This window comes from Schistocerca nitens, chromosome 6, assembly GCF_023898315.1.
Source record: "Schistocerca nitens isolate TAMUIC-IGC-003100 chromosome 6, iqSchNite1.1, whole genome shotgun sequence".
Taxonomy (NCBI): domain Eukaryota; kingdom Metazoa; phylum Arthropoda; class Insecta; order Orthoptera; family Acrididae; genus Schistocerca; species Schistocerca nitens.
The window spans coordinates 471,421,571-471,565,749 of NC_064619.1; the positions used below are offsets into that span (position 1 = coordinate 471,421,571).

Genomic DNA, 144,179 nt, shown 5'->3' on the forward strand with positions numbered 1-144,179 from the left:
TGTGGAAAACCTTACCCCGGTATTTCCTACCGTTTCGTAGATATTTGATATTGACAGACTGACTGCACTTTTCTAAAGTACAGTTACAGACACGGAGGCTGTTTCATTTTTCTCGAATATACTGATGGAAAAAACCATTTTAGAGGCTAATTCGTAGACTGGTAGACGCTTAGTAACAGATACATAAATCCAGAATAGTCGAGAAAAATAATTTACAAGAGTGCACAGAAAATGCACAAATCAGCAGGGAGGATATATGCAAATAAATTTGAAAAAAATGAAAATGCATATACCATCTTGTACACAGATTATTCTAAATAAGGGAGATATTCTCCGGCCAAGATCGCATGTAATTTTTAATTTTGTTCACATTTGCAGACTTTGAAAAAAACTTGCTGGCGTTATCTGATCTTCGGAAAAATCTCATTAACATGCATGCATGCCACCAATACAGCGTGAAAGTGAGAAGTGTTCGCTTTGTATTGCTGTTATGTGCTCCTGTCAGTAAGGATTTCTGAAGATCCGATGATAACAGCAAGAGTCTGTCGAAAACTCTCATTTTTAAATAAAATAAATGCAGCAACTGAGCTTGGCTGCAGATGATTTTCCTGTTCATCAATAAGAGGTCTCTCCATTCGAACCACTGTAACCTAAATATTCCAAACAAAATGAATTTTTCAACATTACAGATTATAAAGTAAACTTAGAGGAATCTATAACATATGAGGTAATGCTGCGGAGTTCTGCAAAACGAACTAAAATGTACAGATGTATTATGTATTACTTCTGAGTTATGGAAAATAAACTCCTCTATTACCTCAAAAAGTACACTAGAAAACGTCAAACCACTGTGGTGTGACAGTATAGTGGGAGGCAATTACTACGAAACATATCGCTCCTGGCCTAGTCCTGTGAAGACGTCCTATTGGCTGTGGTGGCGCCAGAGCCTGCAGATGGTGGGTGGGGCGATCCTTCCGTAATGCTTCTAAATGCGTTGTGGCTGCTGCCTTCAGTACTGGCTTAACAGAGACTGGCTTTTTCATGATGGAAGGTGCTTTCCATTAACTGCTGGAAATAAACTTTTGAAAACCCCAGTAGGAAGCAGCACTTCGCAGAGGCGTTTTATTAGGGGGAGGAGGAAATGATCATTGTTGTGAAGCCATTGCACAGTATCAGTACAGAGTCTTCTACACAACAGTTGTAGAAGATGTGTGATTTATTTAACTAAGACTGTTGTGTTATATGAATTACACATTTTCCACAACTGGTGCAGAATACTCTCGTAGCTGATATACGGAGGAAATGGGCAGTGAGAATAGCTGCATTCTCCTGGTGTCTTACTAGCTGGAAGTCCTGGATGAACAACAATGTCATAGAGTCGCTTGGAGCTAGCAAAACGGAAGGGTCGTGGTGGCCCTCACGGTTGTAGGAGGGAAATAGTTTGCCATCGGGGTGGGAACGGAGTTTAAAGGGTGTTAAAACATTCCAGGAGTTGGCTGAGGGTAGAAGGTGAGTCGTTGGACCTGTGGGCCCAGGGTTATGTTTCAAAAATGTTGCGATTATGAAGTGGGCAGTGATTTAAGCTTACTGACTAATAAAGTTGTTCAGCTGGTACAGATAACCTACACGAATTGGTTACCCGTGCTATCGTACCAGTTTAGTGAGAGCGCTCATACTAAATGATTGCGGAACCAGCAGCTAGATGGCGTTCGAGAAAATAGACCGAATTGGCAAAGTCTCATTGAAGACAATACATGATAACGTTGAAATGGTTCGGGACCGTAGTCATGTAATAGTTTTTAATTGAAAGTTCCTGCATTTGACTGTATACATCGTATAATCTGATCTACGATACTGAATTCTGTCTTTGGCTATTTTCAAGTACGACAGATTTGGGCATGGTCAGACGTCTACAAACGAAGTCATCGTCGAAATATGATAAAATTTAATTAAATAATGGAGTTGTGACAGCATAAAAACGGTAATATCTTGACAAAATGTTACCTTTTATTTCTGCCAGACATTTTCTGAATGTGTTCTCGTTTTTATGCTGTGACTCCTGCATTATGTAACCATATTTAATATGCAGGATATTTCGACGATGGCCACTTTCATAGAAGTGTGATCACGGCCAACAGTGTGATACCTGAAAATGCCAAAGGGCTGAAATCAAGATTGTACAATAGAAAAAAACCAATCTATACACTCAAATGGCGGATCTTTCATTAAAAAAATTAGTTTAACTGTTACCCAATTTCATCTGGAGGAGATTATCGGTGGGAAGTGTTAGAGCCTGTGTACTGACAGTATGTGGCGACCTTCCCTTCCATATAAAACTAGATCCATAAGTCAGTAAATGCCTGCACGTACGAGTTTTGTTTCGTTCTTATTCTTAAACTGTAATATTATCACAAGTCCAATTTTCTCGTAAGAGTTACCCGCACATAAATAAAACTACTACTACTACTAATAGCTTTTGCAATCTCTCAGTCGTATCTGAGACGCTATGTGGAAGTAGTTGTACAGGAGTAGTAGTAATTTTAACTGGGCCTGGGAGGTCAAAGAGAGGCTAGAAGACGGTTAATAAAGTGATTTAATAACATAGAGCGCAGAGAATTAATCTGAGCCCATGAATAAATACTTCGGAATAATCCAGTGAAGCAACACGTCACATAATTTGCGCCATGAACCGTAAACCGGTAGAGTGTATGAATTCTGGACACATCTAGAGGTTGAACTTCGAGTTACTCTACGACCTCTCCGAGGGAGGGACAAAAGAAATGTTTCACCTAGTCAGATAACACGTACGCTGCTGCAGAAAATTGTGAGAGGGTATGGAATGTAAAATTCTGAAATACTTGAAGTTATGTTTCTCAGTTAATAAGTGAAAGCTCACCACCCACTAACCGGAATGTCGACATCACAGGAGGAGAAGTATGAAAGATAAAAGCGCATATGCTGTATGCCTTGCATACTTGCAAAAGATGATTCACTCACAACTGAAATTCGGAACTATTAAGGAAAGCGTACTTGGATGGCTGTTAACTTGAATTGAAAAACACGCCACGCTGGTGACGCACGAACGCCTCCCAGGACGGCAAAGACGCGTGCAGTTGCTAGGTGGGGGACCCGCCTGCTGTATATATACTGGCAGCAGGAGAGTGTCCGCATCAGCTGTGAACCCCGCACTGCAGACATGAAGGCCGCCCTGGTACTCGTCTCGGCACTGGTCATCATTGTGGTCGCCGCTGCTGAAGAGAAGTACACCACCAAGTACGACAACGTCAACCTGGACGAGATCCCTGCCAACGACCGCCTGCTCAACAAGTACGCCCAGTGCCTGCTGGAGAACGACGAAAACAACTGTACGGCCGACGGGAAGGAGCTCAAGAGTAAGTTGCCTGGAGCATCCGACAGCGTTCCCTACCTTCCATGTTCTGATGAGCTTAGAGAATGTATAAATATTCACTGACAATTTCGGTTGCGAAGTGAAGATTCTCTAACTAACCAACTTCAGTTAGATGCAGAGAATGAGTGATTTTGAGAACTGTGTAAAACATAAAACAAAAGATACACAGAAAACTTTTGTAGAACTGTGTTACTTGATAATAATGAAAAAGTAATACAGAGATATAATATGAAAAGATGTCACATTAAACAGTGGAGAAAAGGCCTCTGTATAAAATGTGTAAGAAAGATCACAGAGATGTGATTACACGCTATTTCATTAACGGGTTGGTATCTTCGCGCTAGATGATAAAGGAGGAAAGGAACCATGTGGGATTGTATTGTAGAAGTTGTTTAGGATTCTAGCTGAGACGTATATGTAGTGAGTGTATTAGTGATCAATCGTACTGATAACAAAGAACAGACGATAGCTTACAAAGTTTTCCATTAAGTTACGTTCTCGGGTGTGAAATGCCAAAACAGCAGGTCGTCGCTTCATAGGTTTATAAGAATTTTCACGTTACTAATAATATAAAGAAACAGAAAGTGTTACTGTCATACCAATTGTTACCCTGTAGTAAGTGACTACTAAAATTTTGCGGATATCAGTTTGGGATGGATGAGAAGAGATTCTAAAAGCATTTTTCTACGATAGTTGATAGTAGACGTAGGACGTAAGACGTAAGAAACGATCCTGAGTGGCCTGAATAAAATGCTGACATATCTGCTGGAGAAAGTATAGGTTAGAGGTCGGCAGGTTTGAAACTCTCACGATGGACAGAAACCAGACAGCGGATGGCCACAGGGAAGAAAAAATCTTGGCAGAGGAACGACGTACAGATGTTGGCTGCAAAGAAAAGATCCAGTAATTTGTAATTGTTTTTGAACATGGTCTTTAATGACCATCATCGAACTTAAAAATAGTAATCGTAGCATTATCAGTGTCGCATAAAAAAGCAGCATGGAACTTGACTCAAGTTGTAGGTGAGCTAAAATACAAATTTCTTCATCAGAAGTTAATTCTTACGCAGGAACATACCTTTTCAAGAGTCTTACCGTCTATTGTGCAGATCAAATTTGCAACAAACTACGTCAGTGAACTTGCTGCTGCTATATAGCCGTGAGGATTCAATTTGAGAAACTTTTCTCATTTATCCCTCCACTTAAATGAAGAAGTGGATTTTGTGGGCGATAATACTGTGCTGCTACCTCGAATTATTGACGTACCGTACTATACTAGTACGTTTATATGAACTCCAATTACAATGTTTTCATGTATATTTCATGTATATTTCCCAAATATAAAGCTTGAAATACTAGGAGGATATTAGGAGTATTTAGATCAAGCTGTTGGGCAGAAAGTAGATCCCCTGTGTTTTCTGTATGTTTCATACAATACTTCGTTCCTATATCACAATTATATTTTACTTATTTCTGTTCATTTCTGTAACCGTCTATCTTTTTGGGCTTGTTTAACACTATCATTTGACCTAAGGCACATACTTCTGTGCAGAACACAAAAATAAATAACTAAGAATTTGAAATATTTAAAAAACTGCTGAACCTCTAAAGTTTGTTTTACGTATGCCCTCCTTCAGCAGTGAAGCATCTGGAGGTGGAATTCATTATTAAAGTATAAAGTCACTATCTAAGTTTCCAGAACGAATAAAAATGGCGTATTGATTGGTAGTACATAGCACAGTTGTAAGCAAAGACTTGTAAGCACGAAGAGTTTATCCACAAGTAAAATTAGTAGACTCCGCTTTACATCTGAGAAGCTCTCAGGTTTACTAAAATGTTTTTCCGCCTGCAGGTGTCATACCCGACGCCCTGAGCAACGAGTGCGCCAAGTGCAACGAGAAGGAGAAGGAGGGCACCAAGAAGGTACTGAAGCACTTCATCAACCACAAGCCCGACATCTGGGCGCAGCTCAAGGCCAAGTACTACCCCGACGGCACCTACAGCAAGAAGTACGAGGACAGGGAGAAGGAGCTCCACCAATAAGCACTGTACTCTCGCGTTTCCACTGAATAAATGTTCTGTTATAATAAAATATATCCTGTAACTATCCGCGTTGTCTTTCATACAATTATCAATAATTACATCCAAAAATGGAAAAAAATCATAGTTGCATTGATTAAAAACGCTGATAAATCCAAATTTTATCTCACCTGAATGGTTTACCTGTAGAATATTGTCAATACTTCGTGTTTGCGTTGTGGGAGAAGAGACATCGTACATAGCCTGCAGCTATGTGTCAATGATAATCTAGACGTGTTTCAAAAGAGTTTTAATAACGTTTTGCTGACACATATGAAGGGCACTCAATGGGTAATGCAACATTAACACTGTGTACTCAAGTTTCTAACAATGATTACTAACGCAATGCATTTCTTTCTGAAAGGAGGATGGTTTTATTCTTAATTACAATAAACCATATAATTACCTATTCTCTTGGCTACAGAACCCTGTTATTAAACGTTGAGTGCGGCGGCATTATTCCGCTTTAATGGTAGGGCCTATATGCCGGTATGGTATCACTGAATAGGTCGACGTCCGCGCCATCGAGTGTGTAAGCACTACCGACAGAGACGTCCAGTTGAGCAGAGAGGTGTCTGATAGTGATCAGTCGATCACCTTGAATGAGAGTGTCCGCACGTCCCAAGGCTGTAGGAGTCAGAGCTGTGTGCAGCCGGCCGCTCGTAGGAGATCGGACACGTTAGTGCGACGTTGTTACGACGCTTACAGACGCCTAGGTCAATGACACTGTGCTTTTGTTCACTGCCAGTGGTCCGTAGATATTCTGCAAGCCGCTATGAAGACCTTACATGCTCTGTATTTCGCCAAAGCGAACTCAATTACGGCTCTCTGCTTGAAACGCACCTCCACTGCAGATGTCAGTTTGAAGGCTACTTACAGCGCCACCACTTATTTTAACTTCATGAAAGTACAGGGGCTGCAGCGGGAAAATTTCACGAACTCCCACCGCTAATTTAGCATTTTTTCTTCGTAAACCTTCAGAGAAAAAACTGTGTAGCATTAATTATTGAACGGCCACTTACGAACATTGCTCTCATCGACAAAAAATGCTACATGCAAATGACCGTTGCTGTTTTATCTGAAATTTTTCTCTTTGACTTCAGCACAACTTGTAAAGCGCTGTAGTCATTAATCACCTTTACAAAGAAGATAACATTAGTCTTGGTGCCGGCCGCGGTGACCAAGCGGCTAAAGGCGCTACAGTCTGGAACCGCGCGACCGCTACGGTCGCAGGTTCGAATCCTGCCGCGGGCATGGATGTGTGTGATGTCCTTAGGTTAGTTAGGTTTAAGTAGTTCTAAGTTCTAGGGGACTGATGACCTTAGAGGTTAAGTCCCATAGTGCTCAGAGCCATTAGTCTTGGTCTTGGTGTCTCTCATGTAAGATTTTGAGGCGGAGCTATAGATAACGTTAATTATGTTGTGAATATGTCTGTTATAGAAGATATCGAGACGGTTGCATTATACTTAACCCTAGGACGACCAAGCCTTTTTTGCTAACTTGGATGCCTAAGGGGGGAGGGGGGGGGGTTTCGGCGAGCCCACAGGTATTAAGTAAGTTTACTGACGAAAATTACAACTTTCAAAATGGTTTATGCATTTTAACTAAGGCATCGGTTTATAAATGTTGTTAAGTTAATATTGGATTGAGTGAATAAAAAAATTGAAATATTACAATACAAAATAAAGATGTGTTCATATACAATAGACTACTCTGAGTCCTCAGCTTCAAGGCAAGAGACACACTTCACAATTTCTTCTGAATGTGTGTTACACACATGTTTATGACACTGTCCACAACACTGTTTTGGTTTACTTAGATTGTTGTACTTGTGCTTCCTTGTTTTAGCTTCTCTTACACAAATATGATACCGACCTTACCCTGCAGGAGGCTGACGTGCTTCTGTTGTCACTTCTTTGATTTTCTTTTGTAGAATAGTCTCCATTAATTGAACAATTTGGTTAGATAACCCTCTTGCATTGGCATTTCTGTCTTCTACCTGCAATTACACTAGTCCCATCCCAGCTTGCACAAGGTAAAGTTTCCGTTTGTTGTTTTTCTTTTCATTCCATCTTGGATGTTTCTGGATGAATATTGTGGTTGCATTGATAGCACAAATGCCGATGAGAGAGTAAAATACAGATAGAGGACATCTCTTTCTTCCTCTCTTACAGGTGTACAAATGTGCCATTTGATCAATGGTATCAATTCCACCTTTAGTGGAATTATAATATGCATTTATCTCGGTTTTATTCTTCTCTCCTCCAACAGTGCCTTTATCTTGGTGCATTGTTGACAACACCAGTAAGTTTTTACTTGGTTTCGTTTTTGCTATGTAGGACACCAAAGTTACTGGAGGCCTGCCTGTTGATGGGTCTGTGAACAAGAACACTGATGAATATAGCTCTCAATTTGACGTGTTCTTCGTTATGTCTGGAATATGCTTCCTGTTTGACTGGAGAGCTCCTACTGTAGTAACTTTGTAGTCTTGGTATAACTCTTCCGCAAAATCCACCGACGTGTAGTATCGGTCTGTAGTAATATTTCGACGAGTATTTTTCACATGTGCTACCACATGTTTGACGACAACTGCTGAACCCCGTTCTTCTTTCGACAAATTCCGAACATTACCTGCGTAGGGTTCTATATTCAAGACATATCTGTCAACTGCATCGGACATCATGCGTATAAGGATGCCATACTTACCCGGTTTATCATTCATAAATACTTTGAAGGGGCAGCGCCCTCTAAACAAGCTGAGCATCTCATCAATGGTGAGGTGGACCCCTGGTTTATACAGTAGTGCCGGCCGCGGTGGTCTCGCGGCTCTAGGCGCGCAGTCCGGAGCCGTGCGACTGCTACGGTCGCAGGTTCGAATCCTGCCTCGGGCATGGATGTGTGTGATGTCCTTAGGTTAGTTAGGTTTAAGTAGTTCTAAGTTCTAGGGGACTGATAACCACAGCAGTTGAGTCCCATAGTGCTCAGAGCCATTTGGACCATATACAGTAGTGGAAACCTGTCATTCACTTTGTTGAAAACATCACGGATTGCTGTGAACTTGTCTGCTTCCCTTATTAGCTGGCGAGTACTTTTGTCATCAAATCTTATGATTGCAATAAGTTCCTTGAAACTTTCTCTTGCCATAATACCCTTATAAACTGGCCGACTCACTAGGTCTGACCAGAGATCGCGTACACTGACAGAATTGTCCTTATTTGCCCCCATAAGTATCAGGATTCCTATAAAGGCATACAATTCTTTCTCATTAGTCAAAGTAACATTTCGCCTAACTGCCTCTTCATTTGAATGCATAAGTTTTCTTTCATGATGTTAGGTGTAAGAAGTAACTTCAAGGCTTCTCCAGGTGAATGGCAAACACCAGCTGGAGTTACTCCTGCCTGCTCTCTTACTATATTAGCAACAGACCTCCGAAGAATTCCAGGCTGTGTGGTTACGTACATTCTTCCAGACTTGGCCACAATAACATCCTGATGGTCACTGCCTGAAGCTGCGCTATTTTCATCTTCTCTAACATCCACATCACTTTCCCGATCTGAATCATACTCCATAGCACCATCCTCATAGTCACTTTCACTCCTCGAGTCAGAATCTTCATCTAAAATTTCTTTCAGAACTCTTTCTAAAGACGAGTCACGTATTCGTTTAGTCATTTCTAAGTCTGGGTGTGAACAGTAGGGAACTGCACTAACTCACTGCAAGTTTACAAGATAAATAACAGCTGACTGACATCAACAATCCCTTCCTCTGAAAGTAAACCGATTGTTGTGAATATCGAGAATACCAACCAACAAGAAACCAACTTGCATTGTTCTAGAGATGAGAAAGACGAAATCCTACTAAGGGAAATTTTCTATAGCATGGAAGCCTAAAGGAGGGGGCGGGGGTTGTTGGACCCATAATAAGTTTATTTATTTTTTCTTTCAAAGCAGGAATTTTCTATAAAATATATTGACACTAACGTTTCATAAAATAGCCAACAAACAATAACTCAAAGGGAATATGGAGTATGAAAGTTATTTGGGCAAAAGCAGGGGACATAAAAAAATTGTGCGTTCAACGAACCCCCCCCCCCCCCCCCTTAGGCGTCCTAGGGTTCTGCTAGCCTTTGGTATCCGATTCCTACGTCTCGTTCCCACATGTACGCTGACAACTGTTTCTAATTCCCGTTATTAGTGTGACATGAAATTTTGAAAATAATCACGATATTGGACTCTCTACAGTCTGTATCAGTAGCACGGAGCAGTTATGTTATGTTAACGTGGAAAGTGGCAATATGCATTTGTGACTGGAACGAGCTTGAAACAACCCATTTTTCCTTATGGTCTCAGTATTTCTTATATGATGAGAGTGCAGTAGTAATCCGTCAATTACAAGAGACACCAAGATGCGTTGAAAAATATGCGTACCGACACCGCAGTAAATGTGTTTATACACTCTCGAGCTAAAGCATTATGACCATCTGCTTCATATCGTGCAGGTCCGCCTTCGGACTGGGATACTGTTGTGTACCTAGTTCCGCGTAGTCAGCGCGTACACAACTTTCCCACTAAAGTTACGTTGTGCAAGACGCGACAGTTGGCTGCGACTGCGACGCTGCCCCCTCCTCTTTTCCCACCCTGGCAGACGGCGACACGGCCGCAACACGACTGGAGTCGTCGCCGTTTCCCAAGCTAAGGTCGGCGGCGGCGGATTCAAATACATAAGAAAAATAAGAATTCCGGTTTTCTTGCTGTAAAAATACTGTATGTTAATGCAACAAAGTTACATCGGCTCCCAGAGTTACTTTTTCGATACAGATTCTCCTTTTACTTTAAAAAATTGAAAAGTATCTCTTCCGGTTTTGCGTGTTTTTTTCGCTGTATATTACTTCTCTATCAATTGTGAGGAAAGTAAAAGGCACAAAAAATTGATGTTTGCGTATCTTACAGTTTCACATCACAGCTTGATAATGAGGTGTCTATTTTTCCGATATTCGTCACAGTTATTCCGATACTTAATTTACAAGTAACCTACTGCATAAAATTTGAATTGTGTACAGTGAAAAATGTGGTCGCTGGCTACTTTACGTATGGTTCACGTTAGGTCATACATCGTTGCCGATGAAAAGAAGCTAACATATCGAAATTATTTTTAAAGTTGAGATCAGAATGATATCGATCTCCGTTTCCGAGATTTGGGCTCATATATCTCCGGGAGCGTCGCGACTAGCCGCCAGTTCTGTCGACGCGCAACGAGAATCGTGTGGCCATCACACGTTAGAGAATGCATTTGTTTTGTTTCGCTGACACATTTGGACCTAATGAAACCATTTTATGTCATATATTTCTCCGGTATGAGTTACTAATATTTCTCCATATGCTCTTGACAATTTCATTTAAAATGCCACGAAATGTAGGTTTCTTAAAGCCAAGTGATCAAGCAGAACCCATTTTCTTGGTTTTGCTGAGGCATCTGAACCTGTTCCAAGCTTTCTTTCTCGTTTATTTCTCTGATGCGAGTCCCGAATATTCCTCCATCTGTTTTTGCACATTTAACCTAAAATTCCAATGCAAGATAAGTTTATTAACAATAAGCGCACGCTAGCGTCATTGCATTGTTTCAAGTTCTTGACAACAAGATAGGGTTTCACCTTAAACATGACTAGAATTTTCATTCTGAACGTCTACAGTATACACTAGCAGAAATGTGGAAGAAATAATGTCCGTGCTTGTTCACAAAATTTCCCCAAATTATACTTGTCAGTTTCTCCCATGCAGAAACTTTTGGAACAAGCTAAGGCAACTTTCATAGCCGAAGCTAAGGCAACTTTCATAGCCGACTGACTCTTTATTCCCATCCAAATGAACTTCCATATTCTTATATTCTGACAGCATACATCGTTATGGATGACATGGAACATTTAATCTTGCGAAGCTGCACTCAGAAGATGGCTCCAGGATTTACAAAAGACGAATTTCAATTGTGAACTGTGTCAGACCAGAAGGGCCTTGTAAAACAGTAGTGCACTTTTGGCACAAGTTTTTTGAGCACCACCTTCTACCAATGAATTGAAGTGAATGTGACAAATTACTTATTGCAGCAAACTGTTTGCGCAATCTGTTGAGAAACACCTTCCTCAAAAACGAACATCTATTGATTACAGAAAGCTGTACAACAATCTGGTGGTGGTTTTTCACAACTAGAAGGTATCATCAAGACACCAATCTACCATTTACTTTCGAAGTGAAGGTATTGTAACATGTAACTTTCTGGTTATACTTTAGATTGTTCATTTTATAATGTACTTGCCGTTTTCAATTTTTATCGTCACAAAAAAGAGTAATGCGAAAATTGACCTTCAAGTTCATCATTCTAATTCTACATCTGCATGGATTATATGATTTTCATAACAGGCCTGAAAAATTTGCATTAATGGGAAATATTATATTTCACTCACCTGCCAGTTTCAACTGTGCACCAATTTCTTCCCAAATTCTGTCTCTGAACATAGTGTCTCTATATTTAGGGTTCTTCAAATCGTAAAGGCAAGGATGTTGCGAGACCAGCTCACAGAGCATCACATCCTGTGAGTGGCTCACTTCAGTTTTCCTTGAGTGGCTTTCTGGCAGCCGTACGTCTTTGTGTCGTGCGACTTCCATCGCAACACTGCTCACTGGTGCAGTGCTGCGACAGCTGCCGCAACAGTCGCGCGTCGCATCCCAAACTCGAACTGCGCATGCGCCAACAGGCAACTTCTGACGTCACGTAGCGACCCGTCGCAGTCGCTAGTGTGCGTCGCGTCTTGGACAACGTACCTTAAAGCGCGCCCCGCTAAGCACAACAGCGCAGGTGCAGCGCTCGTCCGTCTCCGCTCTACGAGATGGCGCTGCCATAAAGATGGACCAAATTCTGCTTCCGCCGATCCGCGTATTAATATGTAACGCAGCCAATGAGATTGCTGCTAACGTAGAACCTTTTCTCCTCGCGGATCACACTCGCGCAGTGATACCTGAACGCGCGAGGTATTATAACGAGTGTACAGACCTCCGATCAGTCTGCATTTGTCTGCATCAGTCTGCATCAGTCTATAGTCAAGTTTCAGTCTGCGCCTAATAAGATTATCATATTCCTGTACATAGCCACGAAGAGAAATGTATAGACACTTTGTCAAGCATCAGAAATGTGAGAATAAGATTAACGTACCAAGACCAAAGGAACTTCAGATTGTCAATTTTAACAGCATCCAGAATCAAGTTACGTAATGTCTATATTTTTTATTATTTTAATAAATGTGTGTGAAAATTAATCAAGTTCTGTTGAAAGTTGGTCACCGTCAATCTGCTACTCTAAGCGTGCAAGTGGCATTTCTATCGTCTGACCTAACGGCAGAAGATAAACACGCCACGATAAGACCACGAGACATATTGCTGACACTCGCCTAATTCGTTAGAGCGACAAGTCAAATAATCTGATGGTGTGTGTACCGAAGGTCTTACAGTACGCACACCACAGATACAGCAGTGGTTCTGTGTGGCAGGGATTCGATAACTGTTTGGTATCCTTCTGGAGAGGTCAAATAGTTTCCGTACCTTATGGATCGGTAGTTTGAGGACTTGAAGCTGGCTGCCAGATGTATTGCATGGTATTGAGATCAATCGAGTATCGCGGCTAGAGCATAAGCATGAGTATACTATATAAAATTATAAACAGCCGACCAATTGCAATGGATAAAGAATTCTTTACCTAGGTTTCAACAAATTTAAATTTGTCTTCTTCAGAAGGTGGCAAATTAGTACATGGATCTTGCAGAGCTCACAACCGGTTGTGAGCTCTGCAAGATCCATGTACTAATTTGCCACCTTCTGAAGAAGACAAATTTAAGTTTGTTGAAACCTAGGTAAAGAATTCTTTATCCATTGCAACTGGTCGGCTGTTTATAATTTTATTACGTGGAACCGTTGCTGTTGTGCAGCTATGTCTAAAATACAGGAGTATACTCTCTTTTTCCTGAAACCACGATTCCTCGAAGTACCATTCTGTCGATGTGATACGATGTTGTCCTGCTGGAAGATACCATCGCTGTCCTAAAAGACATCATCCGCGAAGCGATGCAGGCAGTCCGCAATAACGTTGTCGTAACCTACGATTGTCACAGTGCCGTTGATTACTACCACAAGTTCCACAGAATCCCATATCACTGTCACACATAGCATGATACTGCCCCCCATCAGCCTGCGTCCTTGGAAGAGAGCATATTTCGAGGAGCTGTTCACCCGAAGGACCGCGTATCCAGACAAGACCACTGACCTGCTGTAACAAGAAACGTGATTAATCCGATCAGGCTACACGTTTCCATCAATCCACGGTCCGTTCTCGATGGCAGTTTGTACATTCCTGACATTACCAGAACGTGAGTGATCTGTAGTATAATGAAGTCTGGAAAAAATCCAGAGGCAAGGCTGGTAGTAAAGTATTTATTAAAATGACCGGTTTCGATACAGCTACGATACCATCTTCGGATTTTCAACTTTACAATATATAAACTCTCCGTAATTTGTGATATGACACGGTGTACAAAGCGTAGATAGTGGAGATTGTATGAATTGTAAAGTTGATATTCCAAAGATCCTAACATAGCCTTACCGAAACCAGTCGCTTAAATAAATACTTTACTAGCAGCTTTGCCTGTCTGGATTTTTCCAGAGTTCGATGACACTGTGTCCACTGCAAGTGTGATTGGGAATTTTGTTGAGCCTCGTCGGCTGTTGAGCCCCATGCTCGACAGTGTGCACTGAACGGAGTGCTGTGAAACAACTGTGCCTACACCAGCGTTATTCACTGTCTTCAGATCTGCCACATCTCGCCGCCTATCCTACTATACAGAGTGAACAAGCATCCGACTTGCACTTTATGTGATGCTGCGTGGACATGCAACACGTTGTCGCCTAATCGTGGCCTTACCATCTACCAGCCACTCCACAAATGCTTACGAAATTAACACGCGAACAGCCGACCAACTTTGCTCATTCCGAGACGCTCATTTCCAGGCAGTGGGCCGTCACTTTTGTCAGTGTCGATTATGTCAAAGAATATTCTCATGTTTTCTCATTTACGGCCGTATTGTGGCTAGAAAGATTTTCTATTCGTCTCCACACAGCTTAAATAATTTACTTAGCGCTTCATCTATCCACATCACAATCAAGCTTCAGTCACTCTCGCAATGGATACTGGTTTTAACGTTTGACTCGTGAGCGCATATTTTCGAGGGCTTTACTGCTAAAATGTAACAAGGCGAAGTGGCATAGAAGACAATCGAAGACAAAATGAAACCATACAAAACAGTTTCAGACAGTAAGGTCCAAAAAATCAGCAAAGACAACACCCAACAAAGCGAGCGTGTGTAACTAGTTAGTTAATGTTTTTTAGTCCATAGATCATATTCTGATTGGTATCAGACATGACACGCTATCGGAATAAAAAAAATTAAAATTAACTGATTTGTGCACACAGTAATATTATCTTTCTACTGTAGAATTTGGGTGGAGTGTGCTTCGGGCTAGCGGTTGTGCAGGCAACAGATGTTTAACATCTAATTTGTTAAACATAAAAGATTCTTCTCGACAACAGAGAAATGATAACAAAACAGAATCAATAGGCCGATACAGTTCTTGAAGGCAGCGGTCAACAAGAGGACAACAGGGTAAAGTACCTTTAACATAATGGAAACAAAATTCAGTCAGAATGTGGCCAAAAATAGTTTATGGTATTGTAATATCTTACAATATCTAGCTCTTGGCCACAAACAGAAAAACGACAGTAAAAATTAAATCATGCAGTTAACTGCAGGGAAGCAAATGCAAGACAACACTCTGATTGAATTAAGACTCTTTCCGTTAGCACTCAACTAAATATATACAGAACAGCCAAAACATTATGAACACCGGCATCCTGTCGATATAAACCCGTCCAGGCGATAGCAGCGTCAGCTGGCGAGGAATGATTGCTGCTCAGATACACGCATGGTACGTGTATTATGAGTGAGCGTGCTGTTCAGGAAAGCGCACAATCTGCCTGAGTTTGACCGAGACCACATTGTGATGGGCTGTAGCCTTGGCACGAAATTGTCGGAAACTGCACAACTTGTCGGGTGTTCGAAGAATACTGTGGTGAGTGTCCTGAACAGGGGGCGAAATCAAGGTGAAACCACGTCCAGACGTCGTATTTTGGGTGGCCGTCCTTTATTACATGCCTCGGACATCGAAGGCTGGACAGACGATGAACTGTGGTGGAAAGAACATCAGACTTTAAAGGTGAGCAGAGTTCAAAAGTGTATTTGAACACACGGTGCGCCGAATATTCCTAATGATGAATCCCACAGCAGACGACCAAGCATGTGCCAATGTTAACACCATGACATCGGTGACTACGACTGAAATGGGCGCGTGACCATCGACACTAGACGTTGGCGCATTGCCAGAGCGCTGCATAGTCGAATGAATACATCTATGTTCTTCATCATGCAGATGGGAGATCGCGAATTCTTTGTCTTCCAGGGAACAACTCATTGACAGCTGCACTTCGGGATGGAAACAAAGTGGCGGCGACTTCATTATGGTCTGCGGAACATCCACGATGGCATCCATGGGTCCAGTGGAGCTCGTGCAAGGCACAATGGCCTCCAAGGAGTATCGTACACTGGTTGCAGACCATGTACATCCCTTCATAACTTCCATGTTTGCCGACGGCAGTGGAATTTTTCTACATCATAACGCTCCATGTCACAACGCCAGGAGTGTGACAGAATGGTTTGAGAAAAACAGTGGCGAGTTCCAGTTGACGTGCTGGTTCCTAACTCGACAGATCTTAACCCGATGGAACACGTCTGGGATGTGATTCAACATGGCGTCAGAGCTCATCGCCTGCCCCTCCCTCCAATTTACGGGAATCAGGTGAATTTTGTGGTGCCAACTCCGTCCAGTGATCTACCCAGATCTCATTGTTTCCACGAAACGATGCGTCGTCGCTGTTATCCGTGCCAACGTTGGACATATTGGCTATTAGGTAGGTGGTCATAATGTTCTGGCTATCAGTGCTGGTCTATGCCTAACCCCTTATGGTCACTAAAGCAAAGCTCCGTCGCGCTGTGCCCACGGATCTATAGTTTGTAATATTACTGGTCATCTGATACACGGAATGCACCGTGTGCGCTTCACTCTACACTTCGTTACATCACTCGTCCGATCAAATACTGTTGTCGGCCGCTAGAGCACCCAGTTAGAGCTCCTGTTGTGATCTGGAAACCCCTGTCGGCGTCTCCACTGGAATCGCCTTCCTCTCGCCCGGAAAAAAGACACCAACTGCTCCACTGGGTTGCTTGTGTCCACATAGGGGCCATGACCCGCGCTGACCGTTAGTGAGGTCCAACAGACAGATCCTTGATGAACCAACTTGGAAGAGGCTTTTCATGTTTGGCTTTCCACCGAGTGACTGACTCTAACTGCTACACGGGAAAGCACTGGTCTGCATGGACGGGTCAGCTTAATGGCTCGCGAGGTGTCAGGGACGACTGTGGGCTGCCGCCCCTTGCCGCCATAGGAATGAAGTCCACCGTGCACCGCTGCTCGCAGTTCAAGACCCGACTGCTCTGTCTGGAGCGCCCGCTGGTCAGTCCGAGACTCTGACTTGATTGCCGGTCAGCCCAAGATCCTTTTTGTATGAATGCGGAAGATATGGGGACCAGTTTTAGATAACGGAGAATGGCGGAGGAGGAAAAACGAGGCAATCTACCTTCTGATGCGACAAACAACTATCCTACCGAAGATAAAGAGCAAAAGAATACAATGGGTGGGCCATGTAGCCCGTATGCCAGATGGAAGACAGACGAAGATGCCACTAGCGGGTAAACCAAACACCAAACGTCCCATTAGACGACCAAGGCAGCGCTGGATGGACGACCTGGCGAAGGACCTAGCTGCCCTGGGAATTGAAGACACCTGGAGGAACCGGGTACTGAACAGGAAGGAATGGAGGCAGTTTCTGGGAGCAGCGCTTGGTCTGCAGGGCCTGTGATCGCTGAGTATCTATCTATCATGAATGCGTGGTGTCTATATTCTTTCGGACGTGTCCGACGGAACAGGTACCACACAGGATCCGCAGCTGTGATATCATGTAAATTGAAAATGGATGGAGGGGGTGGGGGACTAAATGAAAGGAAAGGGAAGGACTAATGGTATGACGTGCATCGGGACTTTATGCGGAATCTGCAGCGACAAGTGAAAACGGCCATCTAGGCGAATCAATTATACACAGCGCGCCACACAAAACTATTATGCCTCACTATCGATTAATCATCTCTCATCGAATTACTTATAAAGAGGCAACACTGTGTCGAAATGCCCATGGCCACCACTTCCAGCATCTCTTAAGAACATGTAACTACATGCTTTTTGTGTTAATGTTAACTATTCTTTTTTAGTTAGTTCATTCCTAATTGAATCTCAGTTGTGAGGCGCACCGGTTTTATTCTCAACACCCTCTATGAATGTGTGGTCTTTGTTCTTTCGGACATGTCCGAAACAATATAGACACCACGCATTCATACAGCTGATTCGCCTCGATGGGCGATCAGTCCACAGAGCCACTGCGGACGCACAGTTACGTTCATCCTCCACGGAGTATCTAAAATTAGCGAGCATGGAGGACATAGCAGAAGATCTGTGTTCGAGTGCCAGGCCGACACACATTTTCACTTGTCGCCTCTGATTCCACATAAATTCCCAATGTAGTTCTACATCTACATCTACATACATACTCCGCAATCCACCATACGGTGCGTGGCGGAGGGTACCTCGTACCACAACTAGCATCTTCTCTCCCTGTTCCACTCCCAAACAGAACGAGGGAAAAATGACTACCTATGTGCCTCTGTACGAGACCTAATCTCTCTTATCTTATCTTTGTGGTCTTTCCGCGAAATATAAGTTGGCGGCAGTAAAATTGTAGTGCAGTCAGCCTCAAATGCTGGTTCTCTAAATTTCCTCAGAAGCGATTTACGAAATGAACGCCTCCTTTCCTCCAGAGTCTCCCACTCGAATTCCTGAAGCATTTCCGTAACACTCGCGTGATGATCAAACCTACCAGTAACAAATCTAGCAGCACGCCTCTGAGTTGCTTCTATGTCCTCCCTCAAGCCGACCTGATAGGGATCCCAAACGCTCGAGCAGTACTCGAGAACAGGTCGTATTAGTGTTTTATAAGCGGTCTCCTTTACAGATGAACCACATCTTCCCAAAATTCTACCAATGAACCGAAGACGACTCTCTGCCTTCCCCACAACTGCCATTACATGCTTGTCCCACTTCATATCGCTCTGCAATGTTACGCCCAAATATTTAATCGACGTGACTGTGTCAAGCGCTACACTACTAATGGAGTATTCAAACATTACGGGATTCTTTTTCCTATTCATCTGCATTAATTTACATTTATCTATATTTAGAGTTAGCTGCCATTCTTTACACCAATCACAAATCCTGTCCAAGTCATCTCATATCATTAGTTCCTTCTCTTTCCTTTCCTTTCCTTTCCTTTCCTCCTTTCCTTTCCTTTCCTTTCCTTTCCTTTCCTTTCCTTTCCTTTCCTTTCCTTTCCTTTCCTTTTCTGTCGTTTGTCTCATCTCCGCCCTCAATTTTCATAAAACGTATCACAGCTGTGGACCCTGCATGTTGTCTATTCTTTCGGACATGTCAGAGAGAACAAAAAACATGCATTCATGCATCGTTGGGCAAAGAATCCACAAATTAGTGAGCATGAAAGAAATGGAAGAGGGTTGCTGATAGGTGTTGCTATGCGGGAATGTGAGTCGAGCGGGATGCATGCCGAGATATTCTGCGCATTTGCAATAAACACTGAGTTCAGGTGGGGCAGTGGTTAATGCAACTGCCTGGTAAGCAGGAGGTACCAGGTTTGAGTCCCAGTTCGTTAATCATGTTCTCACGTCGCCTCTGATTCCGCGTTAAGTCCCGATGCAGCTGATATCACTGGTTCCTTCTCTTTCCTTTCCTTTCTTCTACCTCCCTATTTAATTTTCATGACAAAATCCTTTCTGACACTGCCCCTTCCAAGCTCAGTGTCCAAGCTCTCTTCCCTGTCCACCCTCTGGTCCACCGGATTCAGGACTGCCTCCACTTGCTCCACTTGAGGGGCGTTTCTGTGGCGTTCCTCTGGATCCCAGGACATGTTGGTATCTGTGGAAATAAGGCGGCCGATATAGCGGCCAAGGCTGCAGTCTCTCTTCTTCGGCCAGCTATTCGCATGATTCCCTTCGCCGATCTAGGGAGTGTTTTATGTCTTCGTGTTGCTCTTTTATAGCACACACATAGGTCGACACTTCCCAATAATAAATTGCTGGACGTGAACGCTCTTCCCTGTGCTTGGACCTCTTCCTCCCGAAATCGTCGTCGGGGGGAGGTAATTTTAACTAGACTCCGGATAGGGCACTGTCTTTTTAGCCATCCACATCTTTTAAGCGGCGATCCTCCCCCACTTTGTCCTCACTGCTCTCAACTGTGGACGGTGAAACACCTTTTACTTGAGTGCCCCTATTTTACTCCGTTACGCGCCCGTCTACAACTGTCGCCTGATATATCTTCCATTTTAGCAGATGACACGCAATCAGCCGATCGCGTTCTCGAGTTCATTAGTGCCAGTGAGATGACGTCAGTAATTTGAAGCTCTTTTGGGGGACAAACAACCGCCCTTCTATAGTGGTTTTTTAAGCTTTCCTTCTGTTTTTGGTTTCCCCACTTTTTTGAGTTTTGCTCCCATTGCTGCTAGTTTCCAGTTTCGTTTTTAGCTTTTCCGAAGTCACAGAGCGGGCGCTAATGACCGTAGCAGTTTTGCGCCCTAAAACCATAACAAAAAAAACACATCAAAGTTTTTCTAACACTATTTATTTGTATCGCATCACTGTACACTGTGCGCGCACACACACACACACACACACACACACACACACACACACTCAGCTGGCATCAGGATCTTGACCATTATGTCGCCATTCTATTGAATTCTTCGTATTGTCCCCCTGCCCTGTCTTTTAAAGCTGTTTTTCATACCACAACGAATAAAATCTTGAGCTCAAGAAATTGGAAAATATTTAGACTGGTCCTTCTCAAACCCTGGGCACAGTATTTTACAGTAACAGTGATTAAATTAGGGCAGTTTGTTATAGAATGATAATTGTTTATCAATAAATAAATTATTATTTTTTAGCACACACTGTTCTGTGTTATCTAAAACAAGCCTTGAATTTGTAGTACGAGCTCTTATCCAGGTACGCTTTAACTGACTTTTCAAGTATCTAGATTTTAGTTGTCTCTTTAATCTCGTTGGGCAGCTTATTGTACAGTTTTACGCCCTTACAAATGGCAGATTACTATTACGCAGAGCCTGTGAACGAGTGTTACTGTCTTGAGCATATACGGAAAGAGACAGGACAGTGAAGCTACCACTAGAAGCTAAATGGTTGGACTTCCACGACTCTTCACACAACGCGGTGTTCGGAGGTTTGTCTGCTCTGTAAAATAGAACAGATGGTGATCTGTGGCATCTCGGCCTAGAGAGCATACCGTTCATGCACAAGTGTTTCGGAGCACACCGTTCATCGTACATTGTTTAACATGGTGCTCTGCAGCATACTACCCCCACATGTTCATATGTTGACCCAACGGGGGCCACCGAACAGTGGAAACCTGTTGGCTCTCCGGGTGATTCACATTTTTGCTACACTAGGTCGATGGTCGCCTCCTCAAACGCAGTCATCGAAGTGAACGACGAGTCGAAACGTGCAGCGCTCCACGGACGCAGGCTGGTGGGAGCAGGGTTACGCTGTGGAAGCATTCTCGTCCGCTTGCATGGGACCTGTGGTAATAGTCGCGGACACTCTGACAGTTGAGAACCACCTCCACCCCCTTCATGCTTGATATCTCCCCCGGCGGCGATGTCATCTTTCAGCAATACAGTTGTCTGTGTCTTGGAGCCAGAACCGTGCTACAGTGGTTTGACGACCATTTTACTAAACTCACGTTGATGTCTCGCCTACCAAATTCGCCTGATGTAAATCCTATGGAACCCATCTGCGTCACTGTCGGGCCCACGTACGCAAATCAGCGGCCCCTTATTTACGCGTATTACAAGACCCGTGCGTAGACATCTAATGCCACACACCTCCACAAACCTACCAACAAACTGTCGGATCCCTGATACACAGAATTAGATACGTATTTCGTTCCACAGACGGACAAACCAGCTATTAAGCAGGTGTTCATAACGTTTTGGCTCGTCAGCGTATATTAGTTTGGTCTGATTCTTTTCTCATGTTCATGAATGCTGCTGTTTGTAAGTTAATTGTTGATGTTTTCTCCACGTGCCTAACAGATGGTGATACACTCACTTTGTGGTGTGAGTGCCCCAAGCTGTTTTAACAGATAATTACGGGCAACTCGGTTATTATTTTCAGTTATTACTAGAACAACCTTTTCTCTAGGTTGAAGGCAGCGTCCATCTTTTCTTAATGGGACCTTCAAAACATTAGTCCGTAGCTAAAGGCGGAGCATGTAACTGTAAAGTACTGTCTTGGTTTAATGCGGCCCACAACGAATTTATCTCCAGTACCAATTTTTTCAACCTCTTAGCAATTGCAAGCTACTTCGTCAATTATTTGTTGGATGTATTCCAATATCTGTTTTCCTTTGCATTTTTTACTCTCTGTTACATATTGTTAAATATTGAGGGCAGAGCTCTTAAGGGCATAACATGCTGATGACTTTTTGTTGTAGTGTATTTACCAGTTCTTTGGACTTTAGATGACAGTCAATATTAATCACTAAAAATTTAGTGATTACGATAAAGTATATGAATTATTCATCCATACCTAATTTTACGCAATTGTCTTCCCCTTTTGAGCAGCTGTAGCTGTTGAAACGCCCCTAGTGAGAAAAAAATTTCCTATCACAGATCTCTCTTAGTACAATGGGATGCCTCAAGGTCGAAGAAGAGAAACAGTTGTGTTGTTCGGGAAAAAGATTAAGCAAATATTTTTATCTTTTCGCTCTAAGCTTGTTGACACCAGTGCCTACCAATTTAAATTGTATATTACAGCACTGAGGATGGTCACTAAGTGACCGAAAATCGATTTTGCGGTTAATAAAACAAAAAAATACGACCAATGCTGTCTCTCCTTCTAAGTAAAAACTCTACTGATATGTAAATAGGACACATAAATATGGAAGGCAAATTGTATAACGTGCCACTAGAGCAGAGAACTGTATCTAAGAAAGACATGGATGACAAGAGTGAAAGGTAGAGGGAGAGGGAGGAAGAGAGAGAGAGAGAGAGAGAGAGAGAGAGAAACTTGAAACATAAATTTGAGCTACAGGACGGGTTCAAGCGTCGGTAGCGATCTCATCTCAAGGTTACTGATAAGGATATCTGGTGTCGGGCTAGACATTTACGTTTGTTATCGCCCAACTCCCTCTCTCCTGGTGAACCACTGCTAATTAATCAGGGCCACCCAGAGGAGCAATCCAGAAAATTGTGTCACGTGACATAGCAATGGCTGGAACCCCCTCCTCACCCCTCTGGACGGATGAGGACCATGAACCCCCTCCCCATCTTCGTCTTTTATAACTGGGACAATAGTGTGTGAGGGTTTACTCAGGAGGGGAGAGAATGTGTCTATTTTTTTAATGATAAATAACGTTAAGTCACGTCACTTAAGTTCTATTTGTTAATATCAATATTACGTGACACCAGCAGAGACCACACCCAGACAGATATCTAAATTCTCGCATTTGTACGTATTTTTCGATATTTTCCTCTGGAGCATAGGGAGAGTTTGTGTCTATATGTTTACAACAATTACGTCACTCTATTTGTTTGATATTTCGACGCAGCAGCAGAGGCCACACCCAGACAGAAAATATGTAAGTACTCTTAGTTTTACGTATTTTGGGTATTTTTGTCAATTCTACGTATTTTTACAGGACTTTCCGCAATTTTACGTATTTTGTCGTGTCGATGTCATGATGTTCTCAGGCCAAACAGCGCAGAATTAGATATCACTGTTACTAAGTAAGGCACGCCTCCCATATTCCATCTTTCATTACTGGAGACGTTCTGGAGCTGTGTTGCACAGGGATTGACTGTGTCTATTTCTTTATAAGTAATTATATCGCTCTAGGTCTAATTGTTAATGACAATATTTCGTGCCCCCCCCCCCCCCCCCAACTAGCCAGATATGTAAGTTCTCTCAGTTTTACATATTTTCCTCAATTTTACGTATTACAGCGTTTCCCACAATTTTATGTATTTTGTCCAATAAAGTAACACTGTTTCCGATGTCAGGTCGACGTCATGATCCTCTAAACTATGGTCCCGATTTACGTATAACTACCAATGTGTGACGTCATAGTATTAGAAACGACAAAACGACCACGTTGGTAGAAATGATGAGGTCATATATAATTCTAGAAGTCAAAGATATTGTATAAGACATACCACACTACATGACTAGATTACGTCACGGCATAATAAAATTCTGATGCCTATAACCAAAGATACATTTAGCACACACCTAAAGAGAGGCTAACCGTATCTGCACCAACCCCAGCGAAAATCACGCCGCCTGTTCGAGGGCAGATCACCCAACGCTCAGAGTCCGACGCGACGGGACAGAGCCGCGAACGCCGATGATCGCAAACATAGTGCCCACCAATTGACGAGAGAGCTGCGGTCGGTGTCAGGCTATGCTGGCTGAAAGATCTCACGCAGGCGGTTATAACGGCAAACTGATCCCAAAGACATAGGTGCAAATACACACTATTCTTCTCATATAGGTACGAAACGAGGGTTTCTATGCTTTTCCGATACCTAGTTTCGACTACTCTTCAAGGTCATTGAACTACATACAACCCGTACCCGAAATGCATGTGGTTTGATCGTAAATAGGACAATTATTAGACTTTTCTGTGTTGGCGAATAACACAAGCAAATATTCTCGCACAAAAATTCTACTAATTTCTACATATGAATTTACACACAGAAAACAACCTTTTCTTTATGTTTGTTTAGTGTAGTTTTGATAGCATTCAGGTTAATTTTTAATTTATAATTTAAATCTGTGGTGGACTCTGCTAATTCTTTCTCCCCCCAGTAACTTTACAGGTACAGAGAAGGTATCTTGCCGAATTACAATGTGTATTTAGTTTGTTTCCTATAACTTTCTGTTTTATAACTTCAACAGCTATTTCCGGTCCTTCCTGCAAATCTTCTAGCCGAGAGCGCTTTGGGAGTTTAATGTTACCTCTTATCTCTTGCGTAACACAATGATTACAACACTCCATGTCTTTCTGGGTATACACCGCCATCTCTTCTACGGCGCAATCTTGGGGAATTTCCATACAGAATTTTAATTTTATAGCTTTCGCAAAGGAATTAACATTAAATGTTCTTATTCTGTTAAGTTTTAAGCTCTGCAGATGGTTGTTCTGTCGCGAGGTGCACAGCATCCAATGTCACCATCATTTTCAAGCAGATCCGGGTGGGAATGGGGCTTTATAAAGAGAGTTTTTCGTATGTCCTTTAATGTAGTAAATGTGCTCCACACCATCCGTTTGCGCCAGAACTCCAGCATGTGGCCACTTATAACTGATGTTAACGGTAAACGCTGAAATTTTATATTCCCGTCGTTGCCAGGTTTTGCCATATACTATGTTTACAACCAATACTTAAATCTTGTTTGTACATCCGCAGTAGCGTTTTCTTTTTCCAATAGCAGTTTATATACGTCTTTTGTGGCAACTGACTTAACAATATACTCCAGTTTTCGATTTTGGCTTCGATCTCTTCCATTTCCAGTTTTCTTATTCGTATACACACCGCATTAACTGCACTTAGAGGCGTAATTTCTTGAATGAAGAATGGCTTATCTTTGTGTGATACATCTATTCTTTTTCTTAGTACTTCTGGGATAACATTGTTTGTGGCCACCATTCCTATTTCGGCGATACCTGTATCACCCGATATTGTGGAGAACACGACGTGACGAAGCAAGCTGGGCTATTTTTTCTTCCTCTCTTGTTTTGATAGTATAGCGTCCCCAGTGCTATATTATGAAAAGACTTAAAAAACAGTATTTATAAATTGAATAATATATTTTTATCATGTAGCCGTAAAATAATAATCTCTCTGTCCAAGTTTCAAATGCAAAGAAATAATTTATGACAAAATGATCTAAAGAGACGACAAGATACGCTCTTTTGTTAATTTTTAGTCGTCTTGACTTCCTCTTTTGTCTTGAATGTGTTTAGAGGGACATCTTGCGAGTGCTGGCAAATGTAAGCATATTTGTATGAGTTAAGCATATAATATACTGATTTAATATTATTGTGCACTTTTAATTTGTAAGAGGTGATCCCGATTTCATGTCCGCCTTCCTTGAATTAACCTGCATTCAAGTAATTTACAGTTCAACAATCGCAGCGGCCGATGCAGCCAACGACGCCATTACGTGGCGATATTAACTTATGAAAAATTAGCGGAAGCGGAAAACTCGCCCGCTATTAACATAGTATCAATTTTTCTCCACAGCCGCCCGACGTTGCAGAAAATACTTAGCTTTAAGATTCTTATTTTCAGTACCATAGCCGAGACCCAGAGCCAGGACTCTGACTACAATACAATGGTTAACGGAGGTAAGAAAAATACTCTCGCGCGTGTGTGGGCCGCAATTGTAATTAATAACTAAAGATCTTATGCTTTAAGGTGAACTGACTAGCCGAGGAAATTAATTTGAAAAGTTTATTACATTGTACAACTTATATGCTCATGTTTTAAGATTCAGCGAGTCTAACATTCATTAACGTAACGAATAATTTGAAATTAATATTGGTAAAAAGGAGAACTTCAGGAAAGCATTTAATCGTAAAATCAAAATTAAATGGAATATCATTTTTATTAAGGCCCACCACGTAAGTCGGCAACAATCAAATAATAATAATATATATATTAAATTACGACGGCCGACGGACGTGAGATTGGCGCCGCAACTTTGGGGCCCGATTAAAGAAAATACGAAATTTACGAAATCTGACTCTATTGTAATGAATGTAATTATGTATGTGTCTAATTGTTGTAAAATATTAATGCTTGTATGAATTCTTTTACATGTACAACAACAAAACCACACCCTGAGGAGATCTGGAGAGGAAAAAGTGTTGAAACGAAAAAGGATTGCGAGAAAGAAAAATAAGTAAGGTAAGGCCTATTGTGCAAGCATCCTGTGTAGCTCTATGCGGAATATCGAACCCATGTGCACATGAGATACCTTCGGTGTTTTGTGTATTTATGTGTTTATTTTTGGAGGGGATAATTATTCGGTTTGTTTATTTATATGTTTATTTTTGGAGGGGATAATTAATCATGTGTGTATCAGTGTTAAAGATTCGTCAGTGGCTTAAAGTGAATTTAGTATGGGTAAGATAGGACAACCTAAAGCATCCATACCAGAAGAACAAAATTCTGTTAATATGGAAAGTGAGGATCATTTGCAACACGTAAACGAATCCCAAGCCACCGCCTCGGATAACATAATTTCCGGAACGGGGGGCGAGGATCTGTGGACGGTGAATGACGCTCCACAGCAGAATGGGAATAGAGTAACAACTCCACTGCCTGGGCAGGGGGGCCAATCGAGTGCTAGATTAAGCGGGGCACCAGTATGCTCACCGATTGCAGACCCATTTGCAGAATTTCTGCGCAGGTTAGAAGAAAGAGATAGGGAAAGAGATCAGAAACTGGCTCAGATGCTCTATGAGCAAGAGCAACAAAGAGAACAGAAAGAAAGGGAAAAAGAAAGAATGTCAGAACAGAGGGAAAAACAAAGAGACGAAAAACTGGCTCAGATGCTGCATGAGCAGGAGAAAAAATTAACGCAAAAGCTCATTGAGCAAGAGCAGCGCAGTGAAGCAAAACTAGACAGTATCCAAAGCGAACTTGCCGAGATGCGGGACGCGTGCAAAGAAATACCCGATCTTGTGCAAAGCTTAGCCGGCGAAATGCAAAAATTACAGATATCGCAGGTTAGGCTTGAAGATAATGTCCAGACTTGAACCAACCGCGTAGATAGTGTGGAGATGGATGCACGGAAAAGTATTGACGCATATTTGGAAGTGCAAGCTCAAAAAGTAGAAAAAGAATTAAATGAATGGCTAGAAGTAAAGGATCGCGATATATCTGCAAAGATTGAAAGCGACGTAAAAAGAGCTGTAGAACAAGCGACTGCGGCCGCGAGTGTAAATATTGACGCTAGCGCTGCTGCACTACATGCCGAATTAACACAGATCAAATCCCGTGTGACAGCGGAGTTGCCAAATTGGCAACAGGAGGTCGCGCGGAGACTGTCTGCGTTGGAAAGCAATGTAAACAGTGGCGGACAGATCATGAATCCGACTCCGCGTCCTGATTACTGTAATAACGCTGACGGTAGGCAGGGTGCGAGTGCGCAACCGCAACCTAATGCGAATTATGAGCACGAACAACATGCGATACCGTGCAGCGCACATCACGAAGTGATGAATGTCCCAGAATGTAGCAATCAGATGTGCAAAAAAGAGGACAATGTAATAAAACACAGGACATTCCAACCCTTCAATAGCGAAAAACGAAATGTCCACCCTGTTGTATTTATTAAGAGCTTCAGGAATGTGTTTCCCAGGACATGGACGGAAAGACAAAGAATACAGTTCTTGGTCTCCTTTATTCAAGGTGACGCGGCACTGTGGGCCACCGACGTGTCCGAAAAATGTCTAACGATGCAACAGTTTGAAGGTGCTTTCTTGCAAAAATTCTGGTCCGATAGCGTCCAAGAAAGACTACGAAAGGAGTTGTACAGTCCAGAAATGTACAATCCTAAGATGGGAACGTTACGCAAATATTTCGAAAAGTATATAAACAAAACCAGGTACTGGGACGAGCCAATGTCCGATCGTGACATAATCAGATTAATAAAAATGAAGTTGCCCAGTGAAATTAAAAGATATTTCATCAATGTGCCGGAATACGATATAGAACAATTCATGGAAATAATGGATTCTGTTGACTTATTGATAGAAGATATGAAAACCGAAAACAAGTGGAACCATGCAGGCTGTAATCAACAAAAAGCCGATTACAATAGCAGCCACAGTAACGGTAGTAACTTAGTACCAAATGGTAACGGGAATAGGCAAGAGCACCGGCAACAGAATCGAGGCACAAACAATGGCAATGGTTATAACGGCAACGGTTATAATCGTCAAAATCGAAAGAGACATGATGGACGCATGAGTAATGGATATAACGGTAACGGCAATCCGCAATGGCGGAACAACCGAAACCAGTGGCGTGGTTGTAATGAACCGACACCACAGTGGCAACAAAATACAGCGCCACAATGGAACGCCAACCCAGGTTCGTCACAGAACATGTCTGGAAGTCACAACCGACCACCGCAAAACCAGAGCCATACACAATATCAAAATACACCATCGGGGAGGCAGGGCGGCCAGCCCAACAGTAGCAACAACAACAACCAGAACCACAATGTGAGGTTAGTGGAAGTGACAGACAACTGTCAACCCACTAATGCTCATCCGTTAAACTAAAGACAGCCACAATACGCTCTCCGTTGTTGGCTGCAGGATGGTGTAGTGAGGGCACATTCACGGATGACAGCCATAAACTTTGTGTGCTGAGATACATTGAGGGAACAAAAATAGAAAAGGAACTTGTAGACATACCGCAGAAATGTAACCGAACCGACAAAAGTGTTGTGCAGGCTATATTGCAAGCAGATATGTATGGAGCACCAATACACATAATAGTCGATACCGGTGCGTCAACCAATGTCATGAGCGCAAATTTTTACAAGTACTTGAGTCAAAATAATAGAATACCAGTATTGCCAGTGAAGAATTGTCGTGTAACAGGTGCAATAGGTGCACAATCTCATATCATAAAGCACCAGGTGCAAGTCGAGTTTACGGTAGGAAATGAAGCAATGAAAAGCTCGTTCCTAGTAGTTAAGGGATTAGGTGTTGCTTGCATCCTGGGGATGGAATTTTTACGCCAGAGGGACGCAAAAATCGACCTCTTGTGCGGGAAAGTAAGCCTTATGAATGAGGGTACACGTGTAGTTTTGCCGTTGTTGAGGACACGGGAAGTGCACGGTAAATATTGCCGGAACTTTCAGTCGAGATTCGAAGGAATACAGGTAATGAATTTATATTCTGACTTAAGTACAAGACAAGCATATTATAAAGAATTTATTACTGAAGACAAAGAGGAAAAAAGGAAACTGATAGCCATGAAAGTTAGGGAGTCAGAACATTTGACTGAAGCACAACAAAACGAATTGACTCAGCTACTTACAGATTATGAGAATGTGTTTTCGGAAAAACCCGGTGTTACCGAGGGCTACACCTATAACATCGAAGTGGTACCTCACGTTACTTTCTGTCACGCAAACTACACCATCCCGTGGTCAAAGAAGGAGGCAATTACGAAAGAAATAAGAAAATACTTACAAAGACTTAAAGAAGTTCGCTCAGTAGAGTAGCTTTTACATTTGTGTGTAGTAGGTTAAGTTTATAGTGTATTTTTTTGTGAGTAAATGTTCAGATTTTAGTGTAACATTTAAAGACAATGAGACACACAAGATTAGTGCGATTAAATTTTGTAGATGTTAAGGATTAATAGTATTTTTAAGCAATTGCATTTTGAAGAAAAAAAATGAACGTAGATTTAAGAATATTTTACAAATGTCATGTTGAAAAACGTTTAAAAAAAATTCAACAGCATGTAACGATGAAAGAATTTTTCATTAGTGTCATGAATATTTATGAACTGTAGTAGTAATGCAACTTATGAAATTCAATATTATAGTGTATATGTCGTTTCATGTATTTATGTCTATATCGATCTTGAAATATGCTCAATCATAATTTACTGAACAACATGAGTGCAAGGTGTACATCACCCAAGGTACCTCATGTGTTGTGGTCAAGGTACAAAGCAAATCAGTAAACGCGACTACCGCTAAGCACTGTTAAAATATATTGCCATCTGCTAAGGCAGAGATTTGCACGAATTTATCGTGTAAACAAAAGTCACAAATCAAACACTAATCTAGGAACTTGCACGCTAGGCCTAGATTATAAAATGTGTACGATAATGCGAGAGGCAAAGTTTTGTAAAGTCGAGCCTGGCTCTGGAGGGCAAGTACGCAACGAATGGGCAGACATGACATGGGGACTTACCTCAGATGAGACGGAAATACAATTGTATAGTCAAAAAAAATCTGAAGGCAAGTACGACTCTAAGTGGAAAATGAAAAGAGATAATTAATGCGAGAGACTGGTAAAATCCAGCACGAGCCAAAATCCAGTTCAGACTGAATGAAATACATTAGTGTTTGTGAACTAATCGAAACAGTTACTTTAAGCAGTGTGAAAAACTGTGAAGGTGAAACTGTGATATGGACAGTGAAGTGCTAGTATTGAACGTTCAACAGTGATGAGGACGCCAAACGCCAATATTACGCACGGAAAACTGTGAATTTGCTTATAAATGTGAACTGTTAACGTGAAGTGAACCCACAGTCAATATTTTTGGGACAGACTGTAGTTTCAGTGAGCACAATAATGCGAGATTGGAATGCGATGCGTGGACTGTTGCAAAACTGCGACCGCAGAAACGGCGAATGTTTGTGCTAAGCTCGTACTGGGACACTCACCAGTGCCTGCGAGTGCGGCGAAAACATAAATAATTTTGTCAAGACAAAAACTGACGTGTAATGGAAACAGTATTGCATCAAAACTGCATTCACGGGAGAAGGTCCATGTCATGTATTCTGCAAGACAGTGCTGGCTTGACACTCGGAAACTGGCGAAAGCTTAACAACTGCCACACTAATAAATGCTTCTTTCCCACTAGCGTAACCATCTGCAGCGGGAAACAAATATTACGTTGGTTGTGTGTATGTTTCATGTACTACGTCGGAGATGCGTAGCAGAGCTGACTCCTGCCAACAAGAGCGGGGGGCGAATATCATCCCACTCCGCCACGCCCAGGCGAGACAGAAGCGCATCGCCAACCGTGCGGCTGATCAGCTGATTCTGACGTTCCGCGACGGCGAGAGAGACGCTGGCGTCGAACGGGCGTTGACCTCTCCGCAGCCGCCGCGACCGCCGAGCACCGAACACACCAACCGACGCCGTCGCGAGCTAAACGCCGCGGCGTAGATCATCAACGACACCGCAATCAATTGTTATAATGACCTCATTTCTTTGCATAGTGCAACAAAAAATTATTTGTAATGTATGCACAGCTTGTACTCCAATGAAATCCCAGAAACATTTAAGTGAAAGTGACCAAAGCAGTTAGTCTGTCGCTCCGCCGAGGTTTTCCCCAGGTTTCCCTACGGCCGCGCCAAATGGGGAGCGAACAGTTGACACCCCTGGGACTTCAAGTTCTACAGACTAACTAGTGATTGTATACCTTGAACACTGCAAAAGTTGCAACCCTAAGAAGAAGCAGCCAAAATAAAACAAATTGTATGTCCTTTTGTACATGACTGTATACGTAACCAATTGTATATAATATTGTTATGTAGATAACTTCATCTGTATTACCCTCTGTGTGCAACACACCTCAGTAATTACAACTTACGATGTGACATATGTAAACTGTGAAAGAAAAATCTCCGTGTGGACACTGTGGACATGAAAGAGGAAATATTTATGTCAAAAAACACGAACATTTTTTATGACATAAACATTTCGGGGGGCAATATAGCGTCCCCAGTGCTATATTATGAAAAGACTTAAAAAACAGTATTTATAAATTGAATAATATATTTTTATCATGTAGCCGTAAAATAATAATCTCTGTCCAAGTTTCAAATGCAAAGAAATAATTTATGACAAAATGATCTAAAGAGACGACAAGCGAGTCTAACATTCATTAACGTAACGAATAATTTGAAATTAATATTGGTAAAAAGGAGAACTTCAGGAAAGCATTTAATCGTAAAATCAAAATTAAATGGAATATCATTTTTATTAAGGCACACCACGTAAGTCGGCAACAATCAAATAATAATTATATATACACTCCTGGAAATTGAAATAAGAACACCGTGAATTCATTGTCCCAGGAAGGGGAAACTTTATTGACACATTCCTGGGGTCAGATACATCACATGATCACACTGACAGAACCACAGGCACATAGACACAGGCAACAGAGCATGTACAATGTCGGCACTAGTACAGTGTATATCCACCTTTCGCAGCAATGCAGGCTGCTATTCTCCCATGGAGACGATCGTAGAGATGCTGGATGTAGTCCTGTGGAACGGCTTGCCATGCCATTTCCACCTGGCGCCTCAGTTGGACCAGCGTTCGTGCTGGACGTGCAGACCGCGTGAGACGACGCTTCATCCAGTCCCAAACATGCTCAATGGGGGACAGATCCGGAGATCTTGCTGGCCAGGGTAGTTGACTTACACCTTCTAGAGCACGTTGGGTGGCACGGGATACATGCGGACGTGCATTGTCCTGTTGGAACAGCAAGTTCCCTTGCCGGTCTAGGAATGGTAGAACGATGGGTTCGATGACGGTTTGGATGTACCGTGCACTATTCAGTGTCCCCTCGACGATCACCAGTGGTGTACGGCCAGTGTAGGAGATCGCTCCCCACACCATGATGCCGGGTGTTGGCCCTGTGTGCCTCGGTCGTATGCAGTCCTGATTGTGGCTCTCACCTGCACGGCGCCAAACACGCATACGACCATCATTGGCACCAAGGCAGAAGCGACTCTCATCGCTGAAGACGACACGTCTCCATTCGTCCCTCCATTCACGCCTGTCGCGACACCATTGGAGGCGGGCTGCACGATGTTGGGGCGTGAGCGGAAGACGGCCTAACGGTGTGCGGGACCGTAGCCCAGCTTCATGGAGACGGTTGCGAATGGTCCTCGCCGATACCCCAGGAGCAACAGTGTCCCTAATTTGCTGGGAAGTGGCGGTGCGGTCCCCTACGGCACTGCGTAGGATCCTACGGTCTTGGCGTGCATCCGTGCGTCGCTGCGGTCCGGTCCCAGGTCGACGGGCATGTGCACCTTCCGCCGACCACTGGCGACAACATCGATGTACTGTGGAGACCTCACGCCCCACGTGTTGAGCAATTCGGCGGTACGTCCACCCGGCCTCCCGCATGCCCACTATACGCCCTCGCTCAAAGTCCGTCAACTGCACATACGGTTCACGTCCACGCTGTCGCGGCATGCTACCAGTGTTAAAGACTGCGATGGAGCTCCGTATGCCACGGCAAACTGGCTGACACTGACGGCGGCGGTGCACAAATGCTGCGCAGCTAGCGCCATTCGACGGCCAACACCGCGGTTCCTGGTGTGTCCGCTGTGCCGTGCGTGTGATCATTGCTTGTACAGCCCTCTCGCAGTGTCCGGAGCAGGTATGGTGGGTCCGACACACCGGTGTCAATGTGTTCTTTTTTCCATTTCCAGGAGTGTATATTAAATTACGACGGCCGACGGACGCGAGATGCCAGCTGCCACTTAAACTCGTTTTTTCATTTTTGAACTAAGTACCATTAACACACGTGAGTGTAATCTGTATTTTTATAAAAGAGAAAGATTGGCCCTCAGCTTCTGTGCATAGTTTTAGGTATGTAATTGATTCTAATTGATTTTTACTGTTTCTAGTTAGTATCTTTTGTTACAGGGCGAAATCAGTAACTGTTTCGCAACTTAAATTATATTGCTGACATATGAGCAAATATAAATTCTGTAATAATTGTAAAGATTTGGAAGACGAAATGCTAGTATTCCTAAAATATTTATTTGGCTCTAGTCGGAAAAATATTAGCAAAACCAGCCCTAAATCGATTGGAAAGTATTTCACAGTTTTGTCAAAAGTGTTGTTAGCGTAACTATATTTGTTAATTTCACGATTTAAACAAATAACTACTCTTGCAGTAGAAGAAACTGTTAAAAAGAACCAATTTTTCAATGTATACAGTTAATTTAATGAGTTAAATTTTAATTGTAATTTCTATAAGTTTAACTTCGAACAATGGGTAGTTTCAGCACCTATTATTGTGATGATATATAAGGTCCCGATTTTTGGTCACGAGACAGTCTGTCCACGGCCGAATTTCAGACGAGGAACCTGTGTTGGTTAGTACTACAACAATGCTTCAACTTAACTGTGGAATAAGTGTTAAACAATTAGGCCTGTGTAAAAACAATGACAGTGTCTGCTCCATACGTACCTGATTATTCTTCAAGAACCGTGAACTTTGTGGTTAGGTTTTACTGCTCATAGATGTTCAACAGAAAGCTATTGAAGCAGTGTGTGGAGGTTCGCCTGCAAACTATTAATGAGGCTTAAGGAAAATTTAAACAATAGTGCACTGGCCATACATATATAACTGTGTAACATGGGGGTTGTGCAAACTGAAAGTAAAGGTACTGTGAAACGCAACTGTGCGTCTGTCGGCTACATTAGTTACCGTAGTCAGTGTCTGAATCCACAACCCATTTTTCAGCCAGTGTAGCAACACAGTACGTCGACACTGAGGACAATCAACGACCGAGGAAATAAAAGCAGGTGGAACCGCTACAACGATACTCGACTGGGAGAAATATGTTTCTCCTGCTGTAATATACCACTTCTGTGTATTACTTATATCTTCTTTGTTGGAGTCACTATCAAGAACCTCCACGTTTTTTACTGGCAGATAATTAAGACCGAATGCAGACAGAAAACAGTTTATAATCTTTTCTCGGTCTAGAATCTCTGGTAGGTTTGTTTGTACACCAGTCAATTTTCGGGTTTGCTTATTACCACAACAGACAAACCTCAAAACGTTGTTATACACTTTACAGCAGCTGTTCTCTAAGTTATCAGTTATCTGGCACCACATGGATGTGAGTGGCACACAGCACAACGGAGCACTATGTAAATAGTGTTTGTTAGAATTTAAAACACTTAAACAGTGTCATGCAAGATCAAACACATGATCTATTCTGTAGTTTTATATTGTAGCCTCCAGTCTGGTAATACCATGTTTTTTAGCCAAGGAGGACTTAAAAGTTTCTTGTATTCGCATGTCTGGGCACTAAAAATTCTATAGGGTGCTTACCGATAACGTTGTTCACGCCTGGTCTTGTGATGATTGGTTGGTTGGGCTTGTGATCTGACATATAAGTTTATTATAGATCTTTACTCTAAAATTGGAGGTCATCCACTTCAAACATTGCAATTAAACTGTCTTATCGTTGTCTACAATCACATTGACATTCCCCTGGAAGTCTCCTTCCATGCAGAAGTCGTCCATTGATATTAAATAGTTCCATACCTCTACTTCTATTGGAAAAAGAAAATGCAGATGTTCAAGCGAGGTTTACATATTGGTTTAAATACAGTGTGTGGCTACATTAAAGGACATACGAAGAAATCTGTTTACAAAGCTCCATTCCCACCCGAATCTGCTTAAAAATGATGGTAATATTGGATGTTGTGCACCTCGCCATAGAACAACCGTCTGCAGAGCTTAAAAGTAACGTAACAACAAAATTTAATGTTAATTCGTTTGCGAAAGCTGTAAACTTAAAATTCTACATGGGAAGTACGAAAGATTGTGCCGTAGAAGAGATCGTGGTGTACACCTAGGAAGACATAGAGTGTTACAACCATTGTGTTATGCAGAAGATAAGAGGTAAAGTTAAACTCCCCCAGTGCTCTCGGCTAGAAAATTTGCAGGAAGGATCGGAAATAACTGTTAAAGCTGTAAAACAGTTATAGGGAAAAAACTAGATACAAATTGGAATTCGGCAACATAACTTCTTTGTGCCTGTCAAGTTAGTGGACGGAGAAAGAATTTGCGGAGTCCACCTTAGATTTAAATTATATATTAAAAATTAAGCTAGATGTTATTAAAACTACACAAAACAAACATAAAGAAATGGTTGTTTTTTGTGTGTGAACGTAAATGGTGAAATTAATAAAGTTTTTATACTAGAATATTTGGGTGTCGTATTCGCTAACATAGAAAAAATCCTAACTGTTGTCCTATTTACGATGATCTAAGCGCATGTGTTTCGGATACGAGTTGTGTGTAATTGAGTGAGCTTACAAAGTAGCTGAAACTAGCTAATAGAAAGTATAGTAACGCTCGTTTCGTACGTATACGAAGAGACCAGTGCATAGCTGAACTGGTTATAAAAGATGTTAGGGAAGAGTATGAGGTGGAAGGGGGGGGATATCCGTCATTTTTATCTCACGTGACACAACTGCCTGGGTGTTTTCCCTTAGTCAGTTGCCGGTGATTCTCAGGGGGAAAGGGGTTACGGAAGCAAGGTGCGCAAGTGTGTAACCCAACAATGGTGTCCTTTTATCTAATCAGCGGAATGTGCTGACATCAGAGTCCTTTGAACGGGAACCGGTCCGGTATCCTACTAATGTAGAAGTACAGAGCGAAATTTAAAATTTTGGATTAAGCAGACTCCTTGAAAGAAATAAGGGCAGAAAACCTGTGATAATCCATTGTGAGAAGAAATGAGAGGTTACTGGATCATGTGCTACGATGCTCAGTAATAGTTATTTTGGCATTGGAAGTACAAATGGACAATAGAAATGGGAAAGGATACAAGGTCGAGATTATGTAAAAGATGTTGTCCGTATCGTTAGGTGTGGAGATGAGAAAATTTGGACCTAATGCAACGATTTGATCGGAAAAGATTCTAATATTTCGAGTTAAGGTATGGCACGAGTAAAATTCATTCTGACTACATGACCCTGCTTTACCTAAAACGACAACTCTTGGGAAACTGTTCTATTCATGTGAACGCAGGTCAACGGGCGTAAGATACGGCCAACTATCTACTATGTCGCAATACTTATCGATACATTTAAAACTGAAATAGGAATAAGGGTTACGTTTTAATGACTAGGTCATTGCAGACGAATAAAGCGGATGATGATTGGCCTATACTGAGAAATTATTCCTTCTATAGGTGCGCCGCAGAGTTGTTTCACAGCGGGTCCTCTTAATTCGTGCCAGATCTTAACATTTGGCCCTCCTCAACAGGAAAAAGAGAAGTGTGCTGTTAAGAAAATGTTAGGACTTCCTATTAACAAGAACTGTAAGATAACCATTCGGAAGGGAAGGCCGATGCAATCTTAGCAGCAATGGCTGAAGAGGTGCTTCACTGCTTTCTCACTATAAGCCTATCGATCTGCCTCGCTTTTCATCCATAAACATTAATTTTTCTTCGTTAATCTCTACTATATGTCCTATGGCGGTAAACGCACGCCAAGAACTTATACTTCTACACCTACTTATATACTCCACATTCCACCTTACGGTGTGTAGCGGAAGGTACCAATGTTGCTTGCCCGCTTTCGTGTACCAGACGTAGAATTAGCGAGGGTAGAACGTGTTTTGGTAAGTCTCTTTATAAGCTCGAATCTAGATCCTGAAAGAAATGTGCAGAAAAACAAATAATTACAACTTCAGAAAACCTGGATGATTTATTCAAGGGAAAGAGCTTTACAAACTGAGGAAGTCAAAGCGTTGGTCCACCTTTGGCAATTATGCATGCAGTTATTCGGCTTGGCATTGATTGATAGACTAGTCGGATGTCGTTCTGAGGGATATCGTGCCAAATTCTGTGCAAGTGATGTGTTATATCGACAAAATCTCGAGCTGGTTAGAGGGCCGTAATCATAATGCCCCAATCGTTCTCAACTGGGGATAGATTCGGCGACCTTGCTGGCCAAGGTAGGGTTTGGCAAGCACGAAGACAAACAGTAGAAACTCCCTCCTGCTGAAATGTAAGCCCAGGATGGCTGGCTATGAAGGGCAACAGAACGGGGTGTAGAATACCGTCGACGTACCGCTGTACTGTAAGGCTGCCGCGTTTGACAACCAAAGGGATCCTGGTATGAAAAGAAATGGCAGCGCATACCACCAATACTTGCTATCGTGCCGTATCGTGAGCCACAGCCACTTCGGTATCCCATCGCTGTCCTGGGATTCTCCAGACGCGTTCTCGCTGGTCATCGGGGCTTAATTCGAAGCGGGACTCATCACTAAAGACAGTTCTACTCCACTCAACGAGATTCAAGGCCGAAGGCATGTCTGGAGACGCCCTAGACAGTTGTGGAACACCACCCTGGCTGTCGTCTGGCATTTCTTTTCATAGCAAGACCCATTTGGTAGCCATCCGCGGCAACATTACAGCAAAGGGGGAGATCGTCGATATTCTACGCCCCCTTTTGTTGACCTTAGCTGCAAGTCATCTTGGGCTTAAATTTCTGCTAGATAATGCTTGCCCAAGTTCCTACTGCTGGCTCCGTGATTGCCAAACCCTACCTTGGTCAGCAAGGTCTCCGGATCTCTCCTAAACTGAGACCGTTTGGAGCACTGTGGTTATATCCCTCTAACCATCCCGGGATTCTGACTATCGAAGGCGCCATTTGGACAGTTTTTGGCACGCTATCCCTCAGGAGGACATCCAGCAACTCTATCAATGCCAAACCCAGACTTGCTTGCATAAGGCTAAAAGATGGACCAACGCTTTATTGACTTTGTTTGTGAGAATAAATCATTCAATTTTTCTGAAATTGTAATCATTTGTTTGTCTGTACTATTACATCACATATGCCGATATCTGTCCCATCCGGATAATTCCTTCGTGAAACGTCGTTTTTTTGTACTAAACTGTATTTTGATCTGTAGAGTCATTACGTTATCAGAATTTTAACAGGAAACCATTTCTTCATGCATGTCGGTCCTCTAACATCTTCCATTGCCGTTGGATGTGCGGTTCTGTATTGCTTTCGCATTTGCTAAACGAGTCTGTGACTAATCGACTGCTTTCCTTTGGTTCTTCTCTATTTTCTGTATCAACCCGACCTGACAAGTTCCTAGTCTGTGTAGCAATACTCAGGTGTCGGCCAAATTAGTATTGTTGGCTTCCTCCTTGGTGGTATTTATTGACTATTCTCCAAAAGAATCTCAGAGTAGCATGTGCCTTTTCTAGGATTAGTTTTATGCGTTCATTCTTCATTAAAGAGCATACTCCGTGGTATTTAAAGGTTATGTTTGCAGCGGTTTCTCGGCAATCGAGTAATCAAACAATAAAGTGACATTCTACCTTAAAGTAGTTCATTTTGAGAGTCAACAGGCAAACACTACACCAAGTGCCGATTCTCTGAAGGTTTTCCTGCGCTTTGTGACATTCTTATGGTGTTATGCCAGCCGAAGTGGCCGATCGGTTCTAGACCCTACAGTTTGGAACCGCGCGACCGCTACGGTCGCAGGTTCGAATCCTGCCTCGGGCATGGATGTGTGTGATGTCCTTAGGTTGGTAAGGTTTAAGTAGTTTTAAGTTCTAAGGGAGTGATGACCACAGCAGTTAAGTCCCATAGTGCTCAGAGCCATTATGGTGTTATGATTTTACGAACTGTGTCCTGAAACTTCCGAAGATATACTCTAGTTCTTTTAGACTGTGAACCTCCACTGACTTAACATTTCACTAACCACAAATTTTAGCTTCTTTCGGTGTTCGGTAGAGTCATCGAAACTATAGTCACCAGCGTGTCACTAAACATCAAACCATCACCATTTATGTTAAGTATTGGCGCATATGCCTGAAATGATATGCAATGATCATTCCATCACCTCACACTTCCCAGATCCACTTGGTGAATAACCAGGATCGCATATATTTCGTGTTCAGTGACCACGAAAAGGCCTACGATCGTAAAATGAATTGGAATCACCGCTTCAAGCTCTTCATTGCGATAATATTGTCAGCCATGCTGCCCCCTTCTTCCCCAGCCATGTAATTGTTAATAACTGTAATGCACCTGTCCTCCATTTCAGCGGCTGTGCTTCTCTAAAAATCGCCCTTTCCAGGCTATTTTACGGAATTATTAGCGTCAGTCATCAACCACCTATTGGTTCCTTACTGAGAGATGAAACGATAGCATCCGATACAATGAACAGGATCAACGAAATCAGTCTGCATTAAACTGCTTGTTATTATAAAACTATTGGCTAAACATTTTTCACTTGAATAGAATGTATCAGAACGAACTCAAGGAGATATAAAATACGTGTGTATCTTTGTTTATGAACACATAGTGTTTATAGAAGCAGATAAGATACATGTAATATATCTTTGTATTTAAATACAAAGCGTTTGTAGAAGCAACTGAGTTAGCCCTCTTTTTCCCTGTTTTACTTACTGTTGCTAAAAAAGTTCTAAGTGAGAAATGTGAATTAGGTGATTTCATTTTGGCAGAGGCAGGTGGTAAGAATTTCTTATAAGATATGTAGGCGTTTCCAAATTCCAGTTGTGACATAAGATGCATTATCCTGCTATTTATACTAAACCTGAAATATCTACTGTCACATGTAAACTCTAAAGTCAAAGATACAGTATTAGGGACATAATGTGCTTGCCTCTAAACTTATCTTCAAAATTTATGATAACGAATCTTTCCAATTTGAAAAAAAAGTCTATGTCGTGCATCCACGTAGTTTCACACATTAACTAAATTTATAATTCATGTGTCTCATGAAATACACAAGGTAGAGAAATTGTATCTTAAAAGCGTTTGCTTAGGATGACAATATTTGTACCGTTGAAGAAAACTGTGTAATTGGTGTAGTCATATAACAAAAATGTTGTAGTAATTCAATGAGATACCTCCCAGCACTCAACGGGGGCTTTCAAAAATGAATGACGTTGTTTAAACGGTTTTTTAAATATCAATATAATTTATATTCTGATAACAAATTAACATTTTGAAAGACAATGCAGGTAGTTACAGAACATAGTTTATTTCGACAGAACATTTATACAACAGAGACGCGGGAGTGTAGCCTTTATTGGTGGAGCTCCTTCTCCTTGTCCTCGTACTTCTTGCTGTAGGTGCCGTCGGGGTCGTACTTGGCCTTGAGCTGCGCCCAGATGTCGGGCTTGTGGTTGATGAGGTGCTTCAGCACCTTCCTGGTGCCCTCCTTCTGCTTCTCGTTGCACTTCGCGCACTCGTTGCTCAGGGCGTCAGGGATGTCTTCTGCAAGCAGAAAAACGTACGAGTATTAGTAAACCTGGGCCACATCACGTTTGAAGCACAGCCTGGAATACCCGTCAGTGAATAAAATTCTTTGTGCTCAGAGTTTGCTTAGAAGACTGCTACTATTACAGACCGCTGTGGAAACTACTATCGTTCCTTAATTCTTAAGTAATGATCGCTTTGTTTTAGGAACTTGACATCTGAAAGGCATAACATGAACTAAAAGTCGGTTATCATCTCCTTGCAAACTTCCAAGGCACTGATGTCCGTTGCTCAGTAAACAAGTGCACACATGAGCACAACACAAGCTTAGATTAAGTAATAATACTCATCATATCCCATATTATAGGTAGCACATAAACAATAATTAATGAGTTGCGAAGTCAAGGAGTCCAATTATGATTGTGAAATTCTAACAACGATTTATAAAGGGTGTCCCATAAAACGTGTTTAAATTGCAGCAGACTTATTTTCTACCTATTGGGCTCATAATATTTCAATCTTTTTAGTTGAGAAATTAGAATGATATGGAGTAATTGTAACATAACAAAAAACACTATTATCTACTGTGATATTTACTGTGGTATGTATTAATCGTATTTCATTCTTTCGTTGTATAGATTTTTATTATTGAACTACAGTGATATACAAGGTGGCCAGAAACCGTCTGAAAAGCTGCATGGGTGTTGCGGGATACTTTGTACTGAGAAATAATTGTTAAGCAAAAATGGGATACGCTGCACCGTTTCAGAGTTCATTAGCACGGAAGTTAGCTAGTTAGGGTGCTGGGCCCGCAAATTCAAGTGACTCGCCAGAGACGGTGTCGTCACACGTGTTCTTCGTATGGTTTTCTAAAACCAAATAAGGGCGCGATACAAGAAACTGGACATGGATGGGAGCGAGATGGAGCCCGAGCCAAAGGATGGGCAGTACCGTGCGCTATTATCTACTGTATGAGAACCGCTGACTATCCCTAAGAGCTTTTCAGACTGTATATTTCTCAAACTAGATGCAAATATTTATATTGCAGCAATGTAATTGCTACTGATACCAAAGTTATTCTATACTGTGCACTGGACAGGATTAAATTTGCCACTGAGGTTTAACACTGCGATTATGGTATTAGCGCACGAAAGCTAGGACATCATTTACAAGCTCAACCGCCTGTAATATCGCTGATAAAAATCCAACACTGAAGCTGCTTTCAGTATGACAGTAATCTCTGTGATACTGCTTCCTCTCTACTTTCACCTTCTGTTTGTACACAGTGAAAAACTAATATATTTCTTCTTTAATTTAGTTACCAGACTGTCGTCTGATACATGAAAGTTCCCCATATCCATCGATCCTTAACAGTTGTCTCATTTCTCCCTATGCACCAAATCTAGAGGACTAAGAAATTTCTGCTAGGAGTTGCAACAAATTTTTATTGCTTCTCCCTCATCTAGCTACAGACTATTTACTCTTTGGCGCCTTGTTACACGTCACATTGTAACAATGTGTGTAAATAATTTGCACAGGCATCTTTCATAGCAAATGCCCTTAAACATCTTTTCGTCTTTTACCTCTACTGTATGGTAATTGAACTGAGAAGCTAAGTTAGACTCAGCACGGGCGGAAATATATAGATGTGAAACGAGCTTTGGCGTGTAGTAATGGAGGAGTGCAGGAGTGCTGCTCATTACTCTGTATATCTCTTCGATAAAATTGGAAGGAACGTGAGGATTTTTACAAATAGTGCTATTGTATGTAGGAAACTTGTGACGCCAAGAAACTGCAGCAAAACGCAGGAAGATCTGTAGAGGACCGACGCTTGATGCAGCACTGACAGTGTATAAATTAACGCAGTGCGGAGAAGTAGGCGCGAAAGTCCAATACTGTTTGGTTATAGTAACAACGGGAAAAGTCTCGGAGCATCTGTCCTGAGCGACCAGAAGTGGAACGATCATATCAGACGAGTTGTAAAAACGACAGACTTTGGAAGAACCCTAGCGAGATGTAGTTCATCTACGAAGATATAAGCATACGACAGACGACCGAGGCTGAGTATTGTTCGGCAGCCCCGTTACTTACCAGACGGGGTCAAAAGAGGAGGTTCAGCATGAGTTGTCATGTCTTTGTTTACTTAGAAAGTAACTGAGCTGCTCAATAAACCCCAATAACAGACACCTCGAGAGACGCGATGTGCCTCAGAGCAGTGGGGGACTGATGACCTTCGCTGTTTAGTCCCCCTTAAACATCCCAACAACCACCACCACCACCTCAGAGAAGGAAATAAAGAACTAAGAGGGGAACAATAACGCAATGTATAGACGTGATAAAATGAATGTGGTGGTTCAATGACACCAGTTCGAGCCCTTGCGGAGTGTCATCGAGTGCCCCTCGTCTGACACCTAGTGTAAAAAGAACATGAAAGGAGGTAGTTATAGTGGTACTGAAGCTCCTTCCGCCACACATCGTGATGTTATGTGTATAGTATCGATTTAAATATTGATTTAGCTCCAGTTTTACATTGAAACTGGTTAGTATTAGAACTTCACCCACAATAACTTCCATAGAGAAAGGCTTTTAGCGGATATATGTATTTTCTGAGGCTATAAAATAATGAATAGTAGGGAAAGTTGTAGCGAGAACCAGGCAACTTACTCTTGAGCTCCTTGCCATCAGCGGTGCAGCTGGATTCCCCATCCTCCATCAAGCACTGGACGTACTTGTTGAGCAGGCGGTCGTTGTTGAGGATCTCGTCCAGGTTGACGTTGTCGTACTTGGTGGTGTACTTCTCCTCCGCGGCGGCGACCACAATGACGGCTAACGCCGCGACGAGTACCAGGGCGGCCTTCATGTCTGCTGGGAGGTGAATCTGCGGTGCCGGGTTCACTGCTGATGCGGACACTCTCCTCCAGCGAGTATATATACAGCAAGCACGGTCCCCCACCACGCGGCTGCTGACGTCATTGCCGTCCCGGGAGGCGTTTTTGCTTCCCAAGCCTGGCGTGTTTTTCCATTTCACTTTACAGGTAATTGTTTTACTCTCACGTGAGTTTTACGTAGCTAATATCCATATCGGTACGATATTACGATGCCTGTGTCATTCCGAATTACGATGCAAAGTTCCCAAGGAAGAGGCGCTGCGGCTACTGCAGCCTTTATGAAATATAAGAAATGTATTCGCAGCTGCGGATATGGACAACCGTCAGCTGTATAATGTAATGACGGCAATGAAAATTTGTGCTGGGCCGGTACTCGAAGCCGGATTTCCCGCTTATCGCGAACTGTCGCGTTACCATTAGGCTATCCGATCACGACTCATGGTCAGAACCAAACTTCCATATGTAGTCAACCAGGCGTCTACGACTTGTACTCATTCATCCGTTATACAGGGTGTAAATTTTAAGTTGACAAACCAGAATAACTCGAAAAATAAGCTTCACACGAAAAAATGTGTAGAATCCAAAGTTGATTATTTTCGAGGGGGACATCTGCTGGTGCTAAAATTAACCCGCCACCCCAGTCCCCTAGGGGTGGGGCGGGAGGCAACTTTTAAATTTCAAATGGGAGCCCCCAACTTTTTATTGCAGAATCAGATTCTACATAAAAACCACTTACATTTTGTCTTAAACATTTGTTTTGATTCTTGGAAGTTAGCGCTGTAATCCAAGAAGATCCATGTTCTTATTTTTGCGTGGAAAATGGTTATGGATAGATAGAAAGTACTTATTTACTTCGTAAATTTTGATTCGCTAAAACTAAAACTCTCACTCTCTCCCCATAGGGTGGCGTTTGAGAGAGAGGAACTACAGTTTTACAAATGTTGACCCAAACATCCGAATACGCGGAAAAAATTAATATTTGGATCAAATAATCAACTTTGAATTCTACACATTTTTTCGTGTGAAGGTTATTTTTTTCGAGTTATTCTGGTTTGTCAACTTAAAATTTACACCCTGTATATATTCCTGTACAGTGGAGACATTTTACTTGAAAGTCGCATGTCCGAAGGAACTTTGCATAGTAATTCGGAGTAACACAGGTACTGCAATATCGTATTTATCCGCCGACACCGGACAAGCGACTTTCAACTAAAATGTCTCTCCTGTAAGGGAATATACATGATGGAAGTTCGATTACAGGTTGTAGGTACATGGTTGACGACAAATGGAAGTTTGGTTCTGGCCATGAATTGTGCTCGGGTAACCAAATGGTAACGCGACAGCTCGCGACAAGCGGGAATTCCGGGTTCGAGCACCTGTCCGACACAAATTTTCTTGTCGTTAGTCCACTATACAGCTGATGGTTGTCCATATTCGCAACTGCGAATACATTTCTTGTATTGAATATCCATACCAGTTGTGAATGAATCATTATCCTCCTTTATTGTGGTTCTATGGTTAATGCTTCTTATGCGGACATTGTGCCTTTACCTTTCACACTTTCGTGATATTGACGATCTGTTTAGAGGGCGATGTGCTTGAAGGGCAGGTGTATGCCAAAATACATACTGACATTTAAACATCGATAAATCTTACAGTACTACAGTCAATACGTAAAATGTGAGGAGAATATTATGTAGAACATAGTGCACGATATATTCTGCAATTTTTGTTTGCTAATGTTCATGGACGTTCATTATATGAGGATTTGAATTTTTAATTACCAAAGTATATGTCATATACCTTTTCTCATAATCTAACCAAGTACTAAAGCTGAAACTTTACAGCTTACATAAGCGTAAAAGGCTGTAAAACATGTGCAACAGATTTTTTTGAAGCTCTAGTTACAATCAAATTAACTTTTCACTTTTACCTAACCTTATAAAGTAAAGGAGAACCCTTCCAACCACACACAACACAAAGAAAATTTGCTGTATAGTATTATTAACTATGTGATTTTCAAGAATTGTATCAACCTGAGGAAAGGCACATTACATCTTAAAAAATCAATTTATGGAAAATCTCATTTAAAGATTTTATTTCAATTTTAACAGTATTGCCTTACCTCTAGCCACCAATGCAGTCCGTCCCCATAACCGTCCTTCTGTTCATTGTCTTCCTGCAATAATCTCTTCCTCTCCTTCCTTTGCCTAACCAACTTTTGCTTAGTTTCTTCTGCTGCCTGAGCTCTGTCACGTCGTGCTTCATCGATGGTCCTAAGTATCTTCAGTCTGAATGCATCTGAATGGAACCCTAATCTCTGGAGGCACTTAATCCTACCTACATTTCCACTGTCAACCACTAGACAGCTATCACATACAGCTGCCTTCACAACATTTGATGGCACATATACTGTTTTTGGACAATACATTTACATAAGGCGAATGCAGTTCTTATTCGTATTCTGTGTTTTTCCATGTACACTTATTTTCAGTGCAGGATTGGCTACAGGTCTGAAAGTTAGCTTTCTAACATTTAAAATAGCAAGTGTCAAACCATGCTTACGGGTGTAAGGCATTCATTGACTTTTCCTGAAGATATTTGCACCACGGTATGTGACAGAGGAAGTGCTGAGAATTCTCATCTGAGGAAAGTTTGTGGAAGACTATTGTGCACACTACTGCTTAACTGTTTTCAAACTATGTGCACGGTCCCTGGTAGCTTCTCCATAATATATTTATAATGTGTGAATTTGTTTGTCAATCTCGCTGTGGCAATCCACCTTGTAATTAATAATTTATAAAGGAAGAAAAATTTGGGTATAATCTTTGTGACAGTCTTCTAGGTACACCTACAGTTCGTTTGGACTTTGTGACCGAAAAATTGACACAGCATTGAGAAGGCATGGATCATAGTTCCGAAAAAGGGGGCATGGCAAGTACTGGTGACCAAAGAAAGAATTGTAAAACGTATTTGTTGGCAGATTTTGATTATTAAAATGTGAGATGTCCTTCTAGAAGTATCAGTCTAATGAATTACGCAATAAAAATGTCGAATTTTTTTGTTATTTTCCCTACATCTATTCTTAACTTATTGAGACAAAACCTTACGATTTCGAGCTTTCTAATAAATGCATTCCAGATCCCTGACTTGCTGAAGTAGCCGTACAATCCTGACTGGTTACTGACTACCATTCTACTTAATGTAGTGGATGTTGTGCTTTCACTTATTAAATAGGAAAGTGAAAACTTGAGGCACTGGCGTAAATTACACGTCAGCCCCCTCATTGACTAGCTTCCGTACTAGATACACTGCATGGCTGATTATCTCCTCTCATTCTATAGCTCTGACTTACATATTTTACGTATTTTCACTATCTCTTACGCCTTGCGGTATTAGAATATTTTAACTTACTTTTCATTGTGTTGTCCGAACTGATCATTTTGGTTTGAACAACAGTTATAAGACCAGTTACTGCAGGCACGAATAATTTCCCCTGCTTGTTTCCTACTTCCTAACACTATCAAATTTAATGTTTTAGGAGAATGATATTTCATGAAACTAATGTTTCTTCACTTTCGTTCTCATTGTGTATCTACTCTCCTCTGATTTATGGGTTAGTATATGCGAATCAACAATCTTTTCCCCTTACTTTGAACTACTTATCAGGACACAGAACTCAATCACTTCTTGACTGATATGGCTACGAAGTCTTTCGCGACGTATTTCTTGAGTAAAAATCTCTCGGTGTTCATGCCGCGTCAATTCAGGACTTCTTGACTTGTGATAAGTAAACCGATTGGGGTTAGTCCCAGTGGTTCGAAGCGACGTGAATAATTTTACACAACACCACGCATTAGGAAATGGCTATAACGCTCTGCTCCACAACATTTTCTCCGAGCGCCGTTTTTGAAAAAAAACGAGGCAGACTTGCATTCAGCAAAAACTTAGGACGGACACAAATCTTTTGATTAATGATCACTTAAGGACAGATTGCAAAAGATACCCCGCAGAAGGAATCCCATTAGCACCATTGCTCGTAATAAGCCCCCAGATAATCCAATCTTTAGATATTATTTATGTAATGTTAAGGTATAGTCATGACGAAGATAGAGCTAGGGTGAAATCGCTTTCATTGGAGGAAACTAAACGGTAGCCTTATTGTGCCCTTTCTGTTCTCAGCATTTTTTTTTCCTGAATCACCAGTCTTCTGACTGGTTTGATTTGGCCCGCCACTGACACCTGTCCAGTGCCTACCTTTTTATTTCACAGTAACACTTGCAACTTACGACGTCAACTAGTCGCTGGATGTATTCCAATCTGTCTTCCTCTACTGTTTTTACTCTGCACAGAATTCCCTTTAGTACCATGGAAATTATTCCCTGATGCTTAATAGATCTTCTATCACCCTGTCCCTTCTCCCTGTCAGTGTTTTTCATATATTCCTTTCCTCCTGGATTCTGCGACGAACCTCCTCATTCAGTATGTTATAGTTCCACGTAATTTTCAACTTTCGTCTATACCACCGCATCTCAAAGGCTTCGATTCTCTTCTGTTCTGGTTTTCGTGCAGTACATGTCTCGCTACCATACAGTGCTGTGCTCGAGGTGTACATTCTCAGAAATTTATTCCTCAAGTTAAGACCTATGTTTGATACTAGCAGACTTATATTTTCCAGGAACGCATTGCTCGCCAGTGCTAGTCTGCTTTTTATGTCGTTCTTGCTCCCTCTGTCACGGGTTATTCTACTGCCCAGGTAGTAGAATTTCTTAACTTCGTCTACTTGGTGATTCCCAATTTTGTGGTTAAGTTTCTCACTGTTCATTTTTCTGCTATTTCTCATAACTTTTGTCTTTCTTTGTTTTACTCTCAACCCATATTCTGTACCCACTAGACTGTTCACTCTATTCAACGCATCCCGCAATTCTTCTTCACTTTGACTGAGGGTAGAAATGTCATCAGGTAATCTTATCACTTATATCCTTTCACGCTGAATTTTAATTCCGCTCTTGAACCTTTATTTTATTTCCCTCATTGCTTCTTGAGGCATGAATTATTGATATGTAAGAGGAACTATTTCTTAAAATCTGACGGTGCGAGCATGTCCGCGAAACTTTCCAGTGTGGTAAAATTAAATGATCTGTACAATGTTTTATAGATTAATATCGAGAGACTTAGCTGCTGGCGTCCTTATTATGAAAGTGATGTACCATGAACTTTTTTAATATTTGAACAATAACAGTGTAAATATAGACCAAATGGAGCAATGCATCTATGCCTGTACTCTCACTATGCTAATGTCTTTTAGTGTTGAGCCTGCTACTATAAAATCAGTGGAGGCTAAATTTACTGAAGAAATGCTAGTGTATGCAACTGCACATGTAGGTTTGAATACAATTCAGACTGAATTCGAAGTATATAAAAAACGTATGCATTTATAAAGTTGAATGATTGTGTGTAAATAAAAAAAAGTTCTATGAGGTTGTTCCTATTTGCTCCACACTACAGTAACTTTAATGGTGAAAAGATTAAGTAATAATAACACAATTGTAGTAAATTAATTCATGGTTTGTTATCAGAAACAATACATAAAAAGGGATTGTATAAATGCAGAGTATTTTTATTTATTTTCATAACAACTGATCAACTATTCAATATATACAGCAGTAGAGATACATTATATTAAAATAGAGGAGAACAATTTTTTTCTATTTTCAACATTTACTGTGTATGGGTACTAGTAGCAGCAGCAGGTGAAGAACCACACACATACACAAATACCCATATATATATCAGATATCTACTCCACACACCCACCCACCCACCCACCCACCCACCCACCCACACACACACACACACACACACACATATATATATATATATATATATATATATATATATATATATATATATATATACAAATGCACACACACACAAAGTGACTCAAGCGTATAGTGTGAGAGCGGGAGGGTTTTGATCCCATCCACACAAATGAAGCGTTCGGCGTAATGACATGACAGACTTTCAGTTGCAGTTCAGTACACACCTCATGACCATGCGACCGAAAGATTGCTTGCTGCACCATTTGAGAAGACTCATCATCAGCAAGCATAAACTCTTTATAGTCTTTGATCGTAAGCGCCTGTGAGGCGGCAGAGGTACACCCTTAGCCACTCTCTGGCACGCACCTGCATCTACACTGTGTGCAAATATCTTCTATCGGAGCCCTATAATCTGAGAGCCGTTCGCCTCGCCTTTCATTTGGATGATAACCTTTTTGTTCTGAAGTGTTTTGCCATAAGAATTACCGGCCACGTATCCAAACGTGTCGAATTCTTTGGGATTGCACCCAGTAGATGAAACTGTCTATCTGTATAAAGTAACCTGACATCTGCGAAGTTTGGTAACTTGTATGGAATCAGTACATGTGATGTCAGGGGAGATCCAGAACGCACATACCGGTATAGACAGGCTTCGTGAACTCCACTAAAACCTTAGCCATCTCCACAGCGACTAGTCCTTTATTTCGTAAGACTAGGCCTGGTGATATAATCTCCTGCACCGTAACGCCCAATCTTTTCGAAAGTCACTCACTGCGAGGACCCCTTGTTAGGTATTTAAACCTATGTGCTCCCTCAACCAGGAATGCTGGTCGAAGGAGATACCGCAAGTGATTCTAAGAAGCTGCATCCCCAGCCTGAGACATTTCTGGAGGTTTCTATAGTGTAGAATATATCTATGCTGATTCCACAACGTTGTCGTCAGCTTGGAGATGGAACCACTTCTTGGGGCTAGGCGCTCTGGACACAGAGACAACTCACTGTGCTCGTCATGTAATTCGGTGAATATTCCAGGTCTGCCTCAAGGACATATCCTTTACCAGCTACAGCAGCCACATCTTGGACTTCATCCTTCAATCCGACGATTGATATTTGGTTAGTAATCGGAATCCTACAAACAGTAGAGTTTGTTGCATGCCTTGCTTGTAGAGATTGTTTACAACTCAGATCGTTCGAGCGGCCGGAGTGGCCGTGCGGTTCTAGGCGCTGTAGTCTGGAGCCGAGCGACCGCTACGGTCGCAGGTTCGAATCCTGCCTCGGGCATGGATGTGTGTGATGTCCTTAGGTTAGTTAGGTTTAATTAGTTCTAAGTTCTAGGCGACTGATGACCTCAGAAGTTAAGTCGCATAGTGCTCAGAGCCATTTGAACCATTTTGAAGATCATTTGATGCCATAAAAAATATCTTTTTGCTATTATAACACACATTGCATTCATCACCTTTCAAAAGCGTAACAGACGAACATTACTGCATGCAGACACAAAATGTAAGTTGCGGTCATATTTTAGTAAGTAAATAAAAATATTATATTAATCCTTCTATGCCAATTTTTTAACATTGCGTCCCACAAAATCCCTGTCGTAGTGTAATAGAAGACGGGATCCAGAGTGTATGCGCCCATCCATACACTCTGGAAATTCTCAAAAACGTCTGCAAGCAAGCGGACATTGACCTCCACATACAGTTTAGCATAGCCCTCTTAATCGGAGATGTTGAACACCTGCCAAACATTCACTGCATGGCTATACTCCGCACCCATTATGGCAGTGCCTGTGAGTTTGCAGGTTAGTGTGGTTATATCCTGTAACGTGGTTTTGGGGAGCCTCTCCATCGAATCCAGGTTATTCCTATGGAAAGACCTCCATCTTCGTTAAAAGTTGAAAATTTGCATCGTCGCAAAATGCAGCTAGAGTGATATGCAAATCCTCCAGACGCATCTTCTCAGCATGTTCCTGAAGAAGTGCCTGTACAAATCGTAGCGAATCCCGGGAGCAGAGGGATATTCTTGGCGCGATTCGCTTGGAGGATGAAATGTTTTTTCCACATTGTCAGGTATGACACTGACTTCATCATCCTCCAACCCAAAGTCACCCAAGTGCTCAACAAGGTAGTGAGCATCGTACCCGCTCAAATTATGGAAGAAGACAGGAAAGAGTCGCGGCACTTTGTACTTCAAATTGCAAGCACTGTGACTTGCAACACGGAACATCCCAGTTAGACGAGTGTCTCTACATGGAATTCCCGCTTTTCTGTCCAAAGGCAGGTCACAAACATGACATTTAACTGCCTGCTTGTATTAGGCATCATTATCCCAAGAGTTGGTCGTTGGAATGTTTTTTGTATAAAGTCGGTCTACATCCCGCACATGTGTTCCCGTCTCATAGAGCAACCGTCCCACAGGATTATCCCTGACATATGAGTCACATTTGTTGTGACTGCATCATATGAGCATACAGTTTGATACACTGTCACATGCGGTACCTTTCTTCCTGTGAAAGTTGTGTGAGAGGCATTGGAATCACCTTCGGAAAACGTAAGGGGAACTAGTAAGCACTCAGAGCCAGCGTGTGCAACAAAGGGACGTTTCGCCTGTATAAAGTGGAGTATTATTAGCCTAAATACACATAGTGCACCTACTTTCGAATGGAATTCTAACAATATAAAGTTAAACTTCGTTAGTCGTAAGAGTCTCCTGTATCATCTGATTGGCTTCAGATAGGAAATAAGGACTGGGACGAATTGCACTGCCGTGCTTACACTCTGTTTCATAGCTGTAGAACACATCTGCGGAGCCCGGCGCAGATCTGGCCATTCCACAGAGGACGTGTGAAACGTGTCACCCGATAACTGGAAGTGGACCGTCTTGCTCCACGAAACACAAGTCCCATGTTAATCAGACTTTGTGGAGGTGTTCATCACATAACAAAAATTAAATGATTACGCTTACATTACATTATGTCCTTGTGTCCATCAACATCAGTATGAGGTGTGACCTCCCATGGGCATCAATAAACTGTTGTATTAATTGTGACAGTCTCCGATCGCCATCTTCAATAATTTCTTGTCATGTCTCTGAAACACGTCCTGTGTAAGTTCATGAAGAATGCTGGTTGGAGTCTGCTATGAAGGTATTCGTCTTCCGATCACATCCCAAACATACTGTATGGATGTTCAAATCAGGGGACACGACAGGTCAGGCAGGAACCCCTAAATTCCTCAAGGCGTTTGTGGTGTGAGCATTAGTTATCATGACTATGTAGACTTTCCCGGCGTATTAGTATATCAAATTATTGTCGGGTTTTCAGCAGGATCAAACTGTTATCTGAGCACACTATTTCAGCGGTCCACCTGGTCACCTTCATCAGGTGAGAAAAGCTACGCTGCTCTCGCCGATAACTGATTCCACTCGGAAATGACTGCACCTTTATATGCATCGGAAGTACAACAGCGCATGCGCTAGATACAGTGCGCACGTGTTCAATCATTCCTGCTGCCCTCTGGAGGACTTTGAGGATACGGGCCTGAAAACATCTGTTTTGAAGCCTTCGTGTTTTCTGAGATATGTTGACGATATGGTTGTTGTTTGGCCACATGGAATAGACTCTTTGGACCGGTTTATGGACCATTTTAACTGTCTTCATCCGAACATCAAATTCACGATGGAAATTGGAAAGGAGGGAAAGTTACATTTTTGGATTTACTAGTTTATAGAAAAGAAGACGGAAGTGTTGGACACAGGGTTTACATGAAACCGACTCATACCGACAGGTATTTACATGCTACCAGTTGCCATCCACCTTTTCAACGTACAGGAGTCCTTCGGACCCTGGTTAATGGAACGTATGCTGTCTCGGGTGCTGAAAATTTACCACAGGAGCTGCAACATCTTAACGACGTGTTCAATAAAACGGCTATACGGACCGACAAGTTCGACGTGCTTTTGAGTTTGGACCTCCGCCTGAACCTTCTGAAGACACCTTTAGGTCTGTGGCTTTTCTTCCGTATGCTGGGAATGTGTCCGCCAATATAGATAGACTTTTGAAGAAATATGAGATCACATGTGTTTTTCGTCCGCCAGCTAAGATTCGAGTGGCCGGCCAGTGTGGCCGAGCGGTTCTAGGCGCTCCAGTCTGTAACGCTCCAGTCTGTAACCGTCCGACCGCTATGGTCGCAGGTTCGAATCGTGCCTCGGGCATGGATGTGTGTGATGTCCTTAGGTTAGTTAGGTTTAAGTAGTTCTATGTTCTAGGGGACAGATGACCTCAGATGTTAAGTCCCATAGTGCTCAGAGCCATTTTTTAAAAATTCGAGCACTTCTTGGCTCTGTCAAAGATGATTTAGGTTTGAGGAACTCTGGCGTTTACAAAATAGCGTGCGATTGCGGGAAAGTTTACATGTATTGAACATCATCACCATACGCGATTATTACAAACAGATAGACCTGCGATGGCTGAGGATTGCCTTACAGAGGGACACAGGATGTTGTATAATGAGACGCAAGTAGCTGCAAATGCTTAGCGGTATTGGGATTGTGTTAAAAAAAAATCTGTAGAAATCAGACTATCTGATAATATCATTAATCGTGATAATGGAATCCTGTTTTATCAGACATGAAGAAACAACGGCATCTGAATCGGCCGGCTGTGAATAATCATTTGTAACGATATATCGTTTTCGACAGTGTTCACCACCGGAGGCGCTGCAACTCTTTTTGCCCCAGGGGGTAGCAGGAATGATTGAGCGTGCGCCCACTGTATCTAGCGTATGCGCTGTTGTACTTCCGATGCATATAAAGGTGCAGTCATTTGCGAGTGGAATCAGTTATCGGCGAGAGCAGCGCAGCTTTTCTCATCTGATGATGGCGACCAGGTGGACCGCTGAAATATTGTGCTCAGATGGCAGTTTGAAACGGCTGGAAACCTGACAATAATTTGATGTCAGTTATCATGCTAGAATGTGCCATTTGGTGCCCCTATGATATACAGCTACATGACTATTCCGCAATTCACACTTATTTGGTTGGCAGAGGGTTCATAGTTCCACTTTCAGTTAATTTCTTGACTGTTCCACTCCTGAACAGTATCACGAAAATGTTTCCTTGCGAGCTCTGATTTCTCTTCCTTCATTACGATGGTCATTTTTCCCAATGTACTTGGAATTCAACAAAATATTTTCGCATTCGAAGGAGAAAGTGGACGACTGAAATTGCGTGAAAAGATTTCGTCGCAACGAAAAACACCTTTGGTTTAATTACTGCCGCCCCTACTAGAGTATCGTATCGGTGACACCCTCTAGATTATTTAACGACAATACGAAATGGTATGAGAACAGGTTTCACCATTTTTGCCACATACTGGGTAGCATTCAGCCACCTTTAGCATTTAACAAATCAATTATGTTGTCACAGAAAATAGCTTTCCGCCCCATGATTCCTGGAGTTGCAGGCTTGTGGATCTCGAGTATCACTGGGTGCTATGATCTTTCACCAGAACGTCTACGGACATACTAGCGTCTCTCTGAGCGCCACAAGTAGAAGTAAGACTCATCTCAGAACATCACTGATTGCTACTCAGTGTCTCAGCTGATTCTGTCTCCCGGAAAAAACTACCACTCACTACAGGGGAAGGAAGTGATTGAAGATTCACGGACGAGTGACAAGGAAAGAAATAAACTAACCTATATGTACTATTTGGACAGGGTGTTGATCTAAAACAACCAAGTATGTTGGATCAATTTGGAAACGAAAAAGCCTCGATGTCATGTTCAGAAATAAAAATAAATTCAGATAACGTATGCGTACAGGACATGAACGTTAGAGGACGGACCAAGAAGAAATGCAGATGATAAACGGGAATTCATTGGACAAATATATTATACTGGAACTGACATGTGATTACGTTTTCACGCAATTTGGTTGCATAGATCCTGAGAAATCAGTACCCAGAACAACCACCTCTGGCCGTAATAGCGGCCCCGATACGCCTTGGCATTGAGTCAAACAGAGCTTGGATGGCGTGTGCGGGTACAGCTGCCCATGCAGCTTCAACACGATACCCCAGTTAATCAAGAGTAGTGACTGGCGTATTGTGACGAGCTAGTTGCTCGGCCACCATTGACCACACGTTTTCAATTGTTGTGAGATCTGGACAATGTGCTGGACAGGGCAGCAGTCGAACATTTTCTGTATCCAGAAAGGCCCGTGCAGGACCTGCAACATGCGGTCGTGCATTATCCTGCTGAAATGTAGCGTTTCGCAGGGATCGAATGAAGGGTAGAGCCACGGGTCGTAACACATCTGAAATGTTACGTCCACTGTTCAAAGTGCCGTCAATGAGAACAAGAGGTGACCGAGACGTGTAACAATGGCACCCGATACTATGACGCCGGGTGATACGCCAGTATGGCGATGACGAATACACGCTTCCAATGTGCGTTCACCGCGATGTCGCCATACACGAATGCGACCATCATGATGTTGTAAACAGAAACGGGATTCATCCGAAAAAATGACGTTTTGCCATTCGTGCACCCAGGTTCGTCGTTGAATACACCATCGCAGGCACTCCTGTCTGTGATGCAGCGTCAAGGGTCACTGCAGCCATGGTCTCCGAGCTGATAGTCCATGCCGCTGCAAACGTCGTCGAACTGTTCGTGTGAATGGTTGTTGTCTTGCAGACGTCCCCATCTGTTGATTCAGGGATCGAGACGTGGCTGCACGATCCGTTACAGCCATGAGGGTAAGATGCCTGTCATCTCGACTGCTAGTGATACGAGACCGTTGGGATCCAGCACGGCGTTCCGCATTACCCTCCTGAACCCACCGATTCCATATTCTGCTAACAGTCATTTGGTCTCGATCAACGCGAGCAGCAATGTCGCGATACGATAAACCGCAATCACGATAGGCTACAATCCGACCTTTATCAAAGTCGGAAACGTGATGGTACGCATTTCTCCTCCTTACACGAGGCATCACAACAACGGTTCACCATGCAAAGCTGGTCAACTGCTGTTTGTGAATGAGAAATCGGTTGGAAACTTTCCTCATGTCAACACGTTGTAGGTGTCACCAATGGCGCCAACCTTGTGTGAATGCTCTGTGAATGCTCTGAAAAGCTAATCATTTGCATATCACAGCATCTTCTTCCTGCCGGTTAAATTTCGCGTCTGTAGCACGTCATCTTCGTGGTGTAGCAATTTTAATGGCCAGTAGTGCATATGTTCACACGACTCCACTTAATATCATCAAGAGTGAGTGACAAGAAGACGGAAACGTAAGTTTCACTAATGCTTGAGGTCTTTACTAATTTTGGTAGTCATCGGAGAAAGAACATTAATTACTCACTACTGAATATTAATCAAGATTATTGATAGGCTATATAGGAATCTAAAATCGGGAATTAATAGTATGTAGCTGTAGCTAAATGAGTGAAGACTGATGGGAAAGTGAGATGGAAAACTAACCAGCAAAGTTTCCATCGGAGGAAAGAAATTAGATGCAAACTGAAGTGGAAAAGACTTGCTAGGTGAGTGACGCAGTACAACTGCGCGGACGGAAAGACGTGCCTTGCGGAGTGTGTATATACACTCCTGGAAATGGAAAAAAGAACACATTGACACCGGTGTGTCAGACCCACCATACTTGCTCCGGACACTGCGAGAGGGCTGTACAAGCAATGATCACACGCACGGCACAGCGGACACACCAGGAACCGCGGTGTTGGCCGTCGAATGGCGCTAGCTGCGCAGCATTTGTGCACCGCCGCCGTCAGTGTCAGCCAGTTTGCCGTGGCATACGGAGCTCCATCGCAGTCTTTAACACTGGTAGCATGAAGCGACAGCGTGGACGTGAACCGTATGTGCAGTTGTCGGACTTTGAGCGAGGGCGTATAGTGGGCATGCGGGAGGCCGGTTGGACGTACCGCCGAATTGCTCAACACGTGGGGCGTGAGGTCTCCACAGTACACCGATGTTGTCGCCAGTGGTCGGCGGAAGGTGCACGTGCCCGTCGATCTGGGACCGGACCGCAGCGACGCACGGATGCACGCCAAGACCGTAGGATCCTACGCAGTGCCGTAGGGGACCGCACCGCCACTTCCCAGCAAATTAGGGACACTGTTGCTCCTGGGGTATCGGCGAGGACCATTCGCAACCGTCTCCATGAAGCTGGGCTACGGTCCCGCACACCGTCAGGCCGTCTTCCGCTCACGCCCCAACATCGTGCAGCCCGCCTCCAGTGGTGTCGCGACAGGCGTGAATGGAGGGACGAATGGAGACGTGTCGTCTTCAGCGATGAGAGTCGCTTCTGCCTTGGTGCCAATGATGGTCGTATGCGTGTTTGGCGCCGTGCAGGTGAGCGCCACAATCAGGACTGCATACGACCGAGGCACACAGGGCCAACACCCGGCATCATGGTGTGGGGAGCGATCTCCTACACTGGCCGTACACCACTGGTGATCGTCGAGGGGACACTGAATAGTGCACGGTACATCCAAACCGTGATCGAACCCATCGTTCTACCATTCCTAGACCGGCAAGGGAACTTGCTGTTGCAACAGGACAATGCACGTCCGCATGTATCCCGTGCCACCCAACGTGCTCTAGAAGGTGTAAGTCAACTACCCTGGCCAGCAAGATCTCCGGATCTGTCCCCCATTGAGCATGTTTGGGACTGGATGAAGCGTCGTCTCACGCCGTCTGCACGTCCAGCACGAACGCTGGTCCAACTGAGGCGCCAGGTGGAAATGGCATGGCAAGCCGTTCCACAGGACTACATCCAGCATCTCTACGATCGTCTCCATGGGAGAATAGCAGCCTGCATTGCTGCGAAAGGTGGATATACACTGTACTAGTGCCGACATTGTGCATGCTCTGTTGCCTGTGTCTACGTGCCTGTGGTTCTGTCAGTGTGATCATGTGATGTATCTGACCCCAGGAATGTGTCAATAAAGTTTCCCCTTCCTGGGACAATGAATTCACGGTGTTCTTATTTCAATTTCCAGGAGTGTATATACGCGCAGAGTACCGGGTCCTGCATCTGCAGTGGATCCCGCAACGTATCGTATCCGTGACACGCTCTCCCTTATTTCGCGGGAACACAACAGGATATGAGAATAGGTTGTACCATTCTTGTCACATACTGGCAAGCACTCAGCCTCCCGTCTGCAGTTACCAAGTCAGATCTGGTGTCGTAGCCAATAGCTCCTCGCACCGTTACAGGTGTCGAGAATCGTCGGAACCCATGGTCTTTCACCAGATCGTCCACGGACATGTTGGTGTCGCTCTGACTGCCACAGAAATGGAACTCATTTCAGAATACCACTGGTCGCCCCTCAGTGTCCCGATTGAGTCTGCTTCTACACTATCCAAATCTCGGTTGTCTCTGGCAGACGATGATGATATATACGATGTTTCAAAGTTCGTGATCTCAATCCAGCATCCAGGGTCTGTTCCCAACGATTCTCTGTGACACACTGCCTATAACTTCTGCCTGGATTTCAGCTGTGGGCATCAGCCTGTTTGCCAGCGAAACGATCGATCTTACAACTTCTATTACAACAGTCCATATGGAAGAACCGATGGTCATGTTTCTTAATCCACTGCCACCTCGTTGTAGCTCGTTGCGCAGACACGATCTCTCTCACATTTCGAAAGACGGCAACAAACAGCAGTGTGCATAGTGTGTTGCGGCGTCCACCTAAAGATTTCCAGTAGTTTCAGGCATACCTGTAGCCATCTTGTACTCACACTATTCTTCTTCTGTAGGAACGGTTTTTGTCTGTACTGAAAATAAGTTATCGTAGAAGTAAGGTGTAGTTTTAATCATATCTAGCAGACTTGGAAATATTAGAGTATTAGTCTGGTAGTGTTCGGAAAAGGAGTTTAAGGTGTAAGACTTCCCATTTTCGTCAGTTTACCGTATGCATCGTAACCCCGCCCTCAGTGATCATAGGAGTGGCAACTGATGTACAGTTCCACAAAATGCATGATGATTTTCGACTTCCATTGCACAGGCTATCAGCAGACTTGAGTGTAAGAAGAAACTTATATCAAGAAGAAGACTCCTATTAGTCTTAATTGTCTCTTAGGCTAGAATGTCATTCAGTACAAGAAAGCTCTGGATAGCCAGCGCGCTAGTGCACAAGAGCGCAAGTTACTCTTGGGGTTTCTCCAAAGATACTGATGCTGCTTATGTACATGGTGATTAACAAATTGTACATCAAATCAGAAACTGTTCTGAACATTCGGTGGACTAGATGAAATGGTAGAAAATTTTCGTATAATATGACTTCATTTTTATTGTGTTTACTTTCTTTGTAATATATCTTAATTTTTAAATACCTTATGGTCGACTTCTATCTATTCATTCCTATTTTTAAATGAGTTTCAAATTTGATACGCGTAAATAAATAATGTCTTCAGAGGTGATGATAAGAATGTTGGTAACTTCCTCGTTTCCGCACTTGTTAATGCTCCATTGGATTCCACTGGACGTCATTTTCACTGGTGGAACACTAACGTGCTTGGTTTGTGTTCCATCAGAACAGACACGACCAGTGTTTTTAATTTTCCTAAGTGCCTCTAAAACATGAAGCGACTCACGACCACTTTGAAAAAATATTCTTAAAATCTCTTACAATGAATGGATGGCAATTCCAAATAAAGATTTTTGCGTCGTGTAAGTGTAAAAATATTAATTCTGTAGTTTCTTGCCGTGTTGATTTGCAGTCTGTCTGAGGCGATTCGTCCCACACTCTCTTCCCACCTTCTGGTAAGTATTAGAAGAAACCACATACGGTCTCTTCTCTGTGCTTACTTCTAACCTTTTTTTTTTTAATGAGCAGCGCGATTTCCTTGGTTCCTTGGCTCTCTTTTACACCGAAATATCCTTACGGTTCCAAGGACCTCACTTACGCAGATGTGATTTGTGACGGATAATTCGTCGCGGCGCACTGATGGAAGTGATACAACGCGCTGGCAAGAGTGTACGCTGACACAGAGCGACGTTATGTTTCGTGTGCACCTCACAATGCCGCAAATGTCGAAACTGACAGAATGACATAAAATTGTTTATTCTAGCTGACTGGTCTTTGCGAAAATGTTGCCCTTCTTGCAACAGAGTTATTGGTATGGGTATAGTAAACAGGTAAACAAACGGAAGTGGTACAAGACATGCAAAGATACGGATTATAAATTTTAGGACTATGTGAAATAAGAATAACTGGATTTGGAGAAAGAAGAATAAAAGAAGGACATATCCTCCTCTATTCTGGAAGAATGGCATGGAGGAGTGGCATTAATATTAGACCAGGGAGCGAAGCAGTCTTTGATTGAGTGGTACCCAATTCAAAGAGAATCATAGTCGCTCGCTTTGCAACGAGGGTAAGACCAGTGACCACTGTACGATGTTACGCACCAGCAGAACTGTCTGAGGGTGAAGAGAAAGACAAGTTTTATAGCAAACTCCAAGAAACACGGCAAAAGTGTCGAAGAAGAGATATACTCCTGCTGATGGATGACTTTAACGCAAACATTTGGAATGACAAGGATGGGATAGAGCAGATTATCGGGCAACATGTACTGGACACCCGAAATGCCAATGTCGGACGTCTCATATACTTTTGCGGCATATTTAACCTGATCATTGGAGGTTCCACTTACCCCGATAAACGTTAGCAGACGGCGGAACAGAGAACCGGATAGACTACTCCGAATTTAGCAGGATCTGGAAAAAATCACTCCTAGATGTGAGGAATAAAAGAGGATCAGATGTCGGAAGCACCCACCACCATATGCTGGCAACGGTCTGTCTAAAAATAGCTGCACACAAGAGACACTGCAGGCAGAAGAGGATTAAGTATAATTTTGGAAAGCTGGACAATACAAAAGCGATAGGAGTTCTCGATCCAACTGAGAAATCGTTTCGAGGTGCTTGGCACAGGAATTGAAGAGAACGACATGGAGGGTCAATAGGATTCAGTGGAAACGACCTGTGCACAGACTGCTGAAGAAATTCTTGGAACAAAGGCCCACAGCAGACAAGACTGCATCTCTGACCATACTTGGGATGCAATACAACAGAGGAATGCAAAACTCCGGCTAAATTGCTCACAGATAAGGGAAGTAAAAGGAGAACTCCAGCAGGAACTTGCAGATTAAATAGGATGGTGAAGAGAAGTTACAGAAAAGATAAGAGAACTTTCATCAGAAATCTCGCAGCTAAGACGGGGGCATCAGTTAACAGAGGCAATAACAAGACACTATATAAAATCATACGGAAATTGTCAAATAAGAAACTTGGGAATGATATGCCAATTAGGGACAAACAAGGAAAACTACTCACAATTCGAGAAGACCAAGTGCAAAGGTGGAAACAACATTTTGAGAACGTTCTGAAGCTTGAAACTATAGATGACAGTGTAACTCAACTACATATGGATGGGGAAGGACTCTCACAAGATATATAAATTAACCGCCATCCAAAGAGGAAATCGCTAAACCAGTCCAACAGATAAAGAATGGAAAAGCTCCAGGCCTGGACAACATCAGTGTAGAGTTACTTAGAGTAGATTCCCGTATAACGCAGAAATTTTACATCCACTCCCGACAGCCAAATGAATGAATGAAAAAGTACCAAATTATTGGAACAGATGCTTGCTCATCAACCTCCCCAAGGAAGGAGACCTAACTGTTTGTCATAATTGGAGAGGTATCACCCTACTGTCAATCCCAAGCAAGATCCTCTCGCGAATAATCCTAAATACGATAAAGCATATGTAGACATGAAAATAGGAAGAGAACAAGCAGGATTCAGGTAAAAACCTTAAGAATAATAGCTGAACATTCATACGAATACCAGTCACCGCTTTGCATGCTGTTTGTAGACTTTGACAAGGCCTTCTTCAGTATAATTACGAGTAGAACAAAAATATGGAGCTCAGTGCAAACGTTTGGAATTCCCAAGGAAATAACTGTTCTTGTCAAGTGAATGTATGAAAAATACGCGTGCCAGGTTCAATATCAATGTCTGCTTTCAGATCCAATAGCAGTGAAAACAGGAGTTAAGCAGGGCTGCATGCTCTCACCGATACTATTTAGCATAGTACTGAATCTTGTAATGGCGCAAGCAACGAATAATGAGAGAGGAATAAAATGGAGCAATGAAACACATCTAGAAGACCTAGATTTTGCAGATGACCTTTGCCTTCTGTCCCATAGCCTCAACGACATGAAAAGGAAAGAAGAACATATGAAATCCGCTGCGAAGAAAGTGGATTTGAAAATTAATGCCCCGACAACAAAAGACATGCGGGAAAAAGAAAGCTACAGCGTATAACTTAAGCTTGGGTGCCAGATAATCGAAAGGGTGGATAAGTTTTGCTACCATGAAAGCATGGTTATGGTGGTGCAACAAAGGACATTAATAGCCGCATCAACAAATCAAAAGGCGGTTTTACAACTCTCCGCTCTATCTGGGGATCGAAAGACATAACATTGAGGACCAAATTGCGGATATTTGAAAGTAATATATATGGATGTGAAACATGGAAAGTGACAAAACAGCTAATCCATAAGCTGCAGACATTCAACAACAGATGGCTGAAGAACATCCTGGGGCTACGGTGGCTAAATGTCATCTCTGGGAAAGAACCAGCCAGAAGCCGACTGAGCTGCAAATAAGAAGCAGGAAGTGGAGATGGTTAGGACATACGCTTAGGAGACCAAATGAACACATTGCGAGGGAAGCCCTTCGTTGAATCCCGCAGGGACGACGGAGACGACGCAGGCCCAGAATGACATAAAGACCATCAGCTGGAGCAGAAGGTCAACAGCAAGGAACAGGATGGGAAGAAGTGAAAATACTTGCAGAAGACAGAACAAGATGGCGATCCTTTGTTGCAGCCCTATGCTCCACATAAGGAATTAAAGGAATTAGTAATAACATAACAATAATAGCAAAGTATGGAAATATATGCGGTAATATCCACTGAAAACTATACAATAAGACCAGGCAGTTCACAAGAATAAACTTTCATAAAACTAAGGTTATTCCAGTTCTGTAAGTCACCGAGAGCTGGATTCAAACCAATAGAGCAATGAGTAGAATACAGAGCGTACGAATGAAATTCTTGGAAAAAAGTGCGCTATTACCTGTAAGTGAAACTTGTGCTATGAACGATCCAAATGGACGAAGAGACACAGGACGAACAAAAAATTGTGCAAAGGTAGCTTGTGACTGTGATCAGACTAACCAATAAACTACAGAAGAAGGAGAAAAATGTAGAAAGGAAAAGTACACAAACCCACAAAGCAGTGGAGGGTAACTGCGTGGAAAAAAAGAACTTAAAATCTTGTCTTTATTTTCGTTCTGTTCTTTCAATTTGAGACTGAATTTCATAATATCGATGATTTGAAAACGCAGGGAGAAAATCAACACGCACCATAGAAGAAAATGAAGTGATAGAAGACTCACAGGCTAGTCGCAAAGAAAAAAAAACTGATCTACGTTCGCAGCTCTGGTAGTGTTTTAACTAAAAAGAATTGGGAACTTTGACGTATCAATGTGGAAACGAAAAAATCTTGATGTCAGATATACAATTAGAAATAAATACGTGCAGAACATGACTGTGGGAGGACGGATAAGTTACATGTTCGGGCGACTTCATATACTCGTAGACTATATCATTTAGAGTGAATAAGAAGCTGCAACGTAAGTTTGTGTAATCCTTAAAATATCTGGTAACTATGGGAGGAAACGAAGACAGGACAATAACTACTCACAACTAACTACTCAACGAGGCTAGTAATATACTATAAAGATATCTAAACCAGGCCTGAATTGTGGGTAGCAGTATTCAGAGGAGTTATAGCGAAATGAACGAAGATTGACGTGCAAGTGAGATGAAAAATTAGCCAGGGAAGTTCCCACCAGAGCAAAGAAATTCGATGCAAACAGAAGTGGAAAAAAACCTGCTGGGTGAGTGACGCAGTGAGCCTCCGCGGACGCGCAAGATGTGTGTTGCGGAGTGGGGGATCCACCTGCTGCATGTATATATACACGCGCAGAGTACCCGCTTCTGCATCTAAAGTGACCCCGCAGACCCAACTCCCAGCAGACATGAAGGCCGCCCTGGTACTCGTCGCGGCGTTAGCCGTCATTGTGGTCGCCGCCGCGGAGGAGAAGTACACCACCAAGTACGACAACGTCAACCTGGACGAGATCATTAACAACGACCGCCTGCTCAACAAGTACGTCCAGTGCTTGATGGAGGATGGGGAAGCCAACTGCACCGCTGATGGCAAGGAACTCAAGAGTAAGTGTTCTGTAGGCAGTTGCGGCTCTCAGTGCCTTTCCTACTCAGATCACCTCGCATCAGAGGCGCTTTCCGCACAAGTATCACTGCCCATGCCCTACTCCCATTCTGAGAGGAAATTCTTAAATGTATCTATCTTCAGAGCACCACTGAAAGATGTAATCGTTTCTTCATCATATATATTCAAAGCCTAACCCTTGTCAGCTTAGTCACTACGTTCCGTCTCCCAATCTTCGTCACTTTGTAGATTTTCTGTACCAGTGACACAGAATATTTACTCTTGAGGCGGGCTCTATCCTTCCTTGTCAGGTATTTTGCCTGAAAAATGTTTGTTTTCCAATTTGTTATTACCAGATACTAACATTCCTCATTTATTTTTCGCTAAAGAGCAGCTTTTATCTCTTTTTAGCGCTTTCTCATGGTTACTCTCTGAATCCAGGTTATTCAGGTGACTTTCTTGTAATACTTTTTTTTTTGTATGTTTGCGTTATCTTTTACACCGCTTGGTCAATACGAACCTTTGAGGTAAGAACAGGATAGACAGAATCTGGAGGGCATATCTTGAGACTATTTTCACAGTGTTAATGATACAGAACCGTCCTTAAGTCGATATGAATGAATGCTATGAAAAATTGTGTCCACTTATGGTTTCACTGTAGGAGATTACTGTTTTACTACTCTGTGAGAAATAATACTGTGGTTGTCTTCCTTGTCTCAGAAATTTCTTTTTCTGAAAAATCAGTTCTCTGTACCTCAAGTCCCTGCTAGGTCGCTACATATCTCCATGGAAGAGAATCTTCCTACTTACGTGGTTCGCATGGGAGCATGCGTGTACGTTTGTGTGTGTGTGCCTGCGGACATTGTAATAAAATTGTAACATGTCATGTTTGAGAGCTACAATTATTTACTTTGCAGTGTTCCAGGTAATATTAATTTTCGCCCGTCAAGCACAATGAGTTAGCTATCGAAGTACATAACATCGTATTTCGTTTTTTAATTTTTGTTGTGATTTACATTTTTTATTTTACTTACAGACCATAAGTTGTGAGCAGGGACTTGTACCCGAGGAGAAAATACAACGCAGGGGGCTGTTCTTTTTTTCTGTTTTTCAATTTTTTTCAGATTCTAAAGCAGATCCCCAAACCATGCTTCCAGAGACAGCAGTGTAAGTAACACTGAAGGCTGCTGTTCCAGGCTGCTGTATGCGTCAAACGTGGTTCTGCCGCCTCACTTCTTTTCGAGTATATATACATTTGTGTGTGTGTGTGTGTGTGTGTGTGTGAGAGAGAGAGAGAGAGAGAGAGAGAGAGACAGCCAGACAGACAGAGAAAACTTGCCAGAGGGGTTCCAGCGCGCTGATCGCTATGAAGTATCTAGCGATGCTTCACGAATATCAAGCGACAGTTGCTTCATTACCTTTCTGTTACCTCCTCCCATTTCTGCGGTATCTCTCTCGATTTCTAAAGCAGCGTCATCCTACATTATGTTCTCACAAAATTACCTTTAATATGTCTCCTACATTACGTCTAAAATCAGAAGTACTGCTCAGATTGCAACCGTCCTCTAACGTTTGTTAAATGCATCAACGTTTTCCATTCCGGCAGAGAATAAAACCTTTCGTCTCACTTTCAGTTCTTGTACATATGCTTCTCTGTACGTTAATTCAAAACAATTTTAAGTCAGCTGACAATTTATAGGTGAAATCATTAATCTGGAAATAGATATACTCCTTTTCTGTTATATACTTTTCGACTCTTTGTTCTATAGATCGGTGTTTGCTATTGTGAACAAATGTCTTGATTACTACAGAATCTGATTAAAGAGTATAATTTTCTCTCTATCCAGTCCTGAATCTCTAGAATTCATATTTCTCACTGACGCTATACCATTTGAATATTCACCACATTTCCTGTAAGTCAGCTTTTATTTCGGTATGTTGTGTCTATAGTGAGTCATTTCTTGTGTGTCGTGTAAAACTTTAATTTCAGCTCGTACTTTACCCTTTCAAGCAAAATAACAGCATTATTCTGTGCTATTATCTTGTAGAAAAGTATTTCTCATTTTTTTCAGCTGATTAATTATTATTTATTTAAATCGTTTTATGCATTTTTAGTGGTGTACAAAAGAAACCATTATAATAATTTACCCATTGTCAATGTTTTCTTTCGAATCCTATAACTTAGATTTGTGCAGAGTATGTTTTAGGTTAACTAAATATATGGGTTGTGCATAAAGTGCCCATTGAACATTCTCTTCGTTCGTGTAGATTCAAAATCATAGAACACTTTTGTGTGGAGGTATGACTAGCGCTGCACTGTAATTCACAGTACTTAATCTCGTTGTAATGCAAACAGAGGAATCACAGCAAGTTCTGTAAATTGTATTAGTGGAGTGGAGATGTTAGTGTTGGGAGGCAGGGGTCAATGGTAAGATCAATAAAGCGACACCATAATTATAACTGGTTAAAGTATTTCAGATGAGAGTGGAACTACAAGTTGTTTCAACGTATTATGATTGATTAAAAACAGTCTTGATCACAGTAAAATATTTGTTTGTGATGGTAACCGGTTTCAGCCAGAATGTGATCATCTTCAGACTATTTATACCATGATGGTAGGCGGTGGTGGTGAGCGGAGCAGTTTCTCCGTTTTCCACTACCGCTTAAAATCATGGTACAAATAGTCTGAAGATGGTCACATTCTGATTGAGACTGGTAACAACTGCAAATAAATATTTCACTGTGGTGAAGACCGTTTTTAATCATTTTAAAGATATTTTCATTATGACTGATATGTAGTAATCCACAGAAATATTCAAAAGAAATCTATTTGCTAAATATCCTTGTAGGGTGGCTGGTGTCGATTAGGTAACACAAGTCAGAAAGTATTACACATTATCAAAGAAGATAATTTTATACACTGTCTATGTCTGGTTCAGTACTTGGCAAATTCTGTTGCGGAAGTCAATGGATACACGAGTATGTAGCATTTACACATGTTTCTAAATTCACGTCTGAATTACATCAGATCTGAAGTTCAGAGATAATGCCACAGTATAGATTTCCTGAAAATATGATGTGCATGATAATAATCATGCTTTAAATAAGGTGATTGTGAAAGTTTTTAGGAACAGTAATGGTTCAAATGGCTCTGAGCACTATGGGACTCAACTGCTGTGGTCATAAGTCCCCTAGAACTTAGAACTACTTAAACCTAACTAACCTAAGGACAGCACACAACACCCAGCCATCTCGATTTAGGAACAGTAAAGAAATGTTGTATTTCATATACGTAGGAGGTAGCAGAATTGTAAAGAGAGAGCCATTTCGCAGGAGATTTTGTTCTGTTCAGTTTACATTAGGTTAGCGGGTCTACCAGGTCGCTAAGTATTGTCTTTTCATACAGAAGCCGTCCCTGACGCGCTGAGCAGCGAGTGCGCCAAGTGCAACGAGAAGCAGAAGGAGGGCACCAAGAAGGTGCTGAAGCACCTCATCAACCACAAGCCCGACATCTGGGCGCAGCTCAAGGCCAAGTACGACCCTGACGGCACCTACAGCAAGAAGTACGAGGACAGGGAGAAGGAGCTCCACGAATAACCACTGTACTCCCATGTCTATCCTATCTAAATGTTTTTCTCAAATAAACTATAACTTGTAACTCAACGCATGGTTTTTAATGTAACACTCCCAAAATCACGATAAAAACAGGAAATAAGGCAGTTTGCTTTGGCGAAAAACTTTCAAGAAGGCTCCTGAATGTTGTTCGACGACTCTGACGGAATGGAAATTTAGACCTATCAGTTTAGCTGTTGGGATCAAAAGCGGGTTGCTGTCGATTATTTTTTCTGATTTATCTAACTCATACGATGGCGGACGGGGTGGATCATTAAGTAAGGGCAATTCCTTTCCTAACCTTCTCCAATTCTGCTCCGTCTCTAACGACATTAAGGTGAATGGAACCACTTCATTCCTTTTATTTATTTAATTTAATGAAGTGGGTCCATTTGTGCTGCGAGAGTAGGGGGCTCATACAGAGAATTCCAGATGGAGATTCGGTCTGGTCTATGCAAGTATTCCGCCATTGTTTTTATAATGGAATGTTTAACAGCTTATTGTCGGCCCTAGCAGCTGATGTCTTAAAGAAACGGCTAAGACATAGGGCATACTCGTGTATTCATATATTTCTCCTTGGCTATACGATTTAATGTGTTTTATTAGTTGTTACACACAACACGAACCCGATCATCAGGCTACGTCGACTGTCAGGAAGAGTAGTAAGTATGTAACTATAATTTAAAACATTTAGTCCTTTTATGTGTAAAAGCATGTGCACCGAAACCCTAAGAGTGCTATCAAATGATTTTTACATAAATAATTTGATATCGCGGACCTTATAAACATACTAGCACCGTATTGGATTATATCGTTAACTCAGTTTGTTTTACGCACGCAAGTGATAGGCGGTGTTATCTGTCAGCAGTCTATAAGAAATTATGATATAATGGCTCGTAGAATTGTTTACGTGGAGCAATTTTTTAACAGACATACAATCGATAGAGGTCATCAGTATAATTTGAGGTGACTACAGCACTGATTCCATTAGCTCAATTCATGTAGGGACCCGCTAAGAAATGCGCACGATGTTGTTTCAGCATGCTGAAAGCTCTATAAATCAAAATGGTTCAAATGGCTATGAGCACTATGCGACTTAACTTCTGAGGTCATCAGTCGCCTATAACTTAGAACTAATTAAACCTAACTAACCTAAGGACATCACACACATCCATGCCCGAGGCAGGATTCGAACCTGCGACCGTAGCGGTCGCTCGGCTCCAGACTATAGCGCCCAGAACCGCACGGCTACTCCGGCCAGCTATAAATCACTGAGCTCTACTTTGTAGCCGTATTAGCGACAAGAAAGAAAGAAACAGGACAACGCTAAACAAGCATATTCGTCTGCATTTACGAGGTATGCAGCTTAGTCTGTCGCACGATGGAGTTGGCTTGTCTAGTGATTCCTTGCACGTACACAAGTACATTAATGAGTTTCACAGTTACATTAATTAGGACGACTTGTGTTTTACGGAGTGTGTGTTTTGCTAATTGCTGGGAATCCTCTAATGAGAGAAACCTTCTTCCCACAGACTGTGCCCCAAGGCCATGGGAAATAAATGAGGATGGAGATGGTGAATAACGATTCATTCACAGACAGTAAAAGATGTTACGTAAATCCCAAAATTTGGGAAGAGGGAGTGGAAGTAGCAATTAGTGGTATCTTCAAAACACGACCTACCAGATCAGCCAAGGAAGGAAGATATTTGAAGCAGGCATGTGCAAAGGGAGGAATCTTTGGTTAATAAAAGGGCTGTGCTGCTATATAATATAAACGGAGAACTGATTTCTGAAACTGTCCGTCTGGACGATAGCATTCGATGGATGTAGATAATGAATAGTGAATACTACAGAAAAAGAAACTCGATGTATTTGAAGTATGGTGCTACAGGGGGAATGAACAGAGATGGTACGAAATATATAAATAAAAAACAGAATGTATAGTATACGAAAGATTTCTATGAAACGCATCCTTAATGGAAGACAGGTGTGATTAGAGGCAAACAAAGAGTAATTAAAGCAGAAAACCAAGTGCATTTGGTATAGCCGCTAAAAGTCTGTCACTGATGGATCCATCTCCTATTTAGCGAGTCAAAATTGGTATTGTTTCACTGGAAATTCTCCGTACGTGATTGCATAATTCTTGTCTCCAAAATACAATAATTTTTCAGATTTTCAACTGCCAACGTATGTCCGCGTTTCTCTTCTATCTTCTGCTATGAACGCCCTAAAATATGTCAATTGTGCAGCCTGAATTTCGTCTTTGTTCTTCTGTTTTAAAATCTGTTGATCAGTAATATTTAGGAAACTAGTTCCGGCCATGATTTTGTAGAATTCATTTGTTCAGTATGTCTTAGTTCTCTGTAATGCTGCTTCTAAGGTTTTCCCACGTAATACTAAAATTCTCCATAGTATATTTTGAAGAGCCAAAGAAACTAGTACACTTGCCTAATATCGTTGAGGTTCTCCGCGACCACGCAGAAGAGCAGCAACACGACGTGGCGTGGACTCGACTGTCTCAAGAAGTGCTGCAGGAAATTGACACTATGAGTCCTGCAGCGCTGTCAATAAATCAGTAACAGTACGAGGAGTTGTAGATCTCTTCTGAACAGCACGTTGCAAGGCATCCCAGATATGCTCAATAATGTTTATGTCTGGGGAGTCTGGCGGCCAGGGGAAGTGTTCAAAATCAAAAGAGTCTTCCTGGAGCCACTCTGTAGCACTTCTGGACATGTCGCTTTGTCCTGCTGGAATTGCCCGAGTCCGTCGGGATGCAAACTGGACATGAATGAATGGAGGTTATCAGACAGGATGCTTACGTACGTGTCACCTGTCAGAGTCATATCTAGACATATCGCGGCTCCCATATCGCTTCAACTGCATACGCTCACACCATTACAGAGCCTCCAGGAGCTTGAACAGTCCCCTGCTGCCATGTAGGGCATGAAGCTATCTCCATACCCGCACACGTCCTTCAGCTCTCTAGTTATCAGCAGTCCAATGTCGGTGTTGACGGGCCCAGACGATGCGTAAAGCTTTGTGTCGTGCAGTCTTCAAGGGTACACGAATGAGCCTTCGGCTCCGAAAGCCCTTATCGATGATGTTTCATTGAATGGTTCGTATGCTGTCACTTGGTGATCGCCCAGCACTGAAATCTGCAGCAATTTGCGGAAGGGTTACACTCCAGTGACAATGAACGATTCTCTTCAGTCGTCGTTGTTCCTGTTCTTGTAGGGTTTTTTTTCGGCCGCAATGATATCAGAGATTTGATGTTTTACCGATTCCTGATATTCACGGCACACTCGTGAAATGGTCGTATGGGAAAATCCCGACTTCATAGTTACCTCGGAGATGCTGTGTCCCATCGCTCGTGCGCCGACTATAACACCACGTTGAAACTCACCTAAATCTTGATAACCTCCCACTGCAGCAGTAACCGATCTAACAACTGCGCCAGACACTTGTCGTCTTATGTAGGATTTGCCTAACGCGGCATTGTTTACATATCTCTCTATTTGAATACGCATGCCTATACCGGTTTCTTTGGCGCTTCAGTGTATTTAATATATTTTTCTGTCGGGTTCTACCCAACATCCTAGAATATCGAATCAGTAAGCCTGTTAAATGTTATGGCATCCGATGATTAGTTTAAATCGCTCTTGTTTGGTTTCTATGCACGACCCAGCTTAGTTTTCAGGTATAGAGAGCATATTAAGAAATGACATACTGTTACATGAAGTAATCGACGACTATTGAATTACTGAAACGTTACAATCTGTTCAAATGGTTCAAATGGCTCTGAGCACTATGGGACTTAACTTCTGAGGTCATCAGTCCCCTAGAACTTAGAACTACTTAAACCTAACTAACCTAAGGACATCACACACATCCATGCCCGAGGCAGGATTCGAACCTGCGACCGTAGCGGTCGCGCGGTTCCAGACTGAAGCGCCTAGAACCGCTCGGCCACTTCGGCTTTATTATTTGCAGATTATCTTTAGATCAACGTAGTTGCAGACTAACCAATCAGTTTCAGGTGCTGTGGACATAATGCGAGACCATAAATAAGGAGATGTTGTCCGGGAAATAAAATACCTGAAAGAGAAGAATAGTGTCTAGCAACAGAAGAGACAAGAGTTGTAGCATTATGTGTATCTACAGTCTCGATCAACTGAATTAGCGACACCGGTGTAGCAGAATGTAGCAACCTATTCCGCGTTGATGGCGGTGGTAATGCATTCTGGCAAAAACTGCACTAGGCACCAGATCAACGCCTTCGCACCCGCTGCCCGAAAAGCACGGAGGGTGATCGTCTTTGGGGCCAAAGCCTTTACATCTCTCTCCATGGCTTCCGATAGGGTTCTGACACGTTTGAGGTCAGGTGTGTCAGGAGACCACTCAAACACTACCACGGCCTTGTTCCTGAAATCGTCCTATCTTAGAGTGATTGGTCTTGGAGGTGAAAGTTATTTTGGAGTACTGAGGACGAATAAACGGTAATAGGTCGCCGTTGAGAGAGGATGGTGGAAATATGGAAGTCCCCATTTAATCGCACTTGAACATACCCCGCGGGGGAATACACCCATTACCGGTCTGAATTGTGCCTGGTTGACAAGTGAGATGCCTCGTCTCATGACGTTTTCGACGCACTCGCACTTCACTATCTGTGTGCTCTTATGTGTATCACTACACACCAGACGACTTGTAAGTATACACTCAAGAGAAAACGACGCACCAGGAGGAGTTACGCAGATTGGTCACAAAATGATAATCATACAGATTGTAGTGTAACGACGTAAGTTTTGTATAAATGATTTTCTTTTAACATATGACCATGTGCAGACTTCGCCACCTACGTCAGTTACAACACACTTCAAAATTATTTAAATTCTTTTTAAAATTGAACGAAACTGTAATTAAAACATCATCATTTGAGTCGTATGCGCAGAATTACGTCACTCCGTCCAATTGGTTTGCGCAAACTTTTTTCAATTTAGATGTCGTTTGTTTCTTCTCAGAAATTATATTAATGCAAGTTATCTGCTTTAATAAATATTAAAACCACATTGAATAAACTTTAAGACTCAAACTCGCGATGAACGTTGTCAAAAATTAATAATCTTGTCAAATAAATCAGTGATACTTCTTCCTTAATATAATTATTCATAAATAAATTCTCGGAACACGTATTTAAACTTTTATAGTATACACTAGTTTATTATCTTCCTATATACTACATATAGACGTGAACCTGAGCCTTGACAAGACAGGACTGAACATTTACAACATGATTAACTTTCTATGACGTCATTGTTGTACAAACATTACAAATTCTTATTTTTTCAGTTTTTAGAAGCAGGACGCAACAACTCGGTTTCAGGATCTTCTGTTGCTCTTTGGTTGTCGACCCGCGACGTATAGTGGCCAGCAATTTTCTCTCTGGCCCCGGCAGTGAAGATGCTGTCTCCGTTCGTTGCGCCGCCCTCTCCGTACATGAAATATAAAAAATAAATACAAAACTTTAGATAAATCACAACAATTACAAAGATTACAAAAATATATAAACAAAACATTAAATTAAACTTATATTCACCTGCAAACTGGGCTGACACTAGTGGATGGGTGACGCTTCAATTTCGCGTCTCACTACAAGATGCAGACGGAAAAAGGAAAATTGTATAGTTTGGTGGCCGATGGATGAATATATGACGCTGCAGTGCAGTTTTACTGCGCAATTGGCAAGGATAGCAAACAGGGGACGTGTCGATACCAGAGAATAAAGTCTTTGCGAATTTCATCCCGTTTGTTGCTCAGTTAGATGACGCTCCTTCTCTTGAGTAAATTGTCCAGTTTTTCTGAAATTTTAAACATTTGTTTCTCTATACAGGCACATCTACCGATTTCAGTCTCTTTTGGATAATTCCCCCGTGGCGAGTCGTTTTTTTGTGTTAGATTTTATTGAGGCCGCCCACCGGCGGTGTTTATTTTCCCACGCTATTCTCGGCGCTCTTTGAAGTACTGGCAGAGACACACCTATGGAGTGATGTCTACAGTGCCGCTTTAGCGGCTCACAGATCGTTACCGCCCTATACTGAGCTGCGAGTGATTTCCTGCACAATGACTCATCTAACCGCTGCTGCAATCCGCAGTAATCGACGATCATCAACGAACAGTTAACCACGGCACTTCAACCGCGCTGGTGTTTCCCTAGTCGAAACACTCGCTGTATACTCTTGACAGTGTGGCAGGTGAAGATCGCAGTTCATGCATGATCTAGGAGATGCAGAGGCCCTTTCGTATGGCCTACCTACGATAAAATGTGCTGATATAGCGGATATAATTCATCCTCCGCTCGACAGTCATAGCGGCAGCCTGAACAAGGTCTAATGATATGATATGGCACACTGAACTATTTTATTCACCATGCTGATGGCAGCGACCCAACGTAGCAGTTACATCTGCTTCCACTTATCATGAGTGTATACGCCAGATGAGTGGTTAGACTTAGTATTCCAATATCTAGCAACCATTATGTCAACATGTAATGCAGCAGGAAATTAAAAGTGTAACTGTTATTCCAATGCTACATTTCACACTGTAGCTTATACTGTTCGATCGATGGATATCTTAAATAACTCGGTAATTACAACTTTCTTTGTCCATTCAAGAGCACTACTCCAAGAGTTTGCCTAGCATGCCAAGTTTTGTTAGGCAACTTTCCTTGGATGTACGTCGAAGTCAGACTGGTTTGAACCTTACAGCTAGAGCACCAGCAGCTTTCAAGTGGTGAGGCATCACTAATCACTCGCAGTTGGGTGTCTATAACCATGTTTGTGAAGCTTTTTTAAGTGAAGAGTGTTGTGCAGTCGTCGTCGATAAGAAATCGGGCCTCCAGTAGTATTGCTACTGCGTACATTCCAGGCGTCTTGAGTGCGTCGAAGAGGGTCGCCGAAATCAGGGCGTTGATATTTTGCTCAATATCAGAGAGGAAACCCACATGTAAAGGATAGAAAAACAAAGGAAACTCTGTTTAAGGTATCGAAAATGTTAACAGTGTGACATTCCGATGCAAATATTGCTGCGCTTTAAAGCAAATAGCCCAATTATTGTGCGTAGTAATAGACGTAACATTGTCATTGCTTGCCTTTCTGTTTCAAAATCTTTTCTGGAATAACAATAAAAGTAATGAGAGGTCTTCAAAATTCATCGCGACAAAAAAGGTCAGTGCAATGAATTAGATCGTACTCCTACCACATTACCACATTACACATTCCGAAAGGTAGCATGGAGACCAAAGTCGTGACGCCAACGTACAGCGGGAAATGTTCGACTTGAATACAGTGTTCAGGTACATTTGATGGATGGCTGAACAATTAATAGTGTTCAGGTACATTTGATGAATGACTACACCATTAAAGTCAGGCGCATCTCTCCCATGCGTTACATGTTGCTTTACAATACACGCATTTAAACATTGATATGCTATTCAACACCCATCATAAATGGAAGCTGAACCATTTCAGAAAAACATGAACAGACTGAAAACCTTTACATCACATTAGTACCGTGGCGGCAAGCAATCCATTACTTAATTTGAATGCGAATGACAAAGATACAGAACAACGAAACGAATTAATTTGGCGTTACTTTATCCACCCAGAAAAAATAGAATTCAGTTTTGTGGAATCACTAACTACCTTAAGGCGGCAAATAAAAGAAAGTCTTTCTCGTAACAATTCTAGAGGGCTGAATATTTATTTTTCCACAACTATATCACTCACATCGAAAAGGGGAACGTTATGAAGCGTCTTTCCATTGCCTAGTCCTTATTTTTTCGTAAAAATCTTTATATGAAATGTGCGAGGAGAGGAAACTCTTCCCAAGTGTGTCAGAGGAAGAAGAGAAAGGTGAAGTGAAGAAATTTCTAGTCCAGTAACTAGTTTGATTGAACGCTGGGTGGTCTAAGATCAGACAAGTTGTTAATGGCTCTGTAATGTTCCTTCGATGTTAGGAAAATCTTTGAGAGGTTAAGGAAGTAAGTCGTCATTTAAGTTCGTATCACAAATCCATCTAACGGGCGGCTTATCATCAGATATGCGGAACAGCACATTATCATTCTATAACCAAAAAGGAGTGTGCAGGTAAGTGTAATCACTATCGCACGATTAGTAGCTAGTGACGCTTATAGCTGCTGATTATGATAATATAGAGAAAAATATAAATATAAGACTTACGGGATGGTCGCTTTTGTTTCGGGAAAGGAAAAACACCAGTGAAACTTAGTAATGCAGGCAGCTTTAGAGGACACTTATCAAGAATTTCTGGACCCTGAGAGGGCCTTTGATAATGTAAGTTGGAATAAGATGTTTACAATCCTCTGTTGGAGCTGAAGCACAGAGGCAGACGAATAATCTAGAAGTTCATGTTAAGAAGGGTGTGAGGAATATTTGAAACTTATTACCATTCTTGTTCTATTTCTAGGTCGAAGAGGAGATTAAATGAAATAAATTTCGTACTTACAAGACCTATTACAAGCAACGTACATACTACAGAACACGGAATAAAGCTTAAGAATAAACGGAGCAATGAGGAAGCTGATATAGAGTATTAGAAAGGGACCGACGACTTGCTTGACATCAGAATTGAGAAATGAACTTTTGTGAGCAAAGTGAAGAGCTCCTCTATCCAGGAAGCAGATTTCACAAGACTGTCGAAGCAATGAAGATATCAGGAGTAGACTCGTACAGGAGAGGAAAGCTTTATCCAGCCACAAATGCATACTGGTATCAGAGACTGAAATAGGATCTAGGGAGAAGCTGCTGGAAGTGCACGTCTGGAGCACAGCACTATATGTAGGTGCAGTAAGGACCATTGGAAATCTGGGGAGGAAGAAGCTGGAAGCTTTTGTAACACTACGCTATCAAAGAATCTAAAAAAGTGTGCGAACAGATAAAATAGGGAATCAAGAAGTACAATAGATAAAAGTGAGTAAACCAGTCCATGCCTGCCCGGCTAGCTGCGCGGTGTAACGCGCTAATTCCGAGCAGGAAGGCGTGCTGGTCCCCGGCACGAATCCACCAGGCGGATTTGTGTCAAGGTCCGGTGTGCCAGCCAGCCTGCCTCGGTGAATGCGGGCTGGTTCCCTTATTCCGCCTCAGTTACACTATGTGGGCCATTGCTGCGCAAACACTGTCTCCACATATGAGTACACCATAATTACTCTACCGCGCAATCATTTGGGGTTACATTCATCTGGTATGAGAAGTTCCCAGGGGGTGGGGGTCCACTGGGAGCCGAACAGCATAATAATCCTGGGTCCAGTGTGGGGCGGCGGTGGGGTGGGTGGACTGCTGTGGCCTGTTGTGGGGTCGTGGACCACTGAGGGCTACGGCAGAACGAAGTCTCTCCGTTGTTTCTAGGTCCCTGGTTCAATACACAATACACACACAAACCATTCCATGAAAGATGTTGAAAGTTGCTCATCACAACGACAACTTTCAGAATTATTTTTTTTCTCTTATATTGTGGATCACTCTCAAAGACGTTTCGTAACAAGCTGTGCATTGCTGAAGGTGTCACAGTCTTTAACCAGCTGCGGAAGTATATTTCAAGTGAGACACTTCAGGGAACTGTAGCGGTAGCCAATGAGAAGTGAGCGCCCCCGTGTGTTTCTCTGGATGCAGGCCGTTTGATCTTTACGAAGTATTCTAGTCTTGTCTGGGCTTCCTGTCAGTGGTTACGCGGCCTGTGGCTCTGATATTGACAAGTAATACGTTAACTTGCTTTGAAGTTGCTTCCCGTTGGTCATTCTAAGGCCACGAGTTACAAATGTATTTTCAGAGTTCGGCTCGCATCTTACAGCTTGAGTAATATTGTTTGCAGCATTTTCAGATATTTAATGTGCATTTACTTATGCTCATACTCGACGTTTGTTGTTTAGTGATGTGGATAGTTTCGAGGAATGTGGTGCAGAATTAGGTTTTCAGTGGTAAAGAACCAGGTTTTTGATCTTTGTCCCAAATAAGCAAAAGTTAACAATTCCGCAATTTAAATTTTAAAAACTTGCTAATCAAATTTTTTTAAGAAACATAAATTTAAAAACAAAGACGCACATTGCAATAGTAAAGGAGAATTCCTGAAATTTAACAGCTCCTGATATAGAACAGAAGCAGTACAGGAATGTCTGTTTCTCAATCAGTGTCAAAAGTAAGAAATAAGTCCTAAGTACTTAAAGCAAATAAACAACTCTAGATTAAATACACACCAAAATTACATAATAAGGAAATACCATCTGTTTTATTTTACCTTATTCAGGGAGGCTACACAGACAACGGAAACTACAGAGAATGATCAGACCCGAACACCACCACGTCGTTTAGAGACCATCGAAGCAACAGCGCCGTTAAGTGCTAGGCAATTGTATTCAGCGTATCGAACAAACGCCAGTGATGTTGCCGACACTGTCTTGATATTACGATATTGTTCGCAAAGCATTTCGAATAAGTTTCATTATCGCGAACTAGCTAGCGTCGAAACAGTATCCTCCCTGCCACCTTCGGATCTGTATACGGATTTGTGGCTCTTTTGCAGTTGAGCTCACGGCCACTGGCAATGGAAAGACGGCTACCACAGGCTCACTGTTGATCTCGCACAGGCTACACCCGAGACTGTCACTGCCACACGGCTCTGTGTACACAACAGACGGACGGACTGCACTCTCACTCCTGCGTTGTCTCAACTCCTAGTAACCGCCAGCGTCAATACTGCACGCTCACAATCCGGCTACGTGTTGGACCACTCCGCACCGGCTCAAGGGTCTTACTTACCACGTTGTATGTTTTATGTTAACTGGGGACCTAGAAACGATGAAGGGTCTCCGTCCCCGCCGCAGCCGCAGTGGTCCACAACCCCACGACGACTATTGCAGTCCACTTCAGCCCTCCGCCGCCCCACACCGAACCCAGGGTTATTGTGCGGTTCGGCCCCGGTGGAGCCCCCCCCCCCCCCCTCCATGGAACGTCTCACACTAGACGAGTGTAACCCCTATGTGTGCGTGGTAGAGTAATGGTGGTGTACGCGTACTTGTTTGCGCAGCACTCGGCGACGTAGTGTAGCTGAGGCTGAATAAGGGGAACCAGCCCGCATTCGCCGAGGCAGATGGAAAACCACCTAAAAACCATCCACTGGCTGACCAGCTCACTGGACCTCGACACTAGTCGACCGGGCAGATTTGTGCCGGGAACCAGGTGCTCTTTCCCGCTCCGGAAAGCCGTGCGTTAGACTGCTCGGCTAACCGGGCGGGCCTAATTATCACGTTATTCATGTGGCAGTTTTATATGCATAGAACGGATACGGTACGTCGACCATTAAGAACTTGCTTATTTCTGTATTTGGATTGATATATAGCAATATCATTCTTAAATTAGTGTTTGTGGACAGTTACTGAACACGACATGGAAGAACACACAATATGAAACAACATGACAAAGTGATATCGGTCCGGTTATGTTAAAGGGACTACCTGTCGAAAGGTTGAATAACCACCTTTTGTAGCGCGAGACGTGCAAGAAGAGAGTGAGTGAGGTTCTGGAAGGTCGACAGGGATGTGCAGTCACGCCGACTCCAGAACCTTGGCCAGTCGTGCTAGGATTCTCGGTTGAAGATCCGGGCGCGAACAGCGCCACCGAGATAGTCCCACAAATGTTCGACTGGGTTTAAATCCCTTCAGTCTGGTGGTCAGGAGCATATGGTAAACTCATCCTGGTGCTCTTCGCCCAATGCACGAACACTGCGAGCCCTATGACACGTTGCAATGTCCTGGTAGTAGATGCCACCGTGCTGAGGCGAAACAGACTGAATATAGGGGTGGACGTAGTCCTGAAGGATAGATACGTACTTATGTTGCTCCATTGTGCCTTCCAGAATGACGATGTCATCCAGGGGACGCCAAGAAAATATTCCCCAGACCATAATGCTCCAACGACTATTGGGGGTAGTTTGCTTTCAGACATTTCACGCCGTACACTCAAACGGGCATCTCCCTAACTGAGCGTAGAACGCGGTTTACCTGAAAAGGCTACCCGTCGGCACTCACTGGACGTCCGGTTGTGATATTGGTTTGCAAATTTTAGTCTTCGTCGCCCATGAATAACAGACCACACGGGTGCATAAAGCAGGCACCTGCTGCAGAAGCGAACGGTCATTAAGGAGACACTGATGGTACCCCCTTCGTTCATTTAGGCGGTCAGTTACTCAACAGTTGCACATCTATTCGCCTATACACATCTCAACAGGCGCCGTTCACCGCTGCCATCTAGGGCCTGTGGTGCACCACAGTTGGGTCAATGCCAGATTTGGATAGCGTCATTTTTCCATGCATGGTATACTTTAACCACTGAATCATGGCGGCTCGGGAATAGTTTACATAGTTGTTTCTGAAATTCTTCCAATTTTAGCCTGAAAGCCTTTCTGACAGCAGATAAATCGCTCCGTTTCTGCATCACTACAACAACTGCACTGTTTCCCATGTGCCCCCGATACTCTTCATGTATCTTCCACTCCTAGTGCTGCCACCTGCCATCTGTGAGTGGGTATTACCCGCTGACGTCCAACACAGGTGGTGGTCATGTTAATGTGACTGGACCGTGTGTCATTTTAGTTAACAGTCCGATGCTGGTTTGCTGTAGGTATCTACACTAGTCTATCTTGTATCAGTTTCATCATAAATGTATAGCTAATGTGCCCTACATCTATTTTTACCTGCTTATTACACTGAGGGCTTATCCTGTCAAACAATACCTTCAAGTTGTGCCATCCAGCGCAGTTCTCCCAATTTCGATCTGGCACCTTTTCAATAGTTACGAAATACCGATCAAATCTTCAGCGTTCTTCTGCAGTATCACATTTGGAAAAAGCTTTTGTTCGCTTGCTATGAAGTACACACTATTTTATTTTACCAAATCCATCTCCCTATAGTGACGAGGACAAACTGCGCGATAATGTATGAATGCAGAGTCTCGCGGCGATTTTATTCAAACTATTTAATACTTTCTGGTGTACCGACCTGTTGACAGTGGCATCTATTCGAAATAGGTTTCTTTTTCTTCAAATTTTACATTTACAGAGAAGATATCGTGCATCGTCCATTAACAACAGCATCATTCATCTATTTGTGTTGATATACGAGTCGATGTATTTTAAGTAAGTACCATTTTGCCACACCGCGGCCGCGACGCTGCAGTCGGCGTTCTGCGCATGCGCACTACGTACCTACATCTGTTGTCTACCCACTGACGTCATTACAGTCTGATTCTTCCTTGTTTACGTTGTGTACTGAATGTTTAAGATGCCTCCGATAATCATGAGTCCCGCCGACTGTGAAGTACGGGCTGTTATAAGATTTCTTAGTTCTAAAGGCCTAAAAGCGATCGATATTCATCGTGAGATCTGTGCAGTTTACGGAGAAAACATTATGAGTGATGGGATGGTAAGAAAGTGGGTGAGAGCATTTAAAGATGGCCGCACAAATGTGCATGATGAACAACAGAGTGGGCGTCCTTCGGTCGTTAATGAAAGTTTGGTGCAGGAAGTGGACAATAAGGCGAAAGAAAACAGACGCTTTATGATTTCCTCCTTGCGGGATGACTTTCCTAATGTTTCTCGTAGTGTTTCGTATGGCGTTGTGACCGAGCGCTTGAATTACCGAATATTGTGCGCACGTTGGGTACCGAAAATGTTGACGGATGTGCACAAAACCAAACGTTTAGACAGTGCATTGACTTTCCTTGAGCGGTACCACAACAACGGTGATGATTTCTTAAGCCAAATTGTAACGGGCGATGAAACAAGGGTGGCCTACGTCACACCAAAGTAAAAGCAACAGTCCATGGAATGGCGGCATTCAGATTCACCCAGAAAAGTGAAGTTTAAGCAAACAATTTCTGCCCAGAAAATCATGTGCACAGTTTTTTGGGACAGGAAAGGCGTATTTCTTGTGGAATTTCTGCCTCGTAATGAGACAATCAATGCAGCAGCTTACTGTAAGACATTGCACAATCTGCGCCGTTCAATTCAGAACAAAAGACGTGGCAAGGTGACCGTTTTGCTGCAAGACAATGCCCGTCCGCATTTGGCGAATAAGATCAAAGATCTCGTCACATCTTTTCGATGGGAAACTCTAGATCATCCTCCGTGCAGCCCCGATCTTGCGCCCAGTGACTACCATATGTTCCTGCACTTGAAGAAACACTTGGGCGGTCAGCGTCTTCGAGATGATGACGAAGTCAAAACTGTGGTGATGCAGTGGTTAACAAGTCAGGTGGCAGACTTCTATGAGGAGGGTATGCAAAACCTGGTACAACGTTATGACAATATTGACGGAAATGTAAAAATCAAATTATTGAGATATCTTAACATGTCTTTTTTTTCGTTTCAAAACGGTACTTACTTAAAAAACACGCCTCGTATGTCAGAGTCATTCTTCCACTAATTTCTGGGTGTAGTTCATAAACAAGACAATGTATTGGACAGTGAGTGTTCTTGTGGGATACGACTTAATACCGCCATCGAATTCCACTGTACTGAGTGTATCACAAGAGTCGGGCGACTCGTTGTAATTGGCGGGTGCTGGCGAGCGTTCGCAGCCGAGCCGGGAGCACCGCGGCCTGTCCGCCGAAGGCCGACTGGCTGCCTGCCCCGCCCCACGGCCGGAGCTCCTTTGTGTACGCCAGCTACTCGGTGCTACAAAAACCCCAACAGTACGCTACTATACGTACACACATTTCTAGTTATTACATCTGAAATTTCATTTCCGTGGTGCTTTATGAACTTCCAAACCATTCATAGGTGAAGCGCATAACCTGTAGAACTCGTACAAATACAATAAAACATTTTTGCGAGACGTTACACAACCGTCAACGACCCGTCAATGAAAAAACTCCGCCCTACGCTAACGACCACGGGTGAAAGCCAAGATTTTCGCTGGGTAAACTCTAGAGCACAGAATCATCAGAGATAGAAAGTTTATGAAGGAAGGGTCAAAGAGAGATTAAGTTTTCATGTCCCATCCATAGGGAGTTCATCAGACACGGAGCACAAACTTGGTTGGGGTAGGAAACTGGTAGTGTCCTTTTCAAGCGAGTCATCCCGACATTTTCCCCCATTGATTCAAAGCAATACGTCCTCAGGCCACAAGTGGCCCATCGGGACCATCCGACCGCCGTGTCATCCTCAGTTGAGGATGCGGATAGGAGGGGCATGTGGTCGTTATGAGGGTTTTCTTTGACTGGAGCCCCTACTATTTGGTCGAGTAGCTCCTCAATTGGCATCACGAGGCTGAGTGCACCCCGAAAAATGGCAACAGCGCACGGTGGATGGATGGTCACCCATCCAAGTGCCGGCCACTCCCGACTGCGCTTAACTTCGGTGATCTCACGGGAACCGTTGTATCCACTGTGGCAAGGTCGGTGCCCCTTTGATTCAAAGGAAAAGACAGAAAGCCTTTATCTGGATGGGCAGATGCGATATCGAACCCAGGTTCTGCGGAATGCATGTAAAGTGCCTTCCTTTTGCATAATTCCTTTATACCTTTTATTGTAAGAGCTAATGATGAGAAACAAGTATCAGTAAGATAGAAATACGGGATAATCAGGTATATGGAAATGACTTCTTTGCATTAAACATGTAGTAATATATGTGGAATTTAATAACTGATTCACAAAGCGAGCAGTTATCAGTATTAGACATTTCAGCGCGAAACGTTTCCAACAAACCGTTTCTGCCTTTTACTTAGGGCGTGGCCTAACTGGTTCTATCACATCGGCGTCCTTCAGTAGATCGATACAGTGATTGGGAGGTCTACACGTTTACCAAATACAGAAGAAACGTACGTACTGCACAAATTTGTAGCCCTCACCCCTACTGTGATAATGAGTAGATGTTGAAATCTAGGAACTTCATTTCAAAAAATACGATCAGTCACAAAATGAGTGAACGAAATAGTTTAGCTAGAGAGTCAAGATGCGTCAAAAAATTACACCCGGACAACTAAAAAACGGTTTAGTAAGAATAAATACACTGATCAGTCAGAACATTATGACCACCGAACTACTAGCCACATAGACCAGTCCAGACGATGACAGCGGCACCTGGCGAGGAATGAATGCTCGTATCAGTGACCTGTCCGTGTGTACGAGAATGGGGAAGGTGCACGATGTACCTGAGTTTGACCGAGGACGCCGGTCAGTGTGGCCGAGCGGTTCTAGGCGCTTCAGTCCTGAACCGCGCGACCGCTACGGTCGCAGGTTCGAATCCTGCCTCGGGCATGGATGTGTGTGATGTCCTTAGGTTAGTTAGGTTTAAGTAGTTCTAAGTTTTAGGGGACTGATGACCTCAGATGTTAAGTCCCATAGTGCTCAGAGCCATTTTTTTGACCGAGGACAGAAGGTGATGGCCCAGAGGCTCGGCACGAATATTTCGGAAATTGCACTACTTGTCGTGTGTTAGAGAAGTGCTGTCGTGACTGTCTTCAACACGTGGCGAAACCAAGGGGAAGCGCCGTCCAGACGTGGTGGGGTTGGGCGGTCGCCCCTCGTTGCAGACGTCTGACTTCGTGGCCGGGGCAGACTGGTAAAACAGGACAGGTGTCGAACTGTTGCGGAACTAACAACAGACTTTAATGCTGGGCAGACTTTAAAGCTGAGCAAGTGTGTCAGAACGCACATTACATCGAACACTCTTAACGAATGTCCGCATCTCGTGGTCTCGCGGTCGCGTTCTCATTTCCCGAGCACGGGGTCCTGGGTTCGATTCCCGGCAGGGTCAGGGATTTTCACCTGCCTCGAGATGACTGGGTGTTTATGTTGTCTTCATCATTTCATCATCATTCAAGGAAGTGGCGAGATTGGGCTGAGCAATGATTGGGAATTTGTACGGGCGCTGATAACCGCGCAGTTGAGCGCCCCACAAACCAAATATCATCACCACACTCTTAACGAAGGGCCTCCGTGGACCACGTCACAAGCATGTACCATTGTTAACACAACGACATCGGCAACTGCGACTGACCATTGGCACGTGACCATCGGCATTGGACATTGGCGCCGTGCTAGAGCGATGCAGATTTCAACCTCCACATTATTTATAAAAATATTTTGGAAGGGACAGAATCATAGAAGAGTGTGGGAGAGTATATGGGGCAGGCGTCTTACCCCCACAGTCAGAACTTTAATTATTAGCGCATGTACCTTAGGAGTAAGTTTGCCACCATATCTGGCTACTTATTAATGTCCGATGCCTAATTATTCTAACCAGCCAGACTACAGCAAGTATTAATTACCTATAGTCATCGATAAAAACAAATAAACAGTACGGGGCATTCAAGCAATAACTATAGTTAATAACATTAACAACACTGATAACGGGATTGACAGTAACAGCAAACATTCAGAATAACAATAATATTTAAAGCGGTACCCTTTTCGGGATAAAGGGGAGGGGGTGGGGGTTTGGGAAGTGGTTATCAGTCTTCTGACAGGTTTTATGCGGCCTATAACAATTTCCTCTACTGAAGCAATTTCTTCATTTATTTACAATGTGGTGACAAAAGTTATGGGATACCTCGCAGTATCGTGTCGGACCTCCATTCTCCCGGTGCAGTGCAGCAATTCCACGTGGTATGATCGCAAGAAGTTGTTGTAAGTCCCCTGCAGAAATATTGAACCAAGCTGCCTTTACAGCCCTCCATAATTGCGAAATGTGCAGCATTTCGTGCACGAACTGAATTCTCGATTATGTCCCATAACTGTTGGATAGGATTCACGTCGAGCGATTTGGGCGGCCACATCATTCACTCGAACTGTCCAGAATGTCATTCACACCAAACAAAAACAACTGTGGCCAGGTGACATGGCGCAATGTTATCCATAAAAATTCCATCTATCTTTCCAGTCAACTGGACTGTATTGTTGACCCGGAAGGTAAAATATACAAGGTGGTTCAGCTGCCCATACCTATGTGTTTTATGCAACCCACATCGGCTTCAAATGTTTTCATATTCTCTCGTTTCCTGCGCACAGACTACTAGTCCTACAGAAAAAAATAAGCAGGACGTTTTTGTAGGAAATTTCATGTAGTTAAATTTTGTACTGGGATACGTTTTCCCTGTATGCGACAGTTTTCGAGTTATTTAAGAAAAACGCGTTAAGGTCACTATTTTTACGTTTTTCTTGAATGAATCGAAGTCTACAGCCTCTACCCGAAACTTATTCCGGTACAAAATTGAACTACGTCATCCCTAGGACGCCCAAGCCGTTTTTTAGAACTTGGATGCCTAAGGAGGGAGGGGGGGGGGGGGTTCGGCGAGCCCACAGGTATTAAATAATTTTAACTAAGGCATCGGTTTATAAATGTTCAAAATGGTTCAAATGGCTCTGAGCACTATGGGACTCAACTGCTGAGGTCATTAGTCCCCTAGAACTTAGAACTAGTTAAACCTAACTAACCTAAGGACATCACAAACATCCATGCCCGAGGCAGGATTCGAACCTGCGACCGTAGCGGTCTTGTGGTTCCAGACTGCAGCGCCTTTAACCGCACGGCCACTTCGGCCGGCTTTATAAATGTTGTTAAGTGTTATAAATATTAGATTGAGTGAATAAAAAATTGACATATTACAATACAAAATACAGATGTGTTCATATACAATAGACTACTCTGAGTCCTCAACTTCAAGGCAAGAGACACACTTCACAATTTTTTCTGAATGTGTGTTACACACATGTTTATGACACTGTCCACAATACTGTTTTGGTTTACTTAGATTGTTGGACTTCTGCTTCTTTGTTTTAGCTTTTCTTATACAAAAATGGCACCGACCTTTCCCTACTGGAGGCTGACGTGCTTCTGTTGTCACTTCTTTGATCTTCTTTTGCAGAATAGTCTCCATTGATTGAACAATTTGGTTAGATAACCCTCTTGCATTGGCACTTCTTTCTTCTACCTGCAATTTCACTAGTTCCATCCCAGCTTGCAGAAGATAAAGTTTCCGTTTGTTGTGTTTCTGTTCATTCTATGTCGGATGAATATGGTGGTTGCATTGATAGCACAAATGTCGATGAGAGAGTAAAATACAGATAGAGGCCATACATACGCGTCATTTGATGAGTGGTGGAATTATAGCATGCATTTATCTCGGTTTTATTCTTCTCTCCTCCAACAGTGCCTTTATCTTGGTGCATTGTTGACAACATCAGTAAGTTCTTACATGGTTTCGTTTTTGCTGTGCAGGACACCAAAGTGACTGGAGGCCTACGTGTTGGGAACTGCACTAACTCACTGCAAGTTTACAAGATAAATAACAGGTGACTGACATCAACAATCACTTCCTCTGAAAGTAAACCGATTGTTGTGAATATCAAGAATACCAACCAACAAGAAACTAGCTTGCATTGTTGTGGAGATGAGAAATACGAAATCCTACTAAGGGAAATTCTCTAAAGCATGGAAGCCTAAGGGGGGGGGGGGGGGTTTGTTGGACCCATAATAAGTTTATTTATTTTTTCTTTCAAAGCAGGAATTTTCTATAAAATATATTGACGCTAACGTTTCATAAAATAGCCAACAAACAATAACTCAAAGGGAATATGTAGTATGAAAGTTAATTGGGAAAAAGCAGAGGACATACAAAAATTGTGGGCTCAACGAACAACCCCCCCCCCCTCCCCCCTTAATCGTCCTAGGGTTAAATTTCGTACAAGAAGATCCCGTTAATCTTTCTGTAGGACTAATAGTTTGCGTGTAGTGAGCGAGAGAATATCTGTGTACCGTATTTGTTCGAGTAACAGCTCTGTTTGCAGGAAAACGTAATTACTGTCGCAACCTTTTTCGGACCCCATGTCATTTTCAAATGATCAGTTAGTTGTTACAACAGCAGTCAGTCTGTAGGCCAATGAGAGCTTAGGACGAACTAATAAACTTTCCAATGTGCAGAGTACGAAATTTTGCGGCAAAAAATGACATAAAAGGTGGCAGTTTCGTTTCCAGAGAACCGAAAAGAAACAAAAAAAAACCACGGCGTTTGTTACGCAATGCGTTACCCTTGAAGGTGAAAAGAAACGTGCGCGGGCCCAGTGGGAGGAGTTCCTCCTATATATGCGTGCCGCAGCCGCCTCGCAGCATTCGCAGTGGACGCCCGCCGCAGCCATGAAGGCCGCCCTGCTGCTCGTTTCGGCGCTCGCCGTCGTCGCATTGGCCGCCCCCGAAGAGAAGTACACCACCAAGTACGATAACGTCAACCTGGACGAGATCCTCGCCAACGACCGCCTGCTCAGCAACTACGTCAAGTGTCTGCTCGAGGATGGAGACGCCAGCTGCACCGCTGATGGCAAGGAGCTGAAGAGTAAGTGTAACAGCAGGCTACTCGCGGCTGTTGCTCCACGTCAAGTATCTGTGCTCTGTAAAAATCCATATGTCGCTAACCAATGAAGAAGCAGCCTCCGCTGACCTTCCTTCAAATAGTGAAAGTCCATCCTTCTTGCGGACTTCGAACAGCGGCTGACAATATAAGTAATGAAATGGAACACCACACCACAGCCATATTTTCAAACTATTTGTTATTCAGACGAGTAGTATACAGGCAGCATTTGCGTCTTCTTCAGGGCCTACAGTTAGCCAAATAAGTGCTTCGACTCCTCGCCTCACATATCATAGGACCCATTAATAACTAGGTTCCGTGTGCAGTTATTCATCATGAGTCTATAGTCCGAACGTCTAGTCACCATTGCGAGCACAGGGGTATAATATGCTTACAAAGATCCTTTCTGCGTCTATGTGGTCACAGTAATGATTTGATTATATGTTCGGAATATACACTAATGATGAATAGCGGCCAACCTCCCCTATTTATTGTATGAGCCGTATGGTACATGAGCCAGTGACTGTAAATACTAATTTGTTTAATAGTAGGACCTAAAGTTGATGCAAATTCGGCGTTGAAACTAGTCGCCTGAATAATAAATAGTTTGAAAATACTACTGTGGTGTTCCATTTCCGTCCCTTCCTACCAGTACGATGTCGACAATGAGTTAGATATGAAGAAGCTTATTATTTTCTGCTACACGTCACGCGCTGTCTCTTCTTGAATGTTCCTTCCTGTCTCCCAGTCGCCAACAAAAGTACATGCATGTGGAAATCGAGCAGTTGTGCATCCTTGCACGTATTTTTAGTAGTGTGCTGTACTTGCGTATTGTAAATACAGTTGGTTTCATTAGCAGTTCGCAACACACTGTTCCGTTTCTTACTTTGTCTGCTATCGACCAACCTATGTACTTTGTATCTTCCTTAAAGCTTTTTCAGTAGGCTCTTAACTTTCGCTTCATTAAGAGACTATAACGTTATAAATTTTGCAATGTTCTCTTCTGGACGGTACGTTACATGCTATCGAATATGGCTACTTTTAATCTAGGCCTTTCTTACTGTCTGTGAATGCAATGCATTTTAGTCCGAATTCTGTTGGCAGTCAGTCACGTGAATTTTCGTTGAAAGCCTCTCTCGATCCTAAACAGCGTAAACAAATACACATTTCTTTGTTTAGAGCTGATAATCAGCGTTTGTAGTGGTTTGATTACCACAACGTACCGAGAACATATCTTGTCGATTCTTGCAGAGTTTATGAATATAAGATGTGCTCTTCATAATCGCTTCAGGTTCTCAGTTGTCAATTCACGAAACGAACGCAGATTTTGCGCTATGCAAGAAATAGTCTGACTATAAGAAACAGTCTCATTACAAATCAAATATAGCGTAACTTCTACAAATGGGTTGTCATTGTTGAGGGTTCAGAGAGGAGGATTTTTTATACTAAAAAAAATCTATCACCTGCACAAATTTTCAGATAGTGGTACTTGAGAACTTTTCCTAATTTGGCCTTATTTCTGTCTAATACGCTCTAGTATGGAAAAAAATTGTAGTGAACTGTTACAGGAGTCGTTGTAGGGAGTATCTTTGGGAGCTGTGGAAATGTATGGCTCCAACTTGAGGACGCCTCTGCACACTTTGTCGGGAACAGATGAATGGTATGTTCCACAATAACGGACAGGTTAGCAGGGCGGTAAACGGGGCACCCAGTCTCACGCATACCGTTTCTTTGCCTGGAAATGATGCGTGGACAAGAACCGTCTGGTGTATGAGGCGACATTACATACTGCTGGGTGTACTGTTGGCTACCCCTCTTTGTGGACACGCTGCACGTTATTTATCTAACTTGTAGACATAAAAGGGAGGCAACAAGTTTCCATTTGAGAGTGCGGCTGCAGCGTATATGCAACCCTGCGCGACACCAAGGTGGGCATATAAAAAATGTTCAAATGTGTGTGAAATCTTATGGGACTTAACTGGTAAGGTCATCAGTCCCTAAGCTTACACACTACTTAACCTAAATTATCCTAAGGACAAACACACACCCCCATGCCCGAGGGAGGACTCGAACCTCCGCAGGGACCAGCCGCACAGGTGGGCATATAAGCACTGACATGTAGACAAGGGGTTAGTGTGCCCTTCAAATGGAAATTTTTTGATCGCCGATTATATTCCATATTCCATGCACATCTGCACATTGCTTACTAATTACACACACACACACACACACACACGCACGCACGCACGCACGCACACACACACACACACACACACACACACACACACACACACGCGCGCGCGCGCGCGCGCGCCCACTGAGAGAGAGAGAGAGAGAGAGAGAGAGAGAGAGAGAGAGAGAAACACACACTCTACATACAGGGGGAGCCACTAACTATTGCCACCAAGAATAACTCCGAAAATATGATAGGAGCTGAAAAGTTTGTGGGACACAAATAGCATAGGACAACAGGAGCCATAATATGACGTTAGTTTCTTGTTGCTAACTGGGGTCGCTTCAGAGATATGAAGGTCAACTTCGTTTTTTTTTTTAAGGGATGCTATAGTTTGGTACTTATTTTCTGATAGCGCCTATCGAGACGAATCCAATGATGTGTAACAGTAAGGCCTTCGAACGTCAACGAAAGTCACAAAGGTGGCACGAACGTCCATTTACAGAAGGTGTTCGAAGTGATGACCATTGGTATCAATGCAGTGCTGCAATCTTCTTATTACAGGTTGAGTGGTATTCCTTATCACTTCGGCACTTATTGAAGCACATGTTCTGACAATTCTCTCTCGCTTATATTCAGGCGTAGTTGGAAAGTCTTTATAAATAATGTCCTTTAAGAATCCCCACAAGAAAAAATCCAGAGGCGTCAAGTCTGGCGAACGAGCCGGCCACTACACATCTCTTCCGCGTCCAATCGAACGATATGGGAATTTTCTCTGAAACTTATTTCTAGCCATCAGCGAAAAACGTGCCGGACACCCATCGTGTTGATACCACATTCTGTTCCTTGCTTCTAAAGGTATTTCTTCCAATAACAGACCTAATGTTTCTTGCAGGAATGTGGTGTACCTCTTAACATTAAGATTTCCTTCGATAAAATAGGGGCCTATAACTCTGTCCCTCAGAATCCCACACCATACATTCACCGACCATGGTTATTGGCGTGCAACTTGCCACAGTCAACATGGATTTTTAGATGACCAATAATGCATATTATGCAAATTAACATTTCCGTGGTTCATGAATGTATCCTCTTCAGTAAATAAAATCAAATTAGGCGCTTCAGTCTGGAACCGCGCGACCGCAACAGTCGCAGGTTCGAATCCTGCCTCGGGCGTGGATGTGTGTGGTGTCCTTAGGTTGCTTAGGTTTAACTAGTTCTCAGTTACAGGGCACTGATGACCTCAGATGTTAAGCCATTTGAACTATTTGAACCAAATTAATAAATGTTTCATCCCTCTGAATTTGAAGTTGAGCCAATCGGCAGAATTCAATGCGGCTCATACAATATGCACCAGTTAATTCTTGGTGGAGACTGTTATGGTGAGGGTGATATTTAAGGCGATGCAGAACACGAACAACACTACTCTGGCTCATGCCAGACTCCCTTGCGATTTTACGCGAACTAACACAAGGATCTCGAGCCACAGTGGCAAGAGTACCAATTTCCGTTTCCTCGTTAGTAACTGTCCTTTTCCAGGTATGTTTCCGATGCACGGTGAGTATGTTGAGGATATCTTTCAGCGTATAAATTTCTAACTGTTACTGAATTTCTTTGTCATTCTCCGTAATTGAGAAGCATATCGACTTGTTCTTCGAAGGAATACATCATTCACGTTCGCTTGATTCGAGGATACTAGTCTTACCGTGCCTATTAGTGTTGTATTGCGAAACTGTCGAATGGTGTTTACATGTCAATGGCATGTTAGATGGATACGCCATATTCGGCGAACGTTTACTATTTGCACGATATACGAGAGAGAATTGTCAGAGCATGTGCTTCGATAACTGCTGAAGTGATAAGGAATACCACTCAATCCATAATAAGAAGATCGTAGCACTGCATTGATACCAATGGTCATGACTTCGAACACCTTCTCTAAATGGTAGTTCATGCCACCTTTGTGACCTTACTGTAACACATCACTGGATTCGTCTTGATAGCCGCTATCAGAAAATAAGTACCAAACTATGGCATCCATTAAAAAAAAAGTTGAGTTTCATATCTCTGACGCGACCCCACCTAGCAACAAAAAATCAACGTCATATTATGGAGCCCGTTTCCCCTCGCAACATTTGTCCCACAAACTTCTCAGCTACTATCAAACTTTCGGAGTTATTCTAGGTGGCAATAGGTTTTTCATATTAGGTGCATTGCGCTGCCACTTACTGCCAGGTACTCCTTATCAGCGACTTCAGTAGTCATTAGACATCTTGAGAGAGCTGAATGGGGCGCTCCGCGGAACTCACGGACTTCGAAAGTGGTCACGTGATTGGGTGTCACTTGTGTCATACGTCTGTACGCGAGATTTCCGCACTCCTTATCATTCCTTGGTCCACTGTTTCCGATGTGATAGTGAAGTGGAAACCTGAAGGGACACGTACAGCACAAAAGCGTACAGGCCGACCTCGTCTGTTTACTGACACAGACCGCCGACAGTTAAAGAGGGTCGTAATGTGTAATAGGCAGACATCTATCCAGACCATCACACAGCAATTCCAAACTGCATCAGAATCCACTGCAAGTACTATGACAGTTAGGCGGGAGGTGCTCATAAGCCACACATCACGCCAGTAAATGCTTGGTGTAAGGAGCGTAAAACATTGGACGATTGAACAGTGGAAAAACGTTGTGTGGAGTGACGAATCACGGTACACAATTTGACGATCCAATGGCAGACGAATGGCCTGTGAACCTCATCTGCCAGTGTGTAGTGCCAACAGTAAAATTCGGAGGCGGTGGTGTTATGCTGTGGTCGTGTTTTTCATGGAGGTGGCTTGCAACCCTTGTTGTTTTGCGTGCCACTATCACACCACAGGCTTACATTGATGTTTTAAGCTCCTTCTTGCTTTCCACGGTTGAAGAGCATTTCGGGGATGGCGATTGCATCTTTCAACACGATCGAGCACCTTTTCATAATGCACGGCCTGTCGCGGAGTGGTTACACGACAATAACATCCCTGTAATGGACTGGCCTGCACAGAGTCTTGACCTGAGTCCTATAGAACACCTTTGGGATGTTGTGGAACGCTGACTTGGTGCCAGGCCTCACCGACCGACATCGATACCTCTCCAGTGCAATACTCCGTGAAAAATGGGCTGCATTCCCCAAGAAACCTTTCAGCAGCTGATTGAACATATGCCTGCGAGAGTGGAAGCTGTCATCAAGGCTAAGGGTGGGCTAACACCTTACTGAATTCCAGCATTACCGATGGAGGGCGCCACGAACTTGTAAGTCATTTTCAGCCAGGTGTCCAGATACCTCTTAATGCTTACGGGTGATGGACACAAATATAATGAAGGTGTGCAGCCAGAAAATACTATGTCACTAACATCACAGCAGACTGAAAACATTTTATTACAATTGTCTTCAAAACTTTTATTCATGATCTTCCTGTACAAAGTAAATGCATGCAGTGAGGAAAGTGTTAAAGAAGCATACGATTTTCATATTGTATACTAGTAAAAGACGATTGACATATCAATACAATGGTAACGTAATCATGTTGAATTTTCGTGTTTTTACGTTATAATATTAAATGACAATTCCTTAGCAGCTACAGACGGTGAAGAATTTTGATACTGTAACATGATGATAGCATCACCAATGGAACGAGAATTCTTTCTGAAAATGTGTGCTCTCGCTTCAATTATCTGGAAACTTGTATATGACGTTTTAAAATTAATTGGAGTACACAATAGCTTAGGATAAACCGGTGTCACCAAAATTTTAGTAACTAGAATCCTGTTGCCTAACCATCAATATTTAGCGCTGATAAATTAATGGAAATTTAGAATGGTAGCCTTTCCACTTAATCTATTAAAATGCACAAAAGCAAGAATATCTGTAAAGAAAATAAAGAATCCGTTAGTACCAAACTACAAAATGGCTAGTGTTTATAAATTATTTGATATAATCGCAATATAAATTAATATTTGAATGAATGAAGAAGTGAAGTCGGTAGTAAGAATTGGGAACTTAAGACTGATTTGTTGAGAGGACTTTGAACCACCTAGAAAACTCTAGTGCAGCTGTTTGTAATGTTACAACAATATATGAAATTTTTATTTTATAGTCCTGACAAAATACGTCGAACAAAGTCATGGAAGAGTTATTCGGAGTACGAGAGTTAGGTAAGGATGTATGGAAAGTTGACAATACTCACTATTAAATAAAATCAGAAAACGGATAATCGTAGATGGCACGACAAATCTGTTACATTCATCATATATATCACATACAAAAAGAATAGAAACTAGAGTACATATAGATGCATACAGGTATTAATTTTTCCCTCCTCTATACGAGAACGGAACATGACAGACAGTGTGTAAAGTGAAAGTACAGTGTACTGAGTAATGGGGGTCAAAGCCTGAGGGTAGGCTACCCCTTCAACAGCAACCTGAGTTCATACGCTGATGCCACTATGCGTAATGGTCACTACGGTGTCTTTCTGATGAGCATAGACGCATTAGTTACCATTTAACCTCGTAACGTATCCGCTTGTGGTATGCAAATTTTCTTTTGAAGGATTGGTATAACGATAGTCACTAGCACCTGCAAATTCGACGCTCTACTCTGTGTCCCTCTCTTTCTGTGCGTGTGCGCGTGTGTGTTCGTTTGTTCGTGTATGTGTTTTTACGTATCTTGATTTAGGCTGTCTATTGTTTCCATAAATTTGTTTCCCATAGAATCGGCAAAGGATATATGTGCGAGCAAGGCATAGGATAGTAAGACACATTTCTTCAGTATGAAGGAATACGTTCTTTGGTACTATATACAACAAATAATTGACGACGTTGGATGTCAGTGCTATAGTGAGCTGAAGAGATCACCGCAAGAGGGTAAAATATTGTGCTCCTCAATAAGCCACACGACTGATGATAAAAAGGTAGTTTCCCCAAAAATTTTGTATTTTAGGCAATTTCTTGGACGATGTAGAAGATAAGGAATGGTCGATTCACTTTACTTCAGGAGGTGAGTAAGCTCTTCAAAAGCTCATTCATAATATCAAAAAAGAAAATATATGTTCCATTTTAAATAGCGTACAACAGTCTTCAAAGAAATGATCATATTGGTCATACACATGGGGTAGGGTACGATTAGTGAAAAGCCATTACTCCGTGGCTAGTTCTAAGCTGTCTCCTCTACAACTCTCTATAAAAAGCTTTAGTGCTATCGTGCGTGTAAACTTATGTAAATTATTTTAATTTCGTCTTCCTCTATAGAATAAATTCAGGTGACAAGGAAGAGATATAGTAGATGGTAAGGGAACTTTTACGAATTTCTTTACTTTGTATAGGAATATTGACTACTTTTGTCTAAGACCCAAATTTGGAAGTACCACATTCTATAAGATAGAGAATAATTACAACAGCCACTAAATTTTCATAACTCTTTTTTGGAAATACACCAAATTCTTCTCAGAGCCTACAATAATCATCGATCAATGAACATGATGTCTAGCTAACAGATTCTCCTCTACAAACCCATCTGTCACTAAATTGTGTTTGGATGGTCTCGAACAATGTTACTGTAAATGATTAGATTGAGTCATGAAGATTAACTACCCTTTGGTGAACTACATGGGAATATGACTATAGTTCAGGAGTCACTAACTTCTAGAAAATAAGACCCCTAAATGTCCAACCAAACAATCCCTGCCTATGATTTCCTATAGAAAATTAATATCTCTTGAGGTATTCTCTTATATCCAGAAGTTCTCAAAATTATATGTTTAGCACACAATATTCCTTGTGTTGTACGACGTTTGTTTAGTATGTACATGTGATTTTTGTTAGTGAATTCATCATTTTATTTTGAATAAGTGAAGTAAATATTAGTTCAACTTCAGAGGTGGTTTTCTTCATTGCAGAAGTCCTTCCTGACGCTTTGAAGGACGAATGTTCCAAATGCAACGACAGGCAGAAGGAGGGCTCGAGAAAAGTTCTGAAACATCTCATCAACCACAAGCAAGAGACGTGGCAAAAGCTGAAGGCCAAGTATGACCCCGAAGGGAAGTTCTCCAAAAAATACGAGGATAAGGAGAAGGAACTTCATGCGTAAACGCTGTACCGCAACCTACGTTTTTTAATAAAATTTGTTTTGTTATTCTACAATCTATTTTACTGTGGCTGAACCAATTTAAGATGCAGCAAAGTGTATTCAAATACACGTGGATCCTTGTTTTCCCCTTCCTCTGACATATGTCCATAGTGAAAGGCAATTATACACAACCCTCAATGCATTTTGTGGATGTATGTAAACAGTTACGTGTTAATACTACAAAAACAACAAATTTTAGCTCTTAGAGGTAGTAACTTTCATTATTATGGAATCAAGGAAATGTTTCTTGTCGTATTCTTCAAATACTTAGAACTAAAAACAAACGCCAAGAGCAAGAGGTTGTCGGTATTAAATAACATGTTTCATCTTTATAGAAGGGCTAGGTCTTCCATAAAACATATATTAGGTTGGTGCACAAGTTCGTAGCGTTTTTATTTTGCATTATGGTGTTCCGGTTGTTATCGGTTTATACATTGTCATTTTTTATTTGTAGTTCATTGTTGCGATTTGAATTTGCATATTGTCATTTTGTCATTTGGAGATACTGAATTGAGCTGTGGACGCTAGAAAATGGAGTGCCAACTAGAGAAATCGGAACATTTTCGACATATTCTTCTATTTGACTTCTATAGATGTGTGCCGGCAGCGGAGACAACCATAAACACTTAAGCCGTGCATGGGGATAATGACACTGGACAGAGCACGGCAGGAAAATGATTTCCTCGTTTTAATGAGATTCGTTTTGACATTAGTGACTATCCACGTTCAGGGTTTGATGAAGATCATTTAAACGCATTAATCCACAATAATCTACGCCACTGTACTGGAGAACTGGCAAATGTGATGAAATATGATCATTCCACTATCGTGCGACATTTGCATCCAATAGAGAAGGTTCAGAAATCGGGTGTATTGGTATCGTATGCTCTAAACCAAAATCACAAAAATCAGCGGGTGGACCACATGTGTGCATCTCTGCTTGCTCGTCGTCAACCGGCTAGTGAACACTACCGACACTTCCCATCCTGTATCGTTGCTGATGACGAGAAATGGTGTCTTTATGCCAACATAACGGAAAGAAAGGAATGGCTGAGCCCTAACAGTGGAGCAACTTCCAGTCCAAAGACATAACAAAGAAGATGTTATGCATGTGTTGGAACAGCGACCGTGTGGTATACATACTATGAATTGCTTCCCCCGTATGGAACCGTCACTGCTGACAGTTATTGTTAAGAACCGAGATGTCTTGCTTGCACAGTCGAAGAACAGCGACCTGGAACACTACGTGAAGTTATGTTATTCCACGGTAACGCCCGATCACATTCTGATAGATTGACAAAAAAACGTTATGCGGGAGGTAGGTCTGGATTTCATTCGGCACCAACTTTGTTCAGCTGATCTTGTACCCTCAGATTTTCACCTTTTCCGCCATCTATCGAGAAAGCTCCAACGAAGCCTTTCTGGATGAAAATGCACTCCTAACATGGCACGAGGAATTCGTCGACACTAAACCGCGTGATTTCTACAGTCACGAAATCGAAAATTTATTCCAGCTTTGGCATACCGTTGTGAAGGAGAATATATTGTTGATGGATAAAGTCTCTGTTATGTGTATCTCCTGTTGTGCTTATTACGCGTATGAAAAAATCCTAGAACTTAATACAACGCAAAATGCAGTTAACGAGGAACGTAGAAGCATATTGAATTGTGTGCATGATAAATACGACGGGACCACCCCAATTTCTGTCATATACTAATGACTTTATTCTGCAATCTCAGAATTAAAGAAAACGGTAGGATTATCTTTAGGTTAAAGTTGAATTGACAATCTTTTTTATTTTTGAAACCTTTTATCTTAGTACACGTATTTGCGAATCACGTCATACGTAGTGTTCGAAACATCATAAAAAGTTAACGACTAGATATAAGTATTTCTTACTCTTTGATTAACGAGCTCCTATTAGTCAGTCATTCACCGAAACCATCCTTTGACTAAGAACCCGTCGCATCGCAGAGTTTTACCACCACTTAGGTTCAGTATCGACTTAAACGAGTGGACGGATCCGAATCATTGGTATCGTAGCTGAAACTGAGTATCACCAAATGGCTTTCTTTTGATTGAACAGTATCGATATTCTGCTTGAGTACAGGGGTTGTCTACTGGGTATAACTCATTGCCGACCGTGTACAATCAAAAGGAGCAGGTACGTATACATATTTGTTTCACTCAGGAGAGACAGTTTTAGTAACGTCGGAAAATATTATTTAGTTGAAATATGTTCCGAAGTGTATTCCATATGTTGTAAGAACTGATTTTCAGAGCTGTATCGCAATATTTTTCGTTTTTCGTACATTTTGCTAAACCTGTTAATACGAGATGGAGAACTACTCTCGGACAGAGATACAATGTTCATTCTATCCCGCTGCGAGCCTGAATGTAATGTTGAGAAAACTTTATTCCTGACAGACCAAAAATCGATTTGTACACGCCCCAATGTGAAAAGCAGAGTATAAATATAGGTAAGCAATATGTCCTATAGCATCTCCCCTGACTTTTTTTTACTTTCGTTCCCCTCATTTCATGAGTTCCATGTAGGATAAACATTTGCCAGAATCTGGGTTTCAACATTAAGGACCCTTCTTCAAGTTGTTTTTCCGATCACATTGATAAAATTACTGATTCTGAAGGATATGTACAGGTCTGTGAATGTTGCATGTACTACTTTCTTCCCTTATGGGTCATCGCTCTAGACAACAAAGAAGGTGTAGCTATATAAAAACAGAAATATTCTTGGTGCCAGTCTTTGCAGCCATGACTGTTTTTATTCTGGAAGAATTCAAAATTGGTTAATGTTCCGCTTTGTCAAAATGAAATGGAAAAATTGTTATGTTAAGCTCCATTCTTATCTGCCTCTCAGTAACGGAAGTATGCAGATGTTCAAAATGAACTCCATGATGCGTTTAGAAATCACCTATTAAAACTATATTCAAACAACCAGCCGGCTAGATTTTGTCAAATCGCTCTGATAAACTCATGCACTGGACGCTGAACCTTCTAATATATCAGTTGAGAATCGACTGACACGACATCCCCACCAAATAAAGGGGAATCCATGGCCTCTGCACTTCTTTGAAGTTGAGTTCTATGGAGAGTTCCTTAAGACGTTCAGTATGATCCATATTAGTGTTATTCCTTTGAATGGCCTTCTATGGTATCGAAATGCAGTATACATAAAGATAAATACACTAAGGTGACAGAAGTCATGCCTCGTAATATCGTGTCGTACCTCCTTTTGCTTGGCGTAGTGCAGGAACTGGACATGTCACGCTCTCAACAACTCGTTGGGAGTCCCAAGCAGAAATATTAATCCGTGCCTCTATAGCCGTCCTTAATTGTGAAAGTGGTGCCGGCGCAGGTTTTTGTGCAATAACTAGCCGCTCGATTATGTCCCATAAATGGTTCAAATGGCTCTGAGCACTATAGGACTTAACTTCTGAGGTCATCAGTCCCCTAGAACTTAGAACTACTTAAACCTAACTAACGTAAGTACATCACACACATCCATGCCCGAGGCAGGATTCGAACCTGCGACCGTAGCGGTCGCGCGGTTCCAGACTGTAGCGCCTAGAACCGCTCGGCCACCAAGGCCGGCTGTCCCATAAATGTTCGGTGGGATTCATGTCGGGTGATCTAGGAATTCAAATCATTCACTACAGAATATTCTTCAATCCAATCACAATTGTGGCCTGGTGACATGACATCGTTGCTTGAGAAATTTAAGTCCATGAATGGCTGAAAATGGTCTCCATGTAGACGCACATAACCATTTCGATTCAACGAACAACGATCAGTTCAGATGGACTTCAGGACCCAATCGATTCTATGCAATACAGCCCACACCATTATGGAGGCACCACAAGCTTGCACAGTGCGTTGTTGACAACTTTAATCCATGACTTCGTGAGGTCCGCACCACACTCGAGCCCTACCATCAGCTCTTACTAACTGAAATCTGGACTCATATGACAAGGCCACCGTTTTCCAGTCGTCTAGGTACCACCGGATACGATCATGACCCCAGAAATGCGGTGTAGGGATGTGCTGTTAGCGAAGAATGTAGCGTTGGTCGTCTGCTGCCTTAGCCCCTTAACGTCATATCTCGCCGCTCTCTCCTAAGGGATACGTTCGTCGTACGTCCCGCATTGATATCTGCCATTATTCCACGCAATGTTGCTTGTCTGCAAGTACTGACACCTCTATGCAAACACCGCTGCTCTCGGTAGTAACGTGAAAGCGATCAACCACTGCGTTGCCGTGGTGAGAGGTAATGTCTGAAATTTGGTATTCTCGGCACACTATTCACACTGTGGATCTCAGAATATTGAATTCCCTAACGATTTCCGAAATGGAATGTTCCATGTATCTAGGTCCAACTACTGTTCCGCGTTCAAGGTCTGCTAATTCCCGTCATGCGGCCATGATGACTTCAGAAACCTTTCAACACGAATGACCTGAGTACACATGACAGCTCCGCCAATGCATTACCCATTTATACGTTGTGTAGGCGATACTACCGCCATATGTATATGTGGATCCCGCTATCCCATGCCTTACTTCACCTCAGTGTACACTGCTTGCCTTTAAAATTGTACTTAATGTGCGTATACAAAAGAGTAGAGAAAATACACACACCAAAAAAGTTTTGCATCACCTCGGTTCCGAGAGTTCCGGGACCTGTACAGAAAATTGGAATAGAGACCACCAAAAACATCATTTCCGCCCGTTTTATTGCTCATTAAAACCACACATTACATGTTGTACCAGCTTACATCGAGATTGCTCTACACATTGGTATCTATAATATCCAGTAGCACGTCCTCGGTGCATTGGTGCTTGCCTGTATTCGTCGTGGCACATTATCCACAAGTTCATCAAGGCACTGTTGGTCCAGATTGTCCCACTCCTCAACGGCGACTCGGCTTAGATCCCTCAGAGTGGTTGGTCGTCACGTCGTCCATAAACAGCCCTTTTAAATCTATCCCAGGCATGTTCGATAGAGTTCACGTCTGGAAAAGGTGCTGGCCACTCTAGTCTGGCGATGTCGCTATCCTGAAGGAAGCTGTGCAGGATGGGAGCGAAAATTGTCGTCCATGAAGACGAATGCCTCGCCAGTATGCTGCCGATATGGTTGAACTGTCGTTTGGAGGATGGCAATCACGTATCGTACAGCCGTTACGGCGCCTTTCATGATGACCAGCGGCATACATGGGCCCCACATAATGCCACCCCAAAACAGCAGGGAACCTCCACCTTGCTGCACTCACTGGAAAGTGTGTCTAAGGCGTTCAACCAGACCGGGTTGTCTCCAAACACGTCTCCGACGATTGTCTAGTTGAAGGCATACGCAACACTCATCGGTGAAGAGAACGTGATGCCAATCCTGAGCGGTCCATTCGACATGTTGTTGGGCCCATCTGTACCGTGCTGCATGGTGTCGTGGTTGCAAAGATGGACCTCACCATGGACGACGGGATTGAAGTTGCGCAACATGCAGCCTATTGGGCACAGTTTGGGTCGTAACATGACGTCCTGTGGTTGCACAAAAAGTATTACTGAACACGGTGGCGTTGCTTTTAGGGTTCCTCCGAGCCATTATCCTTAGGTAGCGGTCATCCACTGCAGTAGTAACCCTTGGGCGGCCTGAGCGAGGCATGTCATCGACAGTTCCTGTCTCTCTGTATCTCCTCTATGTCCGAACAACATCGCTTCGGTTCTCTCCGAGACACCTGGACACTTCCCATGTTGAGAGCCCTTCCTGGCATAAAGTAACAATACGGATGCGATCGAACCACGGTCTTGACCTTCTAGCCATGGTTGAACTACAGACAAGTCGAGCTGTATACCTCCTTCCTGGTGGAATGGCTGATCAGCTGTAGGACCCCCTCTGTCTAATAGGCGGTGCTCATACATAGTTGCTTACATCTTTGGGCGGGTTTAGTGACAGTTCTGAACAGTCGAAGGGACTGTGTCTGTGATACAACATCCACAGTCAACGTCTATCTGTGGGAGTTTTGGGACCTGGGGTGATGCAAAACTTTTTTTGAGGGGTGTACATAATTAAAGTTGAACTGAATGCCATTCACATCATCAAGCCAGCTGCTGGGCCTGAGTATAATAATAAAGAGTGCAGTCTCGCAAAGGTCGTCCTCCTCGTACCCTCTGCACAAAGATATGTCTGTCGTGATAGTATGTCCTCTGAAAATGCTCCTTGATGCCACTCCTGTGTCCAGTATTGCCGTTGGGCACTGCACTGTAGATGAGTGTCTCTCTGCTGCCGCATAAAAGGAAGTCACTAAAATGGTCACCTTGCTGACAGTCTTGATAGTCCATGGTGATAGAGGCGTCGTCGAACTGTCTGTGTGGATGCTTGGATGCTTGGCTTGCTACAAGCAAGTCTATCTCCTAACTCAAGTTAACTGACTTGGCTATTTTCTTCAACTTGAAACAGAATTTAATGCAAATCCATTGCTCCTCCACGTTATCCATTTCAGAATTCGGAAAAGCACTGAAACACGTCCTGATACATATGACTACAACTCACACTTGCAAGTGCCAAAGATGACGCACTTGGTGGCGCAGTACTTAAGACGTTGACCTCGAGACATCTAGCGGCAGAATGTCGTACTGCTACTGGTTTGACCGGTACAATGAAATTCTGGGATGTTTCGAGGAGCACGATCCAGCATGTTCGAGTGAACAATACGTCTGTCTTCTTGGGAGCTAGATGCATGAGGCCACTGATATTGTTCATGGCATTGATTACTGTTCTCCTGTACACATCGATTCCACATTCGCATGACACTTTGATCATCTACCAATGCTAGCAGGTGCGTCGTGGTACGAAAAGCTCGATAGACCACGAGCAGGCCGTTGTCGATTCCGACGCCTACTAGTACACTTTCTCCTTCTACAAGATACACAGCATGAACTTATCAAAGGGAACCAATTCCCAAATATGATTTCTGAATGTGAAAGTCGCTGTGTAGCCTTTCCTTAGATACATAATGTAGATGTTGTTACTCCTACCCACACTGGTGTACAAAACATAAGGTAGAAAGTAGATTTCGCATGATCTGTCACTGCCAAGTAACATAGCCCGATGAAACCTGGACCATACGTAGAAGGAACTGGTACAATACAGTACAGTGCAGAAGAAAACTGAAAGAAATACGCAATGAGAGGAACAAAAATGACACTTTCATTCAAAGACAATAATCACGTTGAAGCCAACGCGATTTATGATGGTCTCCTGGACAATATAAAAGGTGGAGCACGGCTCTTAAAAGAATGTGTAATCACTACGGACGCCAGTGGGAGCTCTACTACGTGCACCCATGCTGGGCGAAAGGTTGGTAAGGAGTTCTTGTGTGTAGGGCATTCTGTTCCTCCATCGGCACGGTTGACTGCTACTGGAGGGGTGTTGGTGCATGTGAACGTGCTGAAATACATCTGCCCGGCGCATCACACGCGTGCTCGATGGGATTTGAGTTGGGTGACGGGCAGACTAGTCCATTCACCATGTATCCTCTCGCTCCAAGGGGTCTTCTACTGCGTTTCTCGATGCGGTCGCGCACTGTCATCCACAAAACTGACGTCAGGGCCGAATGTACCTCTGGAAAGAGGCACATGGGGGAGGAGTACAGTGTCAAAATAAAGTTGATAGGTGAGTGTACCGTGTACATATTTTTGCTACGGTGCCAAGGGACTGGAACAACGACGAGTGGTAACACGTGCTCTTTTTGTGATAGAGCAGATTCAGTCTGCTTAGTGGTTTTGGACGTGTACCCACATATAGCAAGAGTTGAGAACACGTAATGCAACCAGGAACATTATCGGTAGTTTTGATGGTCTAGGTTTTATGGTTTGAGGAGGCCTAACGGTGATTTCGCGTATTGACTTCAAATCTTCTGAAAACATACAACAAAACAGCTTTTTTCAGCATTTTAACATTCTGGTGACCTCTCTAGATCTACACAGTTCTGCACGAGCTATATATTATCAAGAAACGTGAGTACATTTGAATGTTTTGTATATTATATGTCTTGCAAACAACTAAATATTTATTGAACAACACCATCTTCGCCCCCGCAGCGGATCTCTTATTTTTACTTACTATCTGGTTTTACTTTGGAATCATATCAGTATTAAGATACGGTTCATTGAACATTATTCCTCTTAAGGCCTCATAAATTGTCTGGAGTATATATCCTGAATGAAATGCTAAAAAGTTAACAGAAAAAGATACAACTTAACAAAAGACGTACGACATACAGCAGAGTTGAAAATAGTCATGAATGTTCGACAGCTCTTTTAACAAAGCCAAAAAGAGCGAAAATGTAAGCTGCTAGACCTTTCAACACTATACATCAGTGTTCATACAGATTGAAAACACAATTTATGTTCTGAAATACACCTTCACAAATTGAACATGAACAATTGACAACGTGACCTGACTCTTTATTAGTAACGGCGGATGGGAAGTTCATGCAAAACGCAGCGAAAGGGGGGAAAGTTACTCGGAAGTATCACATGCTGCAATACGTCAAAATGTGTTAAATCGAACCTTGTGCAAGGTAAAATGTGAATATTTAGGAAGTGTGGTGAATAAAAAATGTGTTAAATCGAACCTCGGGCAAGGTAAAATGTCAACATTCAGGAAGTGTGGTGAATAGAAGGATTTGAAGTTATGAATTCTGCTGCCTGACGTTTCTGTTAGCAGACTGCAGTAAAAGCTTCCGACCTAGCGCAAGATATTACGGATAGGAAAAATCGACCGGTTAAAACCAATAGTGGTGTATTAGTTATGAATAACCGGGTTGTTCGGTGTTTGTTTGGTCTCGGTTATTACAGGTGTTTTTATTTTTTACTGATAACTGTGTAAAAAACAGAAATATCAGCTATCCACAGCAGCGGTGCTAAAATTTGTCATTTTTAAATAAACCATATTTACAAAATGCGTAATTTTTATTCATAAAATTTACATTTCTTCGAGATATTGTGTTATTACAGAAAATGGGAAAAGCGATCAGTCCTATGTTAATAACAATGCCGACAGAAACGAGCAACAGACACATGGCATAATAACTGGTACTGATGAGACAATAATGTAACTATTATCACACGGTCTAACCTATTAGATGTTATGCGCGTACATGCAGTGTGCAAGACTTGTCTCATCTGGTCTATATGCAAGCTTCCCACTGTCGCCGTCGGAAATCAGTTGTATTACAGAATGGCCCCATCACTAGTCTCCATTTGCTTTAAAAGATTAAACCGGGAGAAGCCATAACAGACTTGTGACATAACATAAGGAGAAAACTTAAAAGTTAACAGTTCATTAATAGTTACAACAAATATAGAAAGCTTCTGATGTGCTGTTTGTGTCTACACAACATGCCTTTAGCTAGAATGAAATTTTCACTCTATAGCGGAGTGTGCGCTGATATGAAACTTCCTGGCAGATTAAAACTATGTGCCGGACCGAGACTCGAACTCGGGACCTTTACCTTTCGCGGACAAGGTTCGCAGGAGAGCTTCTGTGAAGTTTGGAAGGTAGGAGGCGAGGTATTGGCGGAATTAAGGCTGTGAGGACGGGGCGTGAGTCGTGCTTGGGTATCTCAGTTCGTAGAGCATTTGCCCGCGAAAGGCAAAGGCCCGAGTTCGAGTCTCGGTCCGATACACAGTTTTAATCTTCCAGGAAGTTTCATGCCTTTAGCTGCTTGCAGTCTCTGAAAACGGACGAATGAATACGAAAAATATTTTTCAACCTCGGTTTTCATCCTTTAACACTGATTATTCGTAATGTCCAAATAGTAGTAAGGTACGATTCCCGATTAAAAAACGATTTTTGAGCAGAGTTAAAAAATTAGATCAATAGGAGGAAGCGGATGAATTATTGTAGCAGTCAACCACTTACCACTTTTCGACAAAAGCAAAGAACGGTGGACAGGCCAAGTTTTTTTATAATTGTCTTTTTAATATAATATTTTGATTCTATGTATCTTGAAACTGAGAGAGTCAAATTTGTTCAGTCTCTGTTCGATTTCTACGATTATTACCGGAAATAACAGGGATAAAAAACTGAAAATTGATCGTTTCAGTGATAACCCCTACCCTATAATATATACCAACACGTAGTTGTTTATAGCAAAGGTGAGTCCCTCCGCAGCCAGAGGAAGCTCGTGACTGACCGTCTGTGATTAACAACTGACAATGAAGCATGAAAGGTGCTCGTCCTGAACCTCCCACCTTTCAAAGTTAATGGTTTAGCCACAGATGCTTGGCGGTGACAGAATGTGACCGCTATAAGGTAAATCAGCATTAGGGCTCTCTTGGAAGCGATTGCTTTCCTGAGGAGCTGTGCAGAGGTCTGGTTCTGTCATTGCTGACGGCTGAGAGGCTACAACTGGTCACTTCAATCCGTCCCTGACAAAGGACTCAAATGCGGTGACACGCAGGACAATCCACGTTTTAGGCATTCATCAGCCGAGGCAACTCTACAAGGTTTGAGAATACCGTTACTGAAATGGAAGTGTAAACGACATGCGCTTCTCGCTATGGCAGCACCACTTCTATGTAAATTTGGGAATTCGTAGTATCAGTCACACCATCAGTGGTAAGGTGAACCGGTGTACCCTATCGAACGTGATGCGTCACAAATGAAAGACACTTCCAGTACCAAACTGGTACCTCCCACGATGTTCTTGTGATTGTTCCAGTTGCTACTTTCCCTCCAGACTAATGCGCTAACAGAATCATTCTTCCATCCGTTAATGCTTCCGTCTAGGCATTATCGACAAAACAAAAATGGGCTCGTTTGTACCATGAGCTAGACACATACTCCCAGACTTCTTGTATAAGGGGCAACACCTCTCAACTTCAAGTACGTGGGTTGTTGGAAAGTAACAACCTCTAAAGCAGTTGTCAGCTTCGTAGGAAATTATGCTGACATTGCTCATTTCTCGGCGCCCAGTGGTTCTAAATTGCAAAACATCGCAAACTTCGCCCCAAGTCACAGGGAAAGGGCAAAGCTAATGGCTTTGAGGCACCATTTCCCGTCATATTTGGATCACTTGATTATTCAAAACTGGAAGCAGTCTTTCCATACACAGGTAACACAATGCCAGTTTCATGGGAAATCTTAACGCTCATATAGAGAATGCTCACAGTCTCTTTCCACACATTTGTTTTCAGAATACGGTCTAACATTTTGGTACTACAGTGTCCAGGGGTGCAGAAAAGCGCAGGGATTTTCATACCCTCAGTTTTATCTACTATCTTATCAATGTACGCTGTCCGCTATATCTCTCCTCGACCTTAACGATCTTGTCTGAACAACATCGCAGAAACACATATTCCCAGCAGAGTATTATCCTTTCTGTCCTGCTGTTTCGTTCAGCCACTTATTGGAAGTCCTTCTCAGAAGCAGGAACCAGACTCAGGAATAATATACCGCATTAATTAAAGAAGTAAATAACATCTTCAGCTTCAGAAGATAAATTAATAATATATGTGCTAAAGCAGCAACTACCGTTGTCCCTGTACCCAGTCGTTACGCTTGGACAGCCCTCTTTCCAACCAGATGTTACTCATTTTCCAGTATTCTTACCTGGCGCAGCCTCCTTAATTTCCTTTTCCCCGGAACTCGCTATATCAGAAACATCTATTTTGTACACCTGTAAATTCTTTTTATATCTGCCACTATCATTATTGTTATTATTGGCATTACTATTGTTATTACTACACACATCGAAAAAAGTTTTACTTCACCTCGCTTCCGAGAGTTCCGGAACCTGTACAGAAAATTGGAATAGAGATCCACCCTTTCTATTGCTCATGAAAACCACACATTCCATGTTGTACCACCATACAGCGAGACCTTCAGAGGTGGTGGTCCAGATTGCTGTGTACACCGGTACGTCTAGTACCCAGTAGCACGTCCTCTTTCATTGATGCATGTATTTATTCGTCGTTGCATACTATCCGCATGTTCATCAAGGCACTGTTGGTCCACATTGTCCCACTCCTCAATGGCGATTCGGCGTAGATCCCTCAGAGTGGTTAATGGGTCACATCGTCCATAAACAGCCCATTTCAGTCTATCTCAGATATTTTCCATAGGGTCCATGTCTGGAGAATATGCTGGCCACGCTATTCAAGCGATGACGTTATCCTGAAGGAAGTAATTCACAAGATGTACACAATGGGGGAGCGAATTGTCGTCCATGAAGAAGAATGTCTCGCCAATATGCTGCCCATATTGTTGCACTGTCGGACGGAGAATGGCATTTACGTATCGTACAGCCGTTACGGCGCCTTCCATGACCACCAGCGGCGTACGTCGTCCCCTCGTAATGCCACCCCAAAACAACACGGAAACTCCAACATGCTGCACCCGCTGGACAGTGAATTTAAGGCGTTCAGCCTGAGCTGGTTGGCTCCAAACACGTCTCCGACGATTGTCTGGTTGAAGGCATATGCGACCCTCATCGATGAAGAGAACATGATGCCAATCCTCAGCGGTCCATTCGGCATGTTGTTGGACCCATCTATACCGCGCTGCATGGTGTTGTGGTTGCCGAGATGGACCTCACCATGGACTTCGGGAGTGAAGTTGCCCATCATGCAACCTATTGCGCACAGTTTGATCGTAACACGGCGTCCTGTGGCTGCACGAAAAGCATTGTTCAACAGGGTGGCGCTGCTATCAGCGTTCTTCCGAGCCATAATCCGTAGATAGCCGTCAGTCACTGCAGTAGTAGCCCTTGGGCGGCCTGAGCGAGACATGTCAGCGACAGTTCCTGTCTCTCTGCATCTCCTCCATCTCCGAACATTATTGCTTTGCTTCACTCCGAGACGCCTGGGCTCTTCCCTTTCTGAGAGCCCTTCATGGCACAAAGTTACAATGCGGACGCGATCGAACCGCGGTATTGACCGTCTAGGCATGGTTGAATAGAGACAAGACGAGCCGTGTACCTCCTTCCTGGTGGAATGACTGGAACTGATCGGCTGTAGGACCCCCTCCGTCTAATAGACGCATCTCATGCATGGTTGTTTACATCTTTGGGGGGGTTTAGTGACATCTCTGAACAGTCAAAGGGTCTGTGTCTATGATACAATATCCACAGTCAACGTGTATCTTCAGGAGTTCTGGGAACTGGGGTAATGTAAAACCTATTTTGATGCGTGTATTATCACCGTTAATGTCCGTAGCAGTAAAAGTATAAGAACATTTTAGTCCATACTCAGTATTATTTACTCACACTGCTACTACATAAACAAATCATTTTAATACTGCTTGTCGTATTAAAATTGTTATATCTTAAGTAATTATGATTTGAAAAAGGTACTGTATATGTGAAACCCAGCTACGATCTAACAGAAGGCCTAATGTCATTAATCAGATCAAGTTGAATAAACATACTTAATTAATATGACTACCTGTCAAAAGCCTGAATAACCAGCCTTTCAAGCGTGGATCACTGCAAGATTGCAGGAAGAGAGTCATTGAGGTTCTGGAAGGGATGTGGAGCCATGTAGACTCCAGTGCCGTGGTCAGCTACGATAAGTTTCTCGGTTGAGGATCAATGGCGAGAACATTCCGATCGAGGTGGTCCCATAGTTTCTCTTTTTTTTTTGGTCATCAGTCTACTGACTGGTTTGATGCGGCCCGCCACGAATTCCTTTCCTGTGCTGACCTCTTCATCTCAAAGTAGCACTTGTAACCTACGTCCTCAATTATTTGCTTGTCGTATTCCAATCTCTGTCTTCCTCTACAGGTTTTGCCCTCTACAGCTCTCTCTAGTACCATGGAAGTCATTCCCTCATGTCTTAGCAGATGTCCTATCATCCTGTCTCTTCTCCTTATCAGTGTTTTCCACATATTCCTTTCCTCTCCGATTCTGCATAGAACCTCCTCATTCCTTACCTTATCAGTCCACCTAATTTTCAACATTCGCCTATAGCACCACATCTCAATTGCTTCGATTCTCTTCTGTTCCGGTTTTCCCACAGTCCATGTTTCACTACCATACAATGCTGTACTCCAGACGTACATCCTCAGAAATTTCTTCCTCAAATTAAGGCCGGTATTTGATATTAGTGGACTTCTCTTGGCCAGAAATGCCTTTTTTGTCATAGCGAGTCTGCTTTTGATGTCCTCTTTGCTCCGTCCGTCATTGGTTATTTTACTGCCTAGGTAGCAGAATTCCTTAACTTCATTGACTTCGTGACCATCAATCCTGACGTTAAGTTTCTCGCTGTTCTCATTTCTACTACTTCTCATTACCTTCGTCTTTCTCCGATTTACTCTCAAACCATACTGTGTACACATTAGACTGTCCATTCCGTTCAGCAGATCATTTAATTCTTCTTCACTTTCACTCAGGATAGCAATGTCATCAGCGAATCGTATCATTGATATCCTTTCACCTTGTATTTTAATTCCACTCCTGAACCTTTCTTTTATTTCCATCATTGCTTCCTCGATGTACAGATTGAAGAGTAAGGGCGAAAGGCTACAGCCTTGTCTTACACCCTTCTTAATATGAGCACTTCGTTCTTGATCGTCCACTCTTATTATTCCCTCTTGGTTGTTGTACATATTGTATATGACCCGTCTCTCCCTATAGCTTACCCCTACTTTTTTCAGAATCTCGAACAGCTTGCACCATTTTATATTGTCGAACGCTTTTTCCAGGTCGACAAATCCTATGAAAGTGTCTTGATTTTTCTTTAGCCTTGCTTCCATTATTAGCCGTAACGTCAGAATTGCCTCTCTCGTCCCTTTACTTTTCCTAAAGCCAAACTGATCGTCACCTAGCGCATTCTCAATTTTCTTTTCCATTCTTCTGTATATTATTCTTGTAAGCAGCTTCGATGCATGAGCTGTTAAGCTGATTGTGCGATAATTCTCGCAATTGCCAGCTCTTGCCGTCTTCGGAATAGTGTGGATGATGCTTTTCCGAAAGTCAGATGGTATATCGCCAGACTCATATATTCTACACACCAACGTGAATAGTCGTTTTGTTGCCACTTCCCCCAATGATTTTAGAAATTCTGATGGAATGTTATCTATCCCTTCTGCCTTAATTGACCGTAAGTCCTCCAAAGCTCTTTTAAATTCCGATTCTAATACTGGATCCCCTATTTCTTCTAAATCGACTCCTGTTTCTTCTTCTATTACATCAGACAGATCTTCACCCTCATAGAGGCTTTCAATATTTTTTTCCACCTATCTGCTCTCTCCTCTGCATTTAACAGTGGAATTCCCGTTGCACTCTTAATGTTACCACCGTTGCTTTTAATGTCACCAAAGGTTGTTTTGACTTTCCTGTATGCTGAGTCTGTCCTTCCGACAATCATATCTTTTTCGATGTCTTCACATTTTTCCTGCAGCCATTTCGTCTTAGCTTCCCTGCACTTCCTATTTATTTCATTCCTCAGCGACTTGTATTTCTGTATGCCTGATTTTCCCGGAACATGTTTGTTCTTCCTCATTAATCAACTGAAGTATTTCGTCTGTTACCCATGGTTTCTTCGCAGCTACCTTCTTTGTACCTATGTTTTCCTTCCCAACTTCTGTGATGGCCCTTTTTAGGGATGTCCATTCCTCTTCAACTGTACTGCCTACTGCGCTATTCCTTATTGCTGTATCTATAGCGTTAGAGAACTTCAACGTATCTCGTCATTCCTTAGTACTTCCGTATCCCACTTCTTTGCGTATTGATTCTTCCTGACTAATGTCTTGAACTGCAGCCTACTCTTCATCACTACTATATTGTGATCACAACGATAGTTCAGGTACACATGCCGACGTCACAAGCTGAAGATGAATAGATAGAGAAAGTGTATGAGGATATTGAAAGGGTAATGCAGTATGTAAAGGGGGACGAAAATCTAATAGTCATGGGCGACTGGAATGCAGTTGTAGGGGAAGGAGTAGAAGAAAAGTTTACAGGGAATATGGGCTTGGGACAAGGAATGAAAGACGAGAAAGACCAATTGAGTTCTGTAACAAGTTTCAGCTAGTAATAGCGAATACCCTGTTCGAGAATCACAAGAGGAGGAGGTATACTTGGAAAAGGCCGGGAGGTACGGGAAGATTTCAATTAGATTACATCATGGTCAGACAGAGATTCCGAAATCAGATACTGGATTGTAAGGGGTACCCAGGAGCAAATATAGTGCGTCTATATCTGGATTTCTGTGAACAGTTAGTGCGTCTATATCTGCTCCTGGGTACCCCTTACAATCCAGTATCTGATTTCGAAATCTCTGTCTGACCATGATGTAATCTAATTGAAATCTTCCCGTACCTCGCGGCCTTTTCCAAGTATACCTCCTCCTCTTGTGATTCTCGAACAGGGTATTCGCTATTACTAGCTGAAACTTGTTACAGAACTCAATTGGTCTTTCTCGTCTGTCATTCCTTGTCTCAAGCCCATATTCTCCTGTAAACTTTTCTTCTACTCCTTCCCCTACAACTGCATTCCAGTCGCCCATGACTATTAGATTTTCGTCCCCCTTTACATACTGCATTACCCTTTCAATATCCTCATACACTTTCTCTATCTGTTCATCTTCAGCTTGTGACGTCGGCATGTGTACGTGAACTATCGTTGTCGGTGTTGGTCTGCTGTCGATTCTGATTAGAACAACCTGGCCACTGAACTGTTCACAGTAACACACCCTCTGCCCTATCTTCCTATTCATAACGAATCCTGCACCTGTTATACCATTATCTGCTGCTGTTGATATTACCCGATATTCATCTGACCAGAAATCCTTGTCTTCCTTCCACTTCACTTCACTGACCCCTACTATATCTAGATTGAGCCTTTGCATTTCCCTTTTCAGATTTTCTAGTTTCCCTACCACGTTCAAGCTTCTGAAATTCCACGCCCCGACTCTTAGAACGCTATCCTTTCGTTGATTATTCAATATTTTTCTCATGGTAACCTCCCCCTTGGCAGTCCCCTCCCGGAGATCCGAATGGGGGACTATTCCGGAATCTTTTGCCAATGGAGACATCATCATGACACTTCTTCAAATACAGGCCACATGTCCTGTGGATACACGTTACGGGTCTTTAATGCAATGGTTTCCATTGCCTTCTGCATCCTCATGTCGTTGATCATTGCTGATTCTTCCTTTATGGGCTATTTCCCACCCCTAGGGCCAGAGAGTGCCCTGAACCTCTATCCGCTCCTCCGCCCTCTTTGACAAGGCCGTTGGCAGAAAGAGGCTGACTTCTTATGCCGGAAGTCTTCGGCCGCCAATGCTGATTATTCATCAAAATTTAGGCAGTGGCGGGGATCGAACCCGGGACCGAAGACGTTTTGATTATGAATCAAAGACGCTACCCCTTTTTTTTTTTTTTTCAAATTTCCGCCCGGACAGGGACTTGAACCCTGGACCCTTAGGTTAAAAGCCTAATGCTCTACCGACTTTTTTTTTTTATTTATTTTTACATGATTACATTTAGGTAACTTGTACAAATGAGAATTCTAGTAACTAAGTGTTACAAGTAAGTGTTAACAACAAAGGTGGTATAAAAGAGTAATCAAAAAAATAAAAATATAAATCACTGATGTAATTCCAACTAAAAGGTTCTTCAATAATGTAACTGGTTCCACTTGGAGCCTCGCCATCGTTATCTGATATCTCCAATAGCGCCTTTGAAGGGCATCTGCTTTGAAGGGCATTCTGCTTCGCTAGTGCCTCAAGGAGAACAGCATCCTTGCAGCAGCTTGTCTCTTCCTTCGCTCATGGCTGACAAGGCAGAACGTTCAGCCGTTAGTGTGATGCGGCACATAACATTAGCCGCAGCTTGGCACTCCCCAGCTGAGTGGGGGGTTAACGAAAACGCTGCGTAAATAATTTGCGAACAGCGTACGGTATTTCGGTGTGCGTTCGAGGGCATTGTGAGCATTTTGTAGGAACCACCAGTAATCAAGCTGCTCTTTCTCTCCGTCGCTAAAGATGTAGGCGACGGTAAGTCCTTTGAACCATGTAAGCGCATGATATTTTGCAGCCGGAAAGTAAGTTTCATCGGGACAGAGTAGGGTCTGAGGGTCAATCATTTCAGGTGTGACCCGGAGGTAACAAGCCAATATCTTCTGTGTTAGTCGCCAAACTCCGGCCGATGATGCGCAAGTAAAACGGTGTTCATCGGTATCCAAATGGTGACAATCTGGGCAATAAGGGGAGTCTGCCAGTCCAATTGTGTGAAGTCGCTGTCGTGTGGCATATTTTTTGTTGGCGATCTGATACCACTTCGAACGCACCGTGGATGACAGAAAGTTGTGGTGTATCGTTTTCCACACTCTTGGCCAGTGAACCGTAGGGTACTTGTTTTCCACCACGTTATGGGGAACAGCCCGCATAAGGTTGGTATAAAAATCTTTCGCCTTTAGCGGACGTGTGGCGGAGAAGTTCGAGCTGACATAGCTGTAATCAAGAATGAAGGTCGACATATGGGAGAGCTGTGGTGCGACGTGCGCTACCGACACCGGCGGGACGTTAGAGACTGGCATCAGGACCTGTAGTAAACGACCCGTGAGAGAGGTATGTTGACTTTTCCATCGTTTCCTCATGTTGCTCATGTAAAGGGCAGCTGCTCTCGCCCTGACGTTTACCAATCCCAGTCCTCCTTTGTGCACTGGGAGGGTAAGAGTGTCGTATCGTACTTTAAAGATATGACCTGCGGAAACGTGGTAACTGAAGGCCGCCTGAAGCCGACGACCTATCTGCAGCGGTAGTGGGAGGACCTGTGCCACGTGGTTGAGTTTTGATGCCACGTAGAGGTTCAGGTATTCAACACGTTGTAGCTGATTCAAGTCCCGGAGCAGGTTCTGTCGCACCATTGCGCGTATGATCTGTAATAACCGTCGGTAGTTTGCTGCAGCTGTTTTACGTACGTCTTTCTTGAACGTGATTCCCAAATATCTCAGATCAGAAACTGGTGGGAGGGGAGCGAGGGCTTCCGGTCCGAGACCACGCCCAATATCCAACGCCGCCGACTTGTTGATGTTCAGAAGACTGCCTGCGGCCTGTCCGTATCGCTCAATCCAGGTTAGTACGCTTCGAACTTCGTCATTGGAACGAACCAGCAGTAGCAGGTCGTCAGCGTATGTCCTATAGCGAAAGGTGACGTCCCGCAGCGTGATGCCAGATAGACGGTGGTTAAGGTCCCCTAGGAGTGGCTCGAGTGCGATTGCATAAAGGTAGGTAGAAAGGGGACAACCCTGTCTTAGAGACCTCTTAATGGGTACTGGTCCTACCGTCCTTCCATTGACCTGGACGTGTGAGCTGGCTGCGGTCCAAAGACGCCGTAGGGTGTCGATGAGGCCCGGGGGGAATCCCATACAGCCCATCACTCGTAGGAGAAAGTTGTGGTGCACTCTATCAAAGGCGCGGTTGAAATCGACGGAGACGATCGCCGCTCTCAGACGGCACGCAGAAGCGATCGCTATTAAGTCCCTGCAGTCACCGGTGGCCATGTGTATGTTGGCTTCTCCCCCCTGCGACGTCTGTTCTGGAGCGAGGATCATCGGCAAAGTCGTCTTAATACGGCTCGCCATAATCCTGGTGAAAATCTTGTAATCGGCGTTCAGCATTGTAAGCGGCCGATAGTCGTTAATCGATAGCCCTCCACCTGGCTTGTGTACCGGTATGAGAAGACCTTCTACAAACGCTGGCGGCACAACACAGTCTGGTGACATAAGTTCACGGAACATTATAACCCAGCGAGGCATCATGATGTCACGGAAAGTCCGGTAGAATTCGATGGGCAATCCATCAGGGCCAGGAGACTTATTGGCCGCACCTTTGTCCACAGCGTCTTCGACTTCTTCGAGTGAGATTTCCTCTGTTAGTGCATTCACGGTAGCCTCGTCGATAGTACGTGTTACCTGCTGTAACACTTCAGTAGTGGCCTCGTCATCGACGGTTCTTTCCTTGTAAAGATGACGAAAATGATCCCCCACCGCCTTTACTATGGTTGCCTGGGTCGTACATAAGCGACCGTCGTGTGTCCTGAGTTGTGTGATTAAATGTTGGCGTTGTCGGCGCTTATCCGCCACAACGTGATGCATAGTGGGTTCCTCTGCAACCGTTCGGTCGTGCCGTCGCGAGCGGACTACTGCACCTTCCAGTCGGCGCTTCGTCAATGATAGGATGTGAGCCTTGATTCTGCTTTGGTCATGTTGTCTCTCCGGGGAAGGGGGTAAGGCGTCGAGGTCCCTGAGTGCCGCGTAGTAAAAATCGAGGGTCTGTCGATGCCACGCAGTCACGTCCTTGCCATATTGCATAAGTGTCCTACGGATTGCTGGTTTGGCACAGAGGAGCCACCACTCCAGGGTCGAGGTGTACCGTGGGTGGCGGCGTTCACAGTCAGTCCACGTTGCTGCAACTTGCCGACGGCAATCCAGGTCCTGGAGATGAGTTATGTTGAGCTTCCAAAAGCCATTGCTGCGCCAGACTTGTTGGGGGCGTAGGTGTATAGTGCAGATATAGGCACTGTGATCGGAATAGGCTTGAGGCCATAGTTCGGCGTCCACCACACCTTGTGTGAGATCTTGTGACACATATATGCGGTCAAGTCGGCTGGCCGAATGACTGGTAAGGTGAGTGTGGCCAGAGCGGTTACCGTGGACTTTTTCCCACGTGTCGCTCAAGTGAAGTTCTTGGATCATCGCACCCAGTTCCGGACAAGGCATGTAATGTGGGGTTTGGTCCTTGGGGTGAAGTACGCAATTAAAATCGCCGGCGAAGACGCTGTGGTCGTATCGCCCAAGGAAAAGGGGAGCGACATCTGTGGAGTAGAATCTGGCGCGGTCGTGACGTCTTGTGGTACCCGACGGCGCGTAAACATTAATGAATCGGGTGTTGAGTGCCGTAAATGCTATTCCTCGCGCGGAGGGAAGAAAAGTGACGTCGGTAACTTCAATACCTTCACGCACTAATATTGCCACTCCGGTGTCCGCAGGGCTACCGGGCGTCACATGTGTGACGTAACCGTAAAAGTGCGGGAGTGCAGTCGTTTTCACTTCTTGTAGGAAAGCAAAGTCTACTCCCATGGCTCGTACGGTTTCTTTCAAAAGTTGGATCTTGACAGGAGAACTGATCATATTGATATTCATAGTCGCCAGGCGGTAAGCCTGGCAACGCGTTGTTTGGGCGAGGTTATCCATGTTGAAGTTGGAGAGAAGCGAACATCGGAAGTGATGTTACCCCCCGCCAAACGCGGTCCTCCTTGTGCTGCTTATGCGGCATGATCCGGCGACGCTTCAGCTGGCCGCGGATCGGGATCTTGTGTCTCGACGTCCTCGGCCCACGAAGCGGGCGCGGGTGTCTGTTCATGTTCCATAGCCTCGGAATGTTTGATAGTAAGGGACCGGGCGACTTCGCTGCCTGCACTGGTACCTTCCCGCTGCTCACTGTTTCTGTCAATGGGCTGATGGTCGAAAGCTACATGTTTTTCTGTCTGTTCTGCAAGGTTGGAGTCAGTGGAAACAGCTTCAGCTTCGCGGCTGGCTTCTTGAGTGGTCAGTTGTTCTTCCCCGGCCGAATGCGAACCACTGTGTTCCGACACGGTCCGACGACGGCGCTTTCGGCGTTTCGGTGATCGCTGTTTCCGTACATGGCCTTCATTGTCAGAAGACGGCACTGACTCACGCTCCGCCGGAACAAACGCTTCGGTCGGTACAATAAGGGAATCACTTGCCATCTTACTGCCGTCAATGTCTGTCGCGGTCGGTAGCTCCAGAGTCGTAGTACTATTTTCCACCACTGGCCAGGTCGGCGGATCATCTAAGTTTTTGTCCGTGGAAAGTGATTCCTGTACCGCTGAAACGGTCGGCCGTGTCTGTTGTGCGGAGAACGTCGTGAGCGCCGCCGCGTAAGTCACGGGTAGAATAGTCTTCGTCGCTGGTGGTGCAACGTCCTTCGGTGGGAGTTGTGTGATCCGACGCTGGAGGCACTCGGAACGAAGGTGACCTTCCTTGCCGCATCCGGAACACGTCTTCGGCTGGCCGTCATAAATAACTATGGCCCGGCATCCTCCTATCTGTAGATAGGATGGCACGTGTCGTTGGAGATCTATGCGCACTTGGCGTACTCCATTGAGTACTGGATACGTCTTAAACTGGGTCCATTTTTCAGCCACGTGTTCGTGTACCGTGCCGTAGGGGCGGAGCGCCGTTACAACTTCTGCCGCCGGGAGTTCAAATGGAAGTTCGAATATGCGTATAGTCCGCAGTCCCATTGCGGCGTGGCCGACCTCGACGTTGCCAACATTGCCATCTGCGTGGCAGAAGCGTAGTTCTTGTTTCATCTCACGAAGCACCTTGTCGCATGTAGTTTCATTTATGAGCTTTACATAGACCGTGCTACTGACGATCGAAAAGTGAATGCCGACAATGTCGGCAGCCGGGATCTTGGCTTCCTCTTTTAAAAAGCGTTCGACTTCGAGCGCCTTTGGTCGGGTAAAGTCGTTCCGAAATGTGAATTTCAAGGTTGATCTTCTGTATTGGTTTGCCATGGTCTTGTAGCGCTACGGCGTCACGTTAGTGTCGGCCGAAGAAAGTAAACAAGGCGCGCGGGCCCTCTCTGACAGCGGAGAGCACACACCGCACGTCTGCTTCGCTCGGCTGCGAGAGCCGCACTGTGTTAGTGAAGTATCATTTTGTTTTCTTCTCCCCTTCTGGATAGCTCCTTCATCTCAACGGCAGCACTTGCAACGTAACTCCTTAGCTATTTGCTGGATGTATTCTAATCCCAGTATCCCTTACAGATGTTTACCCTCTAACACCATGGGAGTTATACGGTGATGTCTTGACACATCTCTAATCATCCTGTCCCTTCTTCTTGTCAATGTTTCTCATGTGTTCTTTTCCTCACCAATTCTGTGGACAGCCTCCTCATTCCTTACTTTATCAGTCCGTTTAATTCAGTCCAACTAATTTTCAAGGTTCTTTTGCAGTTCCACATCTGAAATGATTCAATTCTACTTCGCTCCGGTTTTCCCACAGCCCAAGTTTCACTACCATGCAGTGCTGTGCTCCAAACGTACATTCTCAGAAATTTGTCCCTCAGAATCAAAGTATATGTTTGATACTAATAGATTTCTCTTGGCCAGGAATGCTCTCCTTGCCAGAGCCAGTCAGCTTTTTTTGTCCCCTTTGCTCCGTTCGTCATGGGTTATTTTGCTGGCAAGATAGCGGAATTTCTTAACTTCATCTACTTCGTGATCATTAATCCTGATGTTGAGTTTCTCGCTGTTCTTATTCCTGCCACTCCTCGTTACTTCCATTTTTATTCGATTTACTCTCAATCCATATTCTGCACTCATCAGACTATTCATTCTATTCAGCAGATTTCTGTATTTCTTATTTACTTTCACCGAGGATAGCAATGTCATCAGCAAATCTTATCATTGATATCTTTCACCTTGAATTTTAATTCCACTCTTGAACTTTCCTTTTATTTCCGTCATTGCTTCTTCGACCTATAGATTGAATAGTACGGGCGAAATACTACAACCTGTATTACACCCATTTTAATCCGAGAGCTTCGTTCTTGTTCTTCCACTCTTCTTTTTCCCTTTCGGCTGTTGTACATGTTGTATATAACTCGTCTTTCCTCATAGATATTTTTCTCAGAATTTCGAACATGTTGCACCAGTTTACATTGTCGAATGCATTTCCCAAGACGGCACATCCTATGAACATGTCGTGATTTTTCTTTAGTCTTACTCCCACTATCAACCGCAATGCCAGAACTGCCTCTCAGCACTTTTACCTTTCCTAAACCCAAACTGTTCGTCATCTAACAGATCCTCAATTTGCTTTTGCTTTCTTCTGTATATTATTCCAACCAGCGACTTGGAAGCATGAGCTGTGAATCTCATTGTGCAATAATTCTTGCACTTTGCGGCTCTTGCAATCTTGGGAATTGTATGAATGATGTTTTTCCGGAAGTCGTACGGTATATCGCCAGACTCATACATTTTATACATCAATGTTACCACTTCCCTCATCATTTTAGAAATTCCGATGGAATGTTATCTATCCCTTCTGCATCATTCTATCGTAAATCTTCCAAAGCTCTTTTAAATTCTGATTCTAATAGTGGAACCTCCGGTTCTTCTATATCGACTCCTGTTTCCCCTTTTATCACGTCATCAGACAAATCTTTCCCCTCATACAGACTTTCATTCCATCTATTCGCTCTTTCCTCTGCATTTAACAGCGGAATTCCCGTTGCACTCTTAATGTTACCTCAACTGCTGTTAACTTTACTGAAGGTTGTTTTCACATTTCTATATGCTTAGTCCGTCCTTCCGACAATCATTTCTTTTTCGACATCTCTAAATTTTTCATGTAGCCATTTCACCTTAGCTTCTCTGCATTTCCAGTTTATTTAATTCCTAAGCGAATGTATTTCTGTATTCCTGAATTTCCCTGAACATTTTTAGACTTCTTTCGTTCATCGATCTACTATAACATGGTTTTTTTGTGGTTATCTTCTTTGTACAAATTCCTTTCCAGCTTCTGTGACTGCCCTTTTTAGAGATGTCCATTCCTCTTCAACCGAAGTGCCTACTGAGCTATTCCTTATCGCACGAGCTATAGCCTCAGAGAACTTCAAACGTATCTCTTCATTACTTGGCTCGGCCGTATTCCAATTCTTTGCGCAATTATTCTTCCCGACTAGTCTCTTAAACTTCAGTCTACTCTTCATCACTACTAAATTGTGATAGGAATCTGTATCGGTTCCTGGGTATGTCTTACTTTCCAGTATCTGATTTCGGAATCTCTGCCCGTCTGTGATGTACGAGACGTATTCCGAAAGTAAGGTCCGATCGCTCGCGAAATGGAAACCACAGTCAAAATCCGATACAGCTTTGCATAGGTGTGTTGGATAGTGTCTCTAGTACACCCGTTGATCGCGTCACGTCTGCTTTTCAGTTCTGAGCGCACTGCGAGCACGTAAAGATGCCTAGAAAACAGCGTCTCTCGCCAAGTATGAGTACCTGTGAGAGATTTCGCATGATTTGACGCAGCCCACACAACTTAACTCTCAAGAATTTCCTTCTTCATGACAGTTCTCGGCCGCACTCTGCAGGGGCAATGACGACGCCCCTGGAGTGTTTTCGATGGAAAGCGTTTGATCACCCTCCATACAGCCTGGATTTTGCTCCCTCTGATTTTCATCTCCGTTGACATGAACCACTTTCTATGAAGTCAGCGGTTTGGAACAGACAACGAACTACAGATCCGTGTAGAGAATCGGCGGCAACTGGAGGCGGCTGCCTTCTATGACAAGGGTATTGGAAAGTTGGTACAACGATAAGACAAATGTCTCAAACGGAGCGGCGACTATGTAGAGACGTTTCTGGAAGGTGTGGCAAACCATTGCAAAATAAAACACTTTTGATTTTGACTGTAGTTTTCATTTCGCGACCGATCTGACCTTACCTTCGGAATAGACCTCGTATTCTAACTGAAATTTTCCTGTATCTCCCAGCCTTTTCGAAGTATACCTCCTCCTCTTGTGATTCTTGAACAGGATATTCGCCATTACTAGCTGAAATTTATTGCGGAACTCAATTAGCCTTTCTCCTCTCTCATTCTTTGTTCCAAGCCCATATTCTCCCTTATCCTCTTTTCGACTGCTTCTCCTACAACCACATTCCAATTCCCAATAAGTATTATATTTTCATTTCGCTTTACGTAGTGAATTACCCATTCAATATCTTCATATATTTTCTCTATTTCTTTATTTTCAGCTTACGATGTCTGCATGTATACGTGAACTATCGCTGTCGGTGTTGGTTTGTTGTCGATTCTGATAAGAATAACCCTATTACTTAACTTACTCTCTGAACTACCTTCCTATTCATAACTAATCCTACTCCCATTATACCATTTTCTGCAGCTGTTAATATTACTCTATACTCCTTTCACCAGAAATTCTTGTCTTCCATTTCACTTCACTGACCCTCACTATATCTAGATTGAGATTTTGCATGTCGTTTTTCAGACTTTCTAAGTTCCCTATCAAGTTCAAACTTCTGGCAATCTACGTCCCGTATCATAGAACGTTATCCTTTCGTTGGTTATTCAATATTTTTCTCATGGTCACCCCGTCTCCCCCCTTGGGTGTCCCGACCCAGGGATTCGAATGGGAAACTAGTCCGGAATCTTTTGCCAGTGGAGAGGTAATTACGTTATTTTTTCAATTATGGGCTATATGCTCTGTGTATACACGTTATGTGTCTTTGATGCAGTGATTTTCATTGCCTTCTGCATCCTCATGCCGTTGACAGTTGCTGATTCTTCTACCTTTACAGGCAGAGTGCATTGAATCTCCGTCCGCTCCTCCGCCATCTTTGACAAGGCCGTTGGCAGATTGAGGGTGACTTCTTATGCAGAAAGCCTTTGGTCGACATTGCCAACGATTTTTATTTAAAATCTGAGCGGTAGCGGTGTTCGAACCCGGGACCGAGAATGTTTTGATAGATAAAGAAAGACGCTACCACTAGGCCACCAATGGTGCCGTCAATAATTGCAAAAGTGTTGCCAGCGCAAGAATTTGTGCACGAACTGATCTCTCAACTATGTCCCATAAATGTTCGATGGGTGGCCCAGAAGATGCGCTCCGGGAAATCTCGTGCTTTTGACAAAGGCAATCTTGTTTGTTATTTGCTGCCATAGCCCATTAACTGCACATTTAGCCGCACTGTCCTAATGATTCGTTCGTCATACGTCCCACATTGATTTCTGCGCTTGTTTCATGCAGTGTTCGTTGTCTGTTAGGACTGACAACTCTACGCAAACGCCGCTGCTCCCGATGTTTAAGTGAAGGCCGCCGGCCACTGTGTTGTCCGTGGTGAGAGGTAATGCCTGAAATTTGGTATTCTCGGTACACTCTTGACTCGGTTTATCTCGGAATATTGAATTCCCTAAAGAAAATATTGAATTCCCTAACGATTTTTGAAATGAAATATTTCATGCGTCTAGCTCCAACTAGCGTTTCGCGTTCAAAGTCTGTTACTTACCGACGTGCGGCCATAATGACCTCGGGAACCTTTCAGCACAAATGACCTGAGTAGAAATGACAGCTGCGCCAGTGCACTACAGCCACCTGTATAAGTGCATATCGCCTTTCCATGACTTTGGTCATCTGAGTGTATATCAGAGACACATGGCTTCACTCCATGAAAACCTAAGGAGAGATTTGTAATTTAATCCGGGATATAAATGCGAAGTCTGTTGACATCATTTGTCTTGGCCTTGTTGGCCAAATACAGGCACCAAAAGCGTGTAGTAGCTATCTGTCCTACGGGAGCTAAGTGCAACTGTTATTATTATTGGTGGATATTATAATGGTCGCCTAGTCGTAGATATTGCTATAATCGCACTATTTCACTCCCATTTACTGAGATTGTTAGCACTTGATGTTAGGTTGGCGCCATTAAAATGCATTGTGGTAATCGCTGCTGCTTGCTGGATCGCTGCTGTGTCTCGATGCTGATGCTGGCTCTAAATCTGGTTGTCTAGGGGTAAAATGATGAGGTCCCGTGTTTTGATGTGCTTTTGATGATAAATAACGAGCGAAACCAACAAATATTTAAACTTCACATATTTATTACTCTGGTGGCCATCTTAATTCCACTGTCCACCAAAGACAATGACACAGCACCTCGAACAATAACACACATACACACTTTACCAAAGTGACATTCCGACTGCGCTCCCGACCCTTCTTGCTGCGTGTATTTATAACCTTGTCAAAGAACTACTAAAAAGAGATATAGTTTATAAGTCACATGTACATCTCTTATCGTAATTTGTGCAGAAAAGTCATTAATTTATATCGAGTGGCATAATTTAACAGGTTATTAAAATGACAGACAGATTTGTTGACTTGACAGAATAATTCTTTGTAACAAAAAGGCCGTTTTTTAGAAGTTTGTCAATTGACTTCTCTGATTTGCACAAATAAGTAAATAACATGAATTATTAAGAATTACATTGGTTTTCGTCCAAAATAGGAGTGTTTATGTGAATACTGAGTGAAAACGGTCCTAGTGAACAAATAGGTTTCACTGGGTGATTTTTATTTAAGGAGGTCCCCAATACATAAGTTGACCACTATTTTTCGTACTTCATATTAATTATTTAAGACGAACAAAGTGTTTTTACATGATGACATTTGCTGTATCAGTGATCAAGTGATATTAACTTTTGTGTGGTCAGTTATTCAGCATAATTTAATGGGTTGACTGTTTATGGAGACATGTTATGCAATCATTGTTAACATACACAATAACTTTTCTATAATCATAAATACTCGTTAAACTGGTGGCATTTGGAGGGTATCGCATACTTCGGTAAAGTAAAGCCTTTAATAGGTTCCGTTACAATATGCATGATTTCTGTTTATCTTTTTTATGTGGTATCGAAGCATATTAGCTGTTTCAACCGTCGATTTATGGACGCCGTTCAGGGTAAAACCATTTGAAGTGAGAGACTCTGTCAATTTATTAACGTTTGCTTGAAGGTAACGGAGATTTACAGCGATCAGTAGTCGATTGCGAATATACGCTAAGGTTGACTTGATAGTTGATCTTGCTTGGAGGAAAGGCAATAGCGATTACGAGTTCTCGTGTACACTGGATTTCGCAATGGGAATTCCGGTGATAGAAATGTGGTTATAGGGGAAAAGACTGGAAAGTCACGCAGTTGCAGTGAGTGACGTGTAAAGGCGTCCCTGGATGGAAGGAAACAGGCCTGGCATAGTGGGGACGGATGTACGTATATAGGAGCGACTTAGGCCTGAGCGGTGCGTAGCGCACTCTGACCGCAGACATGAAGGCCGCTCTAGTGCTCGTCTCGGCGCTGGCCGTGGTCGCCATCACCGCCGCGGAAGAGAAATACACCACCAAGTACGACAACGTCAACCTGGACGGCATTCTCGGCAACGAACGTCTCTTCAATAGCTACGCGCAGTGCTTGCTCGAGGATGGAGACGCCAACTGCACTGCTGATGGCAAGGAGCTAAAGAGTAAGTGTAGCTATGTGAACACATTGACATTCAGTTAGGTGACTGGTTGCAACTACGCTGCACGCACCTACGTGTACCTACACCTCTACAGGGTGGTCCATTGATCATGACCGGGCCAAATATCTCACGAAATAAGCGTCAAACGGAAAAACTACAAAGCACGAAACTTGTCTAGCTTGAAGGGGGAAACCAGACGACGCTATGGTTGGCCCGCTAGATGGCGCTGCCATAGGTCAAACGGATATCAACTGCGTTTTTTTAAAATAGGAACCCCCATTATTATTACATATTCGTGTAGTACGTAAGGAAATATGAATGTTTTAGTTGGACCACTTTTTTCGCTGTAATAGTCACAAACATATGGCTCCCAAATTTAGACGGACAGTTGGTAACAGGTAGATTATCAATGCAAAGTAGTTTCAAGCCCAATTATTCCTTGGAGCGTCCATTTACTCCATGGAATAGTTTCTCTGCTATCTATGTTTTCTCTTATGAAAAGAATGAAGGAATTCTTGCCGATTAGTCGTGAAAGAAGGGGGATATATATATGTATGTCCTGTCACGGTCGCCAAATTTAATTTTTTTTTAGTTCATGTATTAAATTCCTTCTCATGCAGAATCTCATCAAGATGGCGACTAGCTCAACAATACATACATATATATATATATCCCCCTTCTTTCACGACTAATCGGCAAGAATTCCTTCATTCTTTTCATAAGAGAAAACATAGATAGCAGAGAAGCTATTCCATGGAGTAAATGGACGCTCCAAGGAATAATTGGGCTTGAAACTACTTTGCATTGATAATCGGTAAGATAAGAAGAGATATTTCGAGATATGTACTGAGTTATATAATTTATAAAATTTCTGAAAATATCGCGGAGAGACCGCTGAAAGAGACATTAGAAGACGACGGATTCGCGCCCTCCCATTGTCATGAAGAAGGTATCGGGGTTCAGCAGACCATAGAAGGCTCTGCTACGGCACCAACGTCCAGTGGCAATGGTCACGTACCCTCTTCAGCCGTAGATGCCAATGTAGTAGTGTTAACATTGGCACATGCATGGTTCGTCGGCTGTGGATACCCTTTGTTAGGAATAATCGGTGCACTGTGTGTTCAGACACACTTTTACTGTGTCCAGTGTTAAGGTTTGATGCTAGCTACTTCACAGTTCGGCGCCTGACCTGTCTGACCGGTCATCCCGGCCTACGAGGTCCGACATCCGTAATGAAGGGTGGCCGCCCAACCCCACGACGTCTGGACGTGGTTTCAGTTTGGTTTCGTCGAGTGTTGAAGGTACTCACCGCAGCACTCCTCGAACACTCGACAAGTATAGTTTTGGAATTGCTCGGTTCCAGCCTTCGGGCCATCACATTCTGCTCTTGGTCAGATTCGGACAGATCGCGCGCCTTCACCACTCTAGACTCAAACAGCACACTCACTGATACTACGTACACCGTGCATGTATCTGACAAGCAGCCATTCCTCGCTAGGTGAGGTCAGTGATCAAAATGTTCCGTCTGATCAGTGTAAATGTGGCCAGTGACATGCTTGACGCAGATTGCAGAAAACTTAGCGCGAAATTGAACCGTAATAGGACATTAACACAAGCACCTTATTAAAACGGATATCTCCTGTGAGCACTGTATAGAAGTGAATTTGGCGTTACCTATGCTCATATGTCATATAAAACCTATTTTCACGAGCCATCGTCATTATCGAACAAGTTCCTTCAGCGCACCTTGCCTATTTCTTTTAAGAAAATAGAGTGTGCAGAGTATAGTTTTAGACCGCTTGTGGCAATGTTGTGTGCCCAGCGCCGCTAATGTATCACGCTAAATATCATTTACGACACTAGGATAAAGAATGAAGCAAATTTAAATATGCAAAAATGGAAATTAAGGGCATCCGCTTAACGACGACAGGCCGTATATTGTGCTCCGGTACATTCACGCCAAAATCGTGTTATTTCCCGGAGTTTCGTTTGTGAATCACAAGGGTGCGTAGTGTAGGAAGTTTACTTTCATATCAGAATGCTACATGGCTTCAAAGACTGTTAACAGCGAGACTTCGTAGTCAGCTTCAGGTGAGATGGAATAAAAATGCTTGAGAGCATTAACACATTAAGTCGTAGGTACCTTTAGGCTTCGCCATGAGAGCTTAAACGATGCATTTTTGTGCGTTTATTATGAATTCCTTTGTGGTAATTTATTTTTCCTCATGAATACACAACAAACCTGTTCACTATCTGATGAAAAATGTCAGGACACCTACTGGCCGACATTAGTATGGGATGAGACGAAACCTTGACTTTGTGACTGCTTGCACCACTTTGTGGACACTTTCAATGAGGCAGCTGAATGCCTGTGGAGGAGTGACAGTCCATTCTTCCTCAAGGCCCAAAAAGAGAAAAGTTCAGGGTCTGGAGCGAAGACTTCGTGTTAACCCATTACAAAGGTGTTACACTGGATCCAGTTCGAGATTTTGAGCAGGCCAGTCTATGTCAGGTATGTCACTGTCCGCAAACTATTGCCTCGCAGATGTTGCTAGAAGACAAGGTGCATTGTCAATTCTCCGAATTGTTCCTTTACTGTATGTAGTACACAATGTGTAAAACGTGTTCATACGCTTCCGCATTTATTCTTAAATGCAAGAAGAGGACAACAACCAAACCGCGAAGAATACACCCATGGTGTAATACGACATCCCCTGCGCTTAACTGTTGGGACTACACGTGATGACAGAAAACCTTCTCCAGGTTATTTGGGTTTGACATTTAATTATTTTCGATTAACTTTAGGTTGATAAGGTTGAGTTATTGCTAGATTCATTTGATTTTGGCAAGCTGATTTAAAGTCTCTAAGTGCTTATTCTTCTGCTGTTAATATAAGAATGGTTATTGGTGGTGTAGGAAGCATAAATTCGCCAAATCGAATTCCTCCCGTCGGATTGCCACAGCGTGATTCATCGTTTCCAGTCATCCACTGTTCACTGTCTCAAACATCGCTTAGCATTAACAACAGAAATGTGTGGCTTGTGGCCTCGGGCATGGATGTGAGTGATGTCCTTAGGTTAGTTAGGTTTAAGTAATTCTAAGTTCTAGGGGACTGATGAACTCAGAAGTTAAGTCCCATAGTGCTCAGAGCCATTTGAACCATTTTTTGTGCCTTGTGGGCACATACTCGATCATTATAGAGCTTTCTTTTTACCTCCCTACGCCCAGTAATCGTGCTAGCTGAACTGCTGTAGAACTTGGAGACTCACGAATGATTCCTTTCGCTGATTTCATGCGGTTCTTACAACTGCAATCGTCAGTGTTCGGCAGTCCCTGTCCGTCAGTACATGAGGTCTGGCTGTCTTGGTCGAGTTGTGGTTGGTCTGGTTGTGGTTGTTCTTTCGCTTTTCCAGTTCACAATCACATCACCAACAGTCGACTCGGGCAGCTTCAGAAGGATTCAAATAAACCCGATGGTGTTGTCAGGTGACATCCAATGACTAATTCACGTTCGAGGTTACTGAGTTTTCTTGACCGATCCATCCTGCTTTTACTGCTTCTCTACTGACTAGACAGTATTCACCCCCTCCTTTTCATATTGGCGGGTTCGCTTCTCGTGACACCTAGCGGTCAATGGCCGCATTACGTAGGGCTGTGCGGATTCATTTATTGAGATCGTTTATGTTGGTAGTGTGAAGGAATTCGCTGGATATGTTTCTATGTATTTTCCATTAAATAGTTGAATATCACGATCATGAACTATAAAGACAGTTTAGTTGCAGCCTGCTTCCGAGACCCTTAAATGTATCTTTGCTGTCAGTCCTGGTGTTCACATAATTTATGTGTCTCTTACAAAGTCAAGCTGTGAGGTGGTTTGATTGCAGTTGACAGACCTTCTCACGCGTACTCATGTTAATTTTCTTCTTTGACTTTCTTCAAACTTTTAGCGGTAAGGAATGAAGTGGCAGCTATAATGTAGGTACTTCTAAACAGAACTCATGACACGGATGATGTTATTGTATCAAGTATCACCAATTGAACTAAATTTGCAATTAACATAAAATAGCCACATTGCTAACTAACGCCATGTCATATTATGTCCTTCAAAGCGAAGAAGGAGGGTCGCCAAAAGATAAGGGTGCTCCCTCTCCCTTCCCTCTCCTGCCACTTTCATAGGCCGCTGTGGGCCCATAATTTAAGTAGACGAAGTTTTTACCGGGCCATCAATGATGAATTTCAGTCCCGTGCTAACGTTTTTATCCTATGTATCCACTTGTATGTTAGGTACATTCCAGTTTCTGTCCTCCTCCTGCCCCCCGCCCCCCCCCCCCCCCCCCTCCAGTTATAAGCACCGAGCGATGTGGCGCAGTGGTTAGCACATTGGACTCGCATTTGGGTGCTCAAATCCGCGTCCAGACATCCAGATTTAGGTTGCCCACAATTCCCCGAAATCACTCCAGGCAAATGCCGGCATGTTTCCTTTGTACAAGGCTCGACCGATTTCCTCGCCATCCCTCTGTAATTCGATCTTGTGCTCCGCCACTAATAACGGTGCTGTTGACGGAACGTTAGACGCTAATCTTCCTTCCTTCTTCCAGCTTTTACCATTTTCAGTTTCATAATGTAGCATAGAAGGTATTCCTTGATGTCTTAACAAATTTTCTATAATCCTTGTCTTTTTTTTCCACTTGTTCCTCTCCTCATTCCTTATCAGTCCATCTAATGTTCAGCCTCCATCTTTATGACCACATCTCAAACGCTTCGATTGTCTTCTTTTCCAGTTTTTCCACAGCCCATGCCTCACAACCATGCAATGCTGCTCTCCAAACGCACAGTCTTAGAAATTTCTTCCTCAAATTAAGGACAACGTTTGATAACAGTAGTCTTTTGGACGAGAGTGCCCTTACTGCCTCTGTTTGTTTGCTTTTTATGACCTCCTTGACTCTTGTGCCATGTGCTCTTTTCCTTCCAAGGTAGCAGAATTCCTCCACTTTCTTTACTTGTTGTTCCCCAATTCTGATGTAAGTTTATCACAAAATTCATCTCTGCTGCTTCTCATTATCATATATGAAAAAAGAAGGTAGAGGTCAAGCTGATAAGTCACCCATTTGACGCTCCTGTACATTGTGAAGTGGGTTAGGATCAGATTGAGTCAGCAAGTTAAGGGGAAGAATAAAAAATAAAAGATATTTAATACAAGAAAAGTAAGCACATACAGATTTTAGTACATTTCACTAAGGATCTAATCCTTTATCTTGGGATATTTCTCTGTTGACAATTTCAGACGAACCTTTGCCTCTTTCCCCCTGAATTATAAATTCTGCTCGTGACTACTCTGCTTTCTCCTGTGTCACTACGTTACTCTGGTCTTCAATAAGAATGTGATTCATTGGAACTGACCTAACGTTTGGTACTGCCTTTGATAAATTACAGTTGTCTTGGTTTCCTAGTGAATTTGTTTATTATTCTCCATCCGTTTAAATGACTGTATTTTGCGAATATTTCGTCGATTCCTCCATTCGTCTACTTTAGGCGCCGCTATCGATTTTTCATGCATTCAAAATATCTAAGGAAGTCAGATGAATCTTTAAATATTGGGTGCGAAACGAACCAAACAACTTTGGTGGACAATCAGAGGCATTAATTTTATTATTTTCAGTGATGCAGTGGTTTTAATTTGGCCAAATTTCTCTATGGGAGCGCTTTAAATGGGTGTATATTGCCTAGGAGTAATATATTTCAATTTCTGTTCCAATGTTGCAAGGGGAAGACGTATGAATCACTTCCAGTACTTTTCAGTTACATCGAAGGAAATTTCAGAAGTATTCCGAATTTATAATTATGTAAGACAATTTTGGATTATATTCTGTAACTGTGTTTAGCTATTATTAATACTTTAAAGGGTAAGGGAAAAACGCATATAGCAGATTCATTACAACGGGTGTAAAGGGAAAGCAAATTACTTATTTTGAAAAAGGTCAGTACGTTTACCTATGAGAACAAGAAAAGGGTTCAAGGCTACCCCAAAAGAAATAAAGGTGGATCTGTGCCTCAGTCTTACGGCTCGTCCTGTTTTATGTGAAATAATGAGCACACATGGTCAAACGCTAAATCCATTTTCCATTGACGAGATTTTATTAAATGCATTGAGGGAAATTCCGGGTTAGATCTTGGCTGTGGTACAGGAAGAAGTGTATTCCATGTTTAAAAAATTTTTTTTGAAGAAATTCTCAGTGTAGTCTATATTCTCTCTACCAGTTAATCTTGGTGTCGTAGGCAGAATATATAAGACTGCTAACAAAAAGCTTCTAGTTCCTTTTTCCGATAAATAACATGATTTTCGCTTCTAGTAAATCTTTGGAATCGTGACAATCATTTAAGAGAGAATATATTAGCACTCCAAAGTAGTCCCTGTATGACTGTCTGCGACAAGTTAAGAGTGTGTGTCAGAGTGGTGGTGGAACTTAGGCTCCTGCGGTCAGTATGCTGCCAATTATGCAGCACGAACATCACTTTACGGCTATTCCGGGTTGTTAACGGCTCCCTCCCTTTATTTACAAACTGATCGCTACATCATTTTACGTTGCTATATCTGCAATCTGACGAAACAAGCAAGTGAAACAAAATTTCGAGAAAGGGGTAAAAGCACATGGGTAGCTGATGTCAACGTGAAGGCTCGCAGACGCCGATAAAAAACAAATAAATAAAAAAAGACCTATGGCGTAAGGAGAAACAAAGCAAAGGATAACCGAAGGGGAATAACGACGCGTTTAACCTTGTGTATGGCTCAGTAATGGAGGAAGTGAGAGACTTCTACTTTGGAGGTAAGATTACACGGAATGGTCGAAACAAGGAAGATATCAGAATAAGTTTAAAAAAAAGTTATTCAATAAAAGGCTTCTATTGAGGTCACATACAATCAACAGAACGTGTACTCTACAGTGAGTAAGAAAATTCATTCTGTTCTTAATTTTACACAGGGCAAACAACCAAAAGAGAAATTGTGGGAGAAATGACAAATAACATTCGTTTATAGATTTCAGCAAGTTGTGAATGCGTGTTCCATAAAATTCTACGAACTGTCGTCCATTAAACAGACAACTGAAACAATTTCTCTTTCAGTAAACTTGTAATGTAATGAAGCTAAAGGGACTGTTTCGTTCCTTGCAGGAATCATCCCCGACGCTTTAAGCAGCGAATGCGCGAAGTGCAACGAGAAGCAGAAGGAGGGCACCAGGAAAGTGCTGAAGCACCTCATCAACCATAAGCCCGACATCTGGGCGCAGCTCAAGGCCAAGTACGACCCCGACGGCACCTACAGCAAGAAGTACGAGGACAGGGAGAAGGAGCTCCACCAATAAGCACTGTAAAACACTGATGCTTATAGATGTGACAAGTACCCTCATTCTACACCACCCATCTTGGTGATTCATGAGAAGTTGTAACATTTGAACAGTGCAACAAAATGTTAAAATATTTGTACTAGCTGTATCTGGTCTTCACTTAATAAAAAATATAGTAAGGCACTGCTTTTTGAAATTCTGAAAGTGAGTCTTCATCCCTTACGACAAAATGTATTTCGTTCCTCATATTGTACTCTCCCAATGACAGCAAAGCGGATAAAAAAGAGGAAAAATGAGCCACGTGAGGAGAAGGAAAAATCTTTCAATTTTTCACATATTATTTCTTGTATAAGAAAAAACTTTGATCAGTACGCTGCCCACCAAATTAGCAGAGTTTACCTTCAACGACGACAGCCATGAAACCTTTGGAAAATTAGCTACCATGTAGTGAGTTCCAGGTATTGTTACACTTTCATCTCTATTAGTAATAAAAAATCGACAGGGAGAATAGCGATACGTGATTCCTTAGTCATACCACATTTGCCCAGTACATCTCAAATACCATCAAAGAGGAAGCCGGATGGAATCATGGTTGGTAGTCACACTTTATAATTAAGACACCTTATTGGTATTACTCCTATAAAAACATAATTTGAGAATTATAAATTGTGGACGAGCCACTAGATAAAACTTTGCATATACAATTAGAAACCCTACGTACTCAGTACTCTAACAAAGTTTTTTTTAACAAAAAATTGCCAATGTCGGAGAGCCCTGGCAGTAGTGACAATATGTAAGGGAAAATGAATTGAATTTTGTGTTGGGGAGGGCACTCAGCTTAGGTAGTTCGAGCAGCAGTATTGACTATCTTACTACGGTGGTGTAGTGGTTGACATTACTGCCTAACAAGCAAGAAGACACGGGTTCAAGTCCCATCTGCAGCACAAATTTTTGTTCATTCTATCTGCTTCGATCATTATTGTAGAAACTTGACAATTACAAAAAAACTTTGCAAATACAATTAGAAACCCAACGTACTCAGTACTCTAACAAACAATTCCAAATTAAGAAAAGGGGGTTACTGACAAACTTGAGAACTTGAAACTCCCATATAGGACTTCCCTCAAAATATATATAATGAAACAATTACAGGTAAAGGGTGACTTAATAACACCTGAGCACTAGTGCCAAACTAAGATGCAATTACATAACATGACAGAATCACTTAATTAGAAAAACTACAACAGAGACACTGATCTAAAAAAAGTTTACGTACTCAGACGTGTTAATAAAAAATTACTAGAAAAAGCTGCACAAGGAACTCAGCGGATGCTATGCAGTTTAAGGTTTAGCCAGTTGCTAGTCCGTAACATTTAAGTAAAACAAGTTCATATACAAACAGGTTACATACAAAATATGTATCTACCAGCTTAACCCGTCTTGACGGAGGGAAGATAAATACTAAACTTTGGAAGGGGGTATGTGAGCAACTCCGATAGTGGCCAGATTCTTAAACACTGCCAGGCCCAGAAATCGGATGACATTTCACTCCCCGCCAAGACGCTGGCACAGTTAGAAGTTTCAATCCGAATCACAAAGACATTTCAATAACTCTGAAACATAGAAACACTGGGCAGCACCTTTGACTCACTTGCACATGGACAACTGTATTAATAGAGTGCAGGCTTTAGAAACAGCAACATAAAATCTTTTGATTGCAAGAGACACAAAAATACTTTTGAGAAAATTTTCAAGTAACGGCCACCATTTAACTGGACCAAGAATGTCTCTCTTAATAACAATGAAGTTTAAAATCTCTGAGTGCGTCGGTGAACAAACAATTATGACGACTTACTCCGTATCAGGTACACAATACGAGGGAGCGGGTTCCACAGCTTCACCGCTTCCTTCAAATTTTGTTCCCAGCAAGGTCACAGAGCTTGTATCCCCAAGCTGCCCATGTTAGCTAAACGCCCAACCAATTTCACACCACAACGTGTAACAGTCATCACACTCGTTCGGCAGCCGTTGACAATCGGCTCCCCCGCGAATGACACGTGATCTCGAGGGTTCCCGTCGAAGGCTAACAACCCACTCTCTTCGCCTGCGAAGTCGCAAGATAAGACACGCGAAATGCAAATTTAGCTTACCTCACAACAATCGATCTCAACGATACATGAACAAAATAAGACTGGCACCAGCTCGCCACGACTTAAATAGTTACAGATTTTGTCTACAATTCCAAGCTCCAACATTCTTCTCTAGATCAAGTTCCATGATTCATTCGATTGCTTCATCCAGTGTATGGTGAATGTCTATTATCGTTCCTTTTTACTCTCGAAGAGGACAGCAACCACATGGTGGACTGTCTAATAGTCACAACTTGCAGAGCTAACCCATATAAAATTGTGCAATTGATAACCAGAGGTTCCCGGGTTCGATTCCCGGCGGGTCAGGGATTTTCTCTGCCTCGTGATGACTGGGCGTTGTGTGATGTCATTAGGTCAGTTAGGTTTTTTTTTTGGTCATCAGTCTACTGACTGGTTTGATGCGGCCCGCCACGAATTCCTTTCCTGTGCTAACCTCTTCATCTCAGAGTAGCACCTGCAAACTTGAAACCTACGTCCTCAATTATTTGCTTGACGTATTCCAATCTCTGTCATCCTCTACAGTTTTTGCCCTCTACAGCTCTCTCTAGTACCATGGAAGTCATTCCCTCATGTCTTAGCAGATGTCCTATCATCCTGTCCCTTCTCCTTATCAGTGTTTTCCACATATTCCTTTCCTCTACGATTCTGCATAGAACCTCCTCATTCCTTACCTTATCAGTCCACCTAATTTTCAACATTCGCCTATAGCACCATATCTCAAATGCTTCGATTCTCTTCTGTTCCGGTTTTCCCACAGTCCATGTTTCACTACCATACAATGCTGTACTCCACACGTACATCCTCAGAAATTTCCTCCTCAAATTAAGGCCGGTATTTGATATTAGTAGACTTCTCTTGGCCAGAAATACCTTTTTTGCCATAGCGAGTCTGCTTTTGATGTCCTCCTTGCTCCGTCCGTCATTGGTTATTTTACTGCCTAGGTAGCAGAATTCCTTAACTTCATTGACTTCGTGACCATCAATCCTGATGTTAAGTTTCTCGCTGTTCTCATTTCTACTACTTCTCATTACCTTCGTCTTTCTCCGATTTACTCTCAAACCATGCTGTGTACTTATTAGACTGTTCATTCCGTTCAGCAGATCATTTAATTCTTCTTCACGTTCACTCAGGATAGCAATGTCATCAGCGAATCGTATCATTGATATCCTTTCACCTTGTATTTTAATTCCACTCCTGAACCTTTCTTTTATGTAGCACTTGCAACCTACGTCCTCAATTATTTGCTGGATGTGTTCCAATCTCTGTATTCCTCTACAGTTTTTGCCCTCTACGGCTTCCTGTAGTATAATAGAAGTCATTCCCTGATTTCTTAACGCATGTCCTATCATCCTGTCCCTTCTCCTTGTCAGTTTTTTCCACACATTCCTTTCCTCTCTGATTCTGCACGGAACCTCCTCATTCCTTACATTATCAGTCCAACCTAATTCTCAAAATTCGTCTGCAGTTCCCCATCTCAAACGCTTCGATTCTCTTCTGTTTCAGTTTTCCCACAGTCCATGTTTCACTACCTCACAATTCTGTGCTCCAAACGTGTATTCTCATAAATTTATTCCGCAGTTTAAGGTCTATGATTGATACTAATAGACTTCTCTTGAAGAGAAATATTCTTTTTGCACTGCATGTCTGCTTTTGATGTCCCTCTGGGTCTGTCCGTCATTGGTTGTTTTACTGCCTAGATACAAAAATTCCTTACCTTCATCTACGAGGGCTATTCGGAAAGTAAGGAACGATAGGTCGCGAAATTCAAACCACAGTGAAAATGAAAACTGTTTCATTTGTAACGGTTAGCTACACCTTCCAGCTACTTCTCTACACAGTCACCGCTCAGACTTAGACATCTGTCGTAGCGTTGTACCAACTTTTCAATTCCCTCTCTCTGAATTTAACAGTTGAATTTCAGTTCACTCTTAATGTTACAACCCTCGCTTTTAATTTCACCAAAGGTTGTTTTAACTTTCCTATATGCTAAGTCGGTCCTTTCGACAATCATTTCTTTTTCGATTTCTTCAGATTTCTCATGCAGCTATTTCGTGTTAGCTTCTCTGCACTTCCTATTCATTTCACTCCTTAGAGACTTGTATTTCTGTATTCCTGAATTTCCCTCAACATTTTTGTACCTCGTTCCTTCATCGATCAACTGAAGTATTTCTTGTGTTACCCAAGGTTTCTTCGCAGTTACCTTCTTTGTACCTGTGTTTTCCTTTGCAACATCTGTGATTTCCCTTTTTGGAGATGTCCATTCCTCTTCAACTGCCTACTGCGTACTGCCTACTGAGCTATTCCTTATTGTTGTATCTTGTCATCCCTTAGTGCTTCCGTACATTCCTTCTTTGTCTATTGAGTCGTCCTAACTAATCTCTTGAACTTCAGCCTACTCTTCATCACCGCTACCTCGTAATCTGAGTCTGTATGTGCTTCTGGGTACGCCATACAATCCACTATCTGATTTTGGAATCTCTGTCTGACCGTGACGTAACCTAAATGGTATCTTCCTGCATCACTCGGGCTTTTCCAAGTGTATCTTCTCCTCTTGTGATTCTTGAACATGCATTTGCTATTAATAGCTGAAATTTATTACAGAACTCAATTAGTCTTTCCCCTCTCACATTCCGTGTCCCAAGTCCATATTCTCCTGTAAGCTTTTCATCTATTCTTTGTCCTACATCTGCATTTCAGTCCCCCATGATTATTAGATTCTCGTTTTCCTTTATGTTCTGTATTATTCTTTCAATATCCTCATATACTTTCTCTACCTCTACATCTTCAGCTTGCGATGTCGGCATGTATACCTGAACTATCGTTGTCGGTGTTGATTTTCTATCGATTCTGATAAGAAAAAAACCCGTCACTGAACTGTTCACAGTAGCACACTCTCTGCCCCATCTTCACACTCATAACGAATCCTACTCCATCTATACCATTTTATGCAGCTGTTGATATTATTCTGTACTCGTCTGGCCAGAAATCCTGTTGATATTACCCTGCAATCATCTGACCAGAAGTCCTTGTCTTATTTTCTTATTTCTACTTCACTTCACCGACCTCTACTATATCTAGCTTGAGCGTTTTCAACTTCTCTAACGTCGCTATTATCTTCTGATATTCCACGAGCCGAGTCGTAGAACGTTATCCTGCCGTTGGTTATCCAATATTTTTCTCATGACCACCTCCCCCTTGGCTGCCCCTTCCGGAGACCCAAACTCGGGGCTATTCCGGAATCTTTTGCCAATGGAGAGACCATCAAGACACTTTTTCAATTACAGGCCACATGACCTGTGGATACTCGTTATGTGTCTTTATTGCAGTGGTTTCCATTGCCTTCCTCATTCCGATGATCATTACTGATTCTTCCACCTTTAGGGGCAGTTTCCCACCCCAAGGACTAGAGAGTGCCCTGTAATCCGCCTTCTTTGACAAGGCCGGTAGCTGTATGCGGTGACTTCTTACGTCGGTAGACTTCGGCCTCCAATGTTGACTATTAATCAAAATTTAAGCAGTGATTAGTTTCGAACTGAGGGCCGATAACGTTTCGATTGCTAAACAAAGACGCTACAACTAAACCACGAGTTCTGTTGCTATAGAGTACAACACAATATTTTCTAAACATAGTACTCTGTACAGTACTACGTTTCGCCTAACAACTGTAATTGACTGACATGTGAGATAAAGATAAATGTATACTGTAGCTTAAAGATATCGGAATCTGTAGAAAATTAATAAACGCTTATTGTTCCTTATCGCAAAGAATGTCTGAACCTGGCCTCCAGGAATGATACGGCTTACCTGTGCCAAAACGGAAACGCAGCTCTGATCTACAGTGCATCCCTACCTTGAGCACTGTTCTAGTACCTCAATCTCGAGCTACAAGTCGGTAGTTTAATATAGTGTCAATTATGGGTAGCAAGCTACATGCTCTTATACGTGTAGGTGTTATGACTCTAACGACACGTTCATGGCTTTTATGAGTAGACTCATTGATTATATGGTACAGCAAGTTTATTTCTATGTATTATGTAGCAAGTTTCAGGATTACACTATTTGTTCTTGCGGTCTTGTCATCCGTGTCTTTCACACCAAGACCTCGAGTACCATGATAGTACGGTACCTAAAACATCGAACATCATGCTGACAGCGTAAATATTGTGATTTTCATAAAGCCAGCTAAGTGATTTCATTGTATTGTTGCTATACTTGTAATGACGAGTTTGTGGTGGTTGTGAGTGGAACGCTTGATGTTCCCTGTGCAGTTCCTTCATGTTTACTTATTTAAACCGAGATACCGAACAATGGTGTATGGTTGTAGACGCTTTATGCTGCCCGCATATTACGATAAATTTATTTTTATTGTATGTTTTTATAATACGAACGTGTCATATGACTGGCTTCGTTACTTGTGTATTAAGCGATGTATTGAAGGTACAGTGCTTCCTGTTATGCATTTTAAGGTGGTTTTAAATTTTAGGTAAATTAATATAAAATTATTATAACAAAAATGAGAAACGTACTCTGATTGGATTATGTAAGTTATGTCTGCAGTGTAACATTTTTGGATTGTTGGTTTGCCTTTATATGGGATGACTTATTTTTGTTTGTAAGTACTACCAAAATGCCACCTGGTGGCTGGTTGTAACATCTATGATATTTACTTGAGAATCTCAGTCTTCATTCGGTTAAAGTACGAACATGAGCTTGTATAATATGTGCAATATGTACATTGTTTTATGTAATAGTTATTTTATGCTTGACTTGCTGAAATACTGTTATTATTTTTCTGACTATGCTTTATTGTAATGTTTTGTGGTTCCCGGACGGATGAGGAAAGGGTGATATGGTAGATGGGTGGCCGGTTTCCTCTCACTATAACACAAAAGTGCACACGTGGTCAAAATACACTTTATTACAGGAACCAATGGAGCACGTAACTCCAATGATGTCCATTAGAAGTTCCGTGATTAACATCAATCAAATAACATGTACTAATTCTCAAATCTTGTCCATGGTCCGTGTCCATATCACAACTACATACAATGGCTAACGTTCCATCACAGTTAGCTAAGGCACGAGGCGACGACTATCACTGTGGAAGACTAGAGCACACTGCGACGTATTGAGGTGCAATGAGAAATGAGCCCCGATGCGACGTGGTGAGGTGCTGAGGTTGAGAGATTGAGCCAGTTCGGTCAGTGGCAGTGGCCAGTGTTGGCCTTCTCTTGTCATAGGAGCACTTGGTTCAGCGATTGCTATACAATGTTTCCTAGTGCCGACCGGTGTGCTGGCGAAGTCGTACGCTAGCACAGATCTCATGTTCATGGAGTATAATATGCGTATGGTCCAAATTCAGTGGAATGTATTGCAGAGGGTATATTATATTCCATAGTATAGTCCATGTTTATGGAAAATTTTATTATGCTCCTTTCCATCTCATCCCAATGTGCTTCAATACTTTGATCTATGCTTTACAGATCTGATAATGGTAACGTAGTTCGCTACAATCGATCATCACAGTAAAGGTTGTACAATAGCGATCTCGGTTGTTTGAAGTTGTTCTTCTGTTTCTACACTAACCTATTTGATTACTTGATGTTGTCAATAATCGAATCTTATACGAGCTCCTTGACAACAGCAAGTCCAAAACATACAAGATGTTTGGAAATTACTGTTACAAACGTATAGAACTTCCAGAGAGAAGTGAGCGCATAATATTTTGAATAGGAACTCATGTCCGAAAACGTACCTTTCCGTGTTATAACCATTCGAAAACATGTTTACTAGGTAGGTTTGCAACAGGATAGTCATGATGAGGGCTGCTTATGTCGGATTGGCTGATGTCATTTGATGTCTGCCTTATCTTTCTGATCTAGTTAGAGAGTACTTCCCTAGTCTGTGAGTGTTTTAGCAACATGTTTGATTACAAGTTTCAGGAATAAATTGGCGTGATGCTTCTGTATAACGAAGCTCACAGAAATGGAAGAGTTGCACGTCGCCTTTATCAAAATCGTTATGCACAACGTTCGAGTCCATCGTATACCCTTCCACCACAAATACGCAACGCTTTCGAGAGAGGTGTAACTTCACCGTCAGCCGGCATGACTGTGTATTCCAAGGAGATGCCACACACCCGAACTGGAAGAGGCCGTATTGCATCATGTTGAAGAGAACGTGTCAACGAATACACTAGCAACTGCGCATGCAGTGGTTGTTGCTCGCAGCAAGTCTGTATGTTGTGGATGACAACTACGTCCATACTATCTCCAACACTCCATATTATCTGTAAAACCCACAGACACCTGAATGAGGCTCGGACCAGGTGAGACAGGTAGGATGGATGTCAGATGATATCAATTTCCGTACGCACCCTGCTCCCCTCTCCGCCCCCTCCCCTCCCGCCCGTGACTGCCTGTTGCAAACCTAAATATCAGATATGTTTTCAAACAACTGTAACGTTGCCGGACTTGGTTCATATTATGCACTCACTCAAAACACTCTGTACACTGAACATCCAGAACATTATGACTACCGACTTACTGTCCAGGCGACTGCAGCGTCACCTGGCGAGGAATGAGTGTTACTGAGGCACACGCTTGGTGTACTTAGTATCTGTCCGTGCGCAGAATAGGGAAGCTTGATTGAAGGTAGATTTTGATAGCCCGGAGGCTCGGCACGAGCATTTGGGAAACTGCATGACTTGTCGGGTGTTCGAGGAGTGATGCGGTGAGTGTCTTCAACACGTCGCGAAGTGGAAACACGTCCAGACGTCATGGGGTTGGGGGCCACCCCTCATTACAGATACTGGACGCAGTAGGCTGGTAAAACAGGTCAGGCGGCGAACTGTGTCTAAACTAACACCATACATTAATGCTGGGCAGAGCACAAGCGTGTCTGAACACGCAGAGCACCGAATATTTTCCGTACGATGGGCCTCCACAACCGACGACCCATGCATATGCCAATGTTAACAACCCCACGTCGGCAACGACGACTGAAATGACAGTTGCCATCGGCGCTGGACGTTGGCTCAGTGGGAGAGCGTTGCAGGATATGTTGAATCCCAATACCTTCTTCATAATGCAGATGGGAAGGCATGAATTCGTCGTCTTCCAGGGGAACAGCACCTTAACACCTGTACAGAAGTCGGAGACAAGCTGGCCGCGGCTCCGTTATGGTCTGGGGAACTTTCACGTGGACATTCAAGGGTGCAGTGAAGCTCGTGCAATGCACCACGACGGCCAAGAAATATCGTACACTGGTTACAGACCACGTAAACCCCTTCATGACGATTATGTTTCCCGACGGCAGTCGCATTTTTCAACAACACAGTGTGCCATTTCACAAGGCCAGGAGTATGACGGAGTGGTTTGAGGAACACAGTGGGGAGTTCCAATTAATTTGCTGGCCGCTAAACACGCCACATCTGTACCAGATGGAACACAACTGGAATGTGATTGAACAGGCGTGAAAGCTTATCGCCGCCCTCCCTCGAAGTTACTGGAAT

The 144,179-nt window shown here is 42.8% G+C and overlaps 4 protein-coding genes across 6 annotated transcripts; 3 read left to right on the forward strand and 1 right to left on the reverse strand.

Moving 5' to 3' along the window:
* The first annotated feature begins 3,187 nt into the window (after nt 1-3,187).
* LOC126262450 (ejaculatory bulb-specific protein 3-like) lies at nt 3,188-69,383 on the forward strand. Of its 3 annotated transcripts, XM_049959104.1 has the most exons (3): nt 3,188-3,392; nt 5,261-5,331; nt 69,198-69,383. In XM_049959104.1, exons 1-3 carry the CDS (start codon nt 3,197-3,199, stop codon nt 69,315-69,317), a joined length of 387 nt encoding a protein of 128 aa, XP_049815061.1. In that variant the 5' UTR covers nt 3,188-3,196; the 3' UTR covers nt 69,318-69,383. The 3 variants fall into 3 exon arrangements, with proteins under 3 accessions (XP_049815061.1, XP_049815062.1, XP_049815060.1); XM_049959105.1 differs by lacking the exon at nt 69,198-69,383 and having other exon boundaries at nt 5,261-5,515; XM_049959103.1 differs by lacking the exons at nt 3,188-3,392; nt 5,261-5,331 and adding an exon at nt 65,475-65,722 and having other exon boundaries at nt 69,127-69,383.
* LOC126262453 (ejaculatory bulb-specific protein 3-like) lies at nt 41,445-44,579 on the reverse strand. Its single transcript, XM_049959107.1, has 2 exons — nt 44,346-44,579; nt 41,445-41,699 (listed from the first exon to the last, which is right to left on the reverse strand). The coding sequence occupies exons 1-2, from the start codon at nt 44,539-44,541 to the stop codon at nt 41,509-41,511; spliced, it is 387 nt and encodes a 128-aa protein (XP_049815064.1). The 5' UTR covers nt 44,542-44,579; the 3' UTR covers nt 41,445-41,508.
* Nucleotides 69,384-89,473: 20,090 nt separating the features above from the next.
* On the forward strand, nt 89,474-98,095 carry LOC126262452 (ejaculatory bulb-specific protein 3-like). Its single transcript, XM_049959106.1, has 2 exons — nt 89,474-89,727; nt 97,852-98,095. Exons 1-2 carry the CDS (start codon nt 89,481-89,483, stop codon nt 98,040-98,042), a joined length of 438 nt encoding a protein of 145 aa, XP_049815063.1. The 5' UTR covers nt 89,474-89,480; the 3' UTR covers nt 98,043-98,095.
* A 28,885-nt stretch (nt 98,096-126,980) lies between these two features.
* LOC126262456 (ejaculatory bulb-specific protein 3-like) lies at nt 126,981-134,692 on the forward strand. Its single transcript, XM_049959111.1, has 2 exons — nt 126,981-127,176; nt 134,344-134,692. The coding sequence occupies exons 1-2, from the start codon at nt 126,981-126,983 to the stop codon at nt 134,532-134,534; spliced, it is 387 nt and encodes a 128-aa protein (XP_049815068.1). The 3' UTR covers nt 134,535-134,692.
* Nucleotides 134,693-144,179: the final 9,487 nt, after the last annotated feature.

Excerpts from the sequence above, each read along its gene's own strand:
- LOC126262450 (XM_049959104.1), top strand. The coding sequence starts at position 3,197 with ATGAAGGCCGCCCTGGTACTCGTCTCGGCACTGGTCATCATTGTGGTC. Across the intron at positions 3,393-5,260 it reads CGACGGGAAGGAGCTCAAGA|GTGTCATACCCGACGCCCTG; the intron begins GTAAGTTGCCTG and ends TTCCGCCTGCAG. Across the intron at positions 5,332-69,197 it reads AGAAGGAGGGCACCAAGAAG|GTGCTGAAGCACCTCATCAA; the intron begins GTACTGAAGCAC and ends GGCACCAAGAAG.
- LOC126262453 (XM_049959107.1), bottom strand. The coding sequence starts at position 44,541 with ATGAAGGCCGCCCTGGTACTCGTCGCGGCGTTAGCCGTCATTGTGGTC. Across the intron at positions 41,700-44,345 it reads TGATGGCAAGGAGCTCAAGA|AAGACATCCCTGACGCCCTG; the intron begins GTAAGTTGCCTG and ends TTCTGCTTGCAG.
- LOC126262452 (XM_049959106.1), top strand. The coding sequence starts at position 89,481 with ATGCGTGCCGCAGCCGCCTCGCAGCATTCGCAGTGGACGCCCGCCGCA. Across the intron at positions 89,728-97,851 it reads TGATGGCAAGGAGCTGAAGA|AAGTCCTTCCTGACGCTTTG; the intron begins GTAAGTGTAACA and ends TCTTCATTGCAG.
- LOC126262456 (XM_049959111.1), top strand. The coding sequence starts at position 126,981 with ATGAAGGCCGCTCTAGTGCTCGTCTCGGCGCTGGCCGTGGTCGCCATC. Across the intron at positions 127,177-134,343 it reads TGATGGCAAGGAGCTAAAGA|GAATCATCCCCGACGCTTTA; the intron begins GTAAGTGTAGCT and ends CGTTCCTTGCAG.